The 127,089-nt window shown below is 59.1% G+C and overlaps 2 protein-coding genes across 4 annotated transcripts; one reads left to right on the top strand and one right to left on the bottom strand.

Annotated features, from left to right (window-relative positions):
• The first annotated feature begins 19,206 nt into the window (after nucleotides 1–19,206).
• PTPN14 (protein tyrosine phosphatase non-receptor type 14) lies at nucleotides 19,207–94,762 on the top strand. Of its 2 annotated transcripts, none has more exons than XM_055144544.1 (19): nucleotides 19,207–19,357; nucleotides 55,108–55,379; nucleotides 60,317–60,486; nucleotides 73,868–73,965; nucleotides 76,318–76,385; nucleotides 77,436–77,506; nucleotides 77,670–77,757; nucleotides 78,312–78,400; nucleotides 79,069–79,156; nucleotides 79,522–79,604; nucleotides 79,887–79,944; nucleotides 80,982–81,060; nucleotides 83,186–84,609; nucleotides 85,626–85,769; nucleotides 86,695–86,913; nucleotides 88,576–88,704; nucleotides 89,755–89,989; nucleotides 92,292–92,455; nucleotides 94,456–94,762. In XM_055144544.1, the coding sequence occupies exons 2-19, from the start codon at nucleotides 55,206–55,208 to the stop codon at nucleotides 94,582–94,584; spliced, it is 3,510 nt and encodes a 1,169-aa protein (XP_055000519.1). In that variant the 5' UTR covers nucleotides 19,207–19,357; nucleotides 55,108–55,205; the 3' UTR covers nucleotides 94,585–94,762. The 2 variants fall into 2 exon arrangements, with proteins under 2 accessions (XP_055000519.1, XP_055000518.1); XM_055144543.1 differs by lacking the exon at nucleotides 19,207–19,357 and adding an exon at nucleotides 19,698–19,992.
• A 1,847-nt stretch (nucleotides 94,763–96,609) lies between these two features.
• Nucleotides 96,610–113,470, bottom strand: SMYD2 (SET and MYND domain containing 2). 2 transcript variants are annotated; one of them, XM_055144938.1, is made up of 12 exons: nucleotides 113,214–113,470; nucleotides 105,478–105,541; nucleotides 103,659–103,769; nucleotides 102,169–102,229; nucleotides 101,504–101,628; nucleotides 101,130–101,197; nucleotides 100,875–100,977; nucleotides 99,644–99,754; nucleotides 98,951–99,071; nucleotides 98,272–98,449; nucleotides 97,499–97,607; nucleotides 96,610–96,796 (listed from the first exon to the last, which is right to left on the bottom strand). In XM_055144938.1, exons 1-12 carry the CDS (start codon nucleotides 113,384–113,386, stop codon nucleotides 96,716–96,718), a joined length of 1,305 nt encoding a protein of 434 aa, XP_055000913.1. In that variant the 5' UTR covers nucleotides 113,387–113,470; the 3' UTR covers nucleotides 96,610–96,715. The 2 variants fall into 2 exon arrangements, with proteins under 2 accessions (XP_055000913.1, XP_055000914.1); XM_055144939.1 differs by having other exon boundaries at nucleotides 98,272–98,446.
• Between the last annotated feature and the right edge of the window lie 13,619 nt (nucleotides 113,471–127,089).

Genomic DNA, 127,089 nt, shown 5'->3' with positions numbered 1-127,089 from the left:
AAAAAGAGACAACTGGTTAAAGAAATTTTGGTACATCTACACAGTGCAATACTATGCAGCTGTTATGAGAGATGAAGTCATGAAAGTTGTTTATAAATGGATAGACATGGAGAGTATCATGCTAAATAAAATGAGTCAGAAAGAGAGGGACAGACACAGAAGGACTGCACTCATTTGTGGAGTATAGAATAATATCACATGAGGTTGACACCCAAGGACAGTAGATACAAGGGCCAGGAGGATTGCCCCATAGCTGGAAGCCTGCCTCATGAGCAGGGGGAGAGAAGGCAGCTGGAATAGAGAAGGGATCACTAAAAAAAATGATGGTTGTAAGGATTGGTTGAGAAGGGAGATGTGTGCTGAAAATAGATAAAGGACCAAACGTGATGGCCTCTCAGTATCTGTATTGCAAACCCTAATGCCCCAAAGTAGAGACAGGGTATAGAGAATATTGCATGTGGAGGGTGGGAAAGGGGGGTATACCGGGGATATTGGTGGTGGGGAATGTGCACTGGTGGAGGAATGGGTGTCTGATCACTGTGTGATTGTAACTCAAACATGAAAGCTTGTAACTGTATCTCACTGTGATTCAATAAAAAAAAAAAAGGATGCTGGGTAGTGGCATTTGCCTTGCATATGGTGAACCCAGGTTCGATCCCCAGCACCCTATGTTCTCCCTGAGCACAGAGCCAAGAGTAAGTCCTGAGCACTCCTGAAGGGGACCCTATCACTATCACTATCATCCCGTTGTTCATCGATTGCTCGAGAGGGCACCAGTAACATATTCATTCCTCCTGTCACATGCCAGTGCAGCCCAACAGCGTCTGCTTGCTCCAGGAACACAAAGAGCACGTTGTTGTTGTTACTGTTACTGTTTCTGGCATATCAAATATGTCACGGGCAGCTTGCCAGACTCTGCCATGCGGGCAGGATATCCTCAGTAGCTTGCCAGGCTCTCCGAGAGGGACAGAGGCTTTTGGGGCGGCCTCTAATCATCCTCACGGGTGTTCCCAGTGTACCGGAAGCAAGCTTTTGGTCGGCTGGCATGTTGTAACCATCTGCACGCTGACAAACACACACTGCCTGCATCTCTGGGCAGCCCCTGGGACATCTTCAGCCTCAGGTTCCTCTCCTTGAGGTTGATGGAACATGCCCGGAGATTGTTGAGCAGCTGCCAGAGCAGGACCCTACCCAGAGGGTCTGTGCCAGGTCGAACACCCACGCCGAGACCCAGGTCACCCGTGGCCAGCAGGCAGCACCCTGTGTGGATGAGCCACTGCATGCACCGCCCTCGTGGCTCCATGCCCCACGGCGCTGCGACTCGGCCGGCCCAGTCCCTCCGTGCCCACGGACGCCACTCCACCCGAATCTTACAGAACAGCCAGCGATGTCCGGCAGGGGTCACACGCGGAGTTCCCTGCCCAGCGTGCTGAGCCGCGCTGTCTAAGTCAAGATGGTGAGCCGGGTTGGGCGCCATCTTGGGGGTGGGGGTGGGGAGGAGGACACTAAATAAATAAATAAATAAATAAATAAATAAATAAATAAATAAATAAATAAATAAATAAATAAAGCTATTCCTTGTCATACCACTAGGTGGTCCCTAATCCTTAGTCTGAAAAATTACTGTCCCTGTGCTGACTCCTGCTGCACTGTGTCCCTCTACACCCTCTGTCTCTGTCTCTGTGTCTATCTGTCACTCTGTCTCTCTGTTTCTCTCTCTCTCTGCTTTCAGTGCCAGGATTGAGCCCAGGGCATCTCACCTGCAGTGCTGTGCTGTGAGGTGCACCCTCGAGGTTTACTCTCCTTCCTCAAGCATCATTCGCCCATTTCAGACAGGGAAACCATGGCCCACAAGCCTGCGTCTTTCCCGTCGTTCTTATTAACAAAGGAGTACAATGGTGACACAGGTCCCTGACAGAAAAGTCCAGCACTCAAACAGGATACAAAAGAAGACCTGTAGAAAAGATGAAGTCATGAAATTGCATATAAGTGAATTGACATGGAGAGTATCATGCTAAGTGAAATGAGTCAGAGAGAGGGACACTCGTAGAATGACTGCACTCATTTGTGGAATATAAAATAACAGAATGGGAGACTAACACCCAAGGATAGTAGAGATAAGGGCCAGGAGGATCACTCCATGGCTTGAAAGCCAGCCTCACATGCTGGGGGAAAAGGCAGAGAGAGAGAAGGGACCACCAAGTAAATGATGCTTGGAGGGCTCGCTCAGGATGGGAGATATGTGCTGAAAGTAGACAGACTATGGACCAAACTTGATGACCACTTAGTACCCGTATTGCAAACCATAACACCCAAAGGGAGAGAGAGAATAAAAGGGAATGTGTCTGCCACAGAGGCAGGAGGGGTCAGTGGGGATGGCGGGAGGGATACTGGAGAATGGGCACTGGTGGAGGGATGGGCACTTGATCATTGTATAACTGAAACATAATCACAAAAGTTCATAAGTCTGTAACTGTATCTCACAGTGATTCATATATATATATATGAATATATATATATTCATACCAACCATTTGCGCAACTAAATTCTAAATTCAATCATGTGGCTGAATTCCCAGGGAGCGAGATATTTCCAAACACTCACATAAGTGGCCAGAGTGAATATAAACTACTTCAGAGTCAAGCCTGTCATTCGGGAGTCTTACATCTTCTTAGGACTCTGGCAATAGTCATTCATGTAAACGAAGTGAAATGATTAATACTGTTTACATTTTTTCAGGAACATTTTTTAGAGGAAAGGTTCTTCCTTGGAGCTTATGTCTCACAAAGTACTAATCCCTATGTTCATTGTATGTCCTCAGAGAGAGAGAGAGAGGATGTTACAGATCCAGGCTTCCAAAAGATGGTAAAAGAGACAGAAGCAAGCTCCAAGGGGCTTGTTCAGGGAGAGGAGAATGTTGCCATCATGCGGCTGACTTTCTCTCCAACTCGGCTCACAGGCTTTGGGACTGAACTGGATCCGACATCAGATGAAAAGCAAAGCGCAGGAAGCCTCCTAGCACCTCCCCCCCCCCCCCCCCCCGCCCAGGCTGAGGGACTGGGTACCTTGGAATTAGAGGGTGGATTTCCTTAACCAGGAATAAAACTCCCTGTCTCCAAGAATGTCACGAGGAACGTCTTAAACATACATTCTGAAGCCCTCCCCTCGCTTGGCTGGAGTAGGTGCCCAGGTGCCGCACAGAGCTCAATTCAGAAAACAGCCCCTGTGCTCAGGGACGTTTATTTCCACAGTCCTGAGTCCTCTGGGTCAGCACTCGACTGTGGTTGTTATTATTGCTGTTATTTTTGGGTTTCCCTTTTTTTCCCCCTTTTAATAGTGTGCCACGCCCCTGGCCTCTGGTTTGTAATAGAATAAAGCTGCTGATCACTGCGGCCCACGGAGCCCGGGCTGCCAGGATGACTGCCAGTTTCCCTGCCTTCCGTGGTCTTCTCTCACACTGGCACGGTCCGGGCAGAGAGCTGACTTCGATTCTTCCCACGCAGCTACACCAGTGCACAAGGAGAGGTCTTGTCATTTTCCAGGGCCCCTCTCGGATGGGTCACTAACCCTTCCACGGTAACGTGTCGCTCTGGGGGTCAGCACAGGAGACCAGAGCAGGCTTCGGACGTCTAACTCTGGTCCCGGGGACGTGTCTGCCACCGTGGAGGGCCATCCACGTGTGGACTGGGGACCGTGGCTGGCCGGGGGATGTGCCTGCAGGGAGTTCGGCCCCTGGTGACTGGGCCGCTCTGGAACAGGGGGAGGGAAAGAAGAAATCCATCAAATGTGCAGTTTGTTTGCCGCTGGAGCTCCAGGGGCTGCGAGAGCCGAGTCGGGGTCACCCACTCGCCGGCATTCGTCTATGCTGTGCCTTATTTTGCCCACTGATACTTTTAAAATATTTCCTCACAGCTCCTCTGTGCATCAGTGAATCGGGATTCTGAACCTGGATGGGGAGGTGGCGGAAGGGCTGCGGCACAGGTGTCCCCGCACAGCACCTAGTACCTGAGCACCTCGAGGGCTTACTACACCCCTCCCCCAAAATAAATGGGAAACAAAGTAAAACAAGAACACAGGCCTGCTCCATGTGGAAATATATCCGGTACTTGCATGGCTCTGGAAAGCTGGCAATGAGTGACTACTGAGCACAAGTATGCACTGACCATCATAGGTCGGGCAGGAACATAAACCAGGGAAGCGGAATTCTTCTGGAGGCCCAGGAATCTACCTTCCACCTTTTTGGTCCCTGTCAGGGCTTCCTGCAGGGAAAATAGATGAGATAGCAGTTTCTGCCCTGCAGGTTTCGTGAAAGGAGAGCTCGCAGACAGCTGGAGGATCTCTCTTTCTTTCCTTAAAATGATATTTTTCAGTTCTGGCTCCATTGGCCAATAAGTTGAAATGGATAATTTTTATTGATTTTAAGAAAAGGGTCTTCTCCGAAAATTAATTTTCTAGTCAAATTACACAGTAACCGTGTTGTGTGATGACCTTATCTTTAGGATCCTTCTTTGTATCAAGCCAAGTCCTAGCAGTGGGCAGGGACACACCCGTGGAGCTGAGCTTCGTGTGGCCCAGTGCTCAGGCCAGAGCCACGGGCCCAGGGTGCAAGGTGGGTGAGGGGGCTGCCCCTGCAGGCAGCAAAGCACTCTCTGGAAGCAGGGGAGACGGCTAGAACTCCCTGGGGGTCCTGCTCAGAGAGTTCCTAGCAGACCCCGCAGGCTGCGCTGGGGTCCCTGCACCCGGAGCTGTCATGCAGGCACAAGCGTGGATCGCGTGCCCAGCAGCTGCCCAGGACTCCGATGGGAGAGGGGGTTCCATGGCCCTGTCTGAGGGGCGGGATGGGAGCAAAACCGCCCTTTCAGTTTCCCCACGTGCACCCAGTGCACAAACCCGGGTCCTGACTTAACCGCAGGGCCCGAACATAAAGATGTGTTGGTTCCTGTGGCGGCATGCAGGTCTGTGCCTCTGATTATGTAACCCGAATTCCTGCTCCAAGAAGGGCTTTGCAAACCGTCAGTGAAGCTGGGTTGCCAGCCAGCTCTGCTACTTACAGCCAACTCTGCCCTCTCACCCTCGGACTGTCTGAAGATAGGCTCTCAGAGGGCACCCCGAAGAAATATCTGGGAGCTATCTGAGGTGTCAAGTACCAATATGTTCAGAGATTTAGGGATTTGGTGCACTCTGGGTACAATCTGGGCACGTGGAACGCAGTCTTTGTGCTTGATTGACTTCACCAACAAGCGTGCTGGTCAGGGAGAGCACCTGGGATAAGATGCTCTCCTCCTACGTGGACAAGCCTAGCTAGACCTCCGCAGCACCACATATGGTCCTCTGGGCACTGCCGGGGTGATTCCTGAGCACAGAGTGACCCTCCAACCATCGGGGAAGCCTGGGTGATCCCCACACCACATCCTTGGACTGTCACACGAAATAAATTTCAGTCCCAGTTGGCTAAGAATCACCAGAAGAGGCTCTCGAACTCTTGAGTATCCCACCCCTAGAAATGAAAAACAAAAATAGCCTCATGGACAATGGCATTGAAAATGTTGTGAATAAGGGTAGGTCTATACTTTTTTTAGGGGTAGCTGGGCCTGTATTGACTAGGACACTGTTAAGAAGAAAGCTCTTCTTTCTTAGTTGTTTTTCACCTCCAGGACAAGGCTGAAACCCAGAGCAAGTAACTGCCTGGGGTTTTGCATTCCACTGCCCGGACTCACAGCCACTTCCTGCTGCCTCTTGGCGGGCTGAGTTAATGGTCTGATTCTCAGGGCTGGGGGTTCAGGGCTGGAAGGTTCAGGTGCCAGGTCAGGTGTGACTCATTTTTTTAATTCTCACTGAAGATTTGGACTTCAGCCTGAGATACTGATAAAGGAACAAAGGTAGGCCAAAGACCCCATCTACCAAGGGAGCTGTGTGTCCCCAAAGGGAAAGACTGTACGGAGAACAGCTGTGGAGAACCAGGTTTAACCTGTAACCCCTGCAAGCCTCCCTGAGAGCTGGGGAAGCTTCCGGAGTGTAGAGGAGTGAAGGAGGGAGAAGAACAATACCAGATTCTTGGGCTAAGGTGATCCCTCTTCCTACCCCGGGGAGAAGTGGCAGGGTTTGGGGGTATCGTCATTCTGGCCTTTTCTATACCCGTCGTTGCAGGAGCAATGGACCGATGAGCTGTAGGGTAGAATGTTCTCTGGTGTCTCACCGCCTCCAGCTGGTGCCTGAAAAGTCCCTTCAGAACCTTCTGAAACTGAGCGGGGAGGGGCTAACTAGCCACTGTCCGTGCACAGAGAAGGCTCCGGAGCTCACACACAATTCCAGCCCGCATCCTTGTATGGATGAGTTATGAATCCGCTTGGAATTTGACTCAGGGAAACAAATGAAGGAACCAGAGCACTATGACTCAAAGCTCAGACGCCCGTGGGTTACTCCAGGAAAGCCTCTAACCTTTCCCTCTCAGGCGCCCCTTCCTGCAGAAGGAAAGGTCCTCAGGCCAGAGCGCAGGATCTTTGCCGGGGAGAAGGGGTGGGCGGTGGGGGTTGAAGGTTAACTTGACTGAGTTGGGGCTGATTTCCTGGGCAGTGGTGAAGGTTTCCTGCCCAACAGCCAGCTCAGGCCTCCTTCTGAGGGGCAGCCCTTCCAGAGCCTGTTTTCTACCTTTGCAACCTTTCCCGTCTCCCTTGGAATCGTCTCTCTCCACTTCTCCTTGCCCAAAGGTCCCCTTGCTTGCCCTAATTGTGACTCCGGGTCACAAACACTTCAGCCCACGGGAACCTCCTGCTCAGGCCTCATCCTTCTGCGAACAGCCGGTCTCCAGACTCCTGGTGGCCCTGCGAGCTGCCAGGCCAGCCAGCCATCGCACTCTGCCCCTCTTCACTCCTCCTCTTTGTTTATTTCAAAACAAAATAACTTGTGATCTCTCTGCTTGATATTTATCATTGTTTGGTGACCCCGATCTGACCTCTGAACTCACGGCACATCCATACAGGCCCAGATTTGTTTTGTTTTTTTTTTAATTTTCCCCCAAAAGTTATGACCTCACAATTTTAAAGTGATCTGAAGAGCAGAACTGCTCTCCGCCCATAGGCTAGGGTGAATCATGAGAACAGTGTCGTCTCATCACAGAAGGGGTAGGACACGTACCCACCTCTCTCCAAGGAGCACAGGGAGCGAGTCTCAGAAACCTGGGCCAAGGAACTGATGCCTTTTGCTATAAGTTAAACCATCTCAGGACTGGGGTGATAGCATAGTGGGTAGGGCGTTTGCCTTGCATGCGGCCAACCCGGGTTTAATTCCCAGCATCCCATATGGTCCCCTGTGCACCGCCTGGGGTAATTCCTGAGTGCAGAGCCAGGAGTGACTCCTGTGCATCGCCAGGTGTGACCCAAAAGCAAAAAAAAAAAAGAAAAAAGTTAAACCATCTCCATGGAATTTTCTAGAAACTCCAAAGGAGAAATGTTTTCAGAGCTCCATTAGCTTTTAAACCTCCCTGACCAAGGCGAGAGGTGCTAGAGAGAAAAACCTTGGTGCTGGGAGTCATTCTTCAGTCATTCAAGGTAGGCTCTGACTTGTGGAACCTGGAGGAAACTGGGTGCAGCCAACCAGCTACTGGGGGCAGGGAGTGTGGACATGCTCGGATATCTCAGAGCCTCACTTCCACTCTGCCATTTCCGTTGGTACTTATAAAGAGAATCCAGGCGAACAGACCACAATAAAGGCCAGTCTACCTGCCCACCTTCTCCCCCTACCCCCGGGCATAGTGGGGGTCACAGAACTGTCAGGAGGAGAGAAAGCAGGAGGCCCAGGAGAGGCCCAGTTTAGCGAGCCTTCCTCCCTCACCTGTCTGGGCAGGAGCTGGTTCAGAAGGCCGGAGCATGTGCTCTGCACTGGGGAGCCTGGATTCCATCCCTGGGACCACACAGACCCCAGCACAGAGCCCCAAGTAGCCCTGAGCACCACCAGAGTTTTGGTCAGGGGTAGCCCAAGACCAAACCAGAACAGAAAGATTGTGGGAGATCTCAGTCTCCTGTTGATGATACTAACGTGATTGAACAAAAAGCATTCATGGTCTGGTTCTGTGTCCATTTTGTCCATACCCTGACGTTGACCAGTGTTGGCAACCCCGTCCTGGTCACAGTGATGAGCCATGAGCTTTGTCTCTGCCTCCCTCTGTTCTTGGGGAGAAGGTCAGGGGCCACAAGCTTCTCAGGACCTGCCTTTTTTTTTTATTATCGCCAACACTGTCCCTGTCACTTTTCATGGGACCCTCCTCTGTGATTGTAAGAGGAAGGGAGCGTTCCCTTTCGTTTTAAATCACTCAAGTGGAGGGACTTGCAAGGAGAACATCAGAGCTTGCGGGTAGCAGAAAGGAGTATTCAGAGGCAGGTGGAATCATGGTGTGGCAGGGTGGGAATGAAAGCAAAGCTATATAACAAGGCAGGGGAGTTTGTGGAAGCAGTCCTGGGACCCAGAATTTCTAGTGCATATCAAGGGTTCCTCAGCCCACCCGGGGACTAGCCAGGAAGGAAAATTCCAAGCTTGATCAAGGTCCTGGTGGGGCAATAAGAAGTGTATGTCAAAGAAACAAAGGTGCAAAGGAGTCCAGAGCTTTGAGCCAATGTGATGGTAGAATGGGGGACCCACCTGGCCACTCCCCCCTGTCCCACTTTCCAGTCTGGTTCTCATCAAGGGGAATACCATGTCCACATTTGTAGTTGTGACTGCTGTCACCTCAACCAGGGCTTCAAAGAGGAGTCAGTGATGCTGGGTGCCAGGAGTGGCCTGTTTTAACCTGTGGAGTTTAAAGGACTGCGAGCCTTTGGGTGGGGGGAGGGAGAATGAGTTCTGTCTCAGGACCACAGGGCCGCCTGCTCTGAGAATATTGGGTGCGTGTGGGTTCCATGCTGCTGCAGCCACGGATCACAGAGCCTGTGTGCAGTTTTTGGTGGACTTAGTATCATGTACCTGGCATGCAAAAGTGACTCCCCAAAAATTTCTTTGGGAAGCTTGAGATTTTCTTTTCCTTTTCTTTTTGGCCACTCCAGGCAATACTCAGGGCTGACTCAAGTCTGTGCTGAGGGAATTGAGCCTGACTCAATGGCAGACTAGCTCCTCACCCACTGTCCTAGCTCTCTGGCCAGACAAAGTTGGAATTACTGTGTTAGGTTTTCTGCAAAGAGAGATGGCTGCATCGACTGTGGCTGGAGTGGGCAGTTTCTCAGGCAGGAATCAAAGCCATGGTTCCTCTGCCAAGTTTTCACAGCTCACTTATTTTTGTGCCTTTTGGAGGAAATCGGTCATTTTGTGTGGTCATAGCTCAGCATTTATTTTCTTGGTAACGGCATTTTGTTACAAAATGACTCACCCTCCACATATATGGGGAGTGTTCTCAAATATTTTCCTAGAGGACTTTCTTTTTTCACTAAAATTTATAAATCTGTAGATAGTTACAATAAATACATGGGGTGGGGGCCTAGGTTTGGCTTTGGGGTCACACGGACTTCAGTGGTCTCTCCTGGAGGTGCTGGGGGACCATATCCTGCTGGACTTGGACTGGACCTCTCACACGTGCAGTCCTCTCCCTCAAACCCTCTACACGCACACAAATATAAAACAAGCGTTTCTATGGGGTGTGCCAGAGAACTGCAGGAAAAATATGCTTTTCTGAACTGGAAAACTTCCATATGAAGGTCACATTGGTTCTTTAGGTTCACAGAGCCGGCATGGCAGATGGGTGGCATGGAAGGAGGGGTGGGGTGATTCCTGGTGGGTGAAGGTCCTCCTGTCCTCCTCCTGCTTCTTGAGAGACGGTCATGCAGAGCCACTCTGCAGGCTGTTCAAAGCCGGGCAGAAGAGGCATGGACACACGGAGGGTCTGTGGCTCTGATTTCTCACCTTAAGTAAAATCTGCCTCACTTTGCTACTTGGGCTCCGCTTAGGCCCAGTGCTTGCTCGGCTTTCTGTTCTCCTTCTGTGCCAGCTGCAGCAGCTGATTATCGGCTTTTTCTGTAGGGCGATTCTAGCTGAAATGAGTGGTTAAGGCAGGGCCTCTCCTTTGAAGGGACTATCCTAGGGTCCAGGGCGCACGTTGATCCTTTCCTGTACCCTAGTTGATGCTGTGTAATCTCTGTTTCAAAAGGAAAGATCTTGGGGTCCTGGAAGAGGGATGCTGCATCCTGGTTAGGGTCATTGGAGTAGCGGTACCGCAGACGCAAACATGACCTCACCATAGCTGTAAAATACATGTCAACAGTAATAATGCTTTCAATTAAAAGTGAATCATCAAACAGAATGGTGGCAGAGGGTCTCAGGCACTGTGATGGCAGAGGGTCTTGGACACTTTGGAGCTGGTATCATTGCAGACTTCAGACATAAACCAAGAGTGCCTGGGGCAGGAGCGACAGCACAGCGGCCGACCCGGGTTCAATTCCCAGCACCCCACATGGTCCCCTGAGCACTGACTGGGGTAATTTCTGAGTGCAGAGCCAGGAGTAACCCCTGTGCAATGCCGGGTCTGACCCAAAAAGAAAAAAACAAACGAACAAGAGTGCTAACACTCTGGACCCCGGTACGTAAACTACAACAAAAAATTTTAATGAAATAAACAATGAACAATGGCAACAAAATAATAATAATAATAACAACAGCAACAACAACACAGTGTTTCTCAACCTTTTGCTATTTGTTTTTTGGCTTGGGGACACATCTGGCAGTGCTAGGGCTCACCCTAGCCCTGTGCTCAGGGATCACTCCTGGTGGTGCTCAGAGAACCATAGACAATTCTGGGGATTGAACCCAGATCAGCCACATGCCTCACTTGCTGTTCTATCTCCCTAGCCCCTTAACCTTTTATGGACCATGGTCCCCTCTGACCTTCCTTACCCCCCATGTCTTCTCCTGCTGTGGTCTCTTATGGATAAATTTTCACCTAGGACATCCTTGACTGGCTTGTGGGCGCCCAGTGGCTGTGTAGCCCCGGTTAAGAAGTGCTAGTTTTAAGAATGGAGTTGGTAGGGGTGCCTAGTTATTTTGGTGCCCTGTACAAAGGTCACATCAGGATTCAGGTCTCCTGGCTTCAACCCTGCTCAGGACCTTGTGACTTGCACTCCACCATCAAGAATACTTCCAGACAGGAAAACAAAACAAAAAAAACCCCAAAATAACAGCATATGCCCCACCTCAGATGTGACTGGCAGGCTGAGAACACAGCATAGTACTCAATGCACTCCCTTGGCTCCTTCTTACACTTAGGTTATAGGTATGAGATTTTTGTGTGTGTCAGTATAGAATTAAAGTGATTACCTCCCAGGAGCTGAGATGGAAATAGGATCAAACAGAATGGAAAGACAGCCCATCTTTTAATTACACACCATGGCACTGGAAATGAGATCAGATTACGTTTGTAACATATTATTCTTTACAGGCTTTTTATCATTACTATTATTATTTTTATTATTAGGCTTTTATTTTATTCTTTTGCATGTATCAGAGGGAACCAGCATGTTCCCTGTACACCCCCCAGATGCTCACAGCCCAGCTCTAATAATCACCCATTAGCACAAATATTTTATCTATACCCCACATCCATTCCCACTTCTTGGCTAATTTAAACACAAAATCCAGTTCTAATATGTCAACTTAAATTTTTAACTATTTCTAACAGAAGACAATTCTGGCACTAACATAAAAGTCACATGAATAGTCCCATCTAAAATACTCTGCTATCTAACCCATGTCTAAAAGACATGAGGCATGCTAGGAATGCTATTTTGGTTTATTTTAATCAGGATGCAAATAAGATCCCATCTTGATGATTTTTTTAAAGTCTCTTCTAATCTGCAGATCACCCTTAGTTCTCCTTCTCATCATTGGAATTTGTTTCAATGCTTCCCCCTCAGACTTCCCCAGAGCCTGCATTTTGCTGATTCCATCTTTGAGGTGTGTTTGGGCAAGTTTCTCTGCTCTTGTGTGTGTGTTTTTTGTTTTGTTTTGTTTTTTTTTTATAAATTGGTAGTTAGATCTATTCTAGTGGTGAGATCCCACTGAAGTAGCCTTCTCAGAGCAAAATAACGATGCCTGAGTCAGTGTCAACTGGGCGTTCCTGACCACTGGGACTCTGGCCAAGATCAGCTGCCTTATCGGAAGTTGCCAAATGGGGGAGGGGAACCAGTGGCCAGAGATGGGAGCTTATTGGTACTGGTGGTGGTCGTGGTGACATTCACCAGGATGAGACATGAAACTGCCCCTCTAAAGCTTATAAAGTTGTATAGACTAATGTTATCTCAAAAATATCTGCAGATGGGTAAAAATAAAAGTGTACAATAGGGGAAAAAGGAGCAAAATGATGCTATTTTGTGCCCCTTTGGTTGGTTACCAAGAATAGTTCTAGATTTGGAGAGATGGAACCGGGGAAAGGGGCTTGCCTGCACACAGCTGAGCCAGGTTAGACCCCCAACACTGCTGAGGCCCACCAGGAGTAGTCCCTGAATGCAGTCAGGAGTCAGCCCTGAGCACCGCTGAGTGAGCCCACCCCCCCCCCCCCCCCCGTCAAAAGTTAGTTCCATAATGCTAAACCTTCCTGGACTATTGCCTGGTCACTAGTGGTATTATTTCTTAGAAAGACTCAGTGGGGTTCTATCTCTGGCTTGAGTCCCCGTTTCTCAAAGTGGTGAGGTGTGTGCATAACGGGACTGTTAGGAGCCATTGTGAAGTCAGGATTTAAACGTGGTCACCAGAACAGTCTGATTGATGTGAAAATGGACCTTTCTTCCCCAGGGGAATCGCCCTGGTCCTTCTCTCCATTGGTTAGGACTCCTGTGGTCTTTTGAGGACTGTATTAGGCAGAGTTGGGTTCAAGGCCCAAGACAGTCAGGTCTGAAGATGGAGGCTGCAGTACGGCTGTAGCGTTCCAACGTGGTTGCTACAATTTGCTAAGTTTGTTTGAGTTTCTCTCCACTGAGCCCCAGCACAGGTCACTCAGAACGTGTTGCTTCCTGCCTCTGGTCCTGACTCAGTCAGTGCCCCTGGATGGTCCCTCTCCTCTGGTCTGAGTGAGGTGCCTTTGGCACACCCCGTATAAACCATGGCAGAGTGGGCCCTCTCTTGGGCAAGCAGCTTCCCTCTCCCTGTTTCGGGGGCTTCAAACGCTGCTCAGAGCAGTTGGCCCTTCTGAGCATGCGCCCACCCCCAGACTCAGCAGACGGCGTTTCTGCGGGCCCCTCCCTGACCACAGGCAGCATCTCCAACTGCCCCCTCCCTTTGCTGCCAGATTGTGGGGTTCAGAAGCCTTCCCCTGCCCCTTCTCTGAGTTTGGGGTGAACCCAGGGCCTTAGTTTCAGGACGAGGGGCTCCAACACCGAGCTACCTCCTGGGGCCCAAAGCTGAGTCTCCTCAGGAACTGAGACTGGAGGTTCACAGGGGGGAACAGGGCCATCCTGGAGCTCAAAGTGAGCTCAAACACCCTCATGCTTCATCTCCTCTGTGGGCCAATGAGGGAGGACCAGGGACCTTCCCTCCCAGGCGGGGACATACAGGCCCAGCCCTGTGTCCCGAGGCAGAGGGGAAAGTCAAGCCCCACTCTTCATTCTCCTGGGTTCCAGAACACATCCAGGGCAGGTCCAAAGGGACCTCAGCCTGGACAGCTCACGGTGTGGCTTCCTTCTCCAACAGCATTGGCTGCACTCACACACCTTGGGGTCCTGAGACTGACACCAGAGGTAAGGGGTGGGCTCTATGTGAGACTATATGTGTGTGTGTGTGTGTGTGTATTCGTGCGTGCGTGTGTGTGTGTGTGTGTATTCGTGCGTGCGTGTGTGTGTGTGTGTGTGTGTGTGTGTGTGTGTGTGGTATGTAACTGTTGTTCACAGATGGGTTTGTTCCCTGAGGCTATTGGAGACCATCTAGATATAAGTGAAGAGGCTGCCGGACCCAGGGTGGACGGGCAGGTGTGCCTGGAGACGGCTGTGTCAGCTCTGGGTGAGGCTGGCTGCAAGAAGCCCAGAGCATGCCCCTGCTCAAGGTGTGTGTGTATGTTTGTGTGTGTGTTTGTGTGTGTAAGGTTGTGTGCTCCATCCACCTTGCCCTAGCTGCGAGACAAGGGAGAGGTGAGTGGCCCCGAAATTCAGCAAAACTGATCTAGGTTCTTTTCACAGGGTCAAACCACAGAGTGATAGCCCTTAGGCGTTCTTTTCTTTCCTTTTGGTCACACTCAGGGGCTCCTCCTGGCTCTGCTCAGGCTCTCCTCCTCAGGAATTATTCCCAGTGGTATTCAGGGTACCTCTTGGGATGCTGGGGATCAAGCTGGGGCCAGCTGCATGCAAGGCAGACGCCCTCCCCGCTGGCTGTCGCTCCACCCCCACTCGGGTTTCCTTGCCTTTCTTTCCCTCTTTCCTTTTTGGGCCATGCCCAGCCACACTTTCTGCTCTCTGCTCAGAGTTCCTGGAATGAATGTTCCAGAGTTCCTGGGGCCAATGTGGGGATGGACAGGGATCCCGGTATCCGGGCATGCTACTTCACCCCTGGTCATCTCCCCAGCGCCCTGTAACAGTTGCCGAAAGGCCAGTAATGCACGGGAGGAACCCCGGCAAGGTCCGCGTGTTCTCTGTGGCTGCCTGTGGCATCCTAGAGCAGGGAGCAACTGGCTGAGGGCTATCCGTCTCTCTGGAACTAGCCCAGGCCGAGTGCCCGGTGCCATGAGGTTCAGGGGCCATAGCCAAAGGCTCGTGGGCCTGCCCACCAGCCTCTTTCTTCTCCCAGGGTGAAAAATGATTACCTGAAAGTCTTTGTTATTTTTTTTTTCCAACTAACAAGGAAACCCTCCTGGGGTGGGGGGAGAGCCTGGCTGCTGGCACAGTGCAGGGCCCCCTGTTAGCCTCCAGCTGGTGGTGAGGAAGGAGTCCCTCCGAAGGAATTCCAGAAGAAGGAGGAGGCGTGAAGTGGAGCGGGAGTATGCTGGAAGGGAGACTGGGCGAGGGTGTGGCCCAAGCGAGAGCCCAGGACAGTAGCACAAGGCGGGGGTGGGGAGGGGCAGGCACATCAGGGGCTACAGCAGACCCCCAGAGAGGATGCAGCGCCCACGCAAATAAAGGCTGCATCTCTCCCGGCTTCCACTCACCCCACAAGTCTCCGGGTTCCGTGACAGGTCTTTACCGCGGCTGAGCCCAGTGGGCGAGAGCACTGAGGTATCCCTAGTGTCCTGGACAGAAAGACCTCAGAGGCCCAGCAGCTGGGGGAGGGAACCCCGGCACCAGAAGTGATTCTCCCAGAGCAGAAACCGCCAGATCCTCTCCAGAGCGTAGCGAGCAGAGCCTCAGCCTCCAGGCACCAGCCCCACCGCCCCCACCGCCCCCGCTCTCCTGGCCCCTGCTCCTGCCGCAGTCTGGACGCGCTCTTTTGTGGCTACCCAGCAGGTACGAAGAGAGTCACATTCTGACCCATTCTGTGACTTGTTTGGTCACTAAGAAGGTCCCAGAGTTGGCGGTGTGACTCAGGTGGCAGGACACAGAGGAGAGGGGAGGGGGAGGGGAGGAGGAAGAGGAAGGGAAGGAGGAGGGAAGGGTTAGGAGGAGGAGGAACAGCTGCTACAAATTTCCCCCAAGCACCTATGGAAGTGGCCCTAAAAACCAGCCAAACAGAAAAGAGCAAGTTCTGAGTGTGTCCTTATAGACCGGCGGGCGCTCGCTCTGATGCGATTGTTCAGAAGTGTTCTTCCCCTTTCCTTCTCTGTGACTTGGTCCGAAACGATTGGTGTGCACATGTCAGTGTCGTCTGTGGTCCTGAGTCGGTGAGGGCTATGCAGAACACAAGAGTCCCTTGGGAAATGCTTTAAACATCCCGATCCAGTGGCTGGCGGGAGAGCGCTAGGAGGACCCCTGAGCACTGAGCCAGGAGTGGTCCCATAGACAATGCTAGACGTGGCCCTCAAGTAAAAAATAAAACACACCTAACCAATGTTGACAGGAGAATAGATAATGCAAACAGACACACTCACATTCCACTTGCATGAAGTGTGAGAACAGCAAAGGTAGTAAAGGTAGTGAAAGTAGCTCAGAAGGGTGAGCCCGGGGGAGGGCACATGAAGACATTTCCCTTTTTTTTTTTTTTTATTGGCTTGTTTTGGGGCCTCATCCAGTAGTGTGCAGGGCTTACTCCTGGCTCTGTCAGAATCGCTCCTGGCAGCCTCGGGGCACCACACGGGATGCCAGGGATGGCGCCTGGGCCTCCGTGTGCGAGGCCAGTGCCCTCCGTGCTGCAGTGTCTCTTCAGCCCAGCGAGGACCTTTCTGTGATGAGAGATTTCTCTAACCTGACCTGAGCACCGAGCACATGGTGTGCTCCAAGGACAAAATGCTCGACTGCTTGGGCACTGAGATGTGCTCTGGGGCCTGACTTTATGCCCAAGGCTGAGAGTTCAATCCCCAGCACCACCTCCCGTGCCAAGGGCGATTTCTGCCTCCTGGTGGCAATGCCGTCTAGCTTCTGTGGTGTCACCAGCACTCTTCACAGCACACACAGCCAAGTGTGCGGCCACCACAATCAAGTCTGTAACTCCCAGTCATGCCAACAACAAAAGAAAGGAAAGGAAAAGTTTCTGAAACAATGCTTTCATTAAACGTGAATTATAGTGCAATAAGATACTGTTGTAAAATGTCAGTCATGTCTGCGAGGGCGCGCGCGCACACACACACACACACACACACACAGACCCAGTGGACCCAGGGAGTGAGCCTTGGGGAGCAGGTTTCCAGCAGGCATGCCGCTCGAGGAAGTTCCCATTCCCGCCCAGGAGCAGCTTAGCACACCATGGTGGGGGGTGGGGGCGACGGGGGTCTCTGTGACTTGGAACAAGAATGTGGAGAGAGCACCGGTAAGTCGTTGGGTCTCTGGTGCTGACCCAGATGACTTGATGGTCCATCTGTGGGTCAGAGATCCTCATCTTCCCTCCCATAGCTGTGCCTTTTCGGCGGGCCATGCCGGGGGCACAAGTTGCTTTCCTTTGAGTGATCCTGATTGTCACAGAGGCGCCTGTGAGCGGGTCTCGAGAACAAGCTGGGTGGTGGGGGGAGCAGGGCCCAAGGGCTCCCCTAAGAGCCTGCGTCTCCATAGCCTGAATCAGATGTGTTGCAGTGTTTGGGGGGAATATTTAATACCACGAGTTCTTAAAAACACATGGCTTTACAGCAAACATGCAGGGACATGTCTGGGGCTGATCCCACAACCCAGCGCCGATTCCCCTTGGGTCCTATTAAGGAAATGTATGCGGTGCAGGCTTCAGAAAGAGCTGGATTTTTTTCTGGAGAGAAGCTCATGACGAGTTTTATATATTTTATCTGGAGAATCAAAGTCTTTATTTATTTTGCATTGCATTTCCTATTGAAAAAATGTCCTGAATGATACAAACTTAAAAGGGGTCTATTATAAAGAGAGATGAGACTGATCACACTCTCCCCAGCACCAGGAATCAGGCGCCCCCCGCTGCCAGGTTCATGTTCTGCCACTGAACCACACCCCTGGCCCCTGCTTGGGGCTTCCATTTATTGACTTTTTTTGTTTTCATTCTGGGCCACACCCATCAGTACTCAGGGCTTATTCTGGCTCTGTGCTCGGGGATCACTGCTGGCATTTGCTGGGGATGGGAGGGGTATGTGGTGGTGGGCATGGAGCCAGGATTGGCTCTGTGCAAGGCAAAGTGCCTGATTCCCTATATTCTCTTTCCAGCCCCTCTGTTTCATTTTTAAGAAGTGATTAAAAGTCCTGAGTCTGTGCTGAATCTGAGTGGGCTTCCCTGTTCCGGGCCCCTAGCCATGTTCTCACATTGCCTTTGATTTTCCAGGGGTAAAGCTTTTCGCATGTGTGACTGGGGGTGGGGGACGGAGGCTGTCCTTCAGTGCACACATGCCACATCCAACACAAGATCTGGCCACAAGGTGAAGTGACTGAGGTCCAGGGTGCCCATGATCGCAGGGTGATCTCTTTTCTAGACCCCAAGCTGCCTGTCTGAAGAGGCTGGTGGGTTCATCAGCACCCCACATGACCATGGAAATTCTCTGTATTATCTCTAGCCTTATTTTGTTGTTTTTTTTTGGGGGGGGTCATACCTGGTGGTGCTCAGAGTTTAGTCCTGGATGGGCTCTGGGAACTGTATGTCGTGCCTGGCAGAAGGGCGTGGGCCATGGGCAATGCAAGTGCCCTGCCCGCTGTACTGTCTCGGGCCCCTGTCCTTAGCCTCATTCTATTAATTTGCTCATTTGGGGCCACACCGGGCAGTGCGCAGCAATGATCTACACATGGTGCTGGGGTGGCTCCTGGGTGCCTGAGATCAAGCCTCCTGCAGATAGAGCAGGTGCTCCAGGCCTTAGTACAAGCGCCCCTGTTTGGCAGACCTGGAAGAGATATTGAAGTTGGTGGGCCAGGGTGGCAGAGCAAATCAGGACAAAGGGACCACTTCTCTCTTCCAGGCTTCACATAAGCCACCCGTGGAAGTCCACTGAAATGTGAGCGGGTGATCTGTAAGCAGCCTGGGGCCAGCGGCACCGTGGGGAGATGGGAAAGGTCCTCTGTCCCAGCCCTTGGTCCTGGGGAATTGGGGCCCTTTGTCACCAGTACCTCGGGAGCTGGTTCTGCTCAGAAGATGTAGCACAAGGCAGGACATCTCTAAGGCTTTTCCCTGCACGCCGAGAAGCTGGCCCTGGATGTCATCTCCTGTCGTCGTCCACCCTCTGCTCTGGGTTCTTGCGTCCTTTATGGCTCCCGGCAGAGGCACGTGCTCAGAAGCGCTGCGTGCAGGACAGGCAGGGACACAGAATTATGGTTTCCAGCTCGGAATTGCTGCGTGTGATGCGGGACATTGGCGGAGTCTGGACAGTGGTTTTTGTGCCAGTGATTTCATAGACACCCCTTTGTCCCTAGGGGAAGTTGAGGAGGTTCCTGGGAAGACACCACCCCCCTCGCCGATCCTGCGTGTTTGAGTACTCTTTTCTCTTAGCGAAGCGGAGGAGACGGAAACTTCGTTTTACAGCTCCGGGAGCCCCGCTTTCCGGAGTTGCGACCTTGGCGTCATCCCCCCGTCCCGGGCAGGGCAGGGCCGCACCCGGCTTCCCGCGGGCTCGGGGCTTTTTCCACGGTGCCAGCTGCGCCTCCACAGGCGAAGGAAGTGCCCGCCCCGGCCCTGACGGACAGGGCGGGGCGCGGCGGTGCCAGGGGCGTCCCGGGCCGGCGACCCAGTGCCGGTCCCCGCGCGCCTGGGGGAAGTCAGCTCGGCCGCAGCCCCCGGGTACAACCGCGCGCGCCGGCGAAGCCCGAAGCCGCCGGCAGCTCCGTCCCCGGAGTCGGCGCGGGGCGTCGGGCCCCGCCGGGCCTCGGCTGTCCAGGTGCGATTCACCCCCGCGCTCCGGGTCCGCGCGCGGCGCTCGGCCGGGGCGCGGGGGCGGCGTCTGGAACCTGCCCACGCGCCGTCGGGGACCCCCGCTCGGGCCCACCTGCCCGGCCGCGCCGCCGTCCCTGCGCGGTCGCGGGCCCGGCCGGCTGCCCGCATTCCGGACATTCCTGCGCCGTGACGTCCCCAAGGACGCCGCGCCTCCCGCTCGGGGGCTCCACGTGGCCGCGCGCCCCGGCGCGCGCTCGCGCTCCCCGCCCCCGGCGCGCCCCCGGCCGGGCCGCCCCCCGCGCGCGCCCCGCGCCGCCGCCGCCGAGCCGGGCCGGGTGGGGGAGCGCGGCCGCCGGCGCCTGCTGGTCCCCTCCCACCGCCCGGCCGCTTCCTCCGCGCCCGGCGCCGCCGCGCTTCCTCCGCCCCGGCTCCCGCCGCCCCGAAAAGTTCGGCCCAACTTCGCGGCCGGGCTGGAGGGAGCGCGCGGGGGGCCGCGCCCGGCCGCCCGACCCCGCGCTCCCCCGGCGCCCCGGCTGCTCTGCCCGTGCGCCCCTGCGTGCCCGGCGCGCGGCCGAAACTTCCCTCCGCCCTCTGTGCGTCGGGAGCGACCCCCGGGGCTCCGCCGGGCCATGTAGGCAGGTAAGCACCCGGGACGCCGCCCCGAGAGCTGGGGGACGGACCCGCACCCTCGCCGCCGCCCTGTCCCCTTCGGCTCTTTCGGGGCCGGGAAAGGGCTGCCGGGGCCGGACCGCGTAGCCGGAGCCCGGTGCTGTCGCGCCAGGGGACCGTCCCCAGAGCCCGAATGGGGGGCCGCAGCGCCGCCCTGGCCCACAGGCCCGTCCCGGCTCCGCCGCGGGGCTCTCCGGGCCAACGCGGGGGCCGTGGATTCAGAGACGGCGCCGCCTCCCACTTTGGAGCGATCCTGGCGCTGTTAACGGCCCTTCCCCTTTCTCTGGCGTAACCCCGGAATCTGGAAAGTGGGGTGCCCACCTCCTCGAGGTCTCAGCGGAGATGGAGCCCCTGGGGTGCCTTCCCCACCGACAGTTAGCGGAGACGGGGTCTTGCCTGCCGCCTCGCTCGGTGGCGCGTCTGGCCGTGGCAGCCTCTTGCCAAGACGCAGGAAATCTGCGCGTGGCAGGTCGGTGGCGGGCCGACTTCCCGAGCGCCCTTTTCTGCAAACGCAGGGGTTTGGCCTCACACGCGACACTCGCTGCTTCCCTCTGCTGCGAGCAGGCGGCCGACCCCCGGGTTGACCCAAGAACCAGCCACCTGCAGGAGCGGGCCTCTCGGTGCGGCCCAGAGCGGTGCTGTGGGGGCCGCCGAGGGGCTGGAATGTGCTTGGGCTCTAGGAATGGAAGGGGACCCCCTGGGGGGCAAGATAAGTTGCCGATGGACAGAAAAGTGTTGCAAAGTGAGTTACCCCCCAGAGCCTATGTTCTGGCGGGCCAGAGGTCACCGGCTGGGAGTGCAGAGGGAATTTGGGGAGCCAGGTTAGTGCAAGGGTGGGGAGGCGCTACTTTGTAATTTGCTAGTATCCGAAATTACCTGGAAGCCCCCCCTCCTGGGAACAGTGGTTCCACCCCCTGCATTTTAATGGGCTGGTTGGCCGGGCCTGCCTGGAGGGCCCCGCTGACTGCCTCCTTGAGCCGTTGCCTTCCTCACCTTGTATTCCGCGGTGTGAGGGACGGCAGGCCGTGCGGGAGCAGGGTGCCAGGCCGGGCGGCTGAGTGGGGGTGCCCTGCAGTTCGCTTAGGGTGATGATAGGCAGAATGGGCTCCTGCTGCTGCCTGGCCAGGAGCCTCTGAGGAGTTAATTAACCTGCGCTTGGCCCCCAGTGAAACCAGCTCTCGCTGGTGGCTGTAGCTGCATGTATAGCTGTGTCACTCACCCAGGCTGATCCTCTGGGGGGGGGGCATGTGTCGGCCCTCCCCCCTTCTGCCTGAGTTCGAACACCAGGAAGCAGCTTCTGAAGTCAACTTACCTGTCCAGGTGGCTCGCTGTGGTGCTGGGATGGCCCTGTCCTGCCCCCCTCCCCCAAGTGTTTCAGCCTTGGGTGACCTCAGGTGACTCCTGCAGTTGGAGAGTTTATTCAGGCTCCCTTTAAAGAAGACCCTCGCCACCGCATCCCTCCCAGAGTGGACCTTCCCTGAAGGTGTAGGAAGAGGCCCGCCTCTCTGACCCCAGTCTCTGCCCGCTTCTTTGGGGTTAGGGGAGAATCGGCTGTCTTGGGAAGAATAGCCTTCTTCTTCACCTGGTTGAACCGCAAAGACCTCTTAGGGAAATAGGATGCGTGAGAACCTGTCCTCTCCCGGGTGGACGCGCCTGGGATGACTCCTGAGCCGCACACGCCAGCTCCTGTCAGGAATGGGATGTGCCGCGGGAATCGGCCGGGGCCCCTTCATGGCCCCGGCTTCCGTGCTCTCCGTGCTCTGTGACTGGCTGCGCACTGGGCGGCGTTTAAACACCCGGAGCCTCGCGTGGCGCCCTGCAGGGCCCAGAGACTAGTGAAATCCTGGTAGGGCCAAGGGGTGGAGGGCAGCGGGTGCACCGCCTCCCCAGGGACTCAGAGGTTTCCTTGGTTTCCAGGGCAGGGAACCAGATTTCTGGGGGGGAAGGTGAAAGGGGCACCTCAGACTCAGCTGTGTCCCCTCCCTTTGGCCTTCCTGGGCCCAAGCCCTGCAGGGCTGGAGGGGGACATGGAGCAGCCCTCCTGGGTCTCGCTGGGCTGGGAGCTGGCCGGGTCTCTGGGCCGGGAAGGCTCTGCAGTGGGGAGCTCGGGATGCCGGGGACCTGCGTCCTTCAGGCTTGGAGAACTCCGGCGCTGCGGCGGGGCGAGGAGACGCATGTTCCGGGACGTGTATGTGGCTGTGAATGTGCTCTTTGTGCCTTTCCCCCCACAGCCTGCATTCTCACGTGTGCCAACATACACATAAGGCTTTGTCTCGGACCCTTTGTGTGTGTGTGTTGGCTCAGAGCAGACGTGCTTGCTGGCAGCTGCCTGCCCCTCATGGCAGGGGGAAGTAGGTGGGCCAAAGGTCCTGGAACTGTGTTGGACTGACTGAGTCAGGGGTCTGGGCTGGCACACCGGGAATCATCCTGTGTCTGTCGCATTGAAACCTAAGCATCAGTCACAGGCTTGCCCGTCCTCTGCCCTCCTCAGACGCCCCGGTGTAGACAGTCCCCTGCAGCCCTCGAGGACTGAGCTGTAGGTGCTGGGGGTCATGTTCGGGCTCCCTCCCCGTCCAGTCCTGCTCTCCACACTGCTCGCTTCAACAGGGCCAGCCCCACGCCACTCGGTGACAGAGAGAAATCAGGGGGACATTTGGTTTGGCGACCCAAGATGGAAAGTAAAAGGCCTCTGGTGTGTGTGTGTGTGTGTGTGTGTGTGTGTGTGTGTGTGTGTGTGTGTGTGTGTGTGTGTGTGTGTGTGTGTGTGGGGTGGTTTTAGCAGTTCTTTCCCCCCGCCCCCCGCCCCATCACCATGAGACATGAGGTCCTGTGCCAGCCAGGACATGGTGGGGTGGGGGGCTCAAGGCTGTGTGCTACTTGGTGCTGGGCACTTTTTGTTGTTGGTCTGGAAGTTTTCTAGAAATGTTCTGCTTTCTGATGGGACTTGGGGCATCTGTGTATATGTGTGTGGGGGGTGATGGGTGGATGGGGTTGGAGGGGTGGGAGGGGGAGGAGGTGTTGAATCTCAAGTATTTGACAAACATTAACTTGCCTCCTGTCACCTCCCAGCAGGGCTCAGCCTTAGAAGAAAGGAAGGGCTTGTAAAACAGGAGTCTGTGGCCTGTGGTATGTGTTCTTAGCAGAGTGGATTGTCAGGGCCAGGAAAGCCTTAAATCTTGCCTGGTGCTTGGGGGGAGGGGGTGGCCAAGAGAGAGACCTCTGCAGGGGTGGGGGAGGATTTGAGTCATCTGGCTGGAGGGGAGGAATGCGAAGGCCCAGCTGAGAGAGCCTGGCTCTGCAGGCTACTGCAGGGGGTAGAGACCTCAGTGTCTCCTACCCTCCGAAGGGATGACTTTGGATCTCGTGCGGGAGGACTGGCCCACGGTCAGGATTTCACCACAGGGCGTGGGGAGAAGGGACCACTGTGACAGTGACAGTTGGGTACTGCTCCTCACAGGGCTGGAATGCTGCAAGTAGCTGCAAGTAGGTAAAGGGATACATATATCTCCCTTTATATAGATCCCCTTCCTTAGAAGAAGGGAAGGCCAGCCCCACGCCACTCACTGACCGAAAGATAAAATATATATTATCTCATATGTATATGAGATAATCCTTCAGCAAGCTATAATGCCCAGAATGAATGGGAGGGACAAAGAGAGGGACAGAGGGAGGGGAGAGGGAGGGGGAGGGGGAGAACAGGGGGAAGGGGGAGGGGAGAGGGAGATGGGAAGAAAGGTGCCTGCCGTAGAGACAGACTGAGGTGGCGGGTGGCAGGAGGGAAATGGGGGACACTGGCAGTGGGAATGCACACTGGTGAAGGGGCGGGCGATGGAACATTCTATGACTAAAACTCACGGTGATTCATTAAACAGTAAGTCAAGGAGACTGAAAGCAGGAGAGGATGAAAAGTGACGGGGAGGGGAGGTGGGCAGTAGGCTGGGCACTAACTCTGCACGCACCCCCACATGTCCGTGCCCCACATGCACCCCAAGCCCTGCCAGGAGTAAGCCCTGAGCACCCCTGGGTGTGGCCCCCAGACAGAGTGACGGTGACCCGGAGCCTCTGCAGCTGGCCGAGCTGGCTGCCTACTGCTGCTCTCCCGCTGCCCGCCACTGGGGTCAGTGCCCTGGTCGGGTGCCTCCCATCAGGCTGCGTGGGCGCTGCGGCTCCGGGGGGGCTCGGAGCTCCATCTGCTCAGAACCGTGCTGCTCCCTGGCCCGTGGCCCCTGGCCTGCAGGCTGGCCCCCAGCCTCGAGGCTTGGCTGGGACATGCTTGGGGCTCCCTTGAGAAGCGCGGCTGTGAGGGGCTGGGTGAGGCTCAGTAGCCAGCGGATCCCAAAGTGGGACGAGCCCCGGCCGGGGAAACCTGGCCCGCCCCTGCCCTCGGACGTGAGTCTGCTTCTGCTGTCAGCGGGGGTCTGGAGCCCGGCAGCTTGTGGAGTGTGCGGGCAGGGCGCGAGGGCACGAGAGGCACGGCGGGACGGGATAGGTGGCTGGAACCAGGGTGTTGGAGGGCCCAGCGGTCAGCGGTGAGCTCAGCTCTGTGCCAGGGAGTCCCCAAGCCTGGGCCTTCGGCCTGACCAGAGAGCCCGAGGCTCTGGCCCAGGGAAACCCAGGCTTACCTTGCTGGCCAGAGGAATCCACTCAGCACCCCTGAATCCGCCTTGTTGGAGTGACCACGCAGGATGACCCCGCAGTCGCCGTGTCCGAGGCTTCGGCACCCCTCCTGGGTATTCTGTAGCAGCTGCACTGACCCAGGTGGGGGTGGTGCTACAGACACCCCTCGGTGCTGGCTACCCTGGCGTGGGACCAGTGACTCCTCATGGTCCTGTCTGTGTGCCTCAGTTTCCCCAGCCCTGGGGGTGCCTTCTCTTCTGCTGCGTTCCCCTCTAGTAATAGCCCAGACACCAGAGAGTCCTGGCCCCCAGGGCTCCCCCTCACTCCTCTGGGGCCGCAGGAGAGCGGCTGCCCACGACCTGCACTAGAGACTGTTGAGGTGCTGTGACGGCCGGTGCTGTGTGCCAGCGTCATCCCAGCGCCCCTGGCAGATGCCTTACTCCTGTCCCACAGCCCCAGGGCCCCTGGTCAGGTGCACCTCCAGCGCTGTGGCCGCTCCCCCCCTCAGCCCTGGCCCTTCCTGTGTGGCCCCTTCTTGTCTTCACGCCCCACTCACGGAGAGCGGCCGTGCCTGGCCCCTCTGCGAAGAGCGCGTGTTGAGAAGCGGGGAGCTCCCGCACTGTGGCCAGACAGGGCCGGGGGTCCCTTCTGCGTGTTTTGCTTGCATGCTTCTTGGCTGGTAGACTGGACAGTGCAGGCAGGCCAGGCCCTTCGGTCATTGGCCCGCAGCCAGGTCTCCTGGGAGAGGCGGAATCCTGTTCTGCAGTGAGGACAGGGCTGCTTGGTCGGCGTCTGCCCTGCAGACCCCCGTCCCCGGGTGCCTGGCAGTTTGGGGCCGGACACACCACCTCTTGGGGCATGTGTGCTTCTGTGTGCCCACCTTGGGGACCGGCTTTCAGGGGTTTGTTGCTCAGGCCAGTTCTTTCCTGGGGTTCCCCTCCCTGGCCCCCACTCGCAGTCCCAGCCATTGGCCTCACCCCCTGAAGACTTCCTGGGACCCCAGACTGCCTCTCCTCGCGTCCCCTGTTTCTCTCCTTCCCTGACACTTTCATTTCCCATGGTCTAGAGCCAAAGGTTTGCCCGTCTGTGCTGCCCTCCATGCCCAGCTGGTGAGTGGACGCGTCCAGCATTTGCCCTTGTCCTTCTGGGCTCCTGTGATGCATAGAGGCGAGGGGTTGTGTGCAGCTGGCCCTCGAGAGCCAGGCCCACTGTCAGTGGCCTGTGAGTGGCCACAGCCCTCACGCTGCAGAGTGTCTGTAACTGGTGGGGGTGTGGGGACTGTGGGTAGGGTCCGAGCTGGGACATCGGATGCCAGAACTCTGTGGCCAATCGCTTTGTCAGTCACGGTATGTAAATTAAAATATTTGGAAAGAGAGAGGGAGAGAAGCTTCTTGGGTTTCCTCCCTCCTCCCAGACTCCCAGCAGCATCCTCTGAGCCCGTGAAGACGCGCCTTTGCCCGTAGACCTGGACGGAGCCTCCCCTCCCCTCTCTGGCACCGCGACTGGCGCAGCCGGCCTCCCTGGCCGCCTCGGGCTCCCCTGCCCGGGGCTCTTCCTGCTTCCTTTGGGGAGACCCTCAGTCACCCCGTTGTTTTCTGAAGTCAGGGATCACGCGCCGAGGGTCTGCCTTTGCTCAGCCCCCTCAAACCAGGCTCCTTTCCCCCTGTTGCTGATGCGGGGGCCAGGGTGGGGGCAGGCGGGTGACTCCAGCAGCCACTGTCTGCTGGGGACCGGTTTGAGGCTACGCTGCTGTGTGTGGTTCTGCCGAAACAGAGCAGTGTAGATGGGCTGAATGGCAGCCCAGGTTCAGCCCCCTGGCTCCACAGGGGTCCCTGAGCCCCTGCTGCAGAGGCCCCTGAGCTGGGTGTGGTCCCAGTCAACCAGACAGACACGAGGTGGGGCTCTGGGGGTGGAGCCCAGCCGAGGTGTTTGTTCTGCAGTTCAGATGTATGGATTACGATCTGACTCATCCCTGCTGGCTGGGGGGTGTTTTCTTCCGGGCCTGTGTTAGCCCATGTGGACGCTGCAGCCTGAGTGCTGTCTCCCTGGCCCTTTATCCTGGCTGCCCACTTCATCTTCTCTACAACATGCAAAGCAGTTCACTTCTTGGGATTTTCTCTTCCCTCTGCTGTTGGCCGTCACGGTTGTGTTATGTGGGCCAGGTGTCCAGCCCTGTGCTCTCGAAGCTCTCCTCAGCCCCTTGGGCTGGCATGATCCTGGGAGGGCTGGGGGGGCTCGGTTGCTCTTGGACCCCATGTTCAGATTTGTGGGTGCTCTAATGTTGGGGTGGTGTGCCGGTTCAAAATTGGGTGGTTTTGGAAAGCTTGTCTAAGTTCTCTTCTTTGGTGTCGAGCACGGAGCCTGGTGGCTGGAGGGAGAGGCGGGGATGCAGGGGCATCGGGGACCCCCGGCACTGAGGCAGTGAAGTGGCTCCTGACAGTCTTCATTGCGCTCTCCAGAAAATACTGTTTTACTGGAGAGGCATCTGGAATCAAGGCTGGGGAGGGTGATGTGCGCCCGGCTTCTGCGGGGCTTGGGTTTGCTGGCAAGGGCCTTGTTCAGCCGTGCATGGCGCCCGCCGTGCCTGCCGGAGACCAGGCTACGCCCCTCACGCCTCACTGTACAGGCGTGTGCTCCTTCATGCCTCGGGATGTCCTCAGTGGGAGAGTGCGTGCCTTCTGTGTCCTGGGTTTGATTTCTGGCGCCGGAAAACACATTTGTTTTTCTCAGGTGTGCTTTTGGAAGAGGAATTTCGGTGATGTTCGGCCCTTTGAAGGTATTCGAGAGTTTCTGCCTGGCCTGTGGCCATAAAGCCATCCTTCAGTTTGCTGAGTTTGCCTGAGTTTTTCTCCTCCTTCTACCCGCAGCCCTTTCTCCTTCCTCCTTTTCTTCATTGTCACTTGTCTTTACTTGGCGGATTCTGGCTGGTTAATTATTGGATATGTACTCACGGTTGGTATTCATCAGGGAAGCTGGGAAGAAAGCACAGCACTGGAGGGAGACGGGCGTGAATGATGCCCTCTGCTAATCGTGTGTGTGTGTGTGTGTGTGTGTGTGTGTGCACGCATGCGCATGCATGTGTGTGCACGTGTGTGTGCACATATGTGCGTGCGTGGGTGCGTGCGTGCGTGGGTGTGTGCGTGCGTGTGTGTGCACGTGCGTGTGTGCGCGTGTGCGTGCGTGCGTGTGTGTACATGTGCGTGTGTGTGCACGTGTGTGCGTGAATGTGTGCGTGCGTGGGTATGTGCATGTGTGTGTGCGTGCGTGTGTGTGCGTGCACCTGTGTGTGTCTGTAGATGGGTTTTCCCAGCTCCCGTGTGGCTCAGACTCTCAGTTGGTGAGATGAGTTTTCTTGTGCATGCTGAGACAGCAGTAATCATGGCTGCCTGTAGCAGTTTGAAACTGCGTGTAAGCTGTCAGGGAAGACGGGAATACGCTTAACAGCATCTGAACATCAGGCTGAAGATTTCTATGATAAGTGCATATTTACTGTCTTCATTAGTAGATCAGGCTTGGATAAAATAAATTGGAATATTGATGGGGAGGATGTGTAGCATGAGAGTGAATGTAACGTGATAGCAGAATTTCGTCTTTTTTACCGAACAAAAGTTTTAGGGACAGTGTTTCTCCACGGGGACTCGGGCCAGCCACGAGCCTGCTGAGAAATGCTGGCAGTCGGCCACCTGTGGCAGAGACCTGATATGGGGATCCCTCCTTCGCAGCACGGAGTCAGGGAGGCCTGGTGCCGCTTGGGCTGTGCACCCCTTAACATTTTCTTTTTTTTTTTTTTTTTTTTTTGCTTTTTGGGTCACACCCGGCGATGCACAGGGGTTACTCCTGGTTCTACACTCAGGAATTACTCCTGACGATGCTCAGGGGACCATATGGGATGCTGGGATTCGAACCTGGGTTGGCCGCGTGCAAGGCAAACGCCCTACCCGCTATGCTATCACTCCAGCCCCACCCCTTAACATTTTCTTTCTCACTTCCTGAGGATCAGGGAGCCCCCCTTCCTTACAGTTCTCCCAGGAGGAAAGTGTTGCTTGCAGGGGTCAGACCTGGGGTTTGGGGGATGTGGGTGTGACGGTGCCCCATGGATGAGTGTGGCACTGGGGGTTTCCTGCCCCGTGGCCTCTAAGTGGCCTGCTCTGCCTTTCCTTTCCCCTGCTTCCTCCCGTCTCATTTTGGGTCGACTCCAAAGCCGGGCCTGGGTACCGCTGCCCCTTTCTGCCCCTGACTCTGTGACTCCAAGCTCGCTTGTGAATGAGGCTGCTCTCTGCTCTGGTGGCACTGGAGAGAGGTCAGGGGTCAGAGGGAGAGCTGGCACCGGGTGGCTGGGGCGGGGGGGTGGGGAAGTCGATCTGAGCTCCCTTTCTCCAGGAGTCAAGCCTGTCTCCGTGGGAGGCTCCGGGTGTGAGGGGCCTTTCTGCTGCCGACCAAGGCTCATCCTCCTTCCTCTCTTCCCTGGCGTTCCTCCTCTGCTTCCTCTGTGTGCTTTGATATTTGGGAGTTTTGGGGTGTCCATCGGTGGCCATGATTGGGGGGTACCCTCCCGAGTGGTGGTCTGTAGGTCCTCGGGTGCTCAGCCTCATCCACGGGTGCTCAGCGGCCGGAACTCAACCCTTGGGCATTCAGACATGCACCCCGAACCCTGGACTCTTGTGGCCCCTGATTGTGAGTGCAGGCAACTCCCCAGGGTGCCCAGGTGACCACTTGGTACTGGCAGCGAGCCGAGCTGGGCCTGAGGCCTTTGGTGTCTGGCCCACGGGTGTGGATGACGTACCCTGGCTCATTGTGATGTTCAGTGCCGGGTGAGAGCCTGCAGTCCCGTTTCAGGTGCACCGAGTAGGAGAGCTGATCCCGCTTCACTCAGCAGCCAGCGCTCTGCAGCTGCGAAGGCAGCGTGTGTGACCGTGGCGCTGTTCTTGGTGGTGACCTGGGCCCAGGTCCCCAGCGGAGCTCGGAGAAGCGGGAAGCAGCAGGGACACAAGTCAGCTACAGCTGTTGGTGGAGGGAGGAAGCAAGCTGGGCGGCAGGGTCTGGCTCGGGGACGGAGCTCGGGCCTCGTGTGTGACAGGCTGGGCCGGTCCCTGCTGCTGCAGACGATGGGGGGAGACTTGCCCGCGCTGCTGTGGCCAGGGCGGAAAGCGTCCTGTTAGCAGGTTCGGGGCGCCACACCTCCAGTTAGGGGGTTCGTTTGCTGAGTCACTGTGTGCCTCAAGTGTGGGACGCTTCAGGTGGGTTAGCTTCCCGACCCCGCAGCCCTGCTCACACAGCGGGCTCTCCCCAGAGGCTGATTCCGCACAGGCTGCATGACCCTACAGCTCAGGAGCCCTGGTGACTGGGACACGCCATGCAGGTGGTGGCCCCTGGCAGGGACGAGAGTCAGTCAGCATGGACCATGCTGCATCTCAGACACCTCGAGAAAGGGGGCCGGTGAGAGAGACTAAGGTGCGTCCAGCCCTGGTGTGCCCACTGGCACCAGGTGGTCCTGCATGCAGGGGCCCCCAAACACTGTGGGTCCCAAGCATTGCTGCATCCTTGGACCCTGGCATGGCATCTCTGGACTGGCCGGCTGAGAATGCCTCGGGTACCCTGAGCACCTCTTAGGGGGACCCTGCCCCCCCAAAAAAAAGGGCAAAGAGAATGTTCCTAGAGCTGACCAGCAGTATGGAATAGCCAATGTTGGGAAGAAGGGCCCCTGCTCTTGGACGCGGACGGGAGACGCCTCCTAATGGTGGGCTCCAGCTGCCAGTGCCCAAGCGCCTGAGAAGGGCGGGATGTCTGGAAAAGATGCCCTTACTGTACTTCACAGCATCGCCACAGGACTCATGCCAAATTTCTTATACAAAAAAACCACAGTAAAACAAAACAAAACAAAAAAACAAAAAAGGGAGTGCCCATGCTGTGAAAATGGAAAAGAAAAAACCCAAACCGTGCTGACAGCGCTGCGAGGTGGGGAGTGGTGACTCTGGCTTCCTGGGCCTCGTCCCTCTCTCAGGCCGCCTGCCGAGGGAGGACACGGGCCCCAGCCTTCCCGCTGAGACACAGTTGTTCCCGCTGTGCAGGCATTCTCAGTGCCTGTGCGAACTTGCCCCGCACCAACCGCCGTGCTGCAGGAAGGGGCAGGGTTGCCCTCCAGCCGCTGCGGCTCTCGGACCAGTTCGTCTTGGCTGTCGTTGGCATGTAGACAGACAGGCTCAAGCTGCACACAGACCCCCCCTCCCCCCGTCCCTGTGTCCCGCTTTGCTCCTTTCTGAAGAACAGTAGGGCAGGGCGGAGCTCACGGGACCACAGTTACACAGAGACCCTGAGTTCTATCCCTGGTGCCGCGGGGCCCCAGAGACCCACCACATGTGTTCCTGGGGACCCCTGAGCACTGTTGGGGAGCCCCCGTATAGTTTATAGCAATTATCAGTTACATGGAGATGTATGAGCTTTACCATAAGCCTCTGTGTTTGCGTTGCTTGCTGTCTTGGGAGATAGAAGGACGGCGTTCACGTTCGTAGTATTTCATTGGTCAGTGAGTAAGATGCTTTGCTGCGAACACTTTTAGGTTGTGGTGCTGTTGTGAGGGCAAGCAGGCCCACGAGGGGTGCTGCTCACTTGGGTGCTCAGGGTGGAACTCAGGCCTCAGGCCTGCCGGGCACCTCTGAGGAACCTCCATCCGGGTGATGCTTGCAGCCTGGTGCCAGGCTGAGCTTTCAGGTGCAGGTGCCTGAGTGGGTGAGCTCAGAGCTGGCCCGCCAGGCGCCGGGGAGCCGCTGCTCTGCTCTGTGTGGTGTTGGCTGGGAAGCGGCTTATTCCAGAAACTGACTCCGCTTCTCTCTGCCCTGCATCGCCCCTTCCTCCCAGGCCTGTCGGAGACTTGGCAGCTTGGGTCTGTGCCTAGTGTGGCTCAGTAGCATGCAACCCCTCACCTAGATCCATCCTGACATAATTTTTCTCAAATTCTGGCATCATCGCAGCAGGAAAAATGCGCGTTGAGTAAAATGACTTCTGTACTGAATTTGTATGGAAGGATCAAGGCTTGTGCAAGATGACTCCGGGAAGGAAGTTAAGGGTATGTGAGCAGAGACTAGACCAAGATAATTCTGAAGGGTGCATCTAAGCTGCCCTCCTGTGTAGCTGTCACTGTTCTGTCAAGTCTCCTTTTCAAAAAGATTTCCCCTGCCCCTGCAGATGTTGGAAACAGCTGGTTCTTGGGGGTCCCTGAGCTGGCTGGCCAGTGCATCATCCTGGGGTAAGGTCATGCATGGGGTCTGCTGTGGCCTGGCCTGGGACGGCAGAGGGGGTGAGGGTCCCCCCCGACTTCAGTGCTGCACCTTCCATGGCGCTTGCTGTCCTCTTGGCCTGCTGGTGGCCACTTGTCTGCTCTGCTCCACCTCCTTGCTGTCTGCTGTCACCCCTCCTACATATCCTAGACTTTGAAGGAAAAGGAGGGGCAGGAAACAGCCCAGAGGTCCCACCTCAGGAGGGATTCTCGGCACCACATGGTGCCCTGAGTGTCGGTGGGTTCGGCCCTGGGAGCCCCAGCACTCAGGGTGGCCCGGACCCTCAGGGCTTCAGCAGCGCCATGCCCTCGGGCCATTTCACTGAACTCGGCTGCAGTGGCAAAAAATTGCCGGTGGGGTCCCCAGGCCTCCTGGCACTGCTCAGGGACCCCTTACTCCTCACCCCAAATGAGAAAGTAACATCACCAACAAGAACACCTCGAATTTTATCGTGTCTCGCCCATCAGAAAACCCCTCTCTGCTGTGTTCAGTTCTGGGACCCTGTGGTAAAATCTCGGGGAGCTTTTCCATTGCTGTATTTTGATTCTGGGTGGCGAGTTCAGACAAATGGTCACCTCTGAAAATTAGCTGCCATCCAGCGTCTGGGGTCCATAAGTCCTTATCAGATAGATTCTGATGGTCCCCCGCCAGCAGATTCCACTGGTGATCAAATGCCGTTTAAAGGACATTTCACCATCCAGTGCTGTTCGACCCAGAAGAGCGAGACTGTGGGCACGTGTCTACTTCTATTCTACCTAGCGTGGTTTCCCCTTGCCCTGCCGGCCGTGTCCAGTGGCAGTGTTCCCCCGGCGTCCCTAGCCCTGTAAGACGAGTCCTTTCTCCCTCCCTCCCTCCCTCCCTCCCTCGTTGCTCCTGTGGGACCCCAGGAACCTGAGCTGCGCTTCCCGTCCCTACATAACTCTTGGTGTTGGGCAAGTTCTGTATTGCTCATGACTCAGTTTCCTTGTCTTCCTCACGTGCTGGTTGATCGAGAATATACTGCATGAGTTCCTTGCTTTTCATGCCCGTGAAAAAGCCCCGATTCTGGAAGTAATTCGGCCCGGTGTTGGATTGGCATGGCGTGTCTGCTGCGGCTTCTCACCAAGAGTTGTTTTCTTCTCATGATGCTGCAGCATTTACCTCTGGTTTTCCTCCTGAAACTTGGGCTGTGCCTTATGACCTTCCTTCCTGTGTCGTTTGGTGAAGATTCCATTTGTTGGGCCTGAGCAACAGTACAGAGGTGCTGGCACTCACATACATGGCCAACCCAGGTTTGCTTCCCAGCATGCACAGGGTCCCCAGGCCCTACCTGGAGTCATCCCAGAGGTCAGAGCCAGGGTAAGCCCCGGGCACTGTGGGACTGACCCAACTCCCCTGCCAGGCCCCCAGGTTTGCTCTGCTGGGCTGGGTCTTCAGGGTCTCTCTGGTGGCAGAAGGCATTGCCTGTGGTTGTACGTGTTGCCCTTTGAGGGCTGACATCACTGGGGTGGGGGAGGGACTGGGAGTCTGGTGAGCACTGGGAGGGTTTGCATCTTGCCGACCCGTCCATCCAGGGGAGGTCGGGATCTATGCAGAGACAAGAGGCTGCTGCTATTTCTGTCTCCACTTTGCTCTTAGAGCACTGGGGGTTTGAACCAGAGATTACAGGGGTTCAGTGCTTGTCTTGCAATGCAGCCGACCCTGATTGGATCCCTGACACCCGGGAACACAGGGTCTCCTGAGCACCTCCAGGAGTGACCCCAGAGTACTGCTAGGTTCACCTAGTCAGGAGTGACCCTGAGCATCATCAGGAAGAAACCCTGAGCACAGCCGGGAGTCAGCCCTGAGCACAGCCGGGAGTCAGCCCCGAGCACAGCCGGGAGTCAGCCCCGAGCACAGCCGGGAGTCAGCCCCGAGCACAGTCGGGAGTGACCCCTGAGCACAGCCGGGAGTGACCCCTGAGCACAGCCAGGTGTGACCCCTGAGCACTGCCAGGAGTAAGTCCTGAGCACAGCCAGGTGTGATCCCAATGCAAAAAAAAAAAAGAAAGCGTGTTGGTGGCTGTGGGTACCTTTGTGCCTTGTTGGCACCTCCTGGGCCTTGGTTTGGAGAATTGCAGTGTTGTCTCTGGGCTTGGCTCCTCTAGCACAGATTTCTCTGGCACACTTGTTTATTACGCCGGTTCACTCTGAGAATTTCATAACTCATTTGGAAATCGCTCGAGGCTGGGGAGCTCTGGCTAGGAAGGGGCCCTCGGGGGACTGGGAGCAGGGGCAGAGCCACTGGGCAGCCGGTGGGCACCATGGAAGCTGCTCGGAGCCGCCCAGCCGGCTGCAGCAAGTCTTGGGGCTCTCGGTGTCACCCCAGCTGTCAGGCAGTCCTCCTCACCCGAGTGATGGGGTTTTCGCTAAACCAGACATCGGATATACCTGTAAACCCTAGACATGCACAGTTTGTTTGCGTGTCCCTCAGTGGCTGTTATTTCACTGTATTTAACCGCCTTTAAAGCAGACAGCCACAAGAGCCAGGTCCTTGGGAGATCAGTGTCCCTCCCCGTGCAGGGAAGCCCACAGTGCTGCCGCGTCCCTGCCGTGAAGCAGTGGCAGGCCCGGAGCCGCCCTCGTGTGACAGATGAGGTGGACCCTCAGGGTGCCCCTGGCCCGGTGGGCTGCTGGGCGTCACCGTGCACAGGTGCGGGAGCTGTGGTGTCTGCTCGGAAAGCGTCTGAGTGGCGGGTCTGTGTTTGCTCACGGGCCTCGGAACCATGAGACCATCCCAGCCCGCGCGGCCCACCAGCAAGGATGGAGAGGAAGCCGAACCAGGAGGGGCTGGGGGAGGAGGGGCTTTGCCGGGCAGCCCCTGGGCCCCCATTTCCACAGGGGCACTTGGCTGTGTGCCCCTCGGGAGCTGCGGCCGGTAGAGCCCGGGCTTGGGCAGCCCCTCATCTTGTCCCTGCTCCGAGGCACACAGGTCACTTCAGTCCCAGCCCCTCACCCCCGCCTCAGGCGGTGCTGAGAAGGCCCAGACGTTCAGCCCTCACTTCCTCCTCGCCCCACACCCGGGCACGCTCAGGCTTTCCGTGGGCCTGGGAAGATGACGTTGTTTCCTTGCTCACGGGCGTCTGCGTGAAAGCCTGGAGTGGGAAAACCTCGATTTTGACCTTTTTTCGTTTGGGGTCCACACCCGGCTCGTGCTCTCTGCTGCCCACCCTCCCCCGCCTTCCCTCTCAGGCTTCTCATCTCTGTCCCCTCCCCTCCCCCTCCCCTCTTCCTCTTTCTCTCTCTTCCTCTCCTCTCTCTTCCCTTTGTTTCTCTTCTCTCTTATGCTTTTTCACATTTCTATTAGCTAATATTTTGGGGGGCACGCCCAGGGGTGCCTAAGGGATCACTCCTGGCAGTGATCTGGGCATCCGACGTGCTGGCATTGAACAGGACCGGTCACCTACAAGGCCAGCGCCCTGCCCACTTTACTCTCTTTCTGGCCCAGTGTGGGGAGCTGCTGAAGAGAGATATCCCAGAGGACTGAACATGAGGGTGGGAGTGGGGGTCCCCCGCCCCAGCAGGCTCTGTGAGGCAGGAGGCGCCAGGGCTGGGGAGGGGCCGGGAAGTGCATGTGTGACTTTCCCCTGGCCGTGGAGCTGTGTTCCGGCCCTGCTTGAGCTCCCGGGTGCCAGGGCTGATCTGGTGTTTCCGAGCCCTGACTGCCCTTTATTTCCACTTGATTCTGTCTCTAATGAAAATAAATATTTACCATCCTGGGAAGCCGCGGGTCTGGGTCACTCCCAGCAGCCTCTCCCGTGCGCGGTGTTTGCTTAGTGCCGCACTGATCTGGCAAGAATGATGTGGGACAGGAAAGTCGGCATATCTGGGGCAGCCATCTGGTGAGCAGGAATGCGCGGTGCTCCCAGGCCGCACAGCCCCGGGGTCGCTGTCCTCCCACGGCTCCTGGGGAGAGTCCTGGGGCGTGTCCCCGGGTCCCTCCCAGACCTGGCCTGGTCCCAGCAGGGCTTGGCTCCCCTCTGCGGGGACCCTGGCGCAGGCACTGCAGCTCTGGGCGTGTGACTGTGAGCTGCAGTGTATGTGAAGGAGAGTGAGAGTGTGTGTGAGTGTGCGTGTTGGGGAAGTGTGAGTATGAGTGTGAGGATATGTGAAAGTGTGTGGTGGCTATGTGTCTGAGTGCATGTGTGAGTTGGTGTGAGTATGTAGGTGAGTGTATTTGTGTGAGTGTGAGCTTTGTATGTGTGTATGAATGAGTAGAAATGTGTATGTGTGTGTGTGAGCGGGGGTGTTTGTGTATGTGTGAGTGTGGGTTTATATACGTGAGGGCATGTGTGCATGTGTGTGTGTATGAGAGCATGTGTGTGAGTGGGTGTATGTGCTTGAGCATGTGTTTGTATTCATGTGAGCGTGTATGTGTGTGTGCATGTGAGAACACGTGTATGTGTGTATGAGGTCACTGGGAAATCCCGTCTGCTGTGGTTCTGTGCCCGGGCTTGTCGGCGTTCTTCTCAGGAACTTGGGGTGGGTGATTCTGGCCCTGTGTGGGGGCCAGTGGGTATCGGCCTGTGCCTCCGTGGGTGGGTGCCGGCCGCTGTGTGGCCCGGGGGGGTCTGGCTCTCCCCAGGGTGCCGTCCTCAGGGGACGGAGCCACAGAACAGCCCCCCTTCCCAGGGAGCGCGGCCTTTGCTGAGAAACCCAGGTTCTAGCGTAACGCCAACCGGTGTGACCTAGGGCTCTGGTCTGTGTTGCCTCAGCTACGGACTGGCCTGCTGGGGCAGGTGGACCGGCCTGGCGCCTGGCCTCAGGCTGTGGTTCTCAGTCCCCGCCTCTGGGTTTTCTCCCGAGTCCTCCTGGGCTGTTGCCCATCACCAACCCTCCCAGGCCTCGGGGACTCTGCTGGAGTAACGAGCACCAGCATTCTGGGGACTTCCTGGGGGCTCTGTCATCTGGACTTCTTTTTTTACGACTGGTTTTTGCAAAGGCAGCAGTGCAGGATGGACCTTCTTGCACCGTTCAGCGTGTGGCTCGCAGGCCTGAGCCCTCCACCCAGCCATGCCCAGCCCGCGCCCCTCCTCCTGGTGCAGGGTACCCTCGAGGGCACTCCTGTGGTTTGTTCTTTGGGGGCAGCTTCTGCCCTGGTGGAGTCCTGCGGGCTCTGACAGCTCCGGGGTCTGCAGAGGGAGTGAGAGCGGCCTGTCCTCAAACCTCTGCCCCACTGGTCTGATGGTGAAGCCAGCGCCTGCCCATGTGGGTGATGTCCACGGAGGCGCCATTCAGACCTGCTGCCTTGTTTCTCCAGGCCCACCGTGTGTGCGCCTGTGCTGTCGGGTGCTCATAGCCCTGCAGCGACTCCACCCGCCAGCAGGCAGCCTTTTCATTTGGTCCATCGAGTCCACTTCTGGTTCTCAGAGGGCTGCTGAGCGTTGCTGGCTGACGGAGCTCTGGTGTGTCTGCGTGGGACAGATGGGCCCCTGGGAAGGCCCCGGATGGGAAGCCACTCAAAACCCCCAACCCAGACGGTGGCCGGGCAGCATGCGAGGTGGCTCTGGGCTTCACTGGCCCGTGAAGACGTGCTGGCCCATAGCCCCTGTCCTTAGGGTCTGACGACAGGCTGTGTAGTGGGCCAGGAGCTGGAAGAGAGAAGGGAGGCCCCCAATCAGAACAGGCAGAGAGGGGCTGGGCAGGTGCTCAGCAGGTGGGAGGCCCACACAGTGCCCCCACTCACCTGCCCACACAGAGCTGGGAATAGCCCCTAAACACCTCCAGCTGTCACCCCCAAACAAGCCTACAAAAGAAATAGCTCCACTCTGCAGGGTCTGTGGCCCTCCAGGAAGCAACTGTGAGGAGCTGCAGCAGAGGCCTGGGGAACCCCAGAGAGAGCCGGTGCTAGAGATGGGCACGGGGGGCAGCCCGTCCCACTCTCTGTTAAAACGGACATCCGCAGAGCACAGGAAGGGATGGCACGAGAAAAGCGGAGTCTGCCTGTGTAGGTGGGGAAGGGGCGTAAGCCTTCCTTTCTTATTCCTTTTGGATGTTGGGCCTCTCCCGCCTCTGTGCATTGAAGGAGTGCGGAGGTGCCGGGGTGGACTGGGCATCCTGCGCTGCCAAGCCTGGCTCAGCCCTGAGCTGCTCTTCCTGGGTGCTGCGCCCGTTGGCCCTGGCTTGTTCCCTGAAGAGAGTTTGTGCAGCTTCTGTCTCTGCCGGGCTACAGGCTGAGGGCCTGGCGGGCCTGGGACCCTGGGCCGGGGGTCCCTGGAGAGCTTGTGCCCCCCTCTGCGTGTGGTTGGGTTATGCGTGAGACTGAGGGTGGATCATTGGCCTGCTTGGAATGGCGTTAAGGTGTGCAGAGAGGAACATGGCATTCGGACCCTGCTCCGTCTTCTGCATTTCGCTGTTTTCGATGTTATTCCTTGAACTGTGGGGTGGACTTAAAACTTGATAGGCTGCTGCTAATGTGAAAATCATTAACTTCCATGGAATCCAGTGAATCGTGATGGTTCTGTGTGTGTGTGTGTGTGTGTGTGTGTGTGTGTGTGTGTACTTGTGTGTATGTTTTGAGCTACATCCCTGAGTGGTGCTCAGGGATCACTCTTGGTAGTTTTCGGGACCATGCCAGCAACTGAACCTTGATTTGCCGTGTGCACAGCCCCACTCATTATTCTTTTTTTTTTTTTTTTTTTTTTGCTTTTTTGGTCACACCAGGCGATGCTCAGGGGTGACTCCTGGCTCTGCACTCAGGAATTACTCCTGGCGGTGCTCGGGGGACCATATGGGATGCTGGGAATCGAACCCGGGTCGGCCGCACACAAGGCAAACGCCTTACCCGCTGTGCTATCGCTCCAGCCCCCCCACCCACTATTCTGTGCATCTTCAGTCCCTCAGGCGTGTTGTGAGGAGTCCGTAAGCCAGTGATGAACCAGCCTTCGGTGGTTTTGCCACCCGCATGCTCTCGCCGCTTTCAGGACAGAGGGGACATAGCCCATAGAATATGTGTGGTCAAGATTCTCTGCTGTTTCCCAGCTTTTTCCAAGTTCTGTGGGCAGACCCTGGATCGCTGTCTTCAGCATCTTGTCCATCTGCGACAGCCAGTGTCCTTAGATGCAGAGACCGCAGCAGGGTCCCACCTGGAGAACTGTCGCCAAACCGCTGGTCCCCATGGCTCTGAAATACCACAGTGTCTTCCCAAGAGGGGTGTCAGCACTGGCTCACTCCCTGGGTGGAGGGCAGGTTCTGAATCTGTTCAGGAGCGAAGGCTCGGACGGGAGAGCAGGTTGGGGGGGTGGGATCTAAAGGAGCGTGGAATGAAGGCGTGAATGGACATGGATCCCGACAGCCCCATTCACCTGGTATTTGTCATTTCACCATCTGACAGCTCCGGCTTTGAAAACTGCCACTTTCCAAAGAGAGGACCGTGCAAAAGGAAAATGGAGGTGGAAGCATGTTTAAATGCACCACGTGTGTTCACTCTAAGGAACGTGGGCACGGAAGCATGTTTGAATGTGCTGTCTTCACCGGGTTTATCTCCAGTCGCTCCCATGCTCGAGATGCTTCAGAGCTGATAGTCTGCAGAGATTCCGGCTCGCTGCTCAGTGTCTGACTTTGAAGTAGCATTGTCACACTGTCATCCTGATTTGCTCGGGCGGGCACCAGTAACGTCTCCACTGTGAGACTTGTTACTGTTTTTGGCATATCGAATATGCCACGGGTAGCTTGCCAGGCTCTGCCGTGCGGGCGGGATACTCTCGGTAGCTTGTCAGGCTCTCCGAGAGGGACGGAGGAATCAAGCCAGGGTCGGCCGCATGCAAGGCAAATGCCCTACCCGCTGTGCCTTGAAGTAAGTGGTCAAAATGACGTTGCGGCATAGGGCCTTCCACCCAGATAAATTCCTGCCCCCGGAGCCGAATTCAGGAAAGGGGGTGGCGGCACCCTTGAGGGGAGGAGCCCTAGGTGGAGGAGCTTCCAGAGAGTCGGAGCGGTGGCCTGAGGAGGAACGCAGAGGCAGGGTCTTTAGCGCATGGAGGCAGCTCTTCCGTCTGCACTTGTTCAGCCATGCGCAGGTGCCAGCCACTGGTGGCACGGGCCAGCGCCAGTGTGCTGAAGGGCTTGCACTTTCTGAGGCTGTATGCGGGAACCTGACTGGGGAGGGACAGGGTGGTTCTCACTGTGGCTCCAGCCTGAGCCCCTCACTGGCCCACGATGCTGCAGCGTCTCTGCTGGGAATTTTCGCACCTATGTCAGCCACATGGACCCACGTCACAGGTGTCCTGCAGGATGCCCACTTTGAACATCTGCATCTTAGAACTAGGTGTCATGTGCAGATGGACGCCGTGTCCACTCAGGGCCGCAGTCCCCGGGTGGCGGGCAGGCTCTGGCCCGCTGCCTGCTTGTTTGCTCTCTCCTCTGGACGCTGCGGCAGGGAACACGGCGGCTTTTGAAGGCAGTTTCCTGCCATGTGAGCGAGTTTCTGTATTTGGAGACATCAAACAAAACCAAGAGTTATTTTCTAAAAGAAAAGGCGCTGTCTCTATGTCTTGTTCGGAAAATCTATACTTAGAAACCCGGCCTTCTCCACAGAGACCTGATTTAGGAACAATTACAATTTTTATTTGTGATTTCAGAGTGACAATCCTGTGAACTCTGGCTGACTTTCTGGGTCCACATAATGGATCATTTTGCTGTGAACAGTCTTGGCTTTGACATTCTTTGAGGGCAAAGAGAAATGCATTGAGTGTAGACTTTATATACCGTTCGTTTTTTTAAATTTGGGAAGGGGGAATGCACGGGTGCAGAATGAACACGATGCACGATGCCAGCAGTAAAGCCTATCTCCCTCCCCCCTTCTCTGACATTGGGGTTCCCTCGTGAGCCAGTTTGTAAACATCCTACTTCTGCTCTCATTATCCAGCACCTTCCTCTTCCGTCCCTGTGCGACTCCGTCTGGGTGGCACTTGGGTAGCGCATACTGGACCTTCTTACTCACATTTCCATCGTGTCTGGATGCTCCTGTACCTGCCACATTCTCCGAGGAAGCTTTTGGTTTTTCCACTTTGCCTAAAGACCAGGCACTTCCCGCACATACATGAGTCTCAGAGAGACTTCGGGGAGTGGAACTTGTCTGGCCCAAAGGATCTCTTCCATTTTGCCACCTGAGTCTCTTTCTGGGAGCCGGATGGTTAGCAGTTTGGGGACTCCACTGATGATTTGGGTCGGCCAAGCCAAGAGGCTGTGGTGCTGCTGGGCCCTACAGTACTGGGGATCCCTGGGTCCACCCCGGCAGGGCTGGAGGCCTCCAGGCTGCATCCAGCACTGCTTGGGGAGAGTCAAGGGTGCCAGGACTCGCAGCTGGGTTGGGTGCTTGCTGGGCATAACTGCTGCCCTGTCTCCTGGCCTCTTTGATGTGCTTTCATTCTCAGTTTCACCTTACCCACAGCTCACTCGTGCTTCTGGAGCATTCCCCAGGCAACACACGTGACGCAGGGTTGATCCTGGGTCTGCATATTGTTCTCCTGAGGAGGCTGAGGAGTAACCCCTGAGTATCGCTGAGTTTGGCCTGAACACCCCAAAAATAAAATAAAACACCAAAACACCTTCATCCTTCAAGCTCAGATCACCCTGTTTCAGAGCCTGAGGTCCGATTGTGCCCCTGCCTCAGTGAGTGATTGGGTCTGTGTCCTCCCTTTTGGGTGAGACTCGGGAAAGACTGAATCGCCCCAACACCTCTCGGTTCCAGTTCCAGCCGGACCTGGGCAGCCCAGCCTCACAGCCCTGTTCAGTGGGGTGACTGGGCGAGGAGTCCCGCCTGCGGCGTGGGCCAGGTGCTGAGCGTCCTCCTTGCTGGCTCTCTCTGTCCCCTGGGGCCTGTCCAGCTGGGTGATCCCCCCTCAGTCTTCCCTTCCTCAATCCCCCTCCTGCCCAGCTGGTCACCAGCAACTGGACAGAGGCGTCTCGCTAGGCTGTTGGCTTTGGCGAGCTCCCGTACACTGCCAGCCACAATGGACTCACCGGCCAAGAGGAGCCGGTGTTCCTCCGGGGCCGTGGGTGAGCATGGAGCCACCATCCGCGCAGTGTGGCGGGGAGAGAACCCAGAGGGTGGACATTCGGGCCTGGCTCCCGACCTGTGGGAGTCTGCGTGTGTCCAGCAGTTGTTCAGCCCCTTCCTCCCGAGAACAGGCTGCCGCCCCGGCCTGGTTTGGTCGCTTTGGCCCCACCCGTAGCTCCCGCGTTGGCCTTTAGAAGACCTGCCAGTGGGGCCAGAGATAGTACAGCAGGTAGAGCGTTTGCTTTGTGCGCAGCTGATCCGGGTTTGATCCCCGGCATCCCATATGGTCCCCCAAGCACTGCCAGGGGTAATTCCTGAGTGCAGAGCCAGGAGTAGCCCCTGGGCATTGCCAGGTGTGACCCCCCCTCCAAAAAAAAAACAAGATAAAAATAAAATAGAATGGTTTGGGTGGTGGATGGGGGGTGGTCGAGGAAGTCTAGGTCAGCGGGGGGACAGTGGCTTGCTCTGAAGGTCAGCCTCAGCCACGTCGGCCTCCGTCAGCCCTTCCTCACCTGTCTGCTTGTCCAGAGTCCTCGGTCCAGCCCTTCCAGATGGCCCAGGTAGGAGCAGGTGCTTCTCTTGCTGAAAAAGTTCAAAGACTGACCTCAGGGTGCTCCGGGTGTGGGGGTGGGGTGGCATTCCTTCCCAGAGAAAGTCCCTTCTTGCTCAGGGTGGGACGCCTTCTCGGTGCCCTTTGTGTGGTGGCCACCTCCCTATGACTGGGGGGTCGTGAGACCCCCCATAAGTGCTCAGAATGAAAGCCGAACATGGTCAGTGCTCAGTAGCATTGGTGAGGGTAATAGTGGTGGAGGTGAAGGCAGTGCGGTAGCATTTGGTGCTGCAGGTATTGTTGGTAGAGGTGGTTGGTGATGGTGACAGTACTGGTGGCAGTGGTGAAATTACTGGTGGCAGAGGTGATGGTTTGTGACAGTTGGCGATAGTGTTGGTGTTAGTCATGCTAATGCTGGTAGTGATAGTGTTGGAGATATTTATGATGATGGTAGAGGTGATTGTTGACAGTGTTGGTGGTAACAGAGTTGGTGACGGTGTTGGTGTTAGTCTTGATGGTGGTAATGGTGTTGGTAGAGGTTGTGATGGTGTTGGTAGAGTTGTTACTGGTGATAGTGTTTTTGGTAGAGGTGATAGTATTGGTGATGGTTGGAACCAATGTTGGTGGTATGATGGTTGGAACGGTGTTGGTGATAGTTGGGACAATGTTGGTGGTATGCTGGTTGGAACAGTGTTGGTGATGGTTGGGAAAATGTTGATGATGGTTGGGGCAATGTTGGTGATGGTTGGGACAGTGTTGGTGGTGGTTGGGACAGTGTTGGTGGTGGTGATGGTTGGGACAGTGTTGGTGATAGTTGGGACAGTGTTGGTGATGGTTGGGACAGTGTTGGTGATAGTTGGGACAGTGTTGGTGATGGTTGGGACAGTGTTGGTGATAGTTGGGACAGTGCTGGTGATAGTTGGGACAGTGTTGGTGATGGTTGGGACAGTGTTGTTGGTGGTGATGTTTAGGACATTGTTGGTGATGGTTGGGACAGTGTTGGTGGTAGTGATGGTTGGGACAGTGTTGGTGATGGTGATGGTTAGGACATTGTTGATGATGGTTGGGACAGTGTTGGTGGTGGTTGGGACAGTGTTGGTGATGGTTGGGACAGTGGTGGTGGTGGTGATGTTTAGGACATTGTTGGTGATGGTTGGGACAGTGGTGGTGGTGGTGATGGTTAGGACAGTGTTGGTGGTGGTGATGGTTAAGACATTGTTGGTGATGGTTGGAACAGTGTTGGTGATGGTTGGGACAGTGTTGGTGATGGTTGGGACAGTGTTAGTGTTGCTTAGGACACTTAGTGACGCTTGGGGTTAGTGTTGGTGGTGGTGATGTTTGGGACAGTGTTGGTGGTGAATAAAGACAGATTTATTTCTGTTCTCTCTCCTTTCCCTTCAACCTTCCCATGTAATTGGCAGCACTGATGCTCCGTGAGCTCCTCACAGGATGAACAGCTAGTATGTTTGCGGGTGAGCCCAGTGTGGTGTTCGGTTTTCCTACACGTTGGCATGTTTCCGTGCATTGGTAAGGCCCTCCCGTGGCTTTGAACACCTGTGTTTGCTGCTGTGCTGTGAAATGCCCCTTGCGCAGTCTCACCCAGATAGTGCCCCTTCCTCTCCTCCTGGAACCTCATCCTTCCTGCCCCATCCTGGCTGGAAAGTAACATGCCCCCGCTTTGACTCCCTCCCCCTGATCCTACAAACACCGCCCTGCATCTGCTACCCAGTGCCACCCAGAGAGAAGCTGGGCCTGTCGCCATACCCTGAATATCTCAGATTTGTGGTGGATTCTCCATTTGCAGTTTGGACTCTGGCCAGGTTGTTCGTCAAGTGGAGCTCTCAGCATCTGTGCCCTGTCCCGTCACTGATTGATTTTCAGCTGGGAGAAGAGTACAGCCATCTCTGTCACACTGGCTCTGCCTGGCTTGTCGCTCGGAGGCCTTCTGGTCTTCTGGACTGAAGGACCCGGACAGTATGGGCTATTCTGCCATGCCTTCACCCATATTGTCCTTCCTCTTTCCTTCTCTCCTGGTCACCCCCGTGCCCAAGACAGCCAAGGACAGACCTTTTCTTAGGAATAGAAGCGGCCCTTCTTCTGTGGGCGGGGCTCTGCTCTGAGCAGAGTTTGCAGGGGAGCTTGTGTGCGTGCCCAGTCTCTGCCGGTCAGGGAGGAAACTGGCTTGGGAATTAGGAGAGAACTTGGCTTATAGTTCTGTAGCTTTGTACAGAGAGGCGGGCAGCGAGCCAGGGGGCGTGCAAAGGCAAGACAACAGCGCCTGGAAAGAGAAGAGCTGGAACTGTGTGTCGAGGTGTCTGAGGGAGCGTTTAGACAGTAATGGGGTGACTGGGGATTCTGGTTCCCAGCTGCCCTTTGCAGGATGAGCGTTTAGGAGGAAAGATAGCAACTTAGTGATAGTATTGCACTTCAGGTGCTTGCTTTGTATGTGTCTGACCACGGCTCAGTTCCGAGCACCACTGGGTGCAACCCTTAAGGCCCCTGAGTGTTTCCTGAGTGGCCCCAGAGGTCCATGGCCCAGACCGCGCTGCGTCCTCTAGGACCTCATGGTCACGGGCTGACCTAGTTGGTTGAGAATCATGAGCTGTGGTCCCCGTGTTCCCTGAACTCACCACTGACAAGTTCTTCCTGACCAGGGGTGGTGGGGTGCATGAAGAAGTTGCCACTGAGCCTGCCACCTCGTAGCTTTTGTTTTCTTCCTTTTTCAGTTTCTGATTTTCTTAGGAATAAGATGCAGCTATATAGCACACGCACATACTGCCCGAGCCCATGTACTGCTTGCGCCCAGGTGGCCGAGCACATGCGGTGCCCGAGCACATGTGTCACCCGCATCTCCCCTCCTGAGATGTGTACTTTCATGCTTTCCTCTCTAACTCTGGGCTGTGTGTAGGGGCTCTCTCCGCCCTTGGAGAAGCCCATTCTCTCTTGGGCGCATTACTCTCTCTCTCACTCTCCTCCGCTCTCTCCCACTTCCTCTTCCTCCTTCCCTTCAAAAACTCTCCAGTTAAAATCTGTTTTACTTCAAAAACATAATAATAAGATGCCACTGTTCGTCCAGTTTTCGCCCTTCTTAGGCAGAGCGGACTGGGCATAGGTAAGATCAAAGGTTGAGGTGGTCGGGTACGTGCTCGCTCCTGTATAGTTGCCAGTCTGCCTTGGGGGACCGTCTGGGTCGGCGTGCGTGTCTCTGGGCTGGCCCAGGCGGGGGTGGGACGGGGCTGCAGTGCCCCCAGAGCTCTGTGGGAGTGTCCTCTGCAGTGCAGCTCCCAGGCCAGCGTCCCCCGCTCCGCCCTGAGCTGTGGGAATCTGGCTTCCCACAGGTCTGCCTGCCGTGCAGAAGCAGAGCCTTCCCCTTTGCTCTGGATCAGTTGGCTATTTTTGGATCCCGGAATGCCGGCAATGGTGCCCGAGTAGATGAGTGAGCACTGTGTTCCCAGGGGTCTTCCCAGAGGGACATGCTGCGTGCACACAGCGGGGCACACCTGTGTCTCAAAGGAGTGCCGAGGGCCCGTGCAGCCACACTCCCTGCACAGTGCTGGCCCAGGCGATGCTGCAGCTGGTGGGTGACGGGGACCTTACTGGCTTTCCAGAAGAGGGTGTTTGGGAGACGTGAGCATTAGTGTCTCGGGGTCAGCTCCGTAGGGGAGCTCGGGCTGTGGGCTCTCGGGGACATCTGACTCTGCAGTGCAGGCCTGTCGAGTCAGAGCTTGGCCCAGTGTGTGCTGGCTTGAAACTCGGCCCCCCCCCACATGTGTGGGGGGGCACTCCAACCCTTGGGCCTGTCACCTTGGACTCGGAGGGAATTTTTGAAAAATGACATTAACACTGTGAAGATTGTTTCAGGAGCAGACTACGAAGATGTCCACTAGAGATGGGACAGCTAGTAAGGCACTGGCACAAGACTGACCCTGGCATTGGGTAGCAGTGAGCCTGTCAGAGTGCTCTCTGAGCACAGAGCCAGGAGTCAGTCCTGAGCCCACAGGTTTCTTGTCCCAAGAAACAAAAACAGAGAGAGATGTTCATGTTCGCCTTCTCTGCCCGTCTCCCTTGCGACCTCTCCCATTGGGGGCCACCACAGGCCGCTGAGTCAGCGTGTTCCGCTCACTTCTAGGAACTGCATAAGCCCCAAGTTACCGGCAGTGCAGAACTGCTGTGGCCGTGGCTCTTGCTCAGATATTCAGTGGTTTTCTGCACCCCACCCTCCAGTACCACTGAGACTGTCTGCAGCAACCTCACACAGACACCTTCAATGATTGTTGCTTTTTCTGTCAAAGTATGTTTCCCAAAAACACCTCTTCTGAGTTAGTGTGTGTGTTGGTGGGGGTGGGGGGTGGGGAGATCGTCCTAGTGCACAGGGATTTGGGGCCACCCACGCTGCAGAGAGTGGGGTTGGTTCCTACTCTTGCTCATTTCCCGGGAGCTGTTATTATTTTTGCTGATGTACAAAGGCTTTGGCAACTGGTGTGTCCCCCATGCTGCTGGCGTGCCTCACCATTCTTTCCCTTTTGAGGGGAGGGTGACATCTCCCAAGCAGTGCTCAGGACATCTGGGGACCCTATTCGTGATTCTTAGCCACTGGACTGATGGTTTTGTGCAAGAACCCAGTGATGGTGCATTGCCCAGACCCGGGAGTGCCGGGATTCCCGAACTCCCTCAGCAGAATTGGGGCCTTCAGGGCTGCCTCTGGCGAGGCCCTGGGAACCATGTAGTGCCAGGAATTGGACCCAGCTCAGGCACACACAGGCATGAGCTCTGACCACTGTAGGCCATGCTTACACAACAGCTCAGATCAAGAATGGAGGACATCTCTGTGTCAGCCCAGACATCTGGTCCTGTGCACCCCTTGGATATGCCGTGGAGCCACAGTTGAAAATTGTGTCCAGGGGCCAGAAAGATAGTACCGAGGGGAGGACATTTGCCTGCACCTGATCATTCGGGTTCCCCAGGCCTTGCCAGGATTAACTCCTGAGCACAGAGCCAGGAGTAATTCCTGAGCACCGCCAGCTGTGGGCCAAACTTACCTATCCTAAAAAAGAATAAAAACTGTATCTCTGGGGACCACAGCATGCGACTAGAAGACCAGCCCGCAGGAAGGAGGGCTCAGCAGGGAGACAGGCCAGCGGGGAGAGGGGCGGGCAGCCGCACGCACAACGAAGGGTGCACACTCATAGGTGCGGAGGGCATGCACTCGTGGGGTGCCGAGGCTGCACACTCACCTCCTGTTCTGCAGGAACTCGAGACCACAGTGCATGGCAGCTGTTTCCCCAGCAGCTCATGCCTTGTGGGGTGCCCGCCCCCCGCCCCCCTTCCCACGCTCCAGCCCTGCCCCGGGAGCTCGTCTTCAGTTTGAGAAGCTGAGGGTGACTGATGGGCCGTGGTGCACTCGGGGCACGTGTCTGCCCTCTGCAGCCTCACGGGCTGTGACCCTGACCTCGGAACGCCCCCTGTTGGCCCCTGTTGACCCCCGTTAGCCCCCGTTGACCCCTGTTAGCCCCCGTTGACCCCTGTTGACCCCTGTTGGCCCCACTTTGCCTCCATGTTTGTTGGCATCGTGGGACTCAGAGTGCTTGGCCCCCTCTGAGCCGGTGCTGGCGTGTGATCAGACACCGTCTCCGTGAGAACCAGTGTCAAGACTGGCTCAGGATGGCCTCGCAGTGCAGGTGTCCTGCCTCGTGCCTCTGTGTCTGCCTCCTCATTGTGGAGAAAACAGAGAAAGGTGTCTCCCGAGCTGCAGCCCAAGATAACCCCTAATCTCTCTCTCCCACGCACAGATACTTGCAGTCACACTCACACACGGACACACACACACTCAGACACACAGACATGCACAGCCACACACACTCAGACATGCACAGACACACAGACACACATACTTACACAGACACACAGGCATACACAGATACACACATCCACACACACATAGACACACACAGACACATAGACACTCACATGCAGAGACACAGACACACAGACATGCACAGACACACAGACACACATACTCAGACATCAGACAAGAACAGATGCAAACAGACACACATACTTAAACAGACACACAGACATGCACAGTCAGACACGAACAGATACAGATGCACGTACTTACACACACAGACGCACTCACAGACATACACACACACACGTCCACACACAGACACACAGACATGTTCACACGCAGACACACACAGACACAGACACACTTGCAGACACACACACAGACACACAAACACCCTTCAACACTTGAGCTGATCCTGCTGCTTAGAGAGGGTTAAGGTGGGCAAAGCCGGGCTCCAGCCCCTCAGCTGAGCTGATGGAATGTTCCGGTTGGGCCTTTCCTGCTTCCTGATGTCCAGGGGCTAGAACTCTTCATGGACCCCCACATGGGCACATGCTAGTGCGTGTGTCAGACAGGGACGCAGGATACTCTGATGGGCTTCCTGTGTGTGCATGTGTCCAAACACACAAGCACTGGGCATGCGCACACGTAGTATTTGTATGAGTTGCTTTGTGGAGCGTGCACATGTGCATGCATGTCTTTTGTAGCACAAGCACACAGCTGTGTGTGTGTTCATGGCACGTGCACACATGCAGATGATTGGAGAGCACGTGCCATCTGTTTAGGGCATGGCGGTTCTCATGAACTTAGTGTGTAGCTAGTACACACAGGTGCGTGTACCTGCACACACAGCACTGCCCCGCATGGCTCCTGTGGTGTTGTTACATCAGTGGGGTGATGCAACTCTGGGCTGACACGCGCCCGTACCTGTTCTCATTCCTTCTCGCCTCTGAGTCAGCGTCTTGGCATGGCCAGGGGTGGCATCGTCCTCCGGAACCCGCTGGGCCGTGCTCCTGACTCACGCAGGTGTCGCCTGTCTGAAGCACAGAGCCCCTTGCCTGGCTCCCCTCACCCCATCCCGGTGCCTGTAGCTGCTTGTTTGCATTCCTGAGTGCTCTGGGTCCCGCTGCGAGGGCGGAGCTGTGCCTGTAAATACCCCGCATGTTGTGCTGGCCCATCCTTACCCGCCGTGGGCCTCAGTGGCCTCCGTGGCCCAGCGGCCTTCACGGCAGGGGTGAGGTGTGAGCTCAGCGGCCCTCACAGCAGGGGTGAGGTGTGGGTGAGGTGTGAGCTCAGCGGCCCTCACAGCAGGGGTGAGGTGTGGGTGAGGTGTGAGCTCAGTGGCCTTCATGGCAGGGGTGAGGTGTGGGTGAGGTGTGAGCTCAGCGGTCTTCACAGCAAGGGCAAGGTATGGGTGAGGTGTGAGCTCAGTGGCCCTCACAGCAGGGGCGAGGTGTGACTGAGGTGTGGGCTCAGTGGCCTTCACAGCAGGGGCGAGGTGTGGGTGAGGTGTGAGCTCAGGGGCCCTCACGGCAGGGGCGAGGCGCGAGCTTGCCAGCCCAGCACGGTGCAGTGTCTGTATCTCTGTGCACTCAGCTGCTCCCCAGCCCCACGCGCGGATGCTCCCGTCCCCTCAGTCCACAGGCCAGGAGGAGCATCCGGCCGGGGCGCATGTGGCTCCATGGTGATCTTTGGTGGCCGTGAGAGACTCCGGCAGAAGGTGGGGGACCAGGAGGTGCTGGAAGCGTGGCCCTGGCCCTGGCAGTGAGGACAGTCCAGCTGCTGTTGGGACAGGAAGCGACAGGAGAGTTCTTCCACCCACGCCTGGGGGAAGTGGAGGCAGGAAACGGGAAGGGAGGGAGAAGGCCGGTGCCTCCTGCTCTGGGGGCCTGGCCCCGCTCAGCTCATGTGCGGGAAGGGGGGCTGGCTCTGGAAGAGGCACTGAGGTTCCCTACTCTGGTCTAGACAGCCATCGCTGAGAACTGCTAGGTGAGAGCAGTGTGCATGCGTGCTGTGTGTGCATGTGTACGCATGCATGTGTGTGCACGAGTGCTTATGGTGTGTGGGCATGCACGGCCGGGACCCCAGGTCTGCTGCTGTTGGGACAGAACACAGTACGGCCGAGGAAGGCCACTGGTGGAGACCCCAAGCAGCCCGTGCCCCACCGCGTGTCTGGGGGCCTGCGTGGCACGCCTGAGTGGGCATTATGGGGGGTGGCAGGGTGTGGACAGGAAGGGGGACGATGGCGTGTCCTCTCTGGCTCCGGGAAGGGCCCTGGAGATTCCTCCTGGGACCTCCGGGGATCTGGCCTGCCTCGGGGCCGGGCGCTTCCCCGAGCAGCTCGCACAGGGCGGGGTGGGCTCTGGGCGACAGACAGCTCCAGGGCCGCAGTGCACCACCCGCACCTCCTCGGAGCTCGGCTGTCCCTGTCACCACGACACTGAGACTCCCCGGCAGGCTCAGTCCTGGCGCAGCACATGGAGGGGTCCCTGAGCGCCGAGCCCGCCGGGACCCCTGTTCCGGCCACACGGCTGCCGTGGCTCCCAGCCCCCAGGGAACTGCCGGCCCTCGGAGCTCTCGCTCTCTCTCTGGCCCCTCCCTCATTTATTATTGGGATTGGGGGCCACGCTTGGCAGTATTCGGGGCTTAATCTGGGGATCTGTGCTCAGGGGTCACTCCTAGAGGGACTCGGGGTCATACAGGGTGCCGGGTCGGCTGCACCCAAGCAGGCGCCTCAACACTAGACCTTCTCTCTGGCCTTAAAAACCCAACTTTCTAAGCACAGTTTTTTTTTTTCCGTTTTTTTATTTTATTGAATCACTGTGAGATAGTTCCAAGCGTTCATGTTTGGGTTACAATCTCACAATGATCAAACACCCATCCCTCCACCACTGCACATTCCCCACCACCAATATCCCCAGTATACCCGCCTTTCCCACCCTACCCCTGCATCCCTGGCAGACAATATCCCCCATACTCTCTCTCTCTACTTTTGGGCATTATGGCTTGCAACACAGACACTGAGAGGTCATCATGTTTGGTCCATTATCTACTTTCGGCACACATCTCCCATCCCGACTGAGTCCTTCAGCCATTATTTTCTTAGTGATCCCCTCCTTATTTCATCTGTATTTTCCCCTCCGTTTATGAAGCATGCTTCCAGCTAGGGGGCAATCCTCCTGGCCCTTGTATCTACTGTCCTTGGGTGTCAGCCTCATGTGATGTTATTCTATACTCCACAAATGAGTGCAGTCCTTCTATGCCTGTCCCTCTCTTTCTGACTCATTTCTCTTAGCATGATACTCTCCATGTTTATCCATTTATAAGCAGATTTCATGACTTCATCTCTCCTAACAGCTGCATAGTATTCCATTGTGTAGTTGTACCAAAGTTTCTTTAACCAGTCATCTGTTCTAGGGCACTCGGGTTGTTTTCTGATTTTGGCTATTGTGAACAGAGCTGCAATGAATATATGGGTACAGATGTCATTTCTACTGCTAAGCACAATTTTAAGCTTGTATGAAACTGGAGAAAGTGTGCCTCGCTTGAGTGCCACTTCTGGCCAGCTCTGCCTCCCCCCACCCTCCCGTACTTTCCCCCTGCCCCCTAAGGCTCTCCCCCTGCCCCCATGCCCCCTCCCCCCGCGCTCCCCACTCCACCCCCCCTCAGGCAAACTCAGACGACATGGTCCTCCCCCACACCTGTGACAGGTGTGTTCTGAGTGCCAGGGTGCTTCAGTGAGCACATACAAACTGTGCTCATGTTTCGTGTCTCCTGTGGTGTGTGTGTGTGTGTGTGTGTGTGTGTGTAGGGGTCACCCCAAGCAGGGGCTGGGAAAGAGTTTTTCCGAAGAGCTGCAGGGCTTTGTCAGTGTGCTCGTCCTCCCGGCCTGGCTCCCGCAGCCCCTGACAGCCGGGGGCGGCCCCTGTTGGAGACTCTGGTGCTCCGGGCGCTCTTGGTTTTGGGTGCAGAGCGTGTAGACAGCTGAGCTGTTTTGGTGGCTCTGTTTGGCCTTTGAGGATGGGGTGGCTTGTACTGGGGGGCCTGGGTGATGGCTCTCAGCCGGGAGCCTGCTGGGGCTCTGCTTTCGCCCTTCCCAGCCGCACCTCAGCCCTGCAGAGCTGCAGAAGTTTGGCCTCTGACGAGCACGTGCGTGGACACCCCACGTACAGCATGGCCTCGACCCACTGGGAGCACAGAGCGCCACACCCAAGTGTCGTGGCTGCCACCTCCCTCCCGGGGGCCCGGGGGAGGTGGGGACAGCAGTGCATTATTGTCCACCTTCCTGCCAGCCGGGTGGGGACCGGGCACTGACGTGGGCACTTTCCAGCCAGCCTCAGGCCAGCTTTATGGCTTCCCTGCGCCTCCCCTGTGGCCACTCGTGTCCTAGCCCCCCCCCTCCGCTCGGCAGCCGGCTGAGGACGCAGGGCCAGGGGCTATGGCGGGGGTTGTGGGGTTCGAGGAGCAGGGCAGGAAATGGGAGTGGTCCTGGGGTCCGGGGCTTGAAAGAGATGCATGTCCCCAGCTCACGGCTGCCACGCGCGCAGAGCGGTGGTGGCTGCGTGTCGCCTTCTGCATGGGTGGGGGTGCCGGAACTGGGTGCGGGGAAACAGAGGCCGTGAGGGGGCGTGCTGCACGGTCAGCAAGCACAGAGGCAGCCAGAGGATCCTTGGAGCTGGGAGTGTCACGGTGACCGGGGAAGTGAGACTGACAGGAGCCCCACCCCCCTCGGCGGCCAAGCCGGGGTTTCTGAGCTGTGCTTTGGGAGCCCCCAGCCTTGGCTGCCCGGGATTGGCTGCGTGGATGGAATTCAGAGATTGGAGAGAACGCCAGTGCAGTTTCGGGACCACAGCTGGGACGGGGCCGGGGCTCGAACCTGGGGCTCCAGCCTGCAAAGCCCCTCCAGCGCTCAGCTCTGTCCGGGCCTTAGGCTCAGGGCGGTCTGCAGCAGAAGCTGCCAGGTCAGTGCTCCTGTCTTGGCGAGTCACCTGCTTTCATCTGCAAAGGGAACATGCTTCTGCAGCTGCAGCAGAAGCTCCGAGAAGACCTTTCGACCACGTAGAGCTCCTCTTCTGGAACTTTCCCCGGGAAGCCACGCCATGCTTTCCAGCATGGAACTGGACTGTGGGCAGCTGCGGGGACCTGGCCAGGTGCTGCCAGGGTGCCCCATCTCACACCCAGGCCTGGCTGCACAGCTGTGGGAGGTGTGCGGGGAGCCACTGGCTGCAGTGCTGGCCACGTTCCAGAGGGAGGTGGTGGCCGTGGCAAACGGCACCGTGCCAAGCTCAGTGTGAGTCGGTGATCTCAGGACGCACCTGGAGGGGGTGCAGGGGAGCATGGGACGAGCGCTGACGAGAGGCTGTGATCGGGAGGCCTTCTGCTCCCCAAAGTGCACAGGGTGCGTCTGTGACTGATGTTCACGGAGATCCCGTGCCACTCTGGAGACCCACTTCTGTGTGAGGGGACACGGCCTTTGCCGTGTGGTGTCACTGGGGGACTGGCCGAGCTGTGGAGGTCTCGGGCTGCAGAGGGGCACCGAGACAGACCTGCCTTGCAGATTCTCGTCACTTGTTCGGGGGTGGGGGGACACTGCTCGGGGCTGTCTCCCTCCTCAGTGCTTAGGCGCCCTCTGCGGTGCCGAGGCGGGACCCTGGCTGCGCCGTGCAGGGCTCACCCCGTCCCCCTGTGCTTGCTCTGCTGGCTGTGGACCCCGTCTCTGACCGAGAGCTCTTCTGTGCCCTGCTCCTTCCGGGTTCCTGCCAAGTAACTGAGTAACCGGGGGTGGTTTGGGGCAGACTGTCTCCGGCGCCAGCCAGTTGCTCTTTTCTGTTGCAGCCCAGCTGCCATGCTTTCCTCAGTGGCTCTACACGTCACCGCACAGGCCCACCACCGCCCCGTGTATCCAGCGCACAGCTCTGGGGGGTTTGTTGAGACTTTTTTCTCTTCCGGCTATCCTAAGCTCTGTTCGGGGGGGCCCTACGGTATCCCCCAAATTTGGCCAACCAGGCTGGACACTTTGATACTTGTCCTGAGGGGTTGGGAGGAGTGCAGGCATTGCTAGGGATGGAATCTGGGGCCCTCATTCAGCACCCCGACTCTAGACTGACTCCACGGCACTGTGGGGGGGTGTGTGTGTGGGTGTGTGTGCGTGTGCTGCTCTGAGACCCCGCCCAGCAGAGGGCCGTGTGCCAGGAAACTTTTGGGCGGAGAGTGAGCCATACCTGACAGTGCTCAGGGCTCACTCAGCTCTGTGCTCAGGGATCATTCTTGGTGGTGCTCAGGGGGACCATCTCTGGTGTCAGGGATCAAACCGGGGCCTGCAGCATGCAAGCCACATGTCCTACCCACTGTGCTATTACTCTGCCCTTCCTTACACCTTCTCTGTCACGCCCTTCCCCGATAGGTTGCTCACGAGTCAAAAATAGAAGAGGTGTCTTCTTGTCCTACTGGTGGCCACGGTGGAATGCTCATGATTCACGTAGATTGCATCCGCGGCTTCCGTGCTTTCCTCTGCACAGAAAGCACGGCCCGGCATTTCCGAGGGGCTCTGTGGGCAGTTGTCAGCTCTGAGACACCATGTCCGATGGATCTGGCTCCTCTTCATTTGCAGGACGAGGCAGGGGGGAGATGCCGGAGCAGCTCTGAGACCTGTTCACTGAAGCCCGGCTGGAGCTCTCCAGAGTGTGCGGGCTGCGGGTCTGGAGGCTCAGGGTCCGGTGCAGGGGACACTGCGCCCACTGCTTTTCCCACCTGTGACCGGCCCACTCTTACCTTCACAGCGCTGCTCCAGGGGCCCAGGCCGGGCATGGACACGGCTTCCCGCCTTGGGAGGAGCCGGCTCGTCAACTGCTGAGGCGGGGGACAGCACCACGTCACCATGCCTTTCGGCCTGAAGCTCCGCCGGACGCGGCGCTACAGCGTCCTGAGCAAGAACTGCTTCGTCACCCGCATCCGCCTGCTGGACAGCAGCGTTGTGGAGTGCACGCTCTCCGTGGACAGCACCGGCCAGGAGTGCCTGGAGGCTGTGGCCCAGAGGCTGGAGCTGCGGGAGGTGAGTGCTGGTGCATGTGTGTGTGTGTGGTGTGGTGATGCCTGCCTACACATGTGACGTGTGAGTGCATATGTGTGCATGAGTGAAACAAGCACAGGTGTTGTCTGACTGCTCATGTACATGCATTTGGGCTGTGTGAGCACAAATGTGCACAGACGTACATGGCTGCACTGTGTGTGAGTGTGTTATGTGAGGGTGGCACACACACGTGATGTGTTAGTGCATGTGTGTATGCATGTGTGGTGTGAATGTGCGTGTGTGCATATGTGGGTGAGTGCATGTGTATATATGTGATATGTGCTTGTGTGTATATGCTTATGTGTAGGGACACACCTATGTAGCTACATGTTTATAGTATGTAACCATATGTGTGTTTTCATGCTGTGTGTATTCCTGTGGCACCTGCCTTGTGCTTCAGGCACGTGTGCATGTGTACCCGTGTGCCTGGGCGCTGGGGACCCTGTAGCCACTTGTGTCTTGGTCTTTACTCACTTTTAGAAGAGTGGGAGGTTTATAAACTGAGTGGAAAAGGCAGAGTTCCCACATCCTCCTCGCTCCGCTCCGCCCAGCCCCCTCCCCCGTGGTGGCACGAGTGGTGCAGCCGATGACCCCCGATGCACCCTCGGCACCTGCTGTCTCCGTTCACGCGCCCCCGCAGCTGGTGCCCTGCCAGGAGCTCTGACGGTGGGTGATGGCACCATCCAGAGCTGGGTTTGGGGTTTGGAAATGGTTTCACGTATGCTGCCGTAGCCCGGCCTGGTCCTGGGTACGCGGCCAGGGGGCTGAGGATACATCGCTGCTCCCAGGGCCCCTGGAGATTGGCGAGCAGGACAGACACCTGCGCCGAAGTGGGGGAACAGGAGAGAAGGCGGAATTGCTAGGGACAGCCGCGCCCCAGGCCTGGCCTGTTGTGTTTCAGGGGAGTGTGGCTGGCGGGTGGACCTGGCCACGGCCACTGCGAGGGGCGTGCCTAGGAGTCCAGCTCAGTCTGCAGAACGAGGTTTCTGAGGCAGGGCCACAGACACAGGGGCTCATCCCCACAGTGCCCTGCATTGTGAGGGTGCTCAGCAGATACAGGGAGCCAGGGGGACCCTCACCCCCCATTTATCGGGTCCCCCAGGGCACAGATTCTGGGTCGGATCAGCCCACCACTTTAGTCCCTGGGGTGGACAACAAGAGGGAGAGATGATTTGGGGGTGCCTTTCAGCTCTCGTACCGCAGGGTGGGGGAGGTAGAGGCAGACCCTTTGTGCTCCCAGAGTCAGCTGGCCTCCGGGCATTGTTGCCGGGCCTGAGGCTGGAGACCTTTCGCTTTCATTGATTTCTGTTTGCACCGTGGGAAAGGCTGACTTCCTCCCAGGCCGCCAGCGGGGTAGAAACTGCACATTTACAGTATTAAGGGTGGCTAGTGTTCCTAAAGTTGCAGACTACGTTTTATTTTCCTTCTTCCTTTGGGGACTGGTTTGGGGCTATCCCCAGCGGTGCTCAGGGGCTGCTCCTGGCTCTGTTTGGGGCCACACTCAAACAGAGTGTGGTCCGCCCTGGCCCTCAGGCCTCTTAGTGAAATTTGCTGTAGTGTGTAAAGACACATGCACGTACACACAAGCACACATCACATATGCACACCTGCACTGTGCTCACGTGCTGTAAGGAGGTGAAAAAACCCAGATGGGCCAAGGCTCCGCTGATGGCCAGAGCTGGGCGGCCTTTGGACCTGGCTGAGAGCGCCATGGACATCTGACCTGTGCCCCGTGGGAGTCAGGCCACGTAGTTCCTGGGCACCCGTGTCTGTTCTCCGGTGCCCACACTGTGGCGCAGGTTGTTGCCCCAGGCCTTCCCCGTGGGGCACGGGCGCCTTCTCGGCCTGGGGAGCGAGTGCTTTCTCTGGCTCCGGGGCTCAGGTGCCGCTCGCCCAGCTCGTTCCGCACTGCCAGTAGATCCTGGAGTTTATCCCTCGAAATCGCCTGCAGATTGACAGGGGTCTGCAGGAAAGTGGGGCCCTCCAACAGCAGCACTGGCAGGGCAGACTCCCCCCCGCCTCGCCTTCCTGGCTGCCTCGGGATAGCACCTCTCACCACCCCCACACCCGAACCCTCTCCCCGGACCGGGTGCACGGTCTGCTCTTCTCTGACCTCCGCCCGAAACCCCAGGAGCTTCCCTGGCCTCCGGGTGCAACCGCAGCTCCTGCCGCTGCAGAGACCATCTGGCTTCGCACTCGGGCAACATGTTTCTGCTGCCTCTTTTCGGCACAGCCCCTGCCGGGTCCCCACCACCCCTCGGCGGCAGCACCGAGCCTGCATGCCAGAGTCTGTGCCAGAAACTCAGAGTTCCCGTCTTTCTTCTCCTATGTCAAGGGAGGGTGGGCGGGGTGACCCTGATTTCGGGCCCGGGAGAGCGTGTGGGCTCCGTCCCTCCTGCCCAGAGAGCTGGCTCTGTCTGGCCCTCAGCTCGAAACCCAGCCATCCAGGTGCCACCGCGGTGGGGCCCGGCGTGTCCTTGGCCTGGAGGAGCAGATGCCATCGGGAATTGCTCACTGTATCCCCTCACCCTGTGGCACTCGGCACCCCACTGGGGCTGCAGCTGGCAAGGCCCCGAGGCCCGTCGAGCTGGTTCCCGCGGGGCTGGGGGTTCCACGGCTGAGTCAGAGACAGTGGGCTGTGTGGAACAGGCTGAGTTCTGCCCACGTTTGCTGCAGACTCGGGGACACTGGAAAGGGACAGCAAGCAGGGGTCTGAGGAGTGGAGAGGGTCTTTCCCGTCTGCGGGCTCCTTGGAGGGGGAGAGAGACAGAGACAGAGAGAGGCAAGGAGGATACAGAGGGAAGGTGGGGGTCGGGGAGAGGCTCTGAGTGTCGTGGAGCGGGGTGGCTGCAGCCCACAGACCACACTGGCCCATGCCCCTGACACTAGGTCTTCCTGCCGAGAGTGTGCCTAGAAGGTCTTGCCACTCACACATGGGGAGAGGCCGGTCGGCTAGTGATGACGGCGAGGTTGCTGCAATGACGACTGGGAGTGTTGGTGCTGATGAGGGTTTGACGAGGGAGGGGATGGTTTTGGTGAGGGTGGCGCCTGGCATTGGTGGATCGTGTTAGTGACGGGGTGGTGTTGCTAATATGGGTGATGGCCGTGGCGATGGTGTTGCTAGTATTGGGATGTGTGAGGAGAGTATGGATGGTGCTGGTCAGTGACGGTGACCGGAGCAGCAGAGTGGCACCGGAGAGCCCCAATCATGCAGCACTTCACATGGACACTCACATCATCTCATGATACCCCTCACGGAGCCACCATCGCTCACTTATGGATGAGCAAATGCCGAGGCTCTGGGGGTCTCGGAACTTGTCAGGTTTCAAGACAGTGACTGGGGATGCTGGGCGATGGACAGGGCTCCGAAGCCCGCCTCCTTCACCTTGTATGTTCTCAGCTCCCTCAGTCCTGCTGGCACCGTGAATGTGCCCACAGAGGCTGGAACATGTGTAGCAGGATCACAGACCAGTGAAACAAGGCTGGCTGAGTGGTGGCATCCCGACCTGGTGCTGTTCTCTGGGCATTCCGTTGCTTGAGAAAGGCACAGGTGCCGGTGTGGACCTGCCTTTCGGAGGGTCATGGAGAGCAGCTGAGCCGGCCAGAGGCCCCAGGAAAGTGGAGGTCTCTCGCATGAAGCCCCTCTGAATGTTCACTGCAGACATTGCATTGACGGGGGGTACTAGGGGCTAACTGGCTAAGGACGGGGGGGGGGCACAGGAAGTAAACAGAGTTAGGAGGGGAGTCATGATGGGACCGAGATTGAGAAACCTTGGTTTAGAACATTGGGCTCCGTGACTGTGGTAGGCAAGGTCACATGTGGGTGTGTAGTCATGCAGAATCCAGACAGGTCCAGGTTTGGTCATTGGTTCTGGTCTGTGGTGCTGTCGGGGAGTGGGGGCAGCCAGCCCGAGTGGGGACCTCGGTCTGCCCCAGGAACGCCTTTGGAAACGAAGCATTGTCTGGAAACGTGCTTCTGGAGGCAGGATTCCAGGTGCACTGCCAAGCACTGGAGGCTGTAATTGAAATATGAAAGAATACTTCAAACGCTGCCTTCTCTGGTTTTGGCGATTGTTGTGCTAATCCCAAAATCCTCGCACGAATTAATGTAAAGACAGGATTGGGTGCATGAAAGTGCCTGTTTCAATCATTTAGCATGTTCCAAAGGCAGCCGCTGGTGGCTCCAAGTCCGAGGGTGCGTCTCCGACTTTCATCTGTCAGATCCCACCACAGTGGTCCAGGAGCAGCCAGAGGGCTGCCGTGGCAGCTGGCCGAGGAGCCCCCCGCGCTCCAGCTGGAGTGGGGTGAGATTTGCTGCTGCTCGTGCATGATAAAGAGGCGCAGGGCGGTGCAGCTTCAAGCCCGGCTCCTTGGTTTTCTCTGCTCGACACAGGCGCCTCAGCTTCTCGACGGGCAGAGAGTGAGTTCAGTTCCAGGCGGCGCCCGTCAGGACCCATTCAGCTGTGCTCAGCCATGGCCCAGCTGGGGCTCCTGACCCCTAGTTTAAGAAACCGGGCCTTCAAGTGCACGAGGGAAGGTCGGTTTTCCACTAAAACCTGGGGGTGGGCCTTCTTGCCTGCAGAAGGTTGTCTTAGATGCTGAGAAATGCGTGGCTTTGTGGCAGGTGCCAGGACCCCGCTGGTTGGTAAGCGAGAGCGTCAGGCAGCCCACAGGCCCTCAGGAAGTAGCTTGGGCCTGCTGGGGAGCCAGCAGTCTCTGAACCCTACCCCGTGCCACCCCCTCACCTAGTGGACTTGGTTGGAAGCCCCGTGGACGGAGCAGTGGGCTCTGCCAATCCGCCCAGGGCAGGAAAGAGAGGTGGGACAGGTGTGGGCACGACGGTGTCCGGAGCAGGGCCTGGGGCCTGTGTGGCCGGGAAGCAGGAGCTGACGATGCCTTTACTCTCCCCTTTCATCTAGACACACTTCTTTGGCCTCTGGTTTCTCAGCAAGAGCCAACAGGCACGGTGGGTGGAGCTGGAGAAGCCGCTGAAGAAGCACCTGGACAAGTTTGCCAATGAGCCCCTGCTGTTCTTCGGGGTCATGTTCTATGTGCCCGACGTGTCCTGGCTCCAGCAGGAGGTCACGAGGTAGGCGCTGCCCTTCCCCCTGGTTCTGGTGAGTTTGGACCCATAGGAACCCCAGATAAAGTGGATGAGCCCACTGATTAGGGGCGTGTATGTGAATGCACACATGTCTGCACATGTGTGTGCACATGTGTGCGAGTCTGTGTGTGCAGGTGCGTGCACGGGTGTACGTGTGTGCCTGTGAGTGCACGTATGCATGTGTGTGCATGTGAGTGCACACATACGTGTGTGTGCCTGTGAGTGTGTGTGTGTGCAGTGTGTGCATGTGTGTGCCTGTGTGTACGTGCATGCATGTGTGTGCGTGAGGAGGGGAGGGTAGTCTGCCTGTTGCTTGTGGCCTTAGCTGTGCTGTTGGGGTCTGCATGGCTTGTGACTGGGTCTCCTGTCCATTCTCATCATTCCTTGGAGAAGCCGCTGAAGAAGCACCTGGACAAGTTTGCCTTGTCCAGGTGCTTGGGACTTCCTTGGGAGTCCCGAGCCCAGTGGAATTCTGTGTTTGCAAGTGTTGATGGGAAAGTGTGTGCAGTCGACAAGCTGGATTCAGGGGGGCTTGGCCCTCTCTTTCCATGATGCAGGTGCCCCCTCCCAAATCTCTGCAAACAAAGTGGCTTCAGGCCAGGGTGGGGGCGAGGGGTGGTCCCACCCTCTTGCTATGGCCTTCCTGGACACGACACATCCCCACCGTCTATACACTGAAGGAGGGATTTGCGGCCACCTCTGATTCTGCAGCTGAGGACACCGTATTGTTCGCTTATTGGTAGAGTTTCCCGTAAATTGCCCAGTGGGTGTTCCTGGGCGTGCAGGGGACCGTGAGGCCTCTGCTGTTTTCTGCCTCTGACCCGCCTCACACTTCGGGACACTCTGGAAGCAGGACGGGGACCGACTGAGAGGAGCAGCCGTGTCGGACTTGGCCTGGGCTGATGTTTCCCTGTGGAGTTTCTGAAACCAGGACAGGCTTCACGCGTGCGTCTGGGCGGCTGACGCCATGTTTCTACGGGCAGGCCCCAGGGCCAGCGCGTCCCTCTGCGATCCAAGTGCTGTCCAGGTCCAGTCCTGTGTTCCAGAGCGACAGCCCACCCAGTGGGGTGGCTCGAGAGGCTCCGGCCTCTGGGCAGCCCGCGGCCAGGCGCTGTCGCCCTCTCCCTGCGCGCACAGGTCACTCTCCTGCCGCCCCGCGAGACGGCCCCTCTAGCCGCTGTGGCTTTGTGAGTCCCTTGGCCTGTGTGAAAAGCCCCTTTCCTGCCCCTAATTCAGCATGAGGTCACGTCCTGTTTGCTGTCCTGCTGCCCTCCCCGCGGGCGCCGAGAAGGCCGGTCTGTGCTCTGGCTCCAGGGCTCGGGCGGGGGGACAGAGCCCCGCGTGTGGGCCAGGCACCCGGAGCTGTTGCAGCTCCTTTCTCCGTGCTGACCAGTACAGACAAGTCAACTGTTGCGCATTTGGGGTCGCTTGTACGCGCGTGTCCAGGTCCGGTCAGTGGCTTCGTAGGCCAGCGTATGAGAATTGTTGGGGTGTGCGGGAGGAGCCCCAGCACTGCTGCTCCCCCAGCCTCCCTGCCCCGCCGGCCGCTCTGAGTGAATACTTGCCTAGAAATGCAGAACTGGTGGTTCCTGGGGCCAGCAGGGCGGCCCCAGCAGGGCAGGGCTGGACTCGGGGCCCCAGGCCCGCCGGTGCACTCTCCAGCTGCAGGATGTCTTGTGTGCCCGAGAAGGGACATTGATGGGCATATCTTGGCATCATGGAGAGCGGACAGCGTGGGCATTCTTCTGTTTGTCTGTGGGGCCTTGATCCTGCTTGGTTTGGGGATCACACTCTAGTGCTCAGGGCCTGCTCCTGGCTCTGTGCTCAGGGGTCCCACCTGGCAGTGCTCAGTGGCCACCTACAGGGCTCGGGATTGAAGCCGGGTCTCAGTCCTATTCTCTGACCTCTCTGGTGTGTGCGCGCGTGTGTGTGTGTGTGCGTGTGTGTGCGTGTGTGTGCGTGTGTGTGCGTGTGTGTGCGTGTGTGTGTGTGTGTGTGTGTGTGTGCGCGCGCGCGCGCGCAGATAGGCTGGGACACTTCTGACTTTGGGCTCTGGGCTCATCCCTGCAGTGGCCTGGAGGTGGGCACTTGGGGGTGGCCGTGGTCTGGGCAGGCCACCCCGCCCACCGTCTCTCTCTCGCTCCCTTTGTTCCTCCAGCTCTTGTGTGTCTGGAAACAGGCAGCCTGCAGGCCTGAGTTGGAAGGCAGCAGCTTCCAGGCAGAGGATTATTCGTGGCATCGAAGAACCCTCTTGGGGCAGCTGGAGGGGGGACGGGTCAGCTGCCGACAGGCCCTGCAGCTGATGCGAGGCCTCAGTCTTCCTACTGGGCACACGTGCTCCTGTGCGAGGGGAGAAGGGAGAAGTGTGTCCCTGAGAGAAGGCCGGAATGCCGGGTCGGTCCTGAGACCCTCTGGTGTGTGGCTGGTGACAGAGGCCTGAGAACTCAGCACGTGGCAGGCAGGAGGGAGCCCTGGCTCAGCGTCCCCAGCACCACTGAGGCCCCCACATCTAATGTTACCCCCCAGAGGATGAACCCACCCTGGGCCAGGGAGAGGCGCTGGCCTTGCGTGTTACCCACCCCGCTTTGATGCTCCAGACCATGTCAGGTCCGTGAAGTACTACAGGAATGAATGCTGAGCACCACTAGGTGTGGCCCCCAAACTGGAAAAAAAAAGTCTAGAAAACCCCATGCATGCTCCAAGTGCCCATGTCTGAGGTGTTGGACATTTGTGTCTGCCCCGCCGGCCCCACCGTCAGAGCCGGCACTGTCCCTGGGACCAGCCCCGTACTGGTACACCTGCCACTGCTCTCGGAACAGTGGGTGTGTCTTGCCTGGGGGGGCGACCTCGTGTTCTCCTGGGGCACCAGATTCTGTGGGCCCCCGCCACCCCCATTCCCATGTTGATCTCATTTCTGCCAAGCTGGGGGAGGGTCGAGCCCGGGGATCTGTGTGATCAAAGAGGGCAAAGTAAACAAACGCCTGCAGGGGAACAAAAATAAAAATCTCACTATCGGTGCAAATGGCAGCAGGGAGGGTGCCCTGGAAACCAGTTCTCTCTGGACCTGAGTCACTGGAAAATCCTGTGGAGATGAGATAAAACCAGAGGAATTTCCTCCTGTTCCAGCCTGGAGACGCACATGGGGGCGGCTTGTCGGGCCCTCACACTGAGGCACTGGGGAGTGAGTGAGCCCTAAAACACAGCAGGCGGCTCCCGTCTCCCTTCTCTGGAGGGCCAAGAGCTCAGCTAGCCCCACAAACCAGAGTTCTGCTTTTGCTTCTTTGCCGGCCACCTGCAGTGCTGTGCCTGGCTGTGTGAGCTGGGGGCTTGGCCCTTACCCCAGCCCTGAGCTGGCCCTGTCAGGAATGTTGCCTGACGTTGGAGTGATCATTCCAGTCGGACCCAGTGCCCAAAGAGTGCAGGAAGAAGTCAGGCTTTAAAAGAAAGAGGCATCATTGGTATTTCAGGACGAGTTTGAGGGTCCAGCTCACTCCTAACACCGGCTTTAAAGCAGGATCGATGACAGGGGTGCGAAATAGGCCGTGCACGGTGCGGAGAGCGAGTACGAGGGTTCGGGGCTTGGCTTTGCGTGCAGCCAGCCCTGGTCCATCCCTGCCACCATGTTGGCTCCCCCATGCGCTGTCAGGAGTAGCGCCTGAGCACTGCTGCTGTGGCTGAACAAACAAGCCAAACCTTCGCCTTTCAGAGGTCCGTGTTCTCAGCCCGAGGCGGATGGCTCTCGTGTGCCCACGGACACTGACGGTGCTTCCCAGACCTCTGGGAAGGGAGCACTCAGAGCTGCTTTTGAGCATTCTTGAAAATCGTTTTTTGTCTTGAAGGTATTTTCAGAGTAGACTTAATTTTCAGTGCCAAGTTTGGAGCGCCAGGGGGAGAAGTCTGTTTCTCCTACAGGCAGAGCCTGTGTGCGAAGCCCCGGGGCGCCGTTGCTGGGCTCTCCACCATTCCTTTTTTTCCTTTTTTTTTTTTTCTTTTTGGGTAACACCTGGCAATGTACAGGGGTTACTCCTGGCTCTGCACTCAGGAATCACTCCTGGCGGTGCTTGGGGGACCATGTGGGATGCCGGGAATCAAACCTGGGTCGGCCGCGTGCAAGGCAAATGCCCTCCCCGCTGTGCTATCGCTCCAGCCCCCGTGCCATCATTCCTGAGTAAGCCTGTCAGCTGTCCCGGGCAGCCTGGTGCTGAGGCCCCCTGTGCTCGCCGGGCTCGGGGCTCCCCATCAGATGCCACGGTCACCGGGATCAGTGAAGGTGCGTGAGAGCGAGGGTTGCGTGCAGAAGCATCTGTTTCCAGAGCTGAGGAGCTAAGGACCCCACAAGGCACTTTCCCGCTGGGGGTGGGGACCAGGGGGCAGGGTAGGCAGGGGAGAGAAACCAGCTCCCAGAGAGGCCGGCGTCGGGGCCTGCCGGGGCCTGCCCGCTGCGTTACAAGTCTGCTAAAGACACCCACTTCCTTATAAAGGACTCTCAGGATTTGTAGGGGTGTCACTATGATGGATGGGATTGGGGAGAGCATGTCGGTTTCAAACCTGGGTTTTAGGAAGGACGGGGGAGGGGTCGGGGTGCAGAGGCAAAGCTTGAGCACCCTTTGCACCACTGTTTCCTTGACCTCTGCACTGGGTCTGTCTCTCCTGGGGTGGCACTGTGGGCGGGGGGGCAGGGGAGAGTGGGTGGGCAACGCCTCTCCCTGCTTCTGCCCCCGTCACCCTTCAAGCTGCTCTGGGGGTGCAGTTTAATTCCACTGCAGGATGCGGTTAACAGAGCCAGAGGGAGGCCCGAGGGCTGACCAAGCCAGGGCAGGTTTTGCCTGGGGAACGCCCAGGGCAAACCTAGGCTCCACTGGGTCCCCAACGTCACTGGGTTAGTGATGCTCCCCCACCTAGGACCTCTTGTTGTGGCCCCGAAACAGAACGGAGTGGGGGGAATGACGAGGCTCACGTTGGGCGCCAGGTTGCACCAAGGAGCCAGAGTCTGCTCTGGGGTCCTGGCCACGCTCCCCGGGACAGTGGCGGCAGGAGCCTCAACCCTGTCCTCTCACCCGGCCCGGCTTCTGTCTGAGCACTGCATGCGGAGTGTCAGGCACAAGCCTGCAGCTGTCGCGGGGAGGAGTCGGGACTGTGTCCCCGTCACACAGCCACAGCAGCAACAGTCGGGCTTGGAGTGGTTTGAAGGGACCCGGGCCCGCAGACGTGGCAGAGCCCCGGAGAGGACGCACAGAGCCTCCGGAACCCTGGCAGACCGCCCGCCTCAGCCGCCAGGGCCATGGACCTGGCACGGCTGAGTTGTGTTTAAGGGAGGAAGTGACTTAGAAAGGGGCAGAGGTTCCCCGGACCAGGCTCCAGTGGGGTCGGCTGGAGAGCTCGGGGAGCCCCAGGGGCCCAGCTTGTCCACAGAGCACGGGGCTGTTTGCAAGGAGGACAGCAGGCGGGCAGAGAGCTTGGGGCTCGCTGTGGCAAGGGGCCCAGCTGTCAGCGGCCAGCTCCAGTGACCGGTGCCAAGTGGATGGTGCCTGCAGGCAGGGGACGTGTCACCACAGTTTGGTCCAGTTCTCCCTCCAGGCCAAACATGAGGTCAGAGGTCAGTCTGGCCTGTGGCTGTGGAGGCTGGGGCGTGACACCTGGTCTCAGTCTCCCCATGAACGCCTCTCACAGAACCCTGAGTTTGGCCACGGTTTCTGCGGGAGAGCACAGGGCCAAGTGGGGTTTTAGGCAGTGAGTGGTCCCCAGCAAGGCGTTGGGAAGGAGCAGGAGGAGACGGGGTGTTCCCAAGCCCAGCGACGAGGGGAAACTCAGAAGGGCCGTCACTCGGACCCCAGAAAAGAACGTGCATGTGTCCGGGGGCCCCGCAGTTGGCGGCCACGGTGTCTGGATGGGCCCAGAAGAGCCAGAGGTCAGTGTCGCTTGCAGACGAGACTCGGCGAGGGCGAGAGGATGAGCAAGGGGTCTGTGCAGGAACACGCCTGCTTCGCCTCGGGGTCCGTCTCTGCACTTGAGCCTGGCTTGAGTCCAGCACTGCACACGGGACCCCGAGCACCGCGAGTTTTGTGCTTTCCTCAGAGCAAGCTGAAGCGTGGAGCTTTCCAGAACGAGAGTCCTCCAGGCAGACTCCGTTTGTCCCGTCATTTTCTGGTCTGTCCGCTTTGCCTCGTGCCGGGAAGTGGACGCTGTGCCGGTGGGGCAGTGAGACCCACTGCCACATGCCAGACCCACATGCTAGAGCAGCGTCCAGAGGGGTCTCCCTGCTTCGTCTTCCTCAGGCTGGTCTCCTCCATGCTGGCTCAGACTCCCCAGCCGCCGGTCAGATCACGTCGCTTGTCGCTAGAAAGCCGAAAGCAGAGAGTGCCGTAGGGTGTCGTTCACGCTCCTCCCCCAGGGCACCCTCTGATCGTCCTGTTTGCCTGCCCAGGTTCATATCTGGGACCCCAGGACTAGCTGTCTCCCAGCACGAGTAGTGGGCGATTGATCCTGAGAGCCAACAGACTCCTCCGACGGTGATGGTCACGCACGGACATAAGATTCTTATCCTCAGAAAATGGCTGGGACATGTCCTGGCCTCAGGAGGTCCGAAGAGACAAATATGGAACGTTATATTTCTCCCACACACGCTTCCTGTTCATGGGGGCCAGAGTCACTTAGGCAGTCGGCCGTGCCGGCAGCCTTGTCTCTGTTAACGTGATTATCAGCTCACTGGTGACCTTGTGGCATTCTACTCGCAGTACGATTAGACTTCATTGGGGCTCTGAACATCTGTGGGGGAACATTGCGCACAATCAGAGCTCCGTCCCATTGTTCCGGGATAATTGCATTTTACCAAGAAGGCGGCTGACCCCGTCTTTGTTCCCCAGACCCCATGCGTGAGTAATTGGATTATAGACCTAGGGGGGGCGGTCAATGGGCCTTGGGGTTGCTCGGGACCCTGTGGAGTCATGTTCTGAATGGCATTGTTGGCGGGGCGTGTGTGCGGCTGCCTCGGGGGCGCCTCCTGGGGGCTTGGGACAGGCCTTCCTGGTGGCTCTCAGTGGAGACGCGAACTCTGGCACATGAAGGATGGTGCGAATGGTCAAACCGTAGTCCTGGGCTCCTGGGTTGCTGCTGGACCCACTTCTCTCCCACACAGCGGGGAAGGCAAGTGAGGACCCGGGTTCCGTGTGGCCACTCACTCAGGCTCTCGGGCTACTTTAAAAGCCTTTAGGCAGTGCTGAGAGGGGGCAAGTGTAGATGGTGGGCCAGTGGTCTTCTCTGGGTGGAGAGTGCGACGTTCTTCCGGTGAGTCCCGCTTTCCCTGTGCGAGCCAGGAGCGGTGGCGGGTGTGCGGGGTGGGCGGATGGTCAGGGGTTGCCTTGAGTCGGGCAGTTAGGAAAAACTCTCAGAAAAATCAAGGGCTCGAGGGATGGTGCGGGAAGGAAGCCCGTCAGCCCCGGTTCAAAGCCCCTGTGCCAGTGATGGCCCCTGAGCTGCCAGGGGTCACTCCTGAGCACTGCCGGGGATGGCTCAGACCCAGAGGAAAGAAAAAGTCACAAGTTTCAGAATGCTTCCGGCCAGTGGTCACACCCAGCCTTTAATCTGGACGGGGGCTGGGGTTGGAAAGAAGGATGGAGAATCCGGAGGAGGACCTGAGGTGCGGGTGTGAGCGTCTCACCTCTTGGTGGGTGGTTGATTACCACCGGTGGCCGCTGGGGGCTCGTAAGGATAATCTGTGGCCTGGGCCTGACTTTCAGTGTTGCAGGTTGATGGGAACGGCCCTTGCAGGCCCGTGACGGGACACCCGAGCCCTGGCCTCCAGGCTGTCCGGTCACTGTGGCTCTGGGCGCTTCCCCTCCGCCACACTGGAAGAGGGCTGGCTCCCTGAAGTGCCTTTCCCAGGTGATACCTTCTGCCCCTCCCCACGCCTACCTGCTGGGCTGTGTCTCTGGCCCCCGGACCTCACACCCCGAGGCCAGTGCCAGCGCGTGCCTGGCTTCTCAAGGGCATCGTGCAGAACTCCTAATGGCAGGCCTGGCGCCGCCCCCAAAGGGGGGAGGGAGGCCCCGGGGGGAGGGAGGCCCCCAGACTCCTCACCACGAAGTCGGAAGTGGACGGACCCCCCAGCGCACCTACACTTTGGCGAGTAGTAGGTTCCTCGGTCAGCGTTTCATCCCCTGATGGACATTGTCGGAGGAGGCAAGGTGGCCGCGAGGAGAGCCTGGGGGACATGTGGACACCGGAGACCCGCAGGACAGGGCCCGCGTGGCCCACCCTCCGGAGGGACTGCAGGGGCGGTTGGCAGAGGGGCTGATGGGACAGGCTCTCTCCAGTGGAGGGGTCGGGAGTGGACGCGCTGAGTCTGAGCGAGTCTCCCGCCCACGTGGACGCAGCTGCCCTCTGGTCCGGCCGCGTCTGTGGGTTCTCTAGTGGCTGCCATGACGCCGCACTCATGGGCTACAGCCTCGGCTTCGGGGTGGGGCAAGCTGCCTCCTTCCCCAGGTGCCCAGAGCCTCCGAAGCAGGGGGAGGACTGGCACCCCCCACCCCCGAGATTATACTCTGACTGAGTCCCCGACCCGTCAGGAGCTGGTCAGCCGCCGCGGCAGACACACGGGTCCTCGTTGGCTCTGCTGAGCGCAGGCTCAGGGCGGAGAGCGTGGCCAGCTGCAGCCTGTCCCTCCCGCCTGCCTTACCGGCCAGCAGCCTCCCCTCGGCCAGCGGTATCCCTAAGCGAGCCCCTGGCACCCCAGCCCGTGCCTCAGAGTCTCGGGGATGCAGAGGCAGCCTCAGAGGCCTCAGTAGATCCAGGAGTGGAGGGCAGCTGCGGCCTCGGAGTCTGGCTGCTCTGTGTCTGTGTGCCGGTGTGTGTGTCTTTGTGTACCAGCGTGTGTGTCTGTGTGTGCTAGTCTGTGTCTGTGTGCCGGTGTGTGTGTCTGTGTGTACCGGTCTGTGTCTGTGTGCTGATGTGTGTGTCTGTGTGTGCCGGTGTGTGTATCAGTGTGTGTCTGCATGTCAGTGTGTGTCTGTGTGTGTCTGTCTGCTGCTGTGTGTATGTGTGTATTGGTGTGTGTGTGTGTCTGTGTGCCCTTGTGTGTATTTGTGTGCTGGTGTGTGTGTGTCTGGTGTGTGTGTCTCTGCAGTGTGTCTGTGTGTTGGTGTTTGTATCTGCGTGTCGGTGTGTGTGTCTGTGTGCTGGCGTGTGTGTGTGTCTCCTGGCGTACACACAGGCTGGTATGGAAGGGCAGGAGGAACTGCCCGCACACATTCCTGCCCTGGTCCCCTGCTGGGCCACTTGCTTCAGAGCTGCAGAATGCAGTGGCAGAGGGGACGCAGGTCGCAACCTTGGGGGTGTCGTGGAAGCAGTGACTGGTGGGTCACATGAGGGTCACCTCACTATGTCGATGTGGCCAGAATCTTCTCCAGGCTCTGGGGGTGGGAGGGAGGCAGCTGGTCTGTCTGTCTGTCTGTCTGTCTGCCTGTCATCTGCAGCCTGCCACCCGCTTCCTGGGTCTGGCCCTGGGTCATCGTGTGCACCAGGGGATGCCTGGAGTGTGTGTACGCGTCCTCTGTCCACAGGGTCAGCAGGGCCTTGGCGGTGCTACCCCGAGGCCCGGGGCATGCTGGGCGACCTCTCTGGGTCTCTGATCGTGAGGAACCAGCACGTGCACGTCAGGCGGAAAGCGGAGCGAATGCTCTGGCATGTTCCACCCGGTGCTGGGAGGTCCTGGGGTTCTCCTGATGCTCCTTGTGAACGGCATTGTGAGTGAAGAAAAAGCGTTTCAGGTCCTGTCTTCAAAGCAGCAGTGACCAGACCATCCCAGGGGCCAGGAGGGGGTGCAGGAGGGGGTGCAGACAGGGGCAGAGGCTCGTGGGAGCTGTGTGGAGTGACCGTCCTCTGTGGAAGGAACCCCTGCACTGCTGGTGCGAGTGTCTTCTGGGTCTGCCGCTGTGGGAACAGTCTGGGGAGTCTCGGGGTCGGAAACATTGCTGCCCGAGCACCAGGCGCCCGCACTCGTGCACGCACCACTGGCAGAGGCTCTGTGCACGGGCGCCGATCACTGCAGCCGGGCAGCGCCCGGGGGGTAAAGAAGGTCCATCCAGAGAGGTGTGGAGCTTGGCGTGGCCTGCTCATAGCTGGTTCTGCTTTGAGCCCGAGCGTCACGGATGGGCCCCCGAGCATTGCTGGGAGTGACCCCTGAGGACAGAACCAGGAATCAGCCCGAGCACCGCTGGGCGTGACCCCAGAACACACGGTACCAAGTAATCGTGGCCGTACACACAGCGGCCTTCTGTATGGCTGCAAGAGAAGGTGAGTCTTATCGTGGAGGAGTGGACAGAGAGTGGTCCTTTGTCCAGCACAGAGGGAGCCTCCTCAGCCAGGATGGAGGGAATCCTGCCTTGCACAGCCGCACCCGTGGGACTGAGGGCTCACGCTAGGTGGAGACAAGTGAGAGGAGGGGCTGCGGCTGCTGGGCGGGGGACTGGGAAGAAGACCCCACAAGATGGGCCTGGGGCTGAACCCCTGAAGCATGAGCAGTGCTTGGATCCATCCCTTCTGCCCGAGCTCAGGGGACGAGGGAGGGCCCGGGGGCAGGTGGCTGAGTTCAGCGTCACGAGCCCGGGGCCACAGAGCCCTCCCAAGCATCGAGGGGGTGTTGCCCAGGGGAAACAACCACAGCAGGTCAGGCACTTCAGCCCCAGCACTAGAGGGGTGAGCACAGAGCCAGGAGGAAGCCCCGAGCACTGCTGGGTGTGTCCCGAACACCAGAAGGGGAAAAAAGGCAAAAAGAGTTAAGTCTGAGAGACTCAGAGACCATCAGAGGAGGTTCGGCATCTCTTTTGGCATCTGGTCACACCTGACCTTACTCCTGTCCTGGCTTTTCATTCAGGAATCATGTCTGTGGGGCTCAGGGGCCCACCGGACCCTGGTGGGCACAGCAAGGCCAGCGCGCCCTGCTGGCCTGTGTCCCAGCCTCTGGGCGTCTCTTCTGAAAGACTCTGATGCCTCACGAGGGCTGCCGGCTCGGCTGCAGCGCTTGGCCTGGGATGGCTTTTGAAAACAAAAATAGGACTTTCTTTTCAGTATCCTAGGGGAGAAAGGATACGGACAAGCCACTTGTTTCCTTGCACTTGAATAGGAATATTCTAGATGTTTTTATCAGCAGTAACCAAGTACTCCGGGCATCACTTTCTGGCATTTGTGATGACCAGGAAGCCATCTTTGTTTCACCTGGAGAAACTTGCAAGCAAGCAGCACCTCCATCCTTTCTGTGGGTGAAAAACAGCAAGTCAGCTTTGAGAAGGGAGATTTGCCTTTCAGTCAGCACCACCAGGGTTCGAGCACTTAGGGGCGGGGCGCTAGGGCACAGCCATGTAGCGTCCAAACTGCGTCTGCAGTGAGATGAACCGTCCCCAGGTCTTGGGATATAAAAATACCAAAAGGCCGTCTTCTGTGCTTGGGTTTCCAGGGAAGATCTCCTGGGAAAGTTGGCAAATACTTTCCTGGCACAAGGAACGGTTTTTGTTTTCTTTTTTCCCCCAAGCTGTGCTAGGGTGGGGTGGGACCCAGGGGAGTCTTCTGTTCCCAGAGCAGGGTCCCTGGAACGTGTCGCTGTCTCCGAGTGGAACCTGCATCGAGGAGGGCAAAGGCAAATGCTCCACAAGCAGAATTTTAGCTCAGAGAGGTCAGGATCACTCCCTTTGCCACGTGTCTTCTGTGCAAGACCACGTCCCCACGGGCTGTTCCTGTGGGGTCCCCAGCTGGGCGGGTGGGGGTCCTGACCGTTTCATCCATGACCTGGGGTGGACGTGACATGCCAGAACAGTGATTCTGAACTTCGTGATGTTTCATCAGGGCCCAAGCCAAGGTGTGTGTCATTTCCTGTGGGAGGTGCTGCTCGGGCTCTGTTGAGGGTCTACTTGTACAGTGCTCAGGAGTAGGGGGCCATCAGCAGTGGCAGGGACCAAACCGGGGCCAGCCACATGTAGGGCAACCGTCTTAGCTGCTGTTCTACCTCGCCAGCCCCCACACAGTTCCTCTGACTCCCTGTCTGCTGGGCACTTGGGTTGCTTCTGGCCCGTGGCCACTGTCCCTGTCTGCTGGGCACTTGGATTGCTCCTGGCACCCCCCTCCGCCTCCAGAGGACAGCGCCACAGCCCACGTCCGGATGGTGGACAGCAGAGAGGACGGTGCTGGTAAAATGGGGAGACGGCATTTTGTAATGGAGGAAGGGGACCGAGCCGCCTGGACGAGCCGGTGCTGGCCTGGAGGGGACTGCTGGGGACGGTCATCCTTCCTGCCGCAGAGACCTGCGGCCTCGTGGGCGGCTGGAGCAGGCCCAGGCATTGGCAGCGCTGTCTCCCCTCAGGCTGGTGCGCCTGCCCAGCTCCGAGTCCTCCTCCTGTGCTCCTGCTCACAGTCCAGAAACAGCCGTTACAGTGGCCGGGAACAGAGGGTCAGCGCTGCCCTGTTTGCTGGGGGGCTCGTTGTGGAAAACGACTGTTATTCGGGTCTGGCCAGAGGAAGTGGATTCCTGGAGGGGGGGCACGGTGTTTAGTTCCAAGCGTGTGACCGGGCTGGCAAGGAAACGGCGCATTGTCCCTGTGCCTGAGAACTGGGCTGGCTGTGGCGCGGGTGCTGCGGGCAGGGCCGAAGCTGCTCCCCCGCTCCCCCAGATGGATTCCGCGCTCACACATGGGCGGTCCTGGTCCTGCAGAGCTGTTTCCCTGGCCAGAGGACATCTGGTGATTGGGTCTCGGGGACCCTCCCTGGGGCTGGGGGTGTTGGCGTGTGTAGGAACACCGTGTGCTTGCAGACTCTTTTTTCTTTTTAATTTTAGTGAATCACCGTGAGAGAGTTACAAGCTTTCATGTTTGGGTTACAATCACACAATGATCAAACACCCATCCCTCCACCAGTGCATTCCCCACCACCAATATCCCGGTATACCCCCCTTTCCCACCCTCCCCCTGCCTCTAAGGCAGACAATATTCCCCATACTCTCTCTCTACTTTTGGCTTGCAACACAGACACTGAGAGGTCATCATGTTTGGTCCATTATCTACTTTTGGCATGCATCTCCCATCCCAACTGGTTCCTCCAGCCATCATTTTCTTAGTGGTCCCTTCTCCATCTCACCTGCCTTCTCCCCTCCGCTCACTGCAGTGCCGGAGGGGGGCACTGTCCAGGTGGGCGATGGCCTTTCCCAGACTCCTGGCCTTTCCCGAAGACCTTGTCTCCCGGGGAAAGCTGGCCCCACTGGCCCACGTGGCATGAAACGGGGTGCCCAGAAGATGCTGCAGGGGCGGGGGTGGGAGGGAACACGTTCCCAGACATGCGGAGGGGTGGCTGTGTTCCTGATGCCTGGCGCCCTCTGCCCACACAGGTATCAGTATTACCTCCAAGCCAAGAAGGACGTGCTGGAGGGTCGGCTGCGGTGCTCGCTGGAGCAGGCAATCCGGCTGGCCGGCCTCGCTGTGCAGGGTAAGTGGGGCCCGGCCTCGCCCCTGCACCGGGCGGGTGGGAGAACGAACTTGACTTCGGGACCCCACAGAGCACCCACACCCCGTTTCACTGCATCTTCCCTTTAAGATGCGGAGCGTGGGGCTAGAGAGCTCAGTGGGAGGGCGCAGCCTTGCCCACGGCCAGCTTGGTTTGGCCTCCGGCACCCGGCTGGGGGTGACCGGCCCCCAGGCTACACCCAGTGACACTTGGCGGGGCTGCAATATTCAGGGAATCGGGCCCCGCTCTGGCGTGTGCCAGCTCTGCCGTGACCCCTCTCCCAGTCCCCTCGACAGATGCAGAGACTTTTCTCCACACCCCGGATGCTCCAGGCTCTGTGCTCAGGAGCCATTCTGGCAGCCCTCAGGGAACAGCAGGCTCCGGGGTGGAGCCCAGCCCCCCAGCCGTGGAGCGCGCTCCCTGTCCATGGCCGTGCCCGGCAAACCTCCGCATCACCCAAATGCTCCTCTCTGCTGCATGGCCTTGTCATCTGCAGCTGTCCGAGGAACGCAGAGACTGTCATGCTGTCATTTTGGTGGTAGATGTTTCTCTGCCGCTGGGCTCTGGGGCGGGGATGGGCGCCTTTGTCTGGTGCCAGGATGGTCCCTGAGCACAGACTCGGGGGTAAGCCCTGAGCACCGCCAGGTGTCTGCCCCGACCACGTGAGCCTGATGTCCAGCGCCTGAGTGTCACAGAACACAGCTCCCGTGGTGGCATCTTGTCACCTGGGCAGGTAGAGCGGGCAGAGGGGAGGTGGTGAGGGCTCATGTTCCTGTGAGTTTGGGGCAGCGGGTGACCCAGGGCCCGAGCACTGGAGAGGCAGAGGGCTGACTCTGGGTGGGCACTCCACGCGCTTCTCCTGGTAAGAAGCTGTTTTGGGGTGGGAACGACAGTGCAGTGGGGAGGGCACGTGCCTTGTGCCGCCCACACGAGTCCAATCCCTGGCACCCCATATAGTCCCCCGAGCGCTCCAGGAGTGACCCCCGAGCACAGAGCCAGGAGTTAGCCCTGAGCACGGCCCAAAGTAAGAGCATAGAAGCCCTGTTTGTGTGACTGGAGAGAGGCAGTCACAAAGCATTTGCTTGCATACCGCCAGCCCTGGTCCCGTCCCTGGCACCAAGGAGGTCCCAGATCATAATCTGGGTCATGCTGGGCGCCCAGGGCCTGAGTGGCACACTGGACCTGCCCGGTGGCTGTGTCCTGAGTGGGCCCAGGGCTCCTGAGCGCTGCTGAGAGGCCACGGAGCCTCCTCCTGTGCTCGTGTGACTCCCGGCTCCGAGGGCGCCCGGGCCGGGGCAGGCGGCTGAATGTCACCGTGTTCCCAGGGGTCTGTGAAGCTGCAGTGTGCCTGGGCCAGGGCTGGTCGCCCCCTCCTACCCCAGCCTCTTCCGGCCAGGCCGGGGGCTGTTACCAGGACACAGACGGTGATGAAATTGAGATTTCCCGCCAGTGGCCAGCCTGGTGCTCGGGGCCTGCCTCGTCAGCTGGGACAGGTGGCCTCAGTCCTCCAGGCCTGCACCCGTGCAGCTCCCTCCTGCACGGCGTGCGGCCCCAGTCAACCCAGACTTTTGATGTCACGGTGTTACTGGGCCCATGGGACTGCGGTAGGTGCGGACTCTGGCCTCGCCCCCGCGTGTAGGCCGACTTGGTCCTGAGGAAGAACCAGGCTAGAGGGGCATCCAAGACTGAGACTTGGATGTGGGAAGTTGGTCAGGGGCTCGGGTGTTTGGGGGCGCTGCTCAGGGTGCTTTCTGGTGGCACGTTTCAGCTGCGAATTGCTGAACTGAGAAGGCCTCTGGGTTGACTCATCGATTCTCTGCGGTAAACCTGAGTTCAGAAGCCCCCGAGTCAGAGAGACAAGGTCCTCTGCGAGCTCGCCTTAAAAATTTAAGAATAGGATGGGGCCAGCGCGATAATTCAAAGAGAAGGGAGCTTGCCTTGCACACTGCGGACCCAGGCTCAACCCCCACCACCTCATATAGCCACCTCAGCCCCGCCAGGATGATCCCTGAGCACAGACCCAAGGGAGCCCTGAGCACCGCCAGGTGTGACCCCAAAACAAACACAACTTAAGGCTAAGAGTAGGAGAGACAGCACACGGGTTAGCACACTGACCTCTCGAGCTGCTGACCCAGCCCTGGTCCCCAGCACCGCGTGAGGTCATCGGGGCCCCACCAGGAGTGATCCCTGAGCACAGAGCTGGGAGTTAGCCCTGAGCACAGCCAGGTGTACCCACCCCCAAAGAATGGTGCAGAAATATGAGGATGCGGGAGGGGCCCGTGGGGCTGCTCAGAGCGCTGTGCCCCGGTGACCCCCTCTGCCCTCCCTCCCCAGCGGATTTCGGAGACTACCACCAGTTTGACTCTCAGGACTTCCTCCGGGAGTACGTGCTGTTTCCCATGGTGAGTGCCTGGCCGGCCGGCCCGGCTTGTTGGGATGCTGTGGTGGCCGGGAATCTGACCCGCACGACCCTGGGGTCGGGGTAGGGGGAGACTGTCAGGCTTTTCCACTCCGCACGGCTGCCCACCTGGGTCTCTGGGGGTCTTCTTGAGAAACGCCTCCAGGCAGGGCCCCGGGCTGCCGGCCACTCCCTGCCAGGTGCTGTCCAAGGCTCTGGGCAGGCGGGGCTGTGGCCCCTCAGCACAGACCCTCCCTCCCACGAGGCTGCTCCCTGGGCCGCTGCTGTCTGCCCGGCAGCCCCTGGGTGCTTTGCCTCCGTGTCCCGTTGGCTTCGAGGCAAAGGAGTCTTAGTAAGGGAAGGCCAGAGCCTGCAGGAAGCCTCCCAGGGAGGCCTCGCCCAAGGCCATCTTCCATACTCTGGGGGAGACATCAGGATCGCCCACCATTCCCACCCGTCTGCTATTGGAGGCTGTGACCCCTACACCCTCCCGGAAGAAGTTAGATAAGAAACACACAGTGGCTGTCCCAGAGCCTGGCAGGGAGGGGGCAAACAGGACGGGGGTCAAGTGTGCTTAGGGTGCAAGGGACTTCATGTGGGACAGGCTGGGGGGAGCGTGCAGAGAAGCAGGGAGCTAGCCTGTGTGTTGGGAACAGGTGACCAGCCACGCGTGATCCCAGGAGCGGGGAGGGTGCGAGGAGGCTCGGGTGCATGGGAGGGACCCAGGGGCTGCTGGGCACTGTCCTTGCAGGAGGGCGGGCTGGGTGTCTGCAGGGGATGTCAGGAGTCACAGAGCCAGAGGCTTGGCACCTCGCCCAGCGGTGCGCAGGGCTGACTTCTGACCCTGCCAGGGATTGCACCAGGTGGTGCTGGGGACCGTGCGAGGCAACGCCTCCCTCCATCCTCGCTCTCCTGGAGCCCTGAGCTGCAGGACACGCTCCTGACCCCGGGGCCTTGCAAGGAGCAGACGGGCGTGGGCAGAGCTGGGCTCTGGGGATAGCCGGAGCCCGCACACACCGCTGCCCGCCCGCCCGTCCGGCGGCTCTGCCTGCAGGATCTGGCCCTGGACGAGGCTGTTCTGGACGAGCTGACCCAGAAGGTGGCCCGAGAGCACAAGGCCCACAGGTGACCAGCGCTGGGCGTGGCACAGTGCCACTCGCTGCCCTGTCCCTGCTCTGCTGTGGGGACTAGCTACTGCCCCTCCCCCTCCTCTCCTGTACGGGGTGTGGGCAGGGCACCAGCCAGCCCGGCCATGCGGAACCGTTTCCCCATGCTGCCCTCTGTCCAGTGGGATCCCGCCGGCAGAAGCAGAGCTGATGTACATTAATGAAGCAGAGCGGCTGGATGGATTCGGGCAGGAAGTCTTCCCCGTGAAGGTACCACGCATGGACCACCCCGTCAGAGCCGGGCAGCACGCTGCTGGCCATCGCCCAGGGCACTGCCTTTCTCCTGGGGCCACAGGCAGTGCCTGCTCCGGCCGCTGGTGCCAGCCACGCCCGGGCCTGCTTGCTTTCTGCCTCCTGGTGTCAGTGGACAGGTGTCGCTGCAATCAGTCCCAGAGCCAGTGGACACTGCACGGGCTGGCCAGGGGCACGCTGGGGTGTGAAGGACCCAGGGGTACTCCTGCCTCATGAGAAGGCCCCCCACAGTGTGCATGCGGCTCAGTTAGAGGTTGAGACCCCACAGGGTCCCCCAGTCACTGCCTGGAGACCCCTGAGTGCAGAGCCAGGAGTGAGCCCTGAGCACAACTAAGCGTGACCCCAAAGCAAGGACAAACCCAAACCCAAACTGAGGTTAAAAGACGATGCCGCGTGTTCCTGAGAGGGGGGCCGCGCCTCGGCGGGGAGCTCACCACCCTCTCCGGCTAGCAGGAGGACTCGAGGGGCAGAGGCGGTCGGGGGTCCCAACGCTCAGCCCCTTTCCCCCGCAGGACACTCAGGGCAGCAGCGTGCAGCTGGGCGTCTTCTTCATGGGGGTGTTTGTGCGCAGCCGCGTGGGGAGACAGGTGCTGGTGTACAGGTAGGCCCCGGCCCGCGTGGGGAGACAGGTGCTGGTGTACAGGTAGGCCCCGGCCCGCCCCTGTGCCAGAGCGGGTCTCACTGCGAGAAGCGTCTCCTCTTCTGTCTCTCTTGTCCTTCTTGACTTCCTCTGGGGCCCACACCGGGTGGAGCTCAGGGGTCCCTCCTGGCTCTGCACTAGGAATCACTCCTGGTGGGCGGGGGATCCTGTGGGATGCTGGGGACTGCACACGGGTCAGCTGCATCCGTGCCAGGCAGGTGCCCTCCCCACTGTGCTGTCTCCCACTCAGAAGCGTCTTTGTCCTGGACGTTTTTGAGGGTGCAGGGAGGTCTCTGCCCCCTCCCTGGTGCCAGGGAAGGTGTGGCGTTCCCCCCCCCCCGCCTCCGCACGAAACTGCCCTGTCCCTGTGTCCACTGTCCCCAGCTGCTGCTAGGGTGAGCAGGAAGACGGGTCTGCCCCCATCATACACCGCAGACCCCTGGGGGCTCAGACGGTGGATCCTGCCTTTTGGAAGTTCCCAGGGGTGGGGGCGCCTCTGCTCGAGAGGAAACAGCAGCCCCGGCAGAGGCGGGGTCTGGGGGCCTGACCGTCCTCTCCTGCTCTGAGGGGAGGGCCAGGGGTCTGTGCCACTGTTGCCTGCTGCACATGACGGTCGATCTTCTGGCCAGGTGGAGCGACATCGGGAACATCAGCCACAACAAGTCCACCATCCTGGCCGAGCTGGTCCACAAGGAGGAGACGGTTCTCTTCCACACCGTAAGCCACGCCGCGCCTTTGCAGCCCGGAGGGCCACTGGGCTGGCTGGGGGCAGGCACTGCCTCTGGCCCCGCTGGGGTCACTCGCCTTGCTCGGTGGCAGTCACTGGGGGTGTCCTTGCACACTGCCCGGAGACCAGCCGTGCCTGCACTCCCCCCCCACCCCCGCATGCCAGCTGCCGTGTTTGTGCCCGTGTTCGCTGTGGAATCCTTCAGAGATTTCCGTCAGGGCCGCAGTGGGACCTGGACACCCACCCGTCCCCTTCTGCGGGTTGTCTGGCTGTTGGTGTGCTGGGCCTGGGGGAGCTGGGGACACACGGACACGCAAGGCTGCTCAGGCATCGCACTGTCCTCCTCCCCCTCCAGGACGATATTGAAAATGCCAAGTACATCTCGCGCTTGTTCGCTACCAGGCACAAGTTTTACAAACAGAACAAGATCTGCACCGAGTAAGTGACCCTGCACCCTCCCCCAGGCCCCGTTCCAGGGGCCAGGCACGCTGACCACTGCGCCTTGGTGCTCCTGCGTGCTCCAGCAGCTGACGGGGCCCGTGCTAATAGCTGTTCAGAACATCCCGGAACTCACATACCTCCATGTCCAGCCCACACTGGGACTGCAGTGGGGCCGAGCAGGGTGCCCCACGCCTGAGCCCCTGGGTTCCAGGCAAACCCAGCCCCCAAGTGGGGCTCCTGCTCAGACCCAGCAGCGCGGCCCCTCGCCCTGTCTCGCAGGCCGGCCAGCTCTCCGCCTCCCATCCGAAGGCAGCCCACCTGGAGCCGCTCCTCACTGGTAGGTCCCACTGGTGCGGGGCTGCCGCGCTGGCAGGGATGCGTCACCGGTACTGGGCAGGCGGGGGTCTGGGAGGCAGAAGGACTTTGGCGCCCGCCTCCCCAGCTGCACAGTGTCCCCCTCCTCCGCCGCTGTACTGAGACCCGCTGTCCCCCATCTGTCCCCCGCCTGTCCTCATGCCTAGTCCCCCAGGCCCACTCTGGGCTGTGTGCCTGGCCCCTCGCTCCTTCCTGTTTCTGGTAATGGCGTGTGCCCGCGCCCTTGGTCACCAGCAGCAGACGTCTTTGTGTCACTGCCATCTACACGTTGGACAGCACTACTGCTGGTGAGCGTGCCAGCGTCAGTGTGCTGGTCATTGACCTGGACGTGGGCAAGAGCTGTGTGAGCCCAGGAGGTGGTACGGACCAATGGGAGCCACAGTGCCACAGCTGCTCCCATCACAGCCGACAGGACCTGGGTCTGTCCGCCTCGGTGTGGGCAGGCTGGCGCCATGTCCATCCTGGCCATCTGGGCACCGCTGTCTCCAGCCACGTTGGCCGGACGCAGCGGCCATGTATGTCGGGAGGTGCTGGGGGCTTGCCTTTCAGGGGCTTCTTTCAGGGATTCTTTGATGTTGGCGTAGGGTGATTTTGTACCAAACAAGGGTAGCCAGGGTCAGAGACCCAGCAGGTGGGTGCTTGCCGATTCCATCCCCGGCACCCCAGAGCACTGCCTCCTGAGCACTGCCAGGAGGGATCCACAAGCACAGAGCCAGGAGTCAGCCAGGAGCACCGCAGGGTGCGGCCCAGAGACACCAAGGCTGGCCTCTGTGTGAGAGTGGTGACCTTTACCTTCCCTGTCTTCCTTGGAGGGGGGTACTGGCAGACCCACTCTGGAGCTTTGCCCGTGCTGGGGGACAGACCACGATGGAGCCCCTCTCCCTGCCCCTGTGGGCACGGGACCTTTCCCCATCACCAGGACCTTTCTGTTCTCCCTGCCTGGCTGCTGGAGTCAGAGGCCACGGCATAGTGCCCAGCCCCCACCTCTCTCTGTTTCAGCCACGACAGCAGCCCTACATCCTGCCCCCCGTGCACGCCCCGTGTGGAGAGCACTGTCCGGAGAGTCACACTTCCCAAGGTAACCCAGGCATAGCAGAGGGGTCTTTCTGGGGGAATGGCGGGGAAGCCCCTCATGGGCCGGGGGAGACACACAGGTGACAGCCTCCATCTGTCCCAGGAAGAGCCCCATCTCGTCCTCACACAGCAGGCCCCAGAGGGACGGGGTGGGGGGAGGCCGGGTCACCCCGCAATGCTCAGGGTGTCCCCAGAGAAAGCGAGCAGGGGCCCACCCGGGGCACTTCATGCCTTTTCGGGCGTCCCCAGCAGGGGGCTCTGGTGTGGCTGGTGGGGACCCCTGCACCCCCAGAGAGGCCCGGGCTGGGTGGCAGAGGCTGGCGACTGCCCTGGCTCTTGGCTCTCGGGCGGGTCCCTCAGCATGGCATGGGCCCCCTGTGCCAGCAGCAGGGGCGGCCCGGAGGCGGGGCACTTGGCTCTGGCGTGAGACGACCAGTGGCCCTCTTAGAGCGAGAAGGACTGGTGTCTCGAACCCGGGCACGTTTCTGCCTTTCTGCCGTACCTCTCGATGGCCTTTTCCTTCCCAGTGTTCACCACTTCCGGCTCTCTCTCGCCTGGGCCGAGGCTGCTAGTGCCTCTCGGTGAGGGGGAGATGATGAGATCTGAGGGCTGCAAAACGAGTAAATAAATAAAACAAAAATCTGTTCTCTGGGCTCCCCAGCGGGCTCCGGAAAGGACGCTCTGTGCATGTCTCCCCGCGGCCGGTCACGAGTCTGCAAGCTCATGAGACGGGGGGGGTGGGGTGCTTCCTGAGAAGGGACGGTCACACCCTGTTGGACAGGGACACATCCTGCTCTCTCACTGCTGGGCTGGTGCGCATGCGTGTGTGTATGTGCATGTCTCTGTGTGTCTGTGTATGTGTGTGTGAGTGTCTGTGTGTGAGTGTGTGTCTCCGCGTGTGCACACGTGTGTGATTAGCGGGAGGTGCCCCTGAGCACCTGCTTATTCTCTTTAAACTGCAGGTGACGTTCTGTGGACGGGCCTCAGTGGTTAGCGGGAGTGTCAGTTGAGAGTAAGACGTTTGCTCCCTGTGGTGGCTCCGACTGATGGCAGTGGGTGGTCATGCACACGCCCGGACCCTCCCCGGGGAAGGACACCTTGACTGTGACTGCCAGGAACACTGAGGACAGCCGGGGCAGTTTGGGCCTCACCGGGCTGTGCTCAGGGCTACTCTTGGCTCTGAGCTCAGGGACCCTCTGTCAGTGGTCAGAGCACTCTGCAGGGTGCTGGGGACCGAGCCCTGTCAAGTGCATGCGAGGCCCGCGCCCTGTCCACTGTCATGACTCTCTGGCTGGTAGTTCCTCGTTTCAAGTCTTGCTGTCCAGCTTTTTGCCCAGTTTTTGCCTTGGTGGCTCCTGCCTGTTGCCCCTGGGCTGACAGGCTGTGGACTCCGGGGCACTTCTTGATGCCCTGAAGTGGCCAAGCTGCTCTGTCCATGTTGGCTGTCCCCCCTCCTGGGGTCCCTGCTTCAGCCTGGAGCTGCCCCTAGAAGTGATGGGGTTGTGGATGACCTTGGGATGCAGACTTGTGTATGTGTGTGTGCAAACATGTGAATATACATGTGTGCACATGTGATTAAATGTGTATGTGTGTATGAGTGCACTGCACTGTTTACCTATGTGAATACATATGTGTGTGCATGTGTGTACACATGGGTGTGGGCACACGTGTCTGTGTACCAGTGAGTACATGTGCATGCATGTGTACATGTGTGCACGTGTGCATACATATGTACACACATAAGTACACATGTGCATGGGTGGGTGCCGTGTACCTTGAGTACACATGGGTGCATGTGTACATGTGTGCACACACATGCGTATGTCACCCGCATGCCTGCATGTGTATGTGTATACGTGTGTGCACCTATGTACATGTTTGTGTATATGTGTGTGAATCTGCATGTGTACACACAGGTGCACCTGTGTGCACTCATGTACATGTGTGAAACTGTACATGCATGTGTGCATTGTGTACGTGTATGTGTGTACATGTGTGTACACTTGTGTGTGCATATGTACATGTTTGTGCACCTGTATGCATGTGTGTATATGTGCATATGTGTGTGTGCACCTGTGTGTGTGCATTCCCTGGGACAGCAGCTCACGTGCTGCGTGGCCTTGTCGCAGACAGCATCTTCCCTGGGCACGAGGACGCCCTGTACTACGCCTCACACAACAGCTTGGACCTGAGCTACCTGGGCGGCCCTGTGGCCAACGGCAGTGTGTGCAGCGTGAACTCGCTCAGCTGCTCGCAGAGCTTCATCCAAGCTTCACCCGTATCCTCTAGCCTCAGCATCCCCGGCAGCGACCCCCTGGGTGCCGACTGCATCCCCAACCACCGCCACAGCGCCATCATCGTGCCCTCATACCGGCCCACCCCTGACTACGAGACGGTGATGCGGCAGCTGAAACGGGGCGCCCCACGGCCCGATGGCCAGAGCCAGTCTCTGCGCAGCCTCCTGCATGCGCATGCCTACAGCCGGCCCGAGGAGCTAGTGTACAGCCAGCCCGAGATGCGCGAGCGGGCCCCTTGCGCGCTACCCTGCGGCCCGCCGGGGGGCTACGGGCCCTGGCGAGCGGGGCCGGGCGCCCCCAGCAACCCTCGGCACGCGGCCGTGGCGCCCAGCCAGCCGGGGACCCACGCCATCTCCCACACGGTGAGCACCCCAGAGCTGGCCAACGTGCAGAGACAGGCCCTGCCCAGCCACAGCCCCGCACAGGCACTCAAGTGCTCTCTCTTCCGGCCGCCGCCCATATACTCCCGGCCCCGGCCGGCCACCAGCACGCCCGACCTGGCCAGCCACCGCCACCAGCGCTACGTCAGCGGGAGCAGCCCGGACCTGGTGACCCGCAAGGTGCAGCTGTCCGTGAAGACGTTCCAGGAGGACAGCTGCCCCGTGGTGCACCAGTCCCTGCAGGAAGTGAGCGCGCCCCTGTCGGCCGCGCAGCGCCGCAGCCTGCAGGCCGTGAGTGCCGCACTGCGCGGCGAGGCCCTCAAGCCCCTGTGTGGGCCCCTGGCCCGCCCAGGCAGCACGCTCCGGGAGCCCGCGCCCCGCTTCCACCACCAGAAGACGCTCTCCGATGCCACCATGCTGATCCACAGCAGCGAGGACGAGGAGGACGAGGACGAGGAGCGGGAGGGGGCCATGCCCGCGGCGGCACCCCCGCTGGCCGCGCTGCACGAGGAGATGGGCTACAGTGCCCAGCTGCAGGCCGCTCTGGCCCGCATCCCCGACAAGCCGCCCCCTGAGTACCCGGGGCCCCGGAAGAGCGTGAGCAATGGGGCGCTGCGGCAGGACCCGGGGGGCTGCTTGCCGCCTGCTGCCGCTCGGGCGTGGGCACTGCGGCATGGACCCGTCAGGGCCCCCGGCGTGGCCGCCCGGGCTGACCCGCTGGCTGTCAGCGGGGGGCCCGCCCTGGGCCCTTCCATCTCGGAGCCGGACCTGAGCAGTGTGAAGGAGCGGGCCAGGAAGGAGCCGGTGAAGGAGCGGCCCGTGTCCGAGATGTTCTCCCTGGAGGATAGCATCGTGGAGCGGGAAGTGATGATCAGAGTGAGTGGGCGAGGGCACGCGGGACTCCCGCCAGGCCCCTGGTGTCTGCAGCTGTGCTTGGGCCCCAGGACGGGCCCAGGGGGCGTCCAGCTTCCTGACCCCTTCCTGGCCCTTTACACAGTCACCCGAGATCCCCCAGCACCCAACACTCCCCCAGGCACCCGGTGTGTCCCCAGGTGTCAGGCGCGTCCCCCAAGACGACCGTGGGCACCTTGGGGTCAGACCTGGTGTGGGCGCCCGCCACGCCCGGGCCAGTGTGTTGGTCATTGCTCTCTTGCCTCCCTCCCTCCCTCTCCTTTCATTCCCTCCCACCGTCCCACCTCTCTCCCCCTCTATTCTCCCTCCCTCCTTTCTTCCCTCCATTCCCTCCTCCCTTCTTCCTCCCTTCTTACCTCCTTCCTTTCATGAGTGCATCCACATACCCATGTACCCACACACACGTGTACCCACACACGTGTACCCACACACCATGCACCCCCCACACCCATGTATCCACACACCCGTGTACCCACACACCATGCACCCCCACACCCATGCACCCACACACCCATGTACCCACACACACGTGTACCCACACACCATGCACCCCCACACCCATGCACCCACGCACCCATGCACTCACACACCCCTGTATCCACACACCGATGCACCCACACCCCCATGCATCCACACACCTGTGTATCCATGCATGCATCATCCATGCACCTGTGTATCCACATACTCATGTGCCTACACACCCGCACACCCACCTACCCATGCATCCACGCGACGTGTATCACACACTCATGCATTTGTGCACCCATTGCTCCACTCCAAGGGCCCAGAATTCTGTGGGCGAGGCCAGCTGCCCCATGGGGCAGGGAGGGCGGAGGCGGCCGTGTTTGCCTTCCTCCCACTAACAGTGCTCGCTCGTCTGCATTCCTTGGCTGGGGACTAGAGATTTGGGGAGATTAACGCACATTCCAGCCACCCCTGGCAGTGCCAACAGTAAGAACGTGCCTTTTCTTGCCCCCAAGAATCTTGAGAAGCAGAAGCTGGCAGGCCTGGAGGCGCAGAAGCGGCCGCTGATGCTGGCGGCGCTCAACGGGCTGTCGGTGGCCCGGGTCCCAGGGCGAGAGGAGTGCCGGGGCAGTGCCCCTCGGGTGCCCATGGACGAGAGGGTAAGCGTGGGGGGCCCTGGGCTGCGGGGCTCAGGCACCGCAGTCCCCTCCCCCTCGTGTCGAGCGCACTCGGCTGTGTGGGCAGTGCAGCTCCCCCCAGGCCCTGGGCCGTTCCCCTGGGCTCAGGCGGGAGCAGGAAGCAGGATGGTCAGGGGCTTCGCGCTGCCCCTCTCGGTGGAGGGCCCATTTCCCCAGACCTGGGCAGGCTCCCAGGGGTTGCCAGCATGTTCCAGGGTGGCCACAGGAGGCCGGCACATCAGTGTGGGTGGGGCACAGGGCAGAGGGAGGCCGGGAGAGGTGCAGCTTGAGGTCCACCGCAGGCTGGGCCTCGTGGCTGCCCTGCCACGCGGACATCGGGCAGGAGACCGTGTCGTGGAAACCAGGCTCTGGTTGTGGGTCTTTCCTTCCCGGGAAAGGGAGTCCCTTGGCTTCTGCCAGGAGGCCCAGAAACAAACGCAGCGAGCAGAGGCCGGTGGTGTGGCGAGCTTCCTCCCTGCTGCCGTGACCAGTGACGGGACCGGGCTGCGGGCGGACACCTGAAGGACTTCGGCCCGAGATGGGCGCAACAGCCCGGCGGGCCTGGGAAGGCTGAGGGAGGTGTCGGTCGGTCGGATGTTCCGTCAGTCTGTGCCGTAGTGGCGCTGTGATGGGTCTGAGCACAGGCAGTGAAGGAGAAGCACTGAGTCCTTTAAGCTGGCCCCATCCATAACAGCAGCTGTGCCGCTGGGGAGGGCGGGGGCTGTGGGGAGCCACACTCCATCCAGACTCCGCACACAGGCCCAGCACGCAGGTGCTCGTCTCGGACAGCGAGGCGAGCGTGACGAGTCGGCAGTGGCACCCCTGGTGACAGGCACGCCTGCGTCCGTGGCCTGGCTGGTGCCGGGACTGGGGGGTCACGGGCGCTGAAGACTCGCTTCTGTTGCAGTTCAGAAGCCTGAAGAAGAGGCTGGAGGAGGGGCTGGTGTTCTCGGAGTACGAGCAGATCCCCAAGAGGAAGGCGGGCGCCGACTTCAGCACGGCCTCCCTGCCCGAGAACGCCGATCGCAGCCGCACCCGTGAGGTGCTGCCCTATGAGGAGAACCGCGTGGCGCTCCCGCCCTCCAAGGAGAACAGCGCGGGCTACATCAACGCCTCCCACATCAGGGTGAGGGGGCTGGGGAGCCAGGTGGCGGTGCACACTTGTCCTGTTGTCAGAGCCGCTCACACAGGAAAGTGGATTCTCCTAGGTTTCGCTTTAGGCGGGTGTGGGGAGGGCTTGGGCCACTCCCAGTGGTGCCCAGGAGTGACCCCCTGGGGGGCTACATGTGGTGCTAGGATTTGAGCCATGGTCAGCTGCTAGCACCTGAACCCCTGTATCATCTCCCCAGCCTTTTTGGGCTTTATTTTGGGCCACACCCATGGGTGCTTTGGGGCTGCTCCCGGCTCAGTGCTCAGGGGTTGCTCCTGGCAGTGCCTGGAACTCGGTCTTTCCACGTCTGCTGACCGAGTTTCCCGGCCTGACACCGGAGTGTTTGCACAGCCCACGGCGAGTGCAGAGTCTCACGACCAGCAGCCGTCGGGGTCTCTTGCTCTTTCCTGTGGAGCTTTCGGCCCTAGCGGGCTGTGGCGGTTCTTTCGCGCCTCCCAGGGCCCAGAGCTCAGTTAGAGACGCTTCGCACAGAGACACAGAGACCGAAAGGGGCAGGTTTCTGTGCTCGGACCCCAGAGAGCCCGGCCCGGCCCTGCCGCTCGTGTCTCGAGCATGGGAACACGACAGGCAGACACGAGCAGCCACTCCGAGGCGGGCGAGGCCGCCCTGTGCTCCTAGTGGACACAGCGGCCCCAGGGCCTGAGCCTGAGCCAGCGGTGTGGCCGCTCTCGATGCAGTGTCTCCACCCTGGCGCCCATCAGCGAGCTGCGTCCCGGGTCTGACCAGACGGCCATCCTCCACCCGCTCTGCACAGCTGCGGTGGCCACTGTGGTGCCTGGCGGGCATCGCTGGCAGACGCAGCCCCTTCCGCCCTTTCTCCCGGGCCCATGCTGCACCCTGCGCTCCGAGTCGGACGTGGGCGTTTCACCAGGCACGGGCGCCTGGGGGAGCCCGTCCCGTGCTGGAGCAGAGGCTGCCCTCGCCTCCTCCTCCCCCCGGCTCCCGCTGCAGTCAGCGCTGGGCGCAGGGGTTGATTGGCGGCAGAGCCGGGCCGCGTCTGTGTTGTGCACTTGTTCGTGTTGGCTGCCGGCTTTGTAACGCGACTCTCAATGCCCTCCCGTCTGCTCAGAGACGCTGCGGGCGCTGGGCAGCGGCTCCTGCAGGCTGGTGCTTCAGATCGCCCACACTGCCCAGCTCCTCGCCAGCAACTGCGGGCGCAGGCTCCCCCGCTCGTGGTCCTTGGAAAATGGGTTCATTCGCCAGCGTTGCCCTGACCGTCCTAGGCTAGGGAGACCATCACTGACAGTTTCATTCGAATCGAGTTGGCACATGGTTTCCAAACTAAACGAGGGGGAAACATGGACCCCAGCACCCTCCTTGTCTGGTGGAGAGCCCTGTGTGTGCACGGCGCAGGCAGGGGCTGGTGTGGCGCGTGGAGTCGGCTGTGGGACGGGGCGTCCCGGGGCCCCTCGCTAGGGACACTGCTGCTGGCCCTGTCCCGCTCAGAGGCAGAATGGGCGTGTGCCCAGATGCCTGCGTGAGAGCGGGGTCTGGGCCCAGCTGGGTGTGGCACAAACCCACTGAACTCAGAAAATACTCTGAGGCTGCCACGTGCTGGGCCCGTTGGCGGGAGCCCGGGTGACTGGAGGTGCCCTCATGCCCTGTCTTCTTTTGCAGGTGGTGGCCGGGGGTGCCGAGTGGCACTACATAGCCACCCAGGGGCCCTTGCCGCACACTTGCCATGAGTTCTGGCAGATGGTGTGGGAGCAGGGCGCCAACGTGATCGCCATGGTGACGGCGGAGGAGGTAAGGGCTGCACTGACGCTGTCCGTGTTGGGGGCACCCCTGGGATTGTGCCCTTCAGCCTTCCCCGCAGACTCGGGGTCTTCTCCAGAGACCTCACCTCCCGGTCCTCACCCCACACGGGTGGCCACAAGCAGAAGTGCCACTCCAAGTGAGGGAGACCCAGACCCGGGCCCCAGCGGCAGCGTCCATGCAGCCTGGCCGCTCCAACAGCCCCTGTCACCTGCCCCAGGCCTGACCCCACCCAGGCCCTGCCCCTTCTGAGCCACAGTCCGGCCACGGGGACATGGCACACAGCTGAGCGACCATGCTCGGCCCGGCCTTCTGCAGAGGCCCAGACCCCTCGGGTGCTCTGCATGCCGATGAAGGAGGCATCATGGGGCCTGACCCTGGCTGAGGACAGGGAGCAGAGAAGGGGGCTGAGGCAGCGATGGGGTGGGGGCCCCGCAGGCAGGAACAGAGTCTGGAGCCGTCAGGGGCTCTGGGCCTCTGGAACCTGGAGCCTAGGCAGGAAATGTACACTCATTTCCTGAGGGGTCACGCCTCACAGTATGTGGCCTGGGTCTCACCGGTGGTGTTCATGGCTTCATGTGGCACTAAATCCATGACCTATCTCATCCGTGTGATCTTCAGTGCCCGTGTGTGCGCGTGCACGGAAGGAGCCCGGGGTCAGGCCCAGGAGGGGCCGGCAGAGGTGCCCACGCACCCTTTTCAGGCCTGGGTCCAGCTGGTGCCGAGGGTCAGACCGGCGTGCCCGCCGAGAGGAGAGCGGTGCAGGCTGCCCTGCAGAGGACGGCCTCTTCCAGGCTGTGGGGTCATCTGTCCCTCTAGCCCCTGCCTGGCCCCCTCCCCTGGCCCCACACCTGTGGCCATGGGGAGGCCTTCCCATTTCTGGAACATTCCGAGCTGCTCTGGGTGTGTGCATGTGGTACATGCGTTCCCTCTGCTCCTCGCAGCCACAGCACATGGCGGGCGCGGAGGGCGAGCTGGGGGCTGGCCCGGGGCTGCCCCGTGCAGGCCCTAACTGCTGTGTGTGGCTTGTGTGTGTCTCAGGAGGGCGGACGCACCAAGAGCCACCGCTACTGGCCCCGGCTGGGCTCCAAGCACAGTGCTGCCACCTACGGCAAGTTCAAGGTCACCACCAAGTTCCGCACAGATTCTGGCTGTTACGCGACCACGGGCTTGAAGGTCAAGCACCTTCTGTCCGGCCAGGAAAGGACAGTGTGGCATTTGCAGTACACTGACTGGCCGGACCACGGCTGCCCCGAGGACGTCCAGGGGTTTCTGGGTAAGTTCCCCTTGGGACCTGGGGGATGCCACCCCACCTGAGTCACGGCAGGGACACAGGAGTCTTCTCTTGGACCGTATACCCACGAGAGCCGTGTAGCAGGCAGCGCAGCCTTCTTCCTGGGACGAGAGGGACACGCGGTGCCGCGTATCCTCCGAGGCGTAAGAGCCAGGGTCAGCTGCTCGGCGCTGCCCGCAGGGAGGCCCTTGCACTCCCACAGCGGGGGACTCTGGCACACGGGAACAGACTCAGCCGGTGACATTCTGACAGGTGTGGTGGTCGCCCGGGAGTCCGCGGGTGTGGGGTCTGCATGGCCCCGACCTGGTGCCTCGGCCCTCACAGTCTCTCCACACCTTGCCTGGGCTCGGTGTGGGCAGAAACCGCCCGGTGGCTGGCACTCGCCCGCACCACCGAGATGGCGCCCCCTTGGTCGGGAGTGTCCCAGCGTTGCTCTTGTTCTGATCTGCATGTAGAATTCGTGGTGGTGTCCGTGTTCAGTCCCTAAAGTCCTTCCCCAGGTGCGGGGGTCCCGGGGCCGAGAGTAAGAGCCAGTGAGGGTTCTTGAGTGGCCGGGCCGGCAGCTGCTCACGATGACCAGGATGAAGCCAGAGACCTTTGCCGCCCCAGCAGGTGGCCTTTTCGTCCCCTCTGCGCCTCTTCTGCTAACTCTGGGGCTTTCTCTCCAGAGAGTTGGGTGTCTGCTGATTGGCGAGCAGTGCCGGTAGACTGGGCGTGTTCCTGTCAGACCTTTGTCATCAAACCCCTCTAGAGGCAGCCGAGTATATTCTTGAGAAGTCGGGAGTAAACAAACCCATGGGCAAGTGTGAGGAACTTGGACCGGGCTCTTGCTCTCTGGGCTGGGAGCAGCGGCTGCCGGGATGCGGCACTGGTGCCTGAGCCTGCGGCCCTGGGTGCTGCATCCAGCCTGCAAGTCCCAGACCTGACCATGACGGCCCGTCCAGCCCACCGCTGCCTTTTCTGAAACACGTTTGCAGAGTGAGATGTAACTCTTCCTTTTTGCCCCTTATTTCTGTTTTTGGATTTGGGGCCATAGCTAGTGCTGCTCTGGGCTTTCTCCTGGCTCACTCCTGGCAGGGTCGAGGGAACCCCTGGGGTACTGGGAGCTGGACCTGGGTCGTGCCCAGCAAGTGCCCTCCCCTGTACACTGCTGCTTCTGACTTTCACATGGCTGCTGACCCTGCCAGTCTGCCACACGCGTGTGAGCTGTGGTAGCACCCACACACATCACGTGCAAGGCAGACCTTGTGTGTTGGCAGTGAACGTGGCCCTGCTCCTGAGGGAGAGAGTGCCCTTGCCGCTAGCCCAGCCACGGGGCCAAGATGCTGTGTTGGGTGTTCCTCTGTTCTGGTGGTCTCCGGCAGTGCCCCCTCCTGCCCTCCTGTGTCCACTGGCCCAGTGGTGATCTCAGCTCGACGCCACTAGCTACTTCAGCCCCCTCAGTCCCCAGGGCAGGTCTGAGAGGAAACAGGGCCCTTCGTGGTGGCCGTGACAGACCCGAGTGACCCGCAGAGGTGCCCCCCACCCCCCTCCCCGCAGGCTGTGTCCCCGAGAGCTCTACCATCCCCTCGGGCCCAGAGGCTGCTGGTTCTCTGTGATGACTCCTCCCTCAGTGCTCTGCACTCTGAACGTCCGTCTCCTTTGCCTTCGGCCTCATCACCAGGAGGGAAGGCATAAGGCCTGCCTTACTGTGATTTCTCATTTGTGCCCGATGGAGCTGGGGACAGGCCCGGTGTGGCCCTGTTGAGCGGGGCAGATGCTGGAAGGGATGGGGCAGTTGGCACCAACCATCCCGACACGTGTGGCCTCTGGTGCCAGGGAAGGGGCACGCTCACTCTGCACTCACGACCACGGGGAGCCCACCTGAGCCCCCCCTCCCCCAAGAGAAGGTCTGTTTTAGAATCTCCAATTCCATTGGCATTGACGTGGTGGGCCAGGGGGGCGACAGGGCAGATGGCTGCACTCCCAGCCAGAACTGGCGGGGGCGGGCGGGCGTTTGAAGGAGACGAGCCTGCGAGCAGCAGAACTGGCTCCGAGTCATGTCGGAATCATCTGCTCGGGGGACCTGGGGATTTGCAGAGGGGAGCACAGGATGCAATTTGTCAGGGAACAATTACATTTCAGGAAGGAATTCTCCCGTGGACCCACAGACTCGCAGCTGCCCATGCTGGGTCCAGCCCTAGGCTCGGGGCTGCTGCCCAGTTCCCGGGTCTCTGTGGGGGAAGGAGCATCACGGGGGGGGGGAGGGCAGCCGGGTGCTGACACGGTACCCTCTGCTTTGCAGCATACCTGGAGGAGATCCAGTCCGTGCGCCGTCACACCAACTGCATGCTGGAGGGCTCCCAGCCCTGCCCGCCCCCCGTCGTGGTCCACTGCAGCGCCGGCGTGGGCAGGACCGGAGTGGCCATCCTCTCTGAGCTGATGATCTACTGCCTGGAGCACAACGAGGTGAGTCTCCTCCCGTCCCACCTTCTGCGCCCCTTCCAGGAAACACCCTGCCCATGGGATGGTGGGAGGGGGCGGCTTGAGGACCCCTGGTCTCGGTCAGCAGCACGTGGTAGACGGGCCTGTCTGCAGTGGCCACCACCTTTCTCCCACCCCTTCACCTAGTTTTCTTCCCATGACCCCCAAACTCCCCATCCCAACCTCATGCCCTGCCCCCCCATTGAGGCAGCATTTACCTGTGGCCCCTTGGTACATCCTGGGGACCCCCAACGGGCACCCCTGATCTGGCTGAGAAACGCTGGTTTGGACAGTGGTTTTGAACCCCCTTGTGCCTGGTGGTCAGGTAAGAACGGAGTCTTTGGGGACACGAGGGTAGCGAGAGAGACCGTTATTTCCCCCAGGGCCACCGCTCAGCGCTCCTGCGCCAGGCGTGCCAGGTCAGGGTGGGCGCGAGGCGGGGACCCCGACTCACCACCAGGGCCCTGCGGGTCTAGATGCATCCTGGTGCTTCTGGGACGTGCCGTGCCCCAAGTCCTCGTGGGAAACAGTGCTCTGCACACGGTTCCGGGCGAGGGAGAGGATCAGGGGCCTGTGGACAGAGCCTCTGCATGCGGGAGTCCCGCCCGCCCTGCACACTGCCCAAGTGGCCCTGAGCACCACTGGGTGCGGCCCCCAAAACACCAAAAAGAAAACGGCTTCAGGCTCTGGGGATGCTTGGAGGGCTGGCGCTCGCACCCGGGCGTGTGTGGGATGCAGGGTGTGGGGGCCCAGCCCCACACGGCCCCCGAGTGCGGCTGGAGAAGCGTCGTTCTTCCGAGGGGTTTCCTGTCGAGGTGCTGGCGGCTCTCGTGGGGGGTCTCAGCTGGGTCACATGGTCCAGATCACGGCACGGGGAGGGAGCAAAGGGGCCACCGGCGTCTGTCCACATACTCGGGCTTGCTGCTCCCCTGGAGTTCTCGGGGTGGCCGGGCCCGTGTCTGCCTGGCGCGGACCCCGCTGGTCTGTGGGCCGGGCGGTGAGGGCCGCCTGCGAGGCGAGAGTGGCTCCCAGCCCCGAGGTTTGGTGAGGCGACGGGGGCACTGGGAGGGCCTGATGCGGCCGGGGGCCTCGGTGTGGCCGTGCGGCTCCTCCCGTCTGCGCAGCCAGGGCGCCTCACCGCTCAGGCAGGCCCCGCGTGGGTCTGACGAGCCTCCCGCCTGGAGAACACCGGCTCGGGAACGCCCCACCGGGTCTAGAAATGTCGGTGCTGCTGGTGGGGGTGTGGAGGGGAGCAGAACAGCTGACAAGGAGCCCCGGCCCCGGGACCCCAGCATGCAAACTGCACGTCTCCCGCAAGCCGGGTCGCTCTCCGGGCTGGGACAGTGGAGCAGGGGGGTGTGGGTGGGTGGAGCACGTGCGCCCTGGGGTGCCGTCCGGCCTCCTCCCTGCGCTCCTGCCCCACTGCTCCCAGACAGCTGTCCAGCCGGTCTCCCACTGCCTGGCAGCGCCTTTGGGCTCCTGGCGGCCAGCAGGGGTGGTTTGAGGGTGCGAGTGCTGGCGTCAGCTGCCCGGCCCAGGGCTGCTTCGGGACGCTGTGCTGGTGCCCGCCCTAAGGCCACTTCCTCACTGCCCTGTTGCCTGCCAGCTCGTGGCCTGGCTGAGAAGGGCTTCGGTGCCCACTGGTGCCCGAGAGCAGGTGGCACTGCCCTTTGTGCCCAGCACCAACATGCCCGCAGTGGTGGCTGCCAGAGTGAAGCTGGGCCAACCCCTCGGAGCACCTGGACTCAGGGCGTGGCCGCATGGGTCGTGGTGTCACTGCATGGGTCGTGGTGTCGCCACTCCCCCGGCTCTGGGCTCACACCCTGTGCGGGCAGCACGGCTTCGCCTGCGACCACCAGGTGGTTGTGGAACCAAGTCGTGAGTTAGAAAGACCAACGCATGTGGTGGGGGGAATCTCCTCTCTCTGGTCTGGGGCCACATCAGCGCCCCCCCGCTGCTCGTCTCACGGCCCGTCCTTTCCACAGCAGGTGGAGGTGCCGGCCATGCTGCGGGTGCTGCGGGAGCAGCGGGTGTCCATGGTGCAGACCGCCGCCCAGTACAGGTTCGTCTACCAGGTGCTCATCCAGTTCCTGCAGAACTCCAGACTCATCTAGCCCCGACAGCATCTGCCCCGCCGGGCGCAGACGGCCCAGCAAACTGGCCAGGGTCTCCCAGTGCCCGGACCCGCAGTGCCAGCGTGGTATTTTATATGAGATAATTTATTTTGACCCCCGTGGAGTCGCTTCTGTGAACTGCTGTGCTGCAGCCCCCACAATATATTTGTTCCTGTCATACCCTGCGTTCACTGTGTGCAGCCGGGGCGGGGAGGGGGGTAGCTGGGGACACGCAGAGGGGCCCTCACCAATCGCATCCCCAGGGCCTGGAGCGCGCCTGCCTCAGCACTCCGGCCCACTCCGGGGATGGCCAAGAATTGAGCTCCCTGGGTCCCACAGGACACATCTTTGGGGGTCGTGGGTGGCCAAGTGTCCATCGTCCAAGCAGCAGGGACCCGACCCCGGGCTGCTGACAGACCTGTCTCCCCTCCTGGCTCGGCGCTCGGGCACCAGGGCCTTCCCTGACGGGGACAGCCCGGCAGGCCGGAGAGCAGAGGGCTGCCATGAAGGGACCAAGGGACGCTGACCTGGGGACACCGTGCCCCCAGCAGAAGCCTGCCAGCCTCTCTGGAGTCAGCGCGTCCCCTAGGCCTCTCCGCCATTCCCCGTCCACCCCCTCTGTTGGGAGGATCAGTTTTGGGGTGTCTGGGCCCCGTGTCCACTCGGGGTGCAGGGCCTTGTGGAATCACACCGTGTGTTGTCTGTGCCAGTTGCTGACCACCCCCGCCCCTCCTCAGGGCTTCCTAGTGGGTTGTGTGCTCAGAACTGACCACAGCGGTCCTACTGGCCCCTCCGTTGTCCCCCCCATCCCAGATCCCTCGGTGCTCAGCTAGCAGCAGTGGCGTCCTGTGTCTTGGTCACAGCGTGGATGGACATCCCGTCCCGTCTCAGCCCCCCCCCCCCCCCGGCCTGGGCATCAGGGAGTCGGGGCTTCCACAGACTGGGGCGTGTGTTCTGGACAGCGCGCCCTTCGTGTGGTGTACCGTGTGGAAGCGGGCGATGGCCTGGACGGCGAGTGCTCAGACCCTGGCCCACGCGGGCACTGGGTGCAGGGAGAAAGGGCCCATCCTGCCCAGCCCGGGGCCCCCCTGTACCAGGATGGAGGGGAGAAGGGTCAGCCCATGTGCAGCCACAGCCTCAGAGGGGTCCTGTTCCCCAGCAGGGCAGAGGGGCCTGCGCCTCCTGCCCCCCGGCCCACCAGCCAGGCCTGCGCCTTACACGCCAGCTGCGCAATCGCTGGCAGGACGCCCCCACTGGAGCACCGGCCAAGGGCCAAACTCTGCATCTCCAGCTCCTGGGACGGTCTGGTGCTGCCTCAGATACAAAGTGAGGGGCCACAGGGAGGCGGGCAGGGAAAGGCAAAGGTCAGCACCCGCTCGCGCCCTGCCGGGAAGCTCCCCCCACCCTGGCTGTCTCTGTGGGGCTATCTGATCCCTCCCGGCTCCAGGCCTGACTGGCATGTCCACGGAGCCTGAGCGTGGGTGCTGGGGGACCTTAAGCATTGCCAAGCGCTTTCCAGGAAACGCGTGTGGGGCACAGTGGCTGCAGCTTGCTGGGTGCCACGGCCTGGCCCCGCCTCCCGGGGGTGTCTCACAGCGTGACCCCCACCCGTGCCCTTGCGCCGAGCCCCACAGCCTTCCAGCCAACTTGCACGGGCTTCTGCTCTTTCCCGATTTTGTAAGTTGCCCTGGACCTCGGCCGTGCCCTCGCGGGCTTCTGCTCAGAGCCCCCTCGGACCCGTCTGGGTGGCTCCTCGGAGGGCTGCCGAGGGTTCTGTGACGAGGAGCCCTCTCCCCAGAGGAGGCGGCTGCCCTTCTCTCTGGCACACTGTGCTCCGAGGCCCTGACCCCCCACGTGCCAGCCCGGAAACAGGTACACGAGGCAGCAGCCCCCCGGGCTCCCGCGCTACATGGCCCACTGTGGGCAGGACCCATGAGCTGTGGGTCGGTCCGGGGGGACAGGAAGGCGGAGGCGCTGCTGGGTCTCCGGCCTCCCCGCTCGGGGGCGCACTCAGAGACAAGGACGTATACTTCAGTTCCTCTTTATTCTGAGGAGTGAGCAGAGCACTGCACCAGGAGCACAGCGGGACGTGTGACTGGCCCTGAGGAAAGTGCTCAGACACGAAGGGGCCTCAGTGGCTTTCAATCTCCTGCTGGATCTCAGAGATGTAAGGGTGGTCTTTGCCGTGCGCCACCTCCATGATAGCCAGGGCCTGGGGGGAGTGAGGGAGGGAGAATGGGGTGAGGGTGGGTAGGCAGGCAGGAGGGACCCGTGGAGCCACTCAGCTGCCCACGGTGCCAGAGGCAGGAGGGGCCCCGCGTCCCGAATCCTCTGACCTGGCCACACACAGGGTTTTCTCTAAGAAACTTTCCGAGGACACGGGGGTCCCTCGGGTGCTGGCCTGCAACCTAACATGCCCACCTCTGGACAAATGCACGTCCGGCCCCATCCGAGCCCTGCAGAGCCTGACCTGGCGTGACCCCTGACCGCTCCTCCTCCTCCTGGAATCCCCAGGCCCGGACTCAGGTCTGCACCAGGTCTGAGCAGGCTCGTAGCACCGTGCCCTTCCTCCATGGGCATCTCCCCGGCTGCAGGGAACACCCACGCTCCCCACCTCCTCGACCCCCAAAGGTCTGCGGGGAGCCCCGAGGTGCTGCCGGCGAGTGCCGCCCACTGAGACCCCAGGGCAGGGGCCCCAGCGCCCCTGGGCCTCTCTCCACTTCACATCCTCCTCGGGAAAGCCTGAGCACTGTGCGGCGGGAAGACGTCCCCCACAGAGACCCGGCACTAACGGGGAAAATGCCAAGGTGCACGAGCGCCACACCACGGGCAGAGCCTCAGACACGTGGGGGCTCGGGTGGGGCTCGTGGCCGGGCCGGGCCCCGCACAGCCCTGGGTGGAGGCGGGGACGTACCTTGCGCAGGGCGCGCTCCCCGGCTGCCCTCTTGTCCAGGCCCATGTAGAGCCGGCCCAGCTTCAGCCACATGGACGCCACGTTGAGCGAGTACAGCGGGTAGTGCTTGCTGTGCGGAGGGGGGACGCATCAGACTCGGACACACCCGCTGGGGTGGGGTCCCACAGAAGCACACCCAGGGGCCCAGGAAACTACGCACCCAGAGTAGTTTCACTGACGGGGGGGGGGTCTGGATCCCCCCGCCCGGCTTAGCTAAGACTCCCCAGCCCAGCCGCAGTCGCTGACTTCACGTGTCGAGACCCAGGTGCAGGGTCTGTGCCCAATCCCCCTCGGGCGACCCTGTGACAGGGACAGGCACCTTGCACCCCACCCTGCCCCAGAAGGTGATGGCCACGTCCCTGGGTCCGAGAGCCGAGTGGCTCAGTCCAATTGAAGCAGCCCCAGTCCCGAGCAGGGGAGCACAGGGCTGTCCCAGACCCCCAGTACTGGACGGGGGCGTCGGATTCCAGACTTCAGGGCTGCCATCCTGACATCCTGACTCCACAAACAGCCAAGAGGCGGGCTCACCTGTCGCCATGTCACAGGGGCTGGCCCACGCCTCCTGCCTGTGATGCAGACACGGTAGGGAGGTCAGTGGCCCCAGAGCGCCCCCTTGGCAAGCAGGGCTAGAGGCACCGAAGGACAGGTGATGGCCGTCAGGACGTCAGGGTGGGCTGTATCCCCACCGAGTCCGGCGTGAGCCACGGGGTCCACGCCCAGGCCCCCAGCCTCACCTGTAGGGCTTGATGATCTTCTGCCCGTAGCGCAGGGCGCCCTCCCAGTCCTGCATGTACATGCACACGCCCATGGCCTGGTAGCGCATGTGCAGCATGTACACATTGCCCTCCTCGAACACGGAGCCCATCTTCTCCTGGCTCAGCTCGCAGATCTCCAGCAGCTCCCCAGGGGGCGCTGTGCGGTCAAGGAAACAAACTGAACCCACAGAGGGCGAAACCAAGGGGCGGAGGACGGAGTGACAGTCCAGTGGGGAAGGCACTGGCCTTGCACATGGCCGACCCATGTTCAATTCCCAGCACCCCCAAACACGTAAAGAAAAGGCAGAGTGTGTGGTATGTGGGCAGACCCCGGAGACCATGTAGGCCCCGAGCGTGGCGCCCCCGGAAGCCCAGGCACTGGGGGTGTGGCCCTGTCATCCCTGCACAGGCCCTCGTGCCACCCTCCTGCAGAGCAGCCTGGGCCCGCCTGTGACCCCTGCAGGACGGGGTCCTTTCCGTCCTCCTGAAAGCACGGACACTGCGGGGATGGGCTGCTCAATCTGCAGGGAACAGGGGGCTGTGCCCCCATCACGGGCCAGCGAGAGAGCCCCTCTCGGGGTCCTCATCCTCAGCCCAGCTGTGCGGACCCGGGAGGGACCCCTGCAGCCCGCTCCCCCCCATGCCCCGTCAAGGATATATTTGTAATGCTTGGCTCTGCGGAACTCCTCGATGACGTTGCGTGCGTATCTCACCATGTCCCGCACCGCCTCGGCCTTCGGGGGGTCACTGAGCTTCCGGATCTCCACCTTTGCCTTATCCTGTGGGACCCTCCGTATGGTGTATACACATACACGCGCGCACACACACACATCCTGTCTGTACCCAGAAGTGGCCCACTGGCACTCAGGCGGGACCCTCAGTATGGTGTGTACAAACACACACCCGCACGCACACACATCCTGTCTACCCAGAAGTGGCCCGCTGGCACTCAGGCAGCCACCGTCCTGCGTCCTGCGGGGCTGTGCCCGCGCCCTCACGAGGCCTTGACAGCCTGTCAGCCTGCTGCAGCGCTCGCAGGGGACACGACCTGCTGGGCTGTGGTTCAGGGCTCTGCTCGCTCCTGGCTGCTGTGGCCCCACCAGCTCACCCCAAGACAGGCTGGACTCCCCACTCTGAAGTGCACCCAGGACAAGGGTCAGGGGGCTGCCTAGGGGCCCACTCAACCTTGGGGGTCGCCCCCAGGTGCTTCTCACCCCCACCACGGCCCCTTTTCTGAGGAGCTGTCTGCAGGCTGGAACGGAGCTCTACAGCTGAGGCTGGACAGGCCCCGCACGCCCTGAGTGGGGTGAGTGGACAGGCCCGAGTATGTGGGCGCTGCCCGCGGACTCACCTTGTCCTGGGACAGGCACTCCGCGCACTGGCACGTGAAGAAGTACGCGTCCCGCAGCCGCTCGTTGCGGTCCTCCGTGGGGTAGAGGAGGTCGATGTAGCTGGTGAACACCTGCAGCCCCCAGCTCACTGAGCCCTTCGCCGGCTGGAAGCCCAGCCCCACCCTGCCTGTCCCCCAGGGAGGGGTGCTGAGGACCTGGAGGCTGTGCCTGTCCCCTTCCCAGCACTTGGGAGTGGGGCCACAGGCTCTTCTGGGGCCCGGGGGGGGGGGGCGCGTCCTACTGGGCACTCGGCTCCCTCACAAGATCTGTCCTCCCACCACCTGGCCTGGACACTGCTTGGCCCTGCTGGCCAGCTTCCTGCAACACCAAGACCCGAACATCATCGTGCCCCAGGACTTGCCCCCACACAGGGACCCCAAAGCCTGGGTTTAGGGGAGCAGGAGGCCGCCAGGCTGCGGCGGGCACAGTGCAACCAGCATAGTGGCCAGCAGAGGGCGACAGAGGCCAGGCTGTGTCACTGGTCCAGGCCGCCAGCCCAGACCTCTGAACAAAAGCAGCAGGGAGGGTCTTGGCGGTGGGGAACTGCAGACCTCACAGCCCCTCAGGAGACCCTGGTTGGGACAGGCACGGCAACTTTTGGACATGTCACCGTCAGGGTCTCCGTGCACGGCAGCCCGTCACTGGCCAGCCCAACACCTCCAGGGTCCAGCCCGAGTCCTCCACTCCCCACGGCGGGAAGAGGCACCGGGGTCACTGACACTGCCTCCCCGCCCCGTCACCAGTCACCTGCCAGTGAGTGGCCCCCGAGCAGCCTGGAGCAGACTCACTGCCCAGTCCTGCTGAGTGGCCTCTGTCCAGCATCTTACCTGGGCGCCTGGCACCCATGAGGGCTTTTTGTTTTAGGGTGCCACCCAGTGGCGTGCAGGGGCCCTGACAAGGTGTGCAGACTGGCCGGGTCACCCCCAGGCAAGGCTTACACTGTGCTATCTCCAGCTCTACTGTGACCTTCCCACAGTCTGTTTCCGGCTGGGAGACAGTGCAGGGGCGTGGGGTGGCCTGGGGGGGGCCCAGCATGCGGGGCTGGCTGTGTGGGCTGTGTCCTGTCAGGCCGGCAGTGCCCATCAGTACCCACGTGCCCCAGAGGCATCAAGGGTGTGTGGGCACGCAGGGCAGGGCCCGACACAGCACAGGGAGGCCCTGCCAGCCCGCCCGGTGCCCCCAGACCCTCACCTCCTCTCCCGGGCTGATGTCCTGGACGGCTCTCACTTCCGCCAGCGTCCCCTTGTAGGTGACAATGACATTGGGGCAGCAGCTGTGGTTCATGAGGGCCACGCTGGGTGACAGGAGAGTGCATGTCCCAGGGCAGCCGTGGGGGGGAGGGGGAGGAGGGCGTGCCTGGGGTGGGGGGGACAGGGCTGCCTGGGAGGTGGGGGCAGGGCTGCGTGGGGGCTGGTGGGCGGGGGGGGGACATGCCACTGGGCCTACTCGGGGAAGATGGCCGAGCCCAGGTGCGACAGCTCCTCATCCTCGATGGTGAAGCCGTTGCAGTTCACCTGCGCAGGGACAGGGGCCCGGAGACAGTGCTCAGTGCCGGCTGGGAGCACAGTTGGCCAACATCTGTGTCCCCACAACTCGGACACCAGGGTCAAAGCAGGCGGCAGGCGAGGCCCCGGGGAGGGGGGAGGGGGGAGAGCCTCCAGCCAACAGTGGTGCTGGCTCGTGGTCTGGGGCCAGGCTCTGGAAGCTTCCAACCTGGGTCTGCCCCCACCACGGCTCCATGACCCCGAGCCTCGAGGACAAGGAGGAACACGCAGAGCCTCCCGGGAGCCCCCGGGCATGGGGGCGGGGCCGGGCCTCACCTGCGCGAAGAGGCCCAGCAGGCTGCCTGGCTCCGGGATGTCCAGGAGCTCCGAGTAGAAGTGGTGCAGGGCCGCCATGTCGCTCTCGATCAGCCCTTTCTTCTCGTTGTCCAGCTTGTCCAGGTCTGGGGGCACAGCCCATGAGCACAGGCAGGGCCCTGGGTGCTGCCCCCCTCGATGGGAGCGGCAGGGAGGGGGCGAGGTACAGAGACCCCTGAACTCCCCCGCCCCCAATCCCTGACTTCACTCCCCCCACAACAGCCCAGGGCAGCTGTCTTCTCGTCACCGTCCCCAGGACACTCGAGGCCAGGGTCAAGGGTGGGGAGCCCTCCCCTGCCCCCGTGCGGGGCGCCCAGGACCTGGTCTTGGCCAGAAGTCACACAGGGCCCAGAACGGTGGCTCAGTGGTAGGGCAAATGCTTCGCAGACTGAGGCCCTGGCTTCAACCCCCAGCACCAAAACACCCGAGCGGGTCACGGCCGTCAACAGGACTTGACTCAGCTGCAGCCCCAGAGGCTCATGGGGCCACAGCAGAGCCGAGGTCTCCGTCCTCCCCAGAGGATCAGCCCAGAAACGCTCGTCCAGTCTGCAAGCAGCACCCCAGGGCCAAGAGAGAAGGGAGGGCTTGAACCCCGCCCCCACCCCCCATCACCCGGAGAGACTCACGGGACTCAAACTCCTTCACGGCCAGCAGCCGCTCCGAGGGCGTCCTCTCAGGGTGCAGCTTCTGGGGAGGAAGCCCAGGCTCAGCCACGCACCCTGCGAGCCCCATCTGCGGGGGGTGCTCCCTGGGCGCAGACCACCACTGCCCGAGTCCACCGGCCAAGCCAGGGGAAGCCCGTCCCAGGACACTGGGAATGGCCCCCACCTCCCCCCCACCACTGGGGCAGCCCCTGAGAGGCGCTTCCTGCACATGGCCGGCCCGGGCTCAAGGCACCCCACAGGGTCCCCCGAGCCCCACCAGGAGTGAATCCCGAAGCACAGATGCAGGAAGGAGTAAGCCCTGAGCACCGCTGGGTGTGCCCCCCAAACAGAAACAGCAGCAAGGGTCCGGGCCCCCGAGAGCTGCCTGCCTGACACTCCAATCCAACAGCTCTCGGGAAACGGCATTTTATCTGGGGGAGGCTCCCCCGTCCGGGGGTCCTTCCCACTGACATCCAGGGGCTCAGGGGCCCCTCCTGGTGACTCCCAGCTGATTGCGGCAGCTGTCCCAGCAGGGTCAGGAGGAAGGGCTCAGCTGGGGGTCTCCAGGGCTTGACCCCAATATGCTGTGTGGTGCAGGAGCCCCCTCGGGTCTGCAGCCTGAACCCCTGGCACACAGTAGGCTCAGAACGCTCGTTAAGGACCAACTTTGCAGCCCCCTAACTTGAAAGGGCCCATCAGGCAGCACCAGCTTATTATTCACCTTCTGAGCCGACCCCCTCTCCCCACCTCAGCCCTTCTCTAGGCTAATTCTTCCTCTCACAAAGACCGGGTGCTGCCAGTGGGCCGCAGTCCTTGAAGCGCACGCCTGCCTTTGTTCCCGGCCCCCCAGAGCAACCACAATAGCGCCCGAGCGGCTTTGAACCCCTGAATAAACTTGGTGTTGACATGAGTTCAAACGTGGGGCTGGAGCGCTGGCCCGGGGCGGTCTTTGTCATCCGGCCATTCAGCGGGGGATACAGGTGGTCCGGGCCCTCACCCCCCTCGTTAACACTCCGGCGCCCCCGGCTGGCTGGCAAGCTGCTCCCCTCATCCTCTGCCAGGCCCGAGCGTGGCTGCTCGGCCTTTGTTTCACTTTTGAGTCATGCAGCCCCCCAGAGAAGCAGCCACTCCCGCCCACCCTCTCAGGAACACACAGGGGTTCCCTGGGGTCTAGCCACAGCCCTGGGGTCACACCCCAGGAGGGCGCAGCCACAGCCCTGCCCTCCCCTCCCTGCCCCTCCGAGGGAGCTGGGCGCGGGCCTCTGCAGAGACCTCCGTGACCCTCGACAGATGCAGGCGCCTCTAGCTTTCTCGGCCGGGGGCCCCAGTGGCAGGCAGAGTGGGCCCCCAGGAGAACTGACCCCACACAGCTCCCCTTGGCCGCAGGGACACCTTTGTGACGCAGCTCGTGCTCCCCAGCCCCGCAGCACGGCTGGGAGTGTGACAGACACGGTCACGGAGGCAGCCCTCACCTGCTTGGCCAGGACCCTCGCCGTCAGCCTCACCGTCTCGGACGGGTTCCAGTTCTCCCCGAAAACCACCATGGGGGTGCACTCGAGTCTGTGCAGGGGCCAGTCTTCCCTCTGTGGGGTCGGAGACGGTTGGCACACACGCTTGCACATGACGCACACATACCCTTGCATACCCCGGAGTGCAGCCCTGTGCACATGCTTATACACATGCACATACATACACCAGAATAAAGTTTCCAAAGGGGGGCAGCAACCCCCCCGCCCCCACCCCACTCACGTTTGAGACACATGTAGGAGAACACTGGTGCCCCTGGGGGGGACGGCAGGTGGCTGTGATGGGCAGCGCCAGGGCACAGGACCAGAAGATGCCCTTTGCACACCCACACATACCCCAGGTTCGGTGGCGCTGGGCGTGGCTGCACTCCTGGACTTGTGCTGACCACACTCAGAGCAGAGGGCCAGAGCTGCTGCAGGCACCCCCAGCACCGTGATAACAACTGGCCTGAGCCAGGGCTCAGTCCGGCACCTCTGGGAACATTCTAGAACATTCTAGAACACAGGCCTCAGACCCCTGCAGCCCATCCATCCCTGCACCACACTGGAGCACCAGGGCAGGGTGAGGCCAGAGGGGCAGCTGTGCCGTGTGGCTTGTGCGGGTGGAGGCAGGAGGCACTTGCTCCTCACCCCGGAGCAGCAGTGGGCAAAGCCCACCAGCAAAGCAGAGTGACAGATGGAGCCCAGGCAGGCCAGGGCCGCAGAGACGACACTGGGACAGACGTCAGAGGCGGCTGTGCAGCAGCTCTGCGGAGACGGCTCGAGGGGCGGGGTTGCACGGCACTGCCAGCGTGTCCGAGGGCCTGTCCAGAGGGCCCGTGAGGCCCCTTCCTCTGACTGAACGGGCCCTCAAGGGCCGACCTTGGAAGCTCCGTCCACCAGCCCCAGGGGAAGGACCAGCCCTGCCAATGGCCGCGGCCCAAGCTGCAGCGAATTGGCTATGTGACCTGGGCACGCAGCTTAATCCCGCATGTCGGCCTCTGCAGCTGCAAATAACATGATCCCAGAGACTTAGCGGGGCCCGTGCTGCGCTCTCACGCCTGTTGGCCGCAGAGCTAGACTCCGGCAGAAGAGCCACACCTCAGGGGGACGGCACCACTGGGTCTCTGGGGCCCCCACGGCTGCCCAGCAGTGCTCAGACTCCGAAGTCACATCACCCACCGTGGTGTGTCCTTCCTCTCTGTCTGTCCCTCCATCCCTCCCCAGTGCCGCCACTGTAAACAGGCGCACACACGCTTCTGCCTCTCTGTCTGTTAGGAAGCCTCTCCAGAGTGGTCTCTGCCCACAGCCCTCTCCGTGGCGCTGATGACAATCCTGAGGTCTCTGTGACAGGGGGCCAGGGACCAGGGACCAGGAAGAGCACAGTGGTTAGGGTCCTGCCAGCATGTGCCTCCCTGGGTGGGACCCCTCACAGCCCGGGTCCCTGGAGCAGTACCATGCACAGCCCTAGCACTCAGCATGGCCCCGGGCTCCCAGGAATCTGCATTCCAGTTCACGAGGGGTAGATTCGCCTCCTCACTTCTCTTCACTCCCAGCTTCATTCTTTTGGGAGGTGTGAGTTAAATATAGAAATGGGGACCTTATCAGGCCTGGGATGAGGTCATGGAACTCCCAGGGCCCCAGAACATTCCATCCCTGGTTTCAGGGGAAGGGGCATGTCTGGGGCCCCGTGACAGACTGGACACCCTTGGAAGCCCGATGGCAACTTCGGGAAGGGACAAGCATGCGCCGTCAGCGACGGGCCCCGCCCTGGCACGACACCTACCTGGCACTCAGCATTGCAGTAGAAAGCCTGCTTGCAGCGCCCACACTTGGAGAGACCTTCCTTCCTGCAAGACAGAGGGTCCGTGCTGCGGGGCAGTCGGGGCTGCCCGGCCCCGCCACCCACTGCCCTGTAGGCGGGCCTGTGAGCCCAGCCTGCTGGCGGTCAGCATCTGTCATCATGACTCAGTTGCAGGGGCCAGCCAGCCACAACATTTCATCACCCACTAGTGGGGGGCTGGACGGACGCATCTAGAAGGCTGGCCTGGCGAGTGGCTGATGGCGGTGCGGGGAGGCGGACCCCCGAAGTTCCTGGAGAAGGAGAGAGGTGCATGCCAGGGCAGGAGGCAGGAAGTTTTAAGTTGAAGTCACAGACCAGCCTGCCTGGAGCCCGGAGCACTGCACCAGGCACCAGCCCGAGGGCAGGGCCAAGGTCATCCTGGGGCCTTAGGCGGCTGGCCAGCGAGGCCAGCGAGCGGGGCCCCTCACGACCACCAACTTCCAGGCAATGGAAGGTCTGTGGCAAAGCACTCTGCGGGGATCCTGCGGGTCTGCACCGTAGCACCACACCCTGGACGGAGGCTGGCAGCCCAGCGGTGAGCTTTGGGGACACCGTGTGTCCCTGATCTCCCCACACGGGCCTGCTGTGGGCTAGACTTATCCTGCCCCACCATGCACAAAGACCCCCAGGGAGACTGACGTGAGAGGTCCCCAAGGTGCCTCGCCAAGCTGTGGAAGCTTCCGGAGGTGCCTCAGCAGGCACACGTGTTGGGGAGAAGTTGGAGGGGAAGTCAGCAGAATGCTGCATCTCCCCGGCCCAACCCCCTCACTCCCCGCACCAAACTGTGCAGACAAACAGCAACACTGCAAAATCACACAGCTGGGGGGCTCACACTGGGGCAAACAAAAGGATCCACTGAAGAGTGGTGTCTGAGGGGCTGGAGCGACAGCATAGCGGGGAGCCCGCTGGCCTCGCAGACGACCGGCCGGACGATTCCTCGCATTCCACACGGTCCCACCAGAACGACTCCTGAGCACACAGCCAGGAGCACTCCTGGGCATGGCCCCCAAACCAAACCACAACGTAAAGAAAGTGGTGGATGTCTCGCACGTCTGGGTTCCCCTGTGGGCTGGGGCTATTGGCTGCCGTCTGCTGAGCACCCTGTCCGCAGGAGACGGCAGTGAGAACTACTCGAGCGAGTGCTGCACCAGGCTCCCGGGCGCTGGAGCACACACGGAGCAGGTGCTGCTCAGAACAAAGTGCAGAACCACCGCCCACAAGCTGCTTTGGCGCTGAGAGGCACACAGGGCCTCAGGGACCAGGCCCCAGCCCCAGCGGGACGCCTGGCACTGCAGGCCCCACACGCCGGAATGGCCTGTCACAGAACTGGAGGTGATCCCGACCACGGCAGGGTGTGGCCCCAGAACCAAACCCCAAGGCTCTGGCTCCTCCTCACGTGCTCCAGCATCTCACATGCAGATGACAGGCAGACGGCCCTTGGGACATCCGGAGCAGTGAGCCAGTGCAGGAGGCGCTGGGACATTCTGAGTCCGAGCAGAACCTCTTTCCTGCTGCAGAATCAGGAGCTGAACGAAAATGAGGCTCTCGGGAAAACTAAACAAGAACTCGGGCATTGACACGCGTGTAATTAGCCTCTCCGCTCCCGGGCCTTTAGCAAGCCACATCAGGCAACACGTGCCTCGCTGCCCTCTCTCTCCTGTGTGGGGGTCCGTGTTTCTCAAGCCTTTGTTTTCGGGGCAAATCTCTGCCCCGCTGTGAGCCTGCCGGGGCTTTGAACTTAAGGGTCCATCTCTGCGATGCACAGAGGGAGGAGGGGTGCGTGCAGAAGCAGCCACCTCGGCCCAACGCGGAAGACATGCTCTGGCCACTTCAGAGACACAACACAACACAATCATTTCCTTGCTTTTCAAAACTGGGGAGCCAGGAGAGCAACAGGTGGGGGATGTAATTAGCAAGTCCCGTTTCTCTGCCTGGCCCCAGGGGCTGTTGGTCCGGATGAAAAGGATTTGATCCCGGGAGCCCCCGCGGCAGTGAAAGCTTGGTGGGTCCCGCTGTGAAAGGAAAGGACCAGCACAGGGCGTCTACAATAACAATTGCTTTTAACTAACTGGCGAGGGAAGAAGTGACAAGTGGGCTCTGTGGAACAGAGGCAGCCCCGCCAAATAACAAAGAGAAAAGGGGAAGGAGAGAAAGGGGAAAAAGAGGGGAGCTGGCAGCCACACATCGAACTTCCGTCTGAAATAAGACAATCAGATAGCGAGGCCTCCCACCCGGAGGGAGAGGACTCTCGACCAGCAAAGTTTTATTGGCGAGGAATAAAAATTGGGAGGCATGGTGGCCTGGCCAGGGCACCAGGATAATGCCGCGGCTGCGGGGTGTCCCGTGGCGGGAAGCAGAGCTCCACGGGGACCTTTAATCCACAATGGAGCCGCGCCAAGGGGCCCTGGCCACGGGGGGCCTCTTCCCAGAGCTAAGCCAGCCCCTTCCCTTCCGCTGGGCTTTGTTCTGGCGCTTGTTAAAAGTTCCGCTCTCGGGAAGGTGGGGATATTTAGGGCAGCCGGGCCTGCTAATGGAGCGCCCAGCCCGGGAGAGAAGCCTCACAGAACACTCGGCGCTGTCAGGGCTGGACGCGGAGCCTGGACCCGCAGCCCGCAGCCCCAGCCTGGACACCCGTGGCACAAAGCAAGCCTCCTCCCTGAGGCTGCAGGGACACCCCCCCCCCCGCAGTGTTGGTGTAGCCCCCAGACAAAAGGTCGGACTGTGGGGTCTGGAGCCAGGGGACAAGTCTCCCTCCCCCACTGGCATGGCCAGGAATTAAACCTGGGGCTCTCCCCTGCAAGCATGCGCTCAGGCCCGATGGACCATTTTCTCTCCAGCACCACCCCAAAACTTTATTTTTAAAAGAGAAAAATGACACAGATTTCCTCACAGATGAGACGCCACTTACACCCACAGGAGGTTCCAGGAAGATGCTGCCTGAGCACCATGCCTGGGTGTGACCCCCAAAATACACACAACCTATTAACCATCTCCTCTGAGCCGGCCTCAGAAGCTGGCTGCAAGGCTGTGTCTCCTGGTACCTAGAATTTTCCCTGTGCACATCTCTCTAGACACAAGTTCTCAACAAAAGACGAAGGAAAAATTGAACCCCCTAATAATCCTTCCTTATGGGGGGTGGGTGGGAGCCCGTACCCAAGCCGTGCTCGGGAGCACTCCTGGCTCTGTGCCCAGTAGACCACATGCAATGCCACAGATAAAACCCGAGTGGCATTCCAGGCAAGCTCCTAAACCCTGGTACTAGCTCTCTAGCCCCTGAACCCCCAAATAATACCTCAACAAAATAACTGCTGAGACCTTGCTAAGCCCGGGGCCCGGGGCTCCGCTGCAGAAGCCCCCACCCACGCAGTCTCTGCCCCTTCCTTCCGTGGTTCCCGAGAGGCCTGGTGCCCAGCAAACACCCAGTGAAATCAAATGCTCCTTCACATATCACACCAAAAGCACAGCCCACTCTCAGGGAACCTGTCTCTGCCCACACAGCACCCCAGGAGAGAAATCAGCATGGCAGGGGCGTGCCCGGGATTCTGCATCCTGTCAGACCACGCTCTGCTTTCGAGCTGGGATCGAAACCCTTGGGATTTCATCTTCTCTGATTTTATTTTAGGCACCATGGTGTACAGTGCTGTTAAGGTTTCTCTATTTGGGTTTTCTCTTGGGCTCTGACGGGCTCCAGTTAGTCTGGCCTCCGCCAGGCCGGCCCAGAGCTTCCCACGGCTGTGCTGGAGCCCCCTGGGGCTGTGCCGGAGCAGCCGTGTACACCCTCAGACCCGGAGGGACTCGCCGAGACCGCACCCAGACCCTCCCCATCTCTCCCTAGGGGCAGCAGTCCACATCCACACACGGAGTTATCTGAAGTCACCCACAGGAGCCTTTCGCCACTCACCAGACTCCGTGCTAATTAAGGGCGCTAGGAGTCCCGGCCTATTTTTAACCGTCAGATGGAAATGGCAGCCAATTCCCTGAACCAGAAAGCTCCCTTCAGCCGGAAGCCCAGAGCCCGGACACGATCGGACAGCGCCCGTACGTGTCTGTGGCTCAGGGCATCCCGAAGTCACTGCTGTCCTACCATGCCACGGCAGAACCTGGGAGGCGGCTCTGCAGGGCTCGGTCCCGATCAAACAGGCTCCGGGCTCCTGCCCAGGGTGGGCCACCTTCACAGGGACTGCAGAGTTCAGGACAAAACTGAGACCTGGTTCTGGCCGCATCGTTTAAAGTGTCCCAGATGCTGCAACCCAGCCAGGCCCCGGGTCACTCCTGCCCTGCACCCCCCTCGGCCGGCACAAGCCCCCGAAGCATCCCGACAAAGGGCACAGACTCGGGGATGCGGCGTGTTCCGAAGTCCTGCACTAATCCATCGCTGTCCTGTCCACCCCACCAAGACAGTGCACCAGAACCACAGCTACATTTCTAACAGCCCAGCCAGCGTCGGAGTGACACGCGAGGGACAGTGACGGGAAGCGCACTCAGGCATGCGGGAAGGCACGGGAAATCACGGCAGCCAGGCAGGTGGGCCGGGAGCAGGACTCAGCCCTGACAGCCGTGCAAGGGGCTCGCAGCTCAGCCGGGGGGCTGTACACGGCCGGAAAAGCCAGCCTCTCTGTCCTGAGCTCCCTCTGACAGAAAGCGGGTGAACTGGATTCGGGGGGTGGGACCCAATCTCTGGAAACGCCTCCTGAGTTGTAGTGTAGGGGGACAACTTTTCAGATGGAACGTCTGAGACGTTTCCTGTGAATCTGAGTTTTCTCTGTGACACTGGGGAGGAAAGGAGCCAGAGGCGCTTTCAGCTGGCCACACGTGTGCCAGGTCCTCGTTACTCTCCCACAGCTCAGCGGGTGCGTCCGAAGGCGGCTCTGGCACAGATGCAGTGCTGGGGACTGAGCGGGCGGGGCAGGATGCAGGTAGGAGCCCGAACCCCAGCCCCAGGAAAGCGCTGTACCTGAGGTGGACACATGATCTAATATGCGGACAAAAACTAACGGTGGAATAACAAATGCCCAGAGACAAAGGGAATGAGAATGAGAACTGGTGTTCAGTAGGAAGCACCCACTTGTGAGGGGTGTGGGAACATGTGAGGGGGCATCTGAATTCAGTTTTCAGTGTTTTCCAGAACTTCTAGAACGTGAGCTTATATGTGGCGTGTTGTTTCTGGGTTCATTGTGTTTTTTGCCTATCCCTAGCTCTGTGGGCAGACTATGACAGAGGGAAGCGTTCAGGTGGGGTAGGGGAGCTGAAAGGCGGGAATGAGCCACTCAGTAACCCCGGAAGCCCACAGCCGCAGGGGTATTTTAAAAAGTGCCTCATAGAGGCCGACTGCTGGGCAGGAGTCAGGTTGGGGGAGGCGGGGGCAGGAGAGGCCCCGGAGGAAGTGGACACTGAGGAAGAAATTAGTGTCAAAACATTGTATGCCAGAAACACAATCGTGAGTGTTTGTAATTTGGTGACTAAATAAAAGAAAAAGAAACAAAAACTCTTCTTTAAGACCTTCCAGGGCAACAGAGAAGTCTGGAGGGGTTGAGCTCAGGCTTTCCATGCAGGACACTGTCCAGCCCAGCGCCACCCGGCCTCTGCCCACAGGGCTGGGGAAAGGCAAAAAAAAAAAACAAACACAATGAACTGAAAACAACACATATAAGATCACCTTCTAGAAGGTTCTGGAAAACACTGGACACTGAATTCAGATGTCCCCTGGGTCTGGAGGTTTCTGAGTGCTGCTTCTGTGGTTCACGAGTTCCAGGGTCCCCCATGGAATGGAATGGTGCTGACCATTGCAATAAAAATATACCTGGTACCCACAGGGAGCAAACATCCTGGCAGTGAGCTGGCGGGGGCCCAGCCTGGAACCTGGAGGCTCACCTGAGGCTGGCGGCCACCTCACTCAGTGCCTGGTCAATTCTCACAAGCCCAGGAGGGCGCCAGGTGCGTGTTCGGGTTCAGCGAGGTCCAAGGGACAGGAGATGGCTCACGGGGCCTGAGTGAGTGCCCAGTGGGCACCGCATCCTGGACACAACCCCCCAAAACCCTCCGGGAAGTCCTGGTGCTCCCAGCTGAAAAGCCCTCCTCAAGATAAATTGAAGCCTAAAACATGGCATCATAGTGCACTGCTTGGCAACCACGAGCAGATGGAGAAGATGCAACAGCGCCGTGTGAAAGCCACACCCTCACCGAACGGCACCTGCCTCACCACGCCAGGGAATCAGAGAGGGAATCTGCTGCCTCTGCATCGTCCATCCCGGTACCTAGTAACATGCTGACACTCGTGCATACCACGGGCGGCTCATGACTGGATGAGTGCACCCGTGTATGTCCGTGTGTGCAGGTGCATATGCATATGTGTGTGCATGTGCATGTGTGTGCACACATGAACACAATTTTGGAGAGTTGGAGAGGAGATATCATTTGGTCAGTCTGTCCTATTCTTGAGTTTGAAATGACTTCCCAGGAAGAGCAACCACGGGTGGGCCTGACCTAGTTTCCTCTCTAACAAAAAGGGGAGGCGTGCCAGCCTGGGGGCCAGAGTGAAATAGCAAATATCCCTCAGAAACAGGCGTGAAAACGAACCGACTGGACCAGAGCGACAGCACAGGTGTTGAGGCCCCTCCCTGGGCCTGTAAAGGGTCCCCCAGGCACCACCAGAGGTGACCCCTGAGCAGAGCCAGGAGTAAGCCTGCAGGCTGTGGCCCCACACTCTCCCCCCCCCACAAATCTGCCAAATACTCCCCATGGCAGGGCTGGCTTTGAGGGTTCAGAGGGCAGAGGCGACCCGGGGGACAGCCAGGGCCAAACACAAGGTGCCTCCCCCAAAACCTTGACTGGAGGGAGACCTGCGCTCTGAGTCGGCGGGGACAGAGCTGGGCACCCAGCCTCGTGGGGCGGTCACTGCCTACCAGGCTGGGCTCGGGCCCCCACGCAGCCCACTCCGCCTCAGCAGGCTGCGGAGATCAAGGGACCCGTCACAGCAGCCCTTCGACTCTGGGAAAACCCCGCGTTCACTTCACTGGCTCGGCGCGGAGGCGCGCCGTGACCCGCGGCCGTGCGCCCCATTCAGAGCAGCGCGGCGCACAGGGCAGCAGCGGCAGCTCCCGGCCCGGCGCTGCGGAGGGGGCGGCGGCGGGACTCGGGTCACTGCCGGACCGCGCCGGCCTCTGCTTCCTCCTCCGAGGCGTGGGTCGAGCCGGAGTCCCCAGAGGCCAGCGCCACCGGGAGCCCGCAGGTGTCCTGGCTCGGCCCTCCACTGCTGGGCACGGCAGGGAGAGGGGAGGCCGCCTCCGCTCCTGGGTCCCCGGGGGCTGGCGCAGAGCCAGGGCGGGCGGGCCCGAGACAGGTCCTCTCTCGAGGGGCGCGGGGACGGGCCCCGGACGGCCAGGCGGGGCTCGGCCGTCCACCCTGCCGCACCGGCGCACGCGGTGACACGGCGCGCGGGGTGGGCCCCTGCCCGGCCTCCCGCGTGCAGGTGCCAGGAGGCGCGAGGCGGGAACCGGGCTCTGGCGCCGGCACGCGCCCACCACGCCCCCGACACGTGCTCTGCAGAGTCCAGGCCCAGGGCCCTCTCGGCCGGGGAGCTCGGGCCGTGGGCCCCCCGGGCGGCGCGAGCCCGGCTGCCGGCCCACCGCGTGGGGCCGGGTCTGCGCGGCCGCCCGCCCGCCCCGCGCCGCCGCGCCTACCTGGCGAAGCAGTGCTCGCAGTGGTGGCCGCGCTCGCCCACCGACAGCACGCTGGCGTAGGCCGGGCAGCGGAAGAGCAGCTCCCCCACCTGGAAGCGCCGCAGCGCGCGCAGCCCCCGGCCCTTGCCCGGGCTGCTGAAGCGCTCCAGGCCGCACAGGCCCTCGGCGCGCATCGCGGCGGCGGCGGCGGGGTCCGGGGCGCGCGCGCGCGCGCGGGCAGCGGCACCGGGCGGCCACCGCGCCCCGGAAGGCGACCAGCCCCGCCCGGCCGGTGCGCCCGGGGGAGGGACCGGGGACAGCCCCGCCCCGCGCGCCGGGAACCCGCGCCGGGCGCTTCCGGGCGGGCGGGGCGGGGAGGCCGGGCCTGTCGCGCTGGGGCGGGGGGAGGGGAAGGGGCGGGGGAGGAGGGCGGAGGGAGGGGGAAAGGGAGGGCCAGCAGGCACAGGGTTGGCGTGACCTGGCCGTGTGTGTGGCCCAGAGGTCCCCCACGGTGACGTGCCCATGGCTAATCCCGGGGCCAAGTTGCTTCTTCTCCACCTTCGTCCTCCTGCCCTTGACACAGACCACCCCCCACTAGGAGTCGTCTGAAACAAGTGGAGGAAGGGAGAGGGGCAACCCTGGAAAAGTTTGAGGTGACAGGGGTTGCAGGGGTCCCTGGTTTTACCCCTCACAGGTTTACCCCTCCTTCAGAGTCAGTGCAAGAGGGCTCTGGGGGAGAAGACAGGTGAGCTGGGAGGTGAAACTTGGGCACTGTCAGGAAACGCCCGAGCTGCTTGCTGCAGAGTTTCCGGCGCTACTGGATTGCACCTCCTGTTCCGGTCATCTCAGAAATGACACTTGGACTGAGTCACCGAGAGGGTTTCAAAGACCCAAGGAGCTCAGATACCACCAGTGCCAACCTAGCCCCGTACTTTGTTCCAGCGGTGAAGCTGACTGGATAGGGCCGACAGTGGTACCAGGGCTGAGCTCCGACTCTCAGGCCAGAAGACTCAGAATTTGAACGGGAAACACCAAAGACGTGTGATCCCATGGGATGCTGTCCTGGAAAATCCAAGCCTCGTTTAGCCACCAGAATGTGGTGCGCAGTGTGCGGTGTGTCACTAGGCTACCGGGATGTCTTTGTAGCAGAGCACCACAAAAGCAAAATGACCAGCGGGATCTGGAACATGTCATGTTCCTAAAATGAGCAAGGTCAAGCCTCACTGGTCATCAAAAAGTCAGATGACTAATGTCACCCCTAGTCTTTGCATGTCACCCCTTCATCGTCTAACAACAATTTACATCCCAGACCTAGTATCCTGGCCCAGGAACTGAGCTAAGTGCATTCAACACCCCGTCTCTGCACCTCATCTTCATGACCACCCCATCAGTCATGCACCCTACATTTTCCTTATCTGGTCTTGTAACTCCTACCTGACCGACTGGACACTCATTTCCTCTTTTGGGACGGGTATTCTGGAGCCATCAGTGTCTGAAGGCACAGAGCTACAAATCTTGCATGGATACATGTTGTGCTTCTGTGTTTTGTTTGGATCCACACCCAGCAGTGCTCAGGCTGGTGCTCCTGCTCCAGGCTCAGGAGTCACTCCTGGAGGGGTTGGGGGTGGAACCCAAGCCCACCGTATGCAAGGCAAGTACTTTGTAATTTGCTGTTGCCAAGACTCATGCTGAGACGTAATCTACTTGTTTACCTTTTTTTTTTTTGATGGCGAGTAATTGTTTTCCTCTTTCAACAAGTGAGATTTGCAACAGCTGCACAGCTCACAGCCTCGGGTGTGGGGTGTCCTGCGGAGGGAGGTGGCTGGACGTGTACCTGTAACTGAAGGAGGCTGTGGTTTAAGGACACCGGGAAGGAAGTGGCCTCATTGGAGAGAGGGCCCAGGCCCCACTCAGGTGACTCAGTGGGGGAACGGTTTGTGAAGCAACAGCCACGAATGCAGGAGCTTAAATGACAGAGAAAACTGCCTTTAAAGTAAACAGCCAGGACGTGGCAGCACCCCAGCCTAGCCCAGAGCGATGACAACACTCTTAATGCATCTCAGTCCTGTCACTCTGCCATTCTCACATTCCCTGAAAGTCGCCTCGTGGCTGCCAGGGCCCCTGGCACGGCCTTTCCTTCCGTCCTCAGCTGGACTCAGAGGCCTGGGAGTTCTTTAGAGCCCTCCCGCGCCCGGTTCCCTGGAAGAATGATGCAAGCTCCAGCCCCCCTTGCTTCGCTTCTCTCTGCTCTGTTCTGACCTGGGCGTCCCTTAGCCTCCGGCCACACTCACGAACTGCCCAGGAGCTCAGACACAGCTGAGCGAGGTGCCTGTCCTGAGGGGTCCACGCCCCAGGAGTGCCAGGTTGGTGCCTGATCCTGGTCCTCTGTGGACCTCAGACCCCTGCGACCTTAAGAACCCCCCAAATCGTCTTGGAAATGTTTTTTTAGGGGTCTTCTCTGTGTCTTCAGTTGTGGCCTTGAGATGGTGACATCTGGTGGTTCCTGCCCCAGGACACTGTGTCCTGTAGGGACAGAGAGGGCAGCACAGCAGGAAGGAGGGCCACCGCCTGCAGCCCAGGAGGGAGTTTCGCCAGGAGCACCAAACACATTTGTCCCCCAAGTGGGCCCATGTAATGACACTGCAGACCCCGGGAACCCAGCCCCTCACGGCCCCCCAAGCCCATGTTTCTGTTGCTTCCTGTCCCCAGCAGTCCTTGAAAGTTCATGTAAATGACCAGGTGGTCACAGGTGGAGGAGCTAGTGGGAGTTTCTCCCTCTGACCAACATTCAGTGATGAAAACGACCTCAGAGTTTTTGCCTACAAATGAGAAGGATGAGCTTTGAAGACAGACAGTGCGCAGAAGCAGAGCTTTCCCAGGGCCCCGGGGTGTTAGCGCCTTCTAGATGGGATGCAAAGGAACCACCAAGGGAAAGGTTAGGAAGTCCCAAAGGTTACTGCAGTGGGGGAGGAAGGCAGGGCTGGGTTAAACCCTGGCACTGCGTGATTCCCCGAGCACCCCTGGGAACCAGGAGCAGCCTGAGAAAACTCAGTGTGGCCCCAAATCAACACACACACACAAGCAAACATACACACACATACACATACATACATACACATACATTCATGCATACACACAAAAATCACTGTATCACTGTCGTCCCATTACTCATCGATTTGCTCCAGCAGGCACCAGTAACGTCTCCATTGTGAGACTTGTTATTACTGTTTTTGGCATATTAAATACGCCACAGGTAGCTTGCCAGGCTCTGCCATGTGGGAGGGATACTCTTGGTAGCTTGCTGGGCTCTCCGAGAGGGCCAGAGGAATCAAACCTGGGTCGGCCATGTGCAAGGCAAACGCCCTACCCACTGTGCTATCGATCCAGCCCCCAACACATAAAGGATTAAAAAAAAAAAAAGAAAAGTTCTCAGGAATAGCCCTGAGCACTGTTGAGTGCTGTCCAACAGACAAAAGTTGCAAGGTGGGCAGGAAGGGGACCCAGTGGCAGACCACGAGCTTGGTGTGTATGAGGCCTCAGGTTTGATCCTCAGCCCCACAATGTCGACAAGCGTGTGAAAAAGCAAAATAGGAGGACCAGAGAGACCGTGCGGGGCTTGGAGACACTGGCCTTGCACGTGGCCTACAAGGCTGGCCCTGGCATCATACAGGGTCACAGCACCGGGGCCAGGAGCAAGCCCTGGGAACCACTGTGTGTGACCAAGAGCATAGCAGCTAGGATATAATTCATGGGTTCAGGTGGTGCTGGTGGTTTGGGTGGTGAGGAAAGATAAAGAAATTGAGGAAACACCCTCTGCCCACGGGCAGGGAGCAACACACCCTGCAGGGGAGGCTTCTCTACTGACCAGTCACTTCCCAGCTCCTACCTAGCCCACATGCTTCATTTGTTATCATCATACACTTTTCAGTGCTGGGTTTGGAACCTCACATGTCAGGCCCGTGCTCCACCACTGAGCACCCCGACCCCACTGGGCATCTTGAAAACAGTCCTGGGGCCAGGCAGATAGCATAAGTGGTAGAGTGTGTTCCTGGCATGTGCAAGGCCCTGGGTTGATGCCTGACACCACATGGTCCCCTGGACACTCCTGGACGTGCCACGCCAGTGTTCCCAATGCCATGCAGTAGCCCCTGTAGTAAAACAAGCCTCATGGAATCCTCTGGGCAATTTTTTAGTCCAGGGCCCTAGGACATCAGGAGGGGCCATACCAAGGGCCCTGTCATCCCTGGCATAAGTGCTCGGTCTTTGGGCTCCAGGAGACTGGAGAATTTGGTGACCATGCCTCAAGTGATGCATTTTGAAAGGTCACCCTGCCAAGCGAAGTGGCAGCTGGACAAAGCCCAGCCACATGGAAGAAGGACCGAAACAGAAAAACAAAAGCAAACTCCTGGGCAAGGAGAAGACAGCAGCGGGTGCTAGCATAAAGGGGCGGGGGCATACAGATGTTGGTGGAAGGGGTTGTGTATGGCAGGGCTGGGGACAGCACCTCCAGACTGTGGTACCTGCACTTGCTTGTTTCTCCTACATCACAGCTGGTGAGAGATGGTGGCCTCGAGAAAGAAGTGTGTCATTTCTCTCTCTGCCACGGGGGAACGGGGGAATGGCTGGGGACCTCGAACTATGAGAGTCTGCCGGGGGCCTCGATCTTTGTAGTAAAGGAGTCACTCCTAGACCCTAGTCAGGACTTCCAACTGTCACCTTTCCCTCCCAGAAAAGGAGGAGACGAGCAGTGGAGTTAAAACAGGTTTTATTTGGAAATTCTGAGGAAGGGGAGAGAGAGAGAGAGAGAGAGAGAGAGAGAGAGAGAGAGAGAGAGAGAGACAGAGAGACAGAGAGACAGAGAGAGAGACAGAGAGAGAGACAGAGAGAGAGACAGAGAGAGGAGAGAGAAGGAGGAGGAGGAGGAGGAAGAAGAGGAAAAGGAGGAAGAGGAGGAGGAGGAGGAAGAGGAAAAGGAGGAAGAGGAGGAGGAGGAGGAAGAAGAGGAAAAGGAGGAAGAGGAGGAGGAGGAGGAAGAAGAGGAAAAGGAGAAAGAGGAGGAGGAGGAGGAGGAGAAAAAAGAGGAGGAGGAGGGGAGGGGAGGAGCTCAGAAGAGAATAGGCCCTCTCCAGAGTGGAGAGAGAGCCCCAGTACAGATCCCCACCCTAAAGTAAGAAGGTATGAAAGTGGATGAACCAAGAGCCGCGGCACGAGAAGCAGAGCCTCCGCGCCTACTGACTGTGATCCTGAGGTCTCCTAACCCATTTTGGCACCAGAGCAGATTCTTGCAGCCATGCATTTTGACTGTGAACTGAACTACAACCTCGTGCAGCCCGGGGAGGGATTTTTTTTCCCTCTCCACCCCATTTTTCTGAGCGAAAATGGCGGCAGCGGCAGCAGCCACGCGGTGAGAGCCACCCTCTAAGACCCCTCCACCAGGAGGTAGGACTTCCTTTAGTGACGTAGCCTGTAGGTGATCCTGGGAGGGGAGGTGTTCCCGGCGCGCCTTCCGCCCAGAGATGAACCAAGAGCCGCGGCACGAGAAGCAGAGCCTCCGCGCCTATTGACTGTGATCCTGAGGTCTCCTAACCCATTTTGGCACCAGAGCGGATTCTTGCAGCCATCCATTTTGACTGTGAACTGAGCTAAAATATTAGAAACCCAAAACCGCGCGGCCGCAATAGCGGCCGCGTGGACTCAAAGTCTTCACTCTTACCAATGAAGAGAAATTATTAGATGATGCTTATTCAGCAGGCCTGATTGTTGGGGGAAATTTCCAATCAACAATAGTGAGTTCTGTATGGAAATATGAAATGTACTCAATATATAGAGAGAATAATGGGAATATCATTAGGTACTTAGATGGGGGGTGGGGTGGGAGGGGGGTGTATTGGGGTTCTTGGTGGTGGAACGGGTGCACTGGTGAAGGGATGGTGGTTTAATCAGTATTTGACTGTGACTTAAACCTGAAAGCTTTGTATTTTTTTTCTTGTTTTCACGGTAGTTCAATAAAATATTTCTTTAAATAAAAAAAAAAAAGGTATGAAAGTGAACATCTCTAAGAAGAGACACAGGAGGCAGTGCTTGGGTACCATGTACTTGGGCAACACATGTGCCCAGGTCACACATGTGCTCAGACATGTATCCCCTTCCTTTGCTCAAGTTGGCTTTTGTAGGGTTTCTCCCAGCCTGGCCCTGGCGGGGCTTTCTGCCTAGGTAAGAGTCCGTCGCGGGGTTGTTGCCAAGGGGTAGAGTCGGGAGCCGTGGGTGATATTCTCTGACGTCCTATCCTGCCTCTGTTCCTGCTGGACCCTCCCTCAGAGGGTCCGGCCTGCTCTGGGCCCGTGCTGGCGCCAGGCAAAGATCCTGTGTCTACAGGTGGATCCTGGCAGCCTCAGGCTGAGTTGGTTTTCCTTCTCCCAAGCATGCATGGCCACGGGCTGTTTCCCTACCTGTCTGCATGCTTCCGTGTCACAAGTGAGCAGGCGTGTAGTCCTTGGTGGCCTGTGCCCGGGCACTCCAGCCCAGGCTGCTGCTCGAGGCCCACCTCTGCACCTTAGTTACTCTGCCGTGGTGAGTCTCTGGCAGGGCTCAGAGCATGTGGGCGCGGCAGGGTCTGCTGGGCACAAAGACTTGGGCATGAAGACATACTCTCCAGGCATGGCTGCAACCTGGCGCCTGGACCCCCTGACACCCTGTTCTAGGAATTCACCTGAGGGCTGAAGTTGTGAGCCTGCAGGTTACACCAGCACCTTCATTCCAAAGCAGTTACGAGTGATTGTGAAGGAGTCTGGTCTGGTTCCACAGGGTGGGCACGAGCTTCGCCTCCTACCCACAGGTGACCCCTGTGGCTGAGGAATGCTGGTGCTCCCAGATGGCCCTGCGCCTCGGGGGAGCTCTGTGCTCTCACTGGCCAGGAGAGGTGCAGAAGGATCTAGAACACACGTCTCTTCCAGTCACCAGGGCTCGTGGCAGTCAAGTCCAGACACAGCACCGCCTGCTTGTGCCTCAGTCGCTGGGGCGGGTCAAGGCTCCCAAGGCACACGCAGATACTAGGGAGGACACAGGTCAGTTCTGAAACTGCCATCCACACTCTTTCCTGCTGGGGTGTGGGGAGAAGCTGCAGCTGGGCTTGACTGCAGTGCCAGGGCAATCTCCTTGTCCTAACCTGTGGTGGGGAAAAATGGAGTAAAAGACCACAAAGACCGGGACGAGCCCCTGCTGACATAGCTGTCCGGATCTGTGCGCGGGGTGGCTTTTTCTTTAAGAAGTATCACTGCTTTTTGCCCCATGAGAAAAAGGCACAGAACTGAGAACTCTGGGTTCCACGGGACCGGGAACGGAGATCCTCCGCCCGTACCCCCGTCTCCGGTGACTCAACAGTCACGCCCATAAGCCACCTCTGGCTGGCGCCAGATAATCCCGTCACTGGCCACCACTCAGGTTGCACATCCGGCCCCCATGCCAGGCTGTTCACTCCGGGCACCCCCAAGGGGGGGGGCGGGTGAGACCCCTCCCCACTCTAAGGGACCCAGCCCCAGAAGCTCAAAACTTCCAGAACCCAACCTCCGCTGCGAGGCGACTCTCCACACACTTGAACCAAGCCTCACCCACAAGTGAATCTACTCCTGGACCACATGGCATTCACGGCCGCCCGACACTTCAAACCATACACCTACGCATACTCCAAGAGTACTGCACCACGTTTGATGGGGTTCAAAGTAGGAGGCAACCAATTTTAGAGGGAAATATACATTTTTTAACATATATACATAAAGTACAACATTTAAGTGATCTCTTATAGAAGGGCTTAATGGCCCCTGGGTGAAATACAACAATCTCCACACTCTTTCCTCGATGAATACTTTTTGATAGTTTTTTCAGTAGGTTTTCATAACAAGCAATATAAAATATATTATTTCAATTCTGCTTTGGGGCAGGGATTGGGGTTCAGGATGGAAACATCCGAAATATGGTGGTGGGAAGGTGTAATGGTGGTTGAATTGGTGTTTGAATATTAAATGTAATCAAATATTGTGAACTACTTTATAAAATAAAAAAGTTATAAAAAAAAAAACAAGGGGCTGGAGTGATAGCACAGCGGGTAGGGCGTTTACCTTGCACACGGCTGACCCAGGTTCGATTCCCAGCATCCCATATGGTCCCCTGAGCACCATCAGGAGTAATTCCTGAGTGCAGAGCCAGGAGTAACCCCTGTGCATCACCGGGTGTGACCCAAAAAAAAGCAAAAAAAAAAGTCATAAAAAAATAAAATTGATACCCATTGCTGTTTTGTTGGTGAAATTTTTTTTTTTTTAATTTTATTGAATCACCATGTGGAGGGTTACATAGTTCTCAGGATTATGTCGGTTATACAGTTCTCAAACACCCTTCACTTCACCAGTGCCCATCTTCCATCACCAACCCCCCCAGTATACCTGCCGCCCCCTCCCACCTCCCCAGTCCCAACCCTTGCACATGATATGTTTCACTTCGTTTACGCCTTATTTCGATTACATTCCATGTTTCAACACACAACTCACTACCGGGCGATTACTAAAACAGGCGTGAACTCGGTGGCGCGGGGCAAGGGGGAAAAAGAAAAACTATGTAACAAACAGCGGGACTTAATATCTTTATATTCTTAGCAATGGAGAACTATCAAATGCCTCCTTGGCAATAGGACTGCTTTTCTTTTTTGTTGGTGAAATTTAAGATTGCCTACAGGTAGGCTTTAGTGGTGCAGATTTGAATAGAGTATTTAAAACTTTGTTTTAAAAAAGCATAAAAAGAGGGCAAAGGTCAGGAGTAAAACTCTTGAATTGCACATGAAGTCATAGGTTTGATCCCAGGCATTGCAAAATAAATAAATAAATTTTTAAAATGCATAGGTACAGAGAGCACAGTGGGTGGGTTGCTTGCATTGTACCTGGTGACCCAGGTTCAATCCCTGGCACCACATAGGATGCCCTGAGCATCACCAGGAGCGATCTTTGAACACAGCCAGAAGTAAGCCTGAGCAGAATTATGGCCCACCATTCACCCCACAAATAATAAATAAGTACAAAGGACTCAAATAAACTTAGGAACGGTTTGGGTGAGTATACCAGTCACAGCATCCTCTGATTTGAATCTGTCCCAGGGGCTCCCTGGCTGAAAGGCCAGCACAGGGGCGTTTCTTCCACAGGTTGGTTCTGAACCTGGCACTTTGGACCAGCGGAGGCATGGCAGGTTTTGCCTCCAAAGCTGTGTCTTTCCCTCCTCGCAGTGACACCTCTGCAGGCCTTACACGGCAAGATCGGAGACGAGGACCCGGGAGAACAAGGGGAAGGAGAGGGAAGGAGAATAAGGAATAAGCACTGTGCCCCATGTGGGGCTGTACTCTTGAAACATTTACTGACTTAGCAGCTGGACACTGTGCAGGTTTAAAGTTCAACCAGACACCCACTGTGACGTCCAAGAGGCAAGAGTGAAGGTGAGGAGACAGGATGAGGGCTTAAGAGCTGGGAACGTGGAGAGAATGTTCCCTCCTGAGGGCCAGGTCTGTCTGCTTGTTTCACTTTGGGAGGGAGGGCAATAAAGACCCAGGGGTTGGTTGCACCGCCGGGGAGAGCTTCGTGTCCCAGAAAGACTGGGCGACGCGGATAACTTCCAGGGTCTTTGAGGTCACGACACACCTGAGAGATGAGCAGCTGCCACTCAACCTGCAGACGGCACTGGGTCACGCAGCCCCATCAGCAAGGCTCCAGCCTCTGCATAAAGGCCCCGTCCGGCTCCGGGGGGCACTCACTTCATCCAGGACTGGCTTCTTTGACATTTGCTTTATGAAATACATCTCTATTCACACCACTCGGCACTCATGTTACAAAGTACTGGCATCCCTGAGTACTAATTTCACTCTAAGAACCTCTCCAACTACTGACTTCAGTATAAGTACTCATAAAACTAAGTACTGGCTTCACTGAGTACTCTCTTCACTAAGAACTAACTTTACTATAAGTACTCAAGTCACTAAGTACTGACCTCACTAAGTACTGACTTCTCAAGTACTCAATTTGCTAAGTACTCACTTCTCTAGATACTCATCCCACTGCATTGCTGAGCATCTAGACCCATCTACACAGATAAGGATGTCAGTCTAGGGACAGGTAAACGAACCAGCTGCTTTCACACAGTGCAGCAATGGAAAGGTAATGGCCCCCTGTGGACAGCCAGGCAGCAGTCTCCTACGAGGGCCATCACCACCTGGGTGAGAGGCAGTCGGGAGAGCAGAGAATCGCAAGGATGGGAAGAATACTGGTAGCACACGCCGGCCCTCAGATGACTGATGCTCGTGAAACATGGAGAAGAAACGTGGGCCGGGTTATTTAGGTTGTTCAAATGCCACTCCAGGACTCACCAATAAGTCTCTCAAGAGAACCCCAAGCTGAAGAGATGTCCCCGGACACCCAGCCAGGCTAAGCCTCATCTGAGTCCCTGCCTGCCTCAACAGAACCCTGGCAGCCGAAAACCTCCAGAACCCAGTCACCACCATGCTCACGGCTGACTTCCACTGGCTTGGGACGAGCCCCTTACACATAAGAATGAATCCACTGAAAATCTCAAGTATGTGGCGTTTGTGACCGAAATCACCAGGTTCTCATGGAGTTGGGAATGGATGATCTCCCCCATTTCCCTGTCTTTAGAATTTTTATACTCTATTCCACAGAGTAACCCACCACATTTGATGGGGTTAAGGTAGAAGGCAGCTGAGCTAGATCGAAAAATAAATATTAGCACACAAGGCTCAACATGCAACACCATGTTAGTAAACAACATGTTAGCACACAAGGGCTTCATGACTCTAGGATGGGATACAGCAATCTTCACACATTTTCCTTTAAGGAAACATTTTTGGATCATTTTAATGCATTTTTCATAACAAGCCATATAAAACAAATTATTTAAGACCCGCTTCTGTGACAAGCTTGGGTGGTGGTGGGGTAACTTGAAATAATGGTGGTGGGAAGGTTTGATGGTGGTGGGATGGGTGTTGGAATATTGAATGTAAATTACTGTGAACTACTTTTGGACTGGAGCAATAGTACAGCGGGTAGGGTGTTTGCCTTGCATGCTGCCGACCCGGGTTTGATTCCTTGGTCCCTCTCAGAGAGTCTGGCAAGCTACCGAGAGTATCTTGCCCGCGCAGCAGAGCCTGGCAAGCTACCTGTGGAGTATTCAATATGCCCAAAACAGTAACAACAAGTCTCATAATGGAGGTGTTACTGGTGCCCACTCGAGCAAATCGATGCACAACGGGACGACAGTGCTACAGTGCTACAGAACTACTTTTATTTTTTTAATTTTTAAAATATTTTGCTTTTTTGGGTCACACCCAGCAATGCTCAGGGGTTACTCCTAGCTCTGCACTCAGGAATTACTCCTGGCGGTGTTTGGGGGACCATATGGGATGCTGGGAATCGAACCTGGATCAGCCGTGTGCAAGGCAAATACCCTACCCACTGTGCTATTGCTCCAGCCCCAGAACTACTTTTGAAAAATAGAATAACATTGGAAGGAAAAAATTCAGCGCCATCTCCTTGCCCTGACTGCCATTCCCCGCCTACAGAGCCAGAAACCTTTCTGGAAACTGCCTCTTGGCTCTTGGCTGCATTCTGGCTGGGCGCCTGTGTTTAGGGTTTAGGGCCCATGGGTCTAAACCTGCTTGGGTCCCTGTGACTTGGGGAAGGGGAGTGGGTGCCCTCGGTGGGACGCGAGGTCAGTGTGGCATTCAGAGATAGCCACTGCCCCGGTGACTCAGGAGAGCAGAATTGTTGCCTTGGGCGGAATGTAAAGTCAGCAGGGCTTTCAGAGACATTTTGCTGCCGAACGACCCTCTTCAGAGCTCTGCAGCCTCCCACCGCTTCTCCGCTTCTCCTCTTACGAAGGGGGGCCTGCACAAGAAGGGGGCAGCAGCTTCTGTTCTTTTATTTAGTTATTTCTTGGATCTCCTTGAGATACAGTTACAAAGTGATCAGGTTTCAGTCATACAATGTTCCAATTCCAACACCTGTTTCCCTCCCCTCCCTCCTTTTCACTTTTCTTCTCTCTCCCTCTTTTCTTCCCGGAATTATGATTTGTAGTATGGGCACTGAACGTTTACCATGTGTTTCCCTTCCCTCTGTTCCACATCCAGTTTTTGTCCAGAGTGATCCTCTCCGACTATCACTGTCATAGCGGTCCCTTTGGGATGCTCCAGGCTGAATAAGGGTGACCAGTCCCGGCAGCCCCCCCCACACTGAGGTTCTGATAGAAAGTGTCGGTTTTGCAGAGGTTCCAGACACACTGGAATTGCTCCTCACTGCTGACGGTGAGGCTTTAAATAGCTTCTGACTGAGCCCCACAAGGAGACATAGTGAATTCCTAGGGTTCTTGGTCGCCGTGGGAAGTTGGTGTCCACCCTTCAGCGTCTCAGACCACTGTGGAGGAAGGAGCCCACAGCCCCCGTCACTTCTTTGTTTGTTTGTTTGTTTGTGTTTTGTTTTTTTTTCCCTGTCACTTCTTTTCGATGCCTCCCCCCTTCACATCTGAACCCTGTCCAGTTTCATTATTTTTGGAAAAGGGATCTGCCGTGTCTGCTGACAATGTTTAGCAGTGCTACCATTTTAAGCAAGCATTTCCTGGCACAGTTTTATCAAATCCTATTTTGCTTCTTGACCATCGGTGATTTGTCACCCAGAGTGCTGAGAACAAACTATGGAAAATATATGTAAGTCCCCGGATGACTTTGCTCTCTTAGCAATGCTTATATGTTTGCTAAATGTTAAAGAGTACAGATTAACCTGGCAATTGCTGGATCAAGTCCGTGTGGATGACTTTCATTATAAAAATGAACTATTTTCCAACAAAAATGGGATTGCATCACACGTGCTATTTTATCACCTGCTTTTCAACTTAAAAATTGGTTGTGCATCTTTTTCCTTGACAAGTATTTTCGATAACATCCGACAATTCTCCCACATCACGACACCCCATAAAGGGCTGTCATCTGTCTGGCTGCTCTTTACTGCTCAGTCATTTTTACTAGACTGTTACAATGAGCATCTTTGTCAAGCTAAAGCTTGGTTTACATTATTGAATAATTCATTAGGAAAAATTCTACAATAGACTGCTGGGTGGATTTTCCACGAACTTGTAGAAATTTTGATGCACCTGTTTTCACTGCACATTTCAAAACCTGACTTGTCTGTTTTTAAGAAATTCAGGGCACAAGGGAGGGACCATCCCGGGAATGGGGGCGGAGCCAGCCCTTTCCCCGCCCCCCTGCCCTTACCTATGAGACCCCGAGTTGCCACCCATGAACAAGCCCTCTGGCTGCTGTTGGAGCTGCTCATCGGCCATGATCCCAGAGACTCAGAAACAAAGTTCGGAACACAGCGGCTTTTGGCAGAAATCCCTCCAGATTTAATTATTAAAACCTCAGTATTCCAAAATCGCATGGCTGCAATAGCGGCCTTGCATCATCATATGCAATTCATACCAGCAATAGAAAACAAATTGTCTAATGTTGTCTATTTGGCAGATCTGAGTGTTGGGGTAAAATCCCAAATAATAACGGTGGGCCTGGTGTCAAAATGTTAAATGTAATCAAAGTAGAGAGAGAGTAACACAAAATCGTCTGCCACACAGGAAGGGGGAGGGGTGGGATGGGGGATACTGGGGTTTTTTGGTGGTGGAAAATGTGCACTGGTGAAGGGTCGGGTGTTTCATCATTGTATGACCAAGACTTAAACCAAAAACTTTGCAACTGCTCTCACAATGTTTCAATAATAATAATAATAATAATAATAATAATAATAATAGAAACCCTGGGCACAATTTCTGGTTATGATTGCACCTCACAAAAAATTGGCATAGAATC

The sequence above is a fragment of the Sorex araneus genome, chromosome 7 (assembly GCF_027595985.1).
Source record: "Sorex araneus isolate mSorAra2 chromosome 7, mSorAra2.pri, whole genome shotgun sequence".
Classification (NCBI taxonomy): domain Eukaryota; kingdom Metazoa; phylum Chordata; class Mammalia; order Eulipotyphla; family Soricidae; genus Sorex; species Sorex araneus.
The sequence above is the reverse complement of the archived record's forward strand: the minus strand, read 5'-3'. Positions and strand labels throughout refer to the sequence as shown.

What these genes read in the sequence shown, in the direction of transcription:
- PTPN14 (XM_055144544.1), top strand. Translation starts at nt 55,206, where the DNA reads ATGCCTTTCGGCCTGAAGCTCCGCCGGACGCGGCGCTACAGCGTCCTG. An exon ending in AGAGGCTGGAGCTGCGGGAG is followed by an intron (nt 55,380 to 60,316) that starts GTGAGTGCTGGT and finishes CCTTTCATCTAG; the next exon opens with ACACACTTCTTTGGCCTCTG. An exon ending in CGAGAGCACAAGGCCCACAG is followed by an intron (nt 77,507 to 77,669) that starts GTGACCAGCGCT and finishes CCCTCTGTCCAG; the next exon opens with TGGGATCCCGCCGGCAGAAG.
- SMYD2 (XM_055144938.1), bottom strand. Translation starts at nt 113,386, where the DNA reads ATGCGCGCCGAGGGCCTGTGCGGCCTGGAGCGCTTCAGCAGCCCGGGC. An exon ending in ACTGCAATGCTGAGTGCCAG is followed by an intron (nt 103,770 to 105,477) that starts GTAGGTGTCGTG and finishes CCGACCCCACAG; the next exon opens with AGGGAAGACTGGCCCCTGCA. An exon ending in CGAGGGTCCTGGCCAAGCAG is followed by an intron (nt 102,230 to 103,658) that starts GTGAGGGCTGCC and finishes CTTCCTCCCCAG; the next exon opens with AAGCTGCACCCTGAGAGGAC.